The 121,896-nt window shown below is 46.5% G+C and overlaps 1 protein-coding gene and 1 pseudogene across 3 annotated transcripts; one reads left to right on the top strand and one right to left on the bottom strand.

The window, feature by feature from the left end:
• Positions 1-303: 303 nt before the first annotated feature.
• On the top strand, positions 304-108,639 carry SLC17A5 (solute carrier family 17 member 5). 3 transcript variants are annotated; one of them, XM_063916816.1, is made up of 11 exons: positions 304-740; positions 41,168-41,364; positions 69,137-69,370; positions 70,347-70,434; positions 73,202-73,288; positions 73,472-73,590; positions 76,695-76,853; positions 80,557-80,689; positions 86,357-86,504; positions 103,433-103,523; positions 106,259-108,639. In XM_063916816.1, the coding sequence occupies exons 1-11, from the start codon at positions 635-637 to the stop codon at positions 106,394-106,396; spliced, it is 1,500 nt and encodes a 499-aa protein (XP_063772886.1). In that variant the 5' UTR covers positions 304-634; the 3' UTR covers positions 106,397-108,639. The 3 variants fall into 3 exon arrangements, with proteins under 3 accessions (XP_063772886.1, XP_063772887.1, XP_063772888.1); XM_063916817.1 differs by lacking the exon at positions 304-740 and adding an exon at positions 2,387-2,407; XM_063916818.1 differs by lacking the exon at positions 304-740 and adding an exon at positions 67,965-68,032 and having other exon boundaries at positions 41,280-41,364.
• LOC134911947 (5S ribosomal RNA) lies at positions 50,267-50,385 on the bottom strand (annotated as a pseudogene).
• Positions 108,640-121,896: the final 13,257 nt, after the last annotated feature.

Below are 121,896 nucleotides of genomic sequence, written 5' to 3'. Positions count from 1 at the left end.
AGTATGACAGTAAAGACTCTGCCTCACCCCACCGCACGTCAGTGGTGCATATAATGTGTGCTGATACTGCTTCTCCCCCATAATGGCAGATAATCTACCCCTAAGTTACTAAAGGATAACGTGGACGGAGATAAAGTACCAGCCAAACAGCTCCTGTCATGTTACAAGCAGTGTTTTAAAAAATGGCAGGAGCTTATTAGTTTGTTGTTTATCTCTCTCAACATTATCACTCTCCAAGACTATTAGTAGATCTAATACATTAGTACAGTTTTCAGTCGGATATATTGCACAGCCTCTCCTCTAGGCGGCAGCGTTGCCACTGACACTGGCACAGTACACTCCTCCGTGTATGCGCTGTTTCTGAGATACCCGTGCCGCATGCTAGGCCCCACTGTATGACATAGAGTAGGGAGAGCAGGTAACTTATGGCTCGGGCTCTCTTATGCCTAGTGTATGGCGGGCGCTGTGCTGTGAGCGGCAGCGTGTCCGGGATGAGGAAGGGGGACGGCTCCCAGGCTCTAGGAGGAGTCTGCGGTGTTTGCTAGCAGCTGACTCAGGGATGCTGCTTCCTAGCACGGGACTCGGCTGACGGAGAGGGAGGATAAGGCTGAGCTGCTGCCGGTCCCCCAGCAATATGCCTGCATGGGGAAGCGACAGCGAAGCGGAGGACCGGAGCCCTCTGCTGGCAGAGGAGGATGTGGTGCGGCAGGGCAGCATACAGAGCCCCCCTCCTGCTAAAGGTAAGGAGGGTCCACATTATACTGTAGTACATATCATCAGGAAGTGGCCCAGCCAATCCCTGCCCCATTTAATAATAATGCAGTGACAGGCACAGAGGAGGCTGTATTATGCTTGCAATATCATCATCACTTTGGTTTAGGCAAAGAAAGTAGTGGTGACCACCGACTGCTCCATGCATCAGTGGTCGATGGGTAATCACCATCATTCAGTATCCATTCATGGTGATCAATTAGTAGTGGTTTGTGTTTTGCACGTGTGTGGTTGGCGCATGGACAGAATGCATTTGTGTTTTACCTTCAGGCTCAGCTGTTTACATTATGCCATCAGTGGCAAAACCACTTATAATTGGCATTTGGCCATTGATGTTGTTAAACCATCGATGGTTGATGGCCAATCCTAAATGAAGGTGCTCAGTAGAACGTATGAGCCAAGTTTTAAAAATGATTGAAGTTGCTTTCATTACAGTATCTCCCCATATGACTGAAAAATGCCATACAAAGGGGTCTATTCATTTAGCAAAGAAAAGACCTGTTTTGCGTAAAACGTGTTTTCTCTGCTTTGGGCTTTTCACAGAAAGGGCTAACATGGAGATGTTCCTGACTTCTCCAGCAGCACCCCCGCTCCATGCCTTAATGGCATCACCATACTTTAGTGTGAGTGCGATTCATGAAGGAAAGGAAAGCTCTGTTTTGCACTTCTCCATAGAGTTCAAGTTCGATGTATAGTGATAAGTAACCATTCACTTTTCACTTTTTGTACGTCAGTAGACCCCATAGTCTTGTGTTATGGCAGATCAGGTACCCACAGATCTGGCTATTATGTAAGACTTGTCGGTGCCTGGATCTTTTACTTGCACGCTATTCCGATGGTCATGCATTTGAGCAATTGTCTGTGGTGTGTACCATCTTTTGATGGCATTAGCCACTGTAACATATTTGTTTCAATATAGCAAACATTTTCAGTGAGGGTCCTTTGGATCCCACTCTGTTAGTGGCCTATTGCTGCTCTATGGTAGTGGGAAAATTGACATTTAATGAGATACATTTCCCCCTCAGTGTCTTAATTATCATCATGGCTCACCCACATTGAGCATTGACCACTCACATGAAGGGGCTTTGCATGTGTAAAGCTGCTAGGTACTGCTCTTCCATGTTAGTATTGGCAGTGTGGCATTTGGCTGGGATATCACTGTCAAGAATAGAGAATGCCACCCTGGTCTACACTAGGTAAGAAGTGGGGGGCTTGCAGGATGCACACACTGGCTTTATCCGGGGGTTAACTTTAACCTTTCAGTACACCTATATATTTTGCAGCACCTTAAAAAGAATATTCAACTACTCACATCAGTCCATGTCCCAATGGAGCTTACAATATATGTTTCTGCTGCGGGGTACACTGGGCTCCACAAGGATAGACGTTGGGGTGTAGAGTAGGATCTTGATCCGAGGCACCAACAGGCTCAAAGCTTTGACTGTTCCCAGAATGCACAGCGCCGCCTCCTCTATAACCCCGCCTCCCTGCACAGGAGCTCTGTTTTGTAGTTGGTGCTGCAGTAAGCAGGCACATAACAGAGGGGCTGCTCCAGGCAGCCCTAAGAAGAGCTTTTTTTTTTGAAGAAAAAAGTGAGGACTACAAGGGCAGCAGCGGTGGGCCGATTAACCTATCAGTATGTGCTTGTTTAGAGTGTAGGATAAAACTGAAATATCCAAGGAAAGCCCGTGTAAACACAAGGAGAATATAAAAACTGGTGGGTTGGAGCAGCACAATTAGGGTGGTAGTCTTCATTAAGTTACACTCCCCTCATTTCCATGTATCTAGGTTCTGTGATGGGCTTTATAGGGGGCTTTCAGTCATCTGAAGATGGCGGTAGTCAGTTGTTAAAACAAAAACAAATGCCTGGCGCTAATAAAGTGGTTAAAAAACAATATCCTTCGTGAAATACAAGTCTTCTATTCATATAGCAGCAGAGGAGTATTGGCTTGTGGTAGTAAGCCAAAACTCACCTGGACACACCAGGTGTATGGAACATAAAAACACAAATTTCTCCCTGCGCTGTTACACTATAAGAAGCAATATGGCAAAAATTCAAGTGACTCCAGCTACTAAATTTAAATAATTAGTTTTAATAAATACAGAAACCAATAATGACTAGTCATATATACATTTAGCCAATGTTATGCTTCCTAATTGATTCCTCAAGGAGGTGGATCATGTATAATTGTCTGTCCATAGCGGTTTTTTGGAAAGCTTTGCTTGTGACTGCAGCTGTATATATTTGGATTACTCCCAATTAATATGATGTTATTGGTGCAGTCTTTTAAGGATTTACCCCGTACAGTTAGTTTAGTTCACAAATAGCAAGTTGTAATCTCAATGAAAATTCTCCACTAAGGGAGCATTATGTGTAACCTCCGGGAGGTAGTTTGACTGGAGGAGGAGAAGAATCCTCAAACCGAGGGAGGTTGACTCCAGCTGCGGGACTCTGCACACGACAGGCACCTGTAGCTAGATGAGCTCACATCTTACAAGTACTGTACCTCAGTAGCGCTTGCGCCGATACATTTGATATTAGTCCTCGCGGCTTTAAAGAAGTTGTACCAACGGGTTTTGAGCCAAAGAGGGGTCCCAAGTGAATTACCTCAGATGCATTTCGCTCCTACTGCAGCTTTTTCGAAAGCTCCAGTAGGAGTGAAACGCGTCTGGGGTTATTCGCTTTGGACCCCTGTCCAAAGGGAATAACCTCAGGGATGTATGCGTCCGTATTGTGACCGGTCACATAACTACATCCCCTCCAGTATGTGCTGCAACAGTTTTAGCATTCCCTAATAGCAGAACTGTGGCAGGACATGCTGGAACTTGTAGTTTCACAACACCTGGAGAGCCACAGGTTGGCCAGGCTTTTTTTACAGATGTATCCTCATGCATGTATCCTTTTTATGCCATATTGTACAAGTTACCTCTCACTATTCCCGAGCTTGCTCAATTTTGCTTCGTTGCTGGCATATACTTGGTGATTAGGATTAGTTTTTTTTGTAGCAAAGGAATTTATATAAAGTTGCAGATAAAGTATAATGATGCATGGCACAGGTAATTTCTGTCGGACATGTCTTTTGCCTTTTTAAGCATACTGCGTATGTTTCCCTCAATTGTGCGTCTTGCTTTGCTCATGCCTCATAGTGTACTTGGGGACTTATTCAGAGTTGTTAGCAAACCAAAAAAGCACACAAATGGGTAAAACAATGTTGCACTGCAGGTGGGGCAGATGTAACGTGCAGAGAGAGTTAGATTTGGGTGTGTTGTGTTCATACTGAAATTTAAATTCAGTGTAAAAATAAAGCAGCTAGTATTTACCCTGCACAGAAACAATATAGCGCACCCAAATTTACATGACTGACCGCAGCATCCCGACAATGAGGATCCAGACACCTGACAGAGGTAAGTATTTTACTCCTTTCCTATCCCCTATCCTATCCCTAATGCTTGTGGGGTGGCAGCTAAGGCGAATCAGTGGGGGGTGGAGGCTTGGATAACCCTCGAGGGGGGGTTGGCTACTGCTAAGCAACCCCCAGTGCCTAACTCTAACCCCCCCCCCCCCCCCCTCCTCCCAGTTCGTAACCCCAATACTCACCTTCAGCATTCTGAATGCATCCCGGGTATGGGATCCCGGCAGTCAGAATGCAGGCGGTCAAAATACCGATACCACGCAGCCTGAAATTACAACAGGTGTGCTGGAGCAAAGTAACCCGAACCCTCCGCCACAGCCTAACCCTCACGGCATACCTACGTTAGTGATTCCAGCGTCAGGATTCAACCACCGGTATTCTGACTGCCGGAGAGTGTCAACTATATCCCTTTCATGTACTTCCCAGAAGTCCTCATGCTGAGCAGTACATTTTCAGGACATTATGCAGTTTTTAGACCAGCACCCACTCTTTTTTTTTTTTCTTGACTACTGACACTTAAATGCTTGTCACAACTAGCGGGTGGCATGAAGAAGAACAGCACATTGTATTGTTACACTAATGTCACCCCCGGTGCTGGTTGGACTTTCTCAAGTGCTGCTTTTCTTGTCTCATGGACAAGTTTTTTTTAGTTGCCGTGAAGTGAGTGAGATCGGTAAAAGCATTAAGCATTACAGACACACCTGACTGTACTATCCACATGGCTGCCTCGGATGGTTCCTCCTTGGGCAGGGTGTGCTTCATTTGGATCTTTCCATGCAGGGTATAGCATACTCCAACACATGTGTCAGTTTTCCCATACATGTATTTGTCCCTTGTATGGCTCATCTCCCACTGTGTAACCTTCGAAGTGCGCCTAACATAGCTGCCTTATCTGGTGCACTTGTGGATGGGATGAAAAATACATGTACCTGGTGGTTTTGTTGAAACCCTACTCTGAACTTTAGAACTCTGCAATCTCCCATTTTGTGTTATCTCTTCTAGGGGTGGACTATTCCACCCTGGGTAATCCTACGCAGTGCGCCCAAGATGGCTGCCACACCTGGTACCTGGTAAGGGTGGAATACACAACCCTTGGAGGTTATTACCCAAAATGCCTACACCAATCATGCATTATGCTTTCTGTGTGCTCAAGGATTTTTTTTATTTTTTTATGTCTGTGTGGTTTATCTTTTGATGTATTACTTAAATCTTCTGTATTATGTGCATTGTTTGAGTTCAATATGGCGCTGCGGATGGCTGCCTCTGTTCTGCTCTGCTCTGCCAAGCAGCCCTCGCTTTTAGTTTTACATGTATAATATGTTGTCTATTGTACAGTTGCAATGTGCAGTATGAACTCATACGTGTAATGTATGCTACATTTTTCCCCCTTCTTATGCTATGTGTTCCCCCTTCATGTTGCTACTTGGCAATGCATTGTACCACAAAAAATTCCTAGTGTACATGAGTACACCTGGCCAATAAAGCTCATTCTGATTAGCAGTGTATAGTGAGTTAATTAGGAATATAACCTAACGGCAAGTATTTCCGGAGCACTAGACAAATGTTCTCTTGCACAAGCAGATTTCAGTTAGTAAACAACCCAACGAAAATAAAATTAGTTCCAAAACGCAAGATGGACACCAGTATTAAGAAACACAGTGACTGTCTTTGACAGTGCCTCTAGCATAAGAGAAATAATAGGATTTTAGTACCTACCAGTAAATCCTTTTCTCCTAGTCCGCAGAGGATGCTGGGGACTCCAAAAGGACCATGGGGTATAGACGGATCCGCAGGAGCTTGGGCACACTATAAAGACTTAAACTAGGTGTGAACTGGCTCCTCCCTCTATGCCCTTTCCCCAGACCTCAGTTAGAAAACTGTGCCCAGGAGAGACTGACATTTTGAGGAAAGAATTTATAATTTAAACACAGTGAGTGTCATACCAGCTCACACCACGAACATACCGCAAGACATGGCCTTCAACAGAATACCAGCCCACGGTATGAAAAACATACAGCCATATGCTGAGAGAATATGCAACACAACCTGTGTGTCAACACAACCAATAATAAGAAACCACATGGCAAGGCATGAACAACGTCAGCAATAGCCTGACAGAGAAGAATCACCACAAAGCGCAACCAAAATCAATAACTGCAGACACAGTACACACTGGGACGGGCGCCCAGCATCCTCTACGGACTAGGAGAAAAGGATTTACCGGTAGGTACTAAAATCCTATTTTCTCTTACGTCCTAGAGGATGCTGGGGACTCCAAAAGGACCATGGGGTCTATACCAAAGCTCCAAAACGGGCGGGAGAGTGCGGACGACTCTGCAGCACCGAATGAGCAAACATGAGGTCCCCATCAACCAGGGTATCAAACCGGTAGAGCTTAGCAAAGGTGTTTGAAACCCGACCGAGTATCCGCTCGGTAAAGATAACCCGCCGAGACACCTCGGGCATCCTCCCAAGAAGAGCCCATCTCCTTAGTAGAACGGGTCTCTACCAACTTCGGTAATGGCAAACCAGCCGTAGAACTAACACGCCGAAACGTATCATAAATCCAACGTGTAACAGAGTGCAGAGACGCAGGCGCCCCAAGCACGCTGGGAGCATACTGACAACAGAGCCTCCGTTACCACAAATTGAGCCCAATTTTCGACATAAACCTTCAAAGCCCTGAATACATCTAGAGACTTTGAATCAGCCCATGCTGAAGTCACCACAGGCATCAAAATAGGCAGACTTTTGATAAACCCCGAAACCTGTTCGGCAGAACTACTATCCGAGTTCTCAAATCAAATCAAATCTCAAACAGGGACTGTTGTGAGACAAAGCCGCTACTTCCGACAACCGCCTCGCAGTTTCCCAAAGGGCAAACGCATGCCCACTCTCCAAGAAAGAAAATTTAACACAGCCTGTAATAAAGGTTCCAGTCAGTGAGACCCCAGAAACTTAACACCACGGCAAGACCCCACTGTGCCAATAGGGGCACAAATGGAGGTGGGGCGTGCAGTATTCCTTCCACGAAAGTCTGAACGTCTGGAAAGGTGGACCAAACTGCCCTGAAACCCAAATACGGTAGTAAGGGTTTGCCGTTACTTCTTTCTAGCCTGAAAAAATGTGGAAATTACCTCACTGGGAATACCCATTCAGACTAGGATATGGTGTTCAACCGCCATGCCGTCAAACACAGCCGCAGTAACTCCTGATACACGCCCAGAGCTTGTTGTAACAGTACCCCCCATAGAGGAAAATGCCAGTGATCTTATATGAACAAATCTTGAAGAACTGTATACCCAGCTCTCCCTGGCTAGACCAGAACAATGAGGAACGCCGGAACCTCCATTCTCCTTACGTTTATCACCTTCAGCAGAGTGAAAACGGAGGAAACACATATACCGACTGAAAACACCCAAGGTGTCACAAGGTCGTCCCCCGCTATAGCTTGAGTGAACCTTGACCTGGAATCCTATTCCTGAGGTCTCTCGTTGAGGCGAGACGGCAACATGCCCAATTGAGACACTCCTCAAAGACTTGTCACTTCTGTGAAACTTCTCGATGACGACTGTTTTTCCCCCCGAATGGAGAGCGCGTCTGTGGAGGAAATCTATTACTCCTTCGTTTACGTCCAGAACAAAGACTGCTAATATAATGTTTACCAGTCTTTCCACTCGGCGGCAAACAATTTCAGCTTCTGCCATAGCCGCTTTGTTCCATGTTCCGCCCTAGCGACTTACTTACTCCGCTGCTGTCAAGTCGTTCGACAGAATTAACACGGGCAGATCGCGAAGAATATGTTCGTTGAAAAACCGCACTTAATTCAAGAAAGCTTAATGTAGACAAGCCTCGCAGCTTGACCTTTTTCCTCTGTAAATACTACCCATGTAAGGACTGCCCACCAGCCTCGGAGATCTGCACACATGGACACCAGGATCTAAACCTGGATCCCGAACCTTCGTCCCTCTAGGAGATGAGAACTGAGCAGACACCACAGGAGTAATATCCTGGCTATTAGAACAATATTCCAGTGTCTGCGCCGGTGAGACCCAGACCACATTCCCAACAGGTCCCATGAAAACCACACTAGCAGTCAACCTGCTCACCGAAAAAAAAAGGCGTCTGAGGCCGCACCCAACTTCTATATCAACGTAACATATTGATGAAGTGGCACTACAAATCTGATTCGACTCAGGATCCTCAGACCTCTTTTCCACAGGAAACAAAGAACTTCAACCGTTCAGTATCTACCCTGATACTATCTCCGACATCTGCGCCGTTGGGAACAACAGCCCATCCCCGTGTTGAAAACAGGCAGAGAGAAACAATGTATTGCACTACTTGTTTCTTGACCTCGCCCCACTCAGGCGAACATCTCCATATAGAATAACAATGGCTCCTACTATCGAAAGAAAACCATCATACTACCATCACTCCCGTGAAATGGCCAAGACAATCCTGGCTATCCCTCCAGGAAATCTGAATGCGTAGAACGACGCATGTAAAACCCTTTTTTTTTTTTTAAATATATAACCGGGACCGGAGAACAAGGCCCTGAACCTGACACACCCTGGTACGGCGTTGCGTGCTACCTCCCCTTCCAGAGGGGAGACGGCCAAATCCCTTAGAAAACCAGTGAGGGGAAACATCTGTACTCCAGAATGTCCCCCTGTGGATTCTATAAGTAATTCACCAGGGGTATTCGTGGACTAACTGAAAGTAGTAACTGAGTCCTCACCGGAGCAGGGTCCCTCCACATAGACTCTGCGACCTGTGGTGTATGTGGTTAGAAACGACATCCACATCCGCGAACCTAACCAGGCTGCAGAACTCTTACCTTTTCACCTTTCACAGGCTGTACAGAAAGGGAAAAAACAAAAAACTGTATTTTAACCGAGTAAAAAAACTGCATCCCTCAAAGGAATGCGTCACTAACTGTTGCCAGGGAATCTAACTCCCGAAGTTAGACTTACCAGGAATATCCATCCCCCCAATCAGCGGTACACCATCCCAGAGAAAAACTCCAGTAACACACGGAGTCAGCCTCAGCAATCCCCCGGCCACACTACCTGTATACATACGACAGCCTGCCGCAAAATTATAGAGAGGATCCAACATAAGGAACCACCCTCTCTCTTTAGGGTAAATCTATTTAATGACCTACCAAACACAAACACTCCCTCATGTGTATGCAATGCAAAAATCCCACAGCATAGAAAAATAATCATATCACTTAGCTTTCCTGTATACGATGCATTGAGGCAGGGCCCCGTGTCGACCAGTCGTTGACTTTCACCATCTTCCATCCGTGGCGGAAAGAGAAGAACCCTATGGACTTCCGGAGAGGGTGTGAGTCACAGCCGACCTAGAGCTTTATCAACAGAGCGATCAGCACATGAGAAGGAATACTATTACCCCAGTATTCATCAGAAACATCATATGAATATATATATTGCAATACACATATAGCCACATATCCTAAATATATATAAACTATATATATAATCAGATTGTCCCGAGCCTTCTGGTCCCCAGTGACATTAATGTGGTCCGAACGTGTATGACTATGTACTGATCTACCAGGAAACATTATAGTCGACAGAAAACCCCAGTATTCATCGACAGCAGGGATTAGTAACCAGGGAAAAATACGGTCTTGCGACCCCAAGGGGTCCGAGGGAAGTAACGTTCAACTTTATATACACAGGTATAAGTCATATACAGCATGTCCAGTTACCCCCGGTGACAACAGTTGGTGCCGACAGGGTCACCCACATACCATCGTGTCCCCCATAAACATATACTTATTTGTAGCAAGTACCCATGTGCATCGGCGATTGTCGACAGTGGACCCATATGTATTTCTAACCGAACACTCACGCCTGTCGACACAAGTGTACTAAACTGGGTATTTTTGACAGGGAGCACACAAAAATTACACACAAGAATGATTGCATGCCCAATCCTAAATAAACTAGTGTTATATATGAGTATACAACACTAAAACATTGTTTGTGCAATACATACATCTTGGCGGGGGACAGGGGGGAAAAATGGCGCTGACCCTGTTTGTGTGAGAGCTAAGCCCCGCCCCCCTTGGCGCGCTATAGCTCCTTATATCCCAGATATACAGGTCTGGCCCATATATAGTGTAAACACACTATAACATATGAAATTAATGCTGCTCAGGGCGCCCCGTGCGCCCCACACCCAAGCAAACCCTTCAGCATGTGGGCGCGCAGGCTGTAAAAGGCGGGGTTAACGGCCGCAGCGTCCGGGGAACGGTTGCCCCTCTTCTCCCCGCTCAGTAACTGCCGCTCAGGGCGCTCCCCCCCCCCCCCCCCCCTCCCTGCACCCATGGAAGCCGGCGGCGCTGGAGCAAGTGGCGCGTAGTGCGCTATAAGCCGCCGGCGGAGTCCGGGACACAGAGCCCCGGCCCCTCACTACCATACAGCGCTTGTAGAAATAAACCTTGTACCTTGCTGCCCAGGGCGCTCCCCCCCCCCCCCGCCGCCTTGCACCCGTGGAAGCCGGCGGCGGGAGATCAAAGGCGCGTAGCGCGCTGTTGCCGGCGGGGGTATGAGACACTGTGCCAAGGCACCGAAAAAACACTTTCACTGCCAGCCCTTTCCAGAAAACAGTAACCTGCGCTCTTCAAAGCCCTCCCCCCCCCCCCCCAGCGCCCTGCACCCTGAGAGTGCTGTTGGTGTGTGGGAGCATAGAGCGCAGCGCGACCGCTGTACCTCCGTTACTGAAGTCTTCTGCCGTCTGAAGTCTTCTGTTCTTCACATACTCACCCGGCTTCTTTCTTCTGGCTTCTGTGAGGGGGGTGACGGCGTGGCTCCGGGAACAAGCAGCTAGGCGCACCAAGTGATCGAACCCTCTGGAGCTAATGGTGTCCAGTAGCCGAGAAGCAGAGCCCTTAAACTAAGAAGTAGGTCCTGCTTCTCTCCCCTCACTCCCACGCTGCAGGAAGCCTGTAGCCAGCAGGTCTCCCTGAAAATAAAAAACCTAACATAAAGTCTTTCAGAGAAACTCAGGAGAGCTCCCCTAGTGTGTGTCCCATCACTCCTGGGCACAAAGTCTAACTGAGGTCTGGGGGAGGGGCCTAGAGGGAGGAGCCAGTTCACACCTAGTTTAAGTCTTTATAGTGTGCCCAAGCTCCTGCGGATCCGTCTATACCCCATGGTCCTTTTGGAGTCCCCAGCATCCTCTAGGAGGTAAGAGAAATGTGTTTACACAAATGTGGTGCCAGCAGGTAGAACCTGAAAAATTACACACAAATTTTCTTTATGGCCTAAAACAATCACAAACGTCTAAAATAGTGAACAGGTTAAATATCGCTGTGTGCATTAGACATTGCAAACTATAATAAGGGACATGTTTAGTGGGTTCAATTTATTTTGTGAAAATAGCAAAGGAAAACAATTTCAGAGACAAAAAAGTTTCTCCTGTATAACATACATAAATTATGGAAGATATTTACACAGTAATGCAGATAATGGAGGCGCACACTGTTTCACACCTAGGCTTTTAGCAAGTAAATGTATTTTATTTTGTTTTATTAAATTAGTCATTGTCTGTTATAGGAACTGATGATTTCCAAGATACATTTGTGCAGGTTGAGTCTCCCACGTCCGAAAAGCTTGGGACCAAAAGTATTTTAGATTTTCGGATTTTTGCGTATTTTGGAATGTTTGCTTTCTATACTTAGAGATCTTGGGGATGGGTGCCAAGTCTAAACACAGAATACAGTTATGTTTCATGTACACCTTATACACATAGCCTGAAGGTCTATTTATACAGTATTTTTTTATAATTTTGTGCATGAAACAAACTTTTTATATATACATGAAATGAATTTGTTTAATAGACACATAGGGGTATATGCAATAGCGGGCGAATTGGCAAAAAAGGCGAATTCCGGGACGTTTTCGCCTCCAAAAATCAATTCGCCTATGCAGTGCAGTCATTTTTCGCAAAAAAACGGCCCGTCAAAATTCGCCTTTTCTCAATTCGCCTTTTTCCGAATTCGCCTTTTCTGCAATGGTACAGATGCTGCAATTCGCCTCCAGCATATTCAATTCAAGTTTGGAAATTCGCCTGCAGTGCTTTTAGACAGCAAATTCGCGATTTTCAATCCGCCACACTTTGGAGGGTGAAAACAAATAAAAAAATTTTAAACATGGTTTTTTTGGTGTTTTTTTTTTTGGGAATAGCAGATCTATTTATATTAGAAGGGATTAGGTTTTTTTTTTTTTTTTTTGGGGGAGGCACAAATATTATTTATATATTTTTTAAAATAATATTTTTTTTTTTTTATTGCTGGAACGGTAAAATCAGAAAAAAAAATGGCGTGGGGTCCCCCCTCCAAAGCATAACCAGCCTCGGGCTCATTGAGCTGGTCCTGGTTCTAAAAATGCGGGGGAAAAATTGACAGGGGATCCCCCGTATTTTTAAAACCAGCACCGGGCTCTGCGCCTGGTGCTGGTGCCAAAAATACGGGGGACAAAAAGAGTAGGGGTCCCCCGTATTTTTAACACCAGCATCGGGCTCCACTAGCTGGACAGATAATGCCACAGCCGGGGGTCACTTTTATGCCGTGCCCTGCGGCCGTGGCATCAAATATCCAACTAGTCACCCCTGGCCGGGGTACCCTGGGGGAGTGGGGACCCCTTCAATCAAGGGGTCCCCCCCCCCCCAGCCACCCAAGGGCCAGGGGTGAAGCCCGAGGCTGTCCCCCCCCATCCAATGGGCTGCGGATGGGGGGGCTGATAGCCTTTGTGTTCAAAAAAAAGATATTGTTTTTTCCATTAGTACTACAAGTCCCAGCAAGCCTCCCCCGCAAGCTGGTACTTGGAGAACCACAAGTACCAGCATGCGGGAGAAAAACGGGCCCGCTGGTACCTGTAGTTCTAATGGAAAAAAAAAACCCAAATAAAAACAGGACACAGACACCGTCGACAGTAAACACTGCCGACACACACATACTTACCTATGTTCACACGCCGACATCGGTCCTCTTCTCCATGTAGAATCCCGGGGTACCTGAAAATAAAAGATCAATATACTCACCTCAACAGGCTCCAGAGATAAATCCACGTACTTGGCAAAAAAAGAAAGCGCATTTACCCGCACCAAAAACGGACTGAAAGGGGTCCCATGCTGACACATGGGACACCTTTCCACGATTAAGATCTGTCAGTGACAGCTGTCACTGACAGGTCTCTAAGCCAATCAGGAAGCGCAACTTCGTTGCGCTCACCTGATTGGCTGATCGCTGTGACAGCGCATCGCACAGCTCCCTCCATTATATTCAATGGTGGGAACTTAGCGGCTAGCGGTGAGGTCACCCGCCGGTCAGCGGCTGACCGGCGGGTGACCCCACCGCTAGCCGCTAAGTTCCCACCATTGAAAGTAATGGAGCGGCTTTGCGAGGCGCTGTCAGAGTACAGACGGCGTCCAGCCAATCAGGTGAGCGCCACGGCAGTAGCGCTTCCTGATTGGCTGAAGGGACATCAGTGACAGGAGTCACGTGATGTCCCGGCATTCGGGGGAAGGGATCTGATGTGAAAACATTGGACCCCTTTCAGTCCGGTATGGCTCGGTGTTCGGTTTGTTTTTTTACAAAGTACGTGGATTTACCTCTGGACCTCTGGACGCTGGAAGGTGAGTATAATTTTTTGACAGGTACCCTCGGATCGTCGGAGATCGTTGCAGTCGGCGTGTCAACACAGGTAAGTATGTGTGTGTCGGCGTATGAAATAAAGTTTTACTATCAAGGTGTGTGTGTCCTGTTTTTATTTGGGTATTTTTTTCCCAGTAGTACTACAGGTACCAGCGGGCCCGTTTTTCTCCCGCATGCTGGTACTTGTGGTTCTCCAAGTACCAGCTTGCGGGGGAGGCTTGCTGGGACTTGTAGTACTAATGGAAAAAACAATATCTTTTTTTTTAACACAAAGGCTATCAGCCCTCCCATCCGCAGCCCATTGGATGGGGGGGGACAGCCTCGGGCTTCACCCCTGGCCCTTGGGTGGCTGGGGGGGGGGGACCCCTTGATTGAAGGGGTCCCCACTCCCCCAGGGTACCCCGGCCAGGGGTGACTAGTTGGATATTTGATGCCACGGCCGCAGGGCACTATATAAAAGTGACCCCCGGCTGTGGCATTATCTGTCCAGCTAGTGGAGCCTGATGCTGGTGTTAAAAATACGGGGGACCCCTACTCGTTTTGTCCCCCGTATTTTTGGCACCAGCATCAGGCGCAGAGCCCGGTGCTGGTTTTAAAAATACGGGGGATCCCTGCCCGATTTTTCCCCTGCATTTTTAGAACCAGGACCAGCTCGATGAGCCCGAGGCTGGTTATGCTTTGGAGGGGGGACCCCACGCCATTTTTTTTTCGGGTTTTTCCCCGTTTTTTCCCGTTTTTTAAAATCGCGGTAAAATCCGCAAAATCGGCCGATTTTCGCCCGCGACTCTGGCGAATCCGTTTTTCATTGCATATGGTGAATTCCGGAAGCCACCTTCCGGAATTCACCTGGCGAATTTGGTCGAATTGAAAAAACGGCGATAATTGCCGCGATTTCGCCCGCTATTGCATATACCCCATAGCCTGAAGGTAATTTTATACATTAGCAGTGGGCTTTACTGGTACAATAAATACAATATGTAAAAAACAAATAAGGAGTACAATGTAACACAATAGAAGGTAGTTGGTACAGGTTGAGTATCCCTTATCCAAAATGCTTGGGACCAGAGGTATTTTGGATATCGGATTTTTCCGTATTTTGGAATAATTGCATACCATAATGAGATATCATGGTGATGGGACCTAAATCTAAGCACAGAATGCATTTATGATTCATATACCCCTTATACACACAGCCTGAAGGTCATATTAGCCAATATTTTTTATAACTTTGTACATTAAACAAAGTGTGTGTACATTCACACAATTCATTTATGTTTCATATACACCTTATACACATAGCCTGAAGGCCATTTAATACAATATTTTTAATAACTTTGTGTTTTAAACAAAGTTTGTGTACATTGAGTCATCAAAAAACAAAGATTTCACTATCTCACTCTCACTCAGAAAAGTCCGTATTTCGGAATATTCCGTATTTCGGAATATTTGGATATGGGATACTCAACCTGTATACAAAAAATGAGAAAAACACAATTAGAATAAAACAGGTAAAATCTAAACCGGTTAACCTGAAAACATGTCCTATAATTGTACATGCAAAGGAAATGCAGTATGGCGTTGATGTACAGACTTGGTGCTTTAAAACAACAAATCAACAAATAGAAATAGGTGGAGCTTAAATCAGGAACAACCTGAAAACATGTCCTGAGGACTAAATGGAACATACAGTAGCTGCAGTCAGATACTGAAACTGGTATGCCTAGATGGTATGAATTTCAGAATATCCTCCAAACTTGGCATAAGTTGGTATAAATCAGTTTTTGAACAATACGGATACGTGAGTGTCCTCGCTCGGTCTTTGTGGATGGAGCCACTGGTGGTAACGAGCAGAGTGCTATACAGATTATGCACACTGCTGGGCTCCAAGGCTTAAAACCGGCTGATGGTCCTGTTGGTCCTTACAGTCACTGTGGTGGTTAAATAGCGATAGATAGCATATAGCAGCAAATAGTGGGAATGATCGCATCAATGCAATGATAAAGCAGCAACTTAACCACCTGTTTCTTCAATAAGCATCAAAGGTAGCAACAGCGAGTGAGTGGACCGATGACTGTTTCGGTGCTACAAGAGCACATTGCTCAAGGGTGCTCTTCTTACCTACCTACTTTGTGTTTGCGCCAATGATGCACTATTCTAATGCTACCAACCGAAGACTGACTGACTGTCTGTCTCGGGTACACAAGTTTGCTAACACTTGTATGTGATGATTTTTAAATAGAGCACCTTAACTAAAAGACCAGTGCTCTACCCAAGCATACCCACCACGTCATACAAGTAGCACCAGTCAAGTTGTTAAAGCCAGGAACCCTATGTACTCTGCAGTATTTCCATTTTCTGGCTAAAAACAGAAGGAGCAGCATCTGGAAATAGGATGGAGCCTGAGCCCGATGTTTTCATATGCTCCGTATCTGGAAATTTTAGATCATAATTAGTGTTTTCCTTCACTGCCCTTGCAGAACCTTTGACGAAAACGAAGGAAACAGATCTCAATGTAATAAGATCTGTGATGAAACGTTTTCTGCACAAAATGTATTTTGTTTCACTTGCAAATCTCGGGCTAAGGAAAGAAATCAGTCTCCAGAACAATTTCATGGATAAAATAAGCTTTCTGCTGCGGGGTACACTGGGCTCCACAAGGATAGACATAGGGGTGTAGAGTAAGATCTTGATCCGAGGCACCGACAGGCTCAAAAGCTTTGACTGTTCCCAAGATGCATAGCGCCGCCTCCTCTATAACCCCGCTTCCCTGCACAGGAGCTCAGTTTTGTAGCTGGTGCCGCAGATAGCAGGCACATATCAGAGGGGCTGCTCTGGGCAGCCCTAAGAAGAGCTTTTTTTGAGAAGAAAAGTGAAGACTTCAAGGGCTGCAGCTGTGTGTACATGTCTAGAGACATTCACTGCTGCAGCTTCATCTCTCCCCAGCGGCGCTGTACACTCCCGCGCCCTGGTTGCCGGGTAACTACAGCAGGAGGCTCCGGTTTTCTTCTGGTCAGGCACACACGACGGGGGCTCTCCGGAAGCGCGTGGCCGCGCTTCGGGGGGTGGTGAGTGGGTCCCGCTCGCGGGACTCGTACTTTATCGCGTCCGGTGGGAGGTGGGCCGCGCGCGTTGGCGGTGGACACTGTGGCAGTACAGGCGATCCCACTAGATCACCAGGGCATGGGTGCAGGTCAGGTTTTCTCTTAAAACCTTTTTGTGTGTAGCCCGCAGTACCAGGTGGTTTTGCCAGAAGAGGGGATAAGGCTTAGACCTGGAGCCCCTCCCCCAGCCCCAGGGCGCCATTTTCAGTAAATGTTCCAGCCCTGGAGCTGCATATCTGTCTCTCCCTCAATCCCAGTCAGTGTTTGGGCGCCATTTCTCTCAGCTACACTGTTCCTGGGACTGCTTGGGCAAATCCTCCTTTGTAAAGCCGCCTGGTTGTCAGCGCTGTGACTTTACATGACACTTAAGTATTCTATATATCAATTAGACAGTGTTAGTTAAGAAAGAGTGCATTTAGTCAGGGTTCTCTGGTACAAGTACCCTGTGATATACATCCAGTTCTTACTGTGCAGTGTTATATCTATTGATTACAGAGCTATATATATATAAGCTGGTCCAGTGCAGTATCATTGTTAGTAATAACCTCTGCATTGTATAACTGTGACTATATGTGTGTGCATTAGCTTGCTGAGTGATGTCCATTTCGTGTCTCTCACTCAACTTGCTATCCCTATATTCTATAACCTGAGGGGGCTTGGTGCGTCAGGTTTTATAATAATATAGGATTTTCACAAGATATACTTTAATACGTATTTCTCTTACGTCCTAGAGGATGCTGGGGACTCCGTAAGGACCATGGGGTATAGACGGGCTCCGCAGGAGACATGGGCACTATAAAGAAACTTTAGAATGGGTGTGCACTGGCTCCTCCCTCTATGCCCCTCCTCCAGACCTCAGTTAGATCCTGTGCCCAGAGGAGACTGGGTGCTTTCAGGGGAGCTCTCCTGAGTTTCTCTGTTAAAAATAATTTTGTTAGGTTTTTTATTTTCAGGGAGTTCCTGCTGGCAACAGGCTGCCTGCGCCGTGGGACTGAGGAGAGAGAAGCAGACCTACTTCAGTGATAGGCTCTGCTTCTTAGGCTACTGGATACCATTAGCTCCAGAGGGTTCGGAACGCAGGTCTTACCCTAGCCGTTCGTCCCAGAGCCGCGCCGCCGTCCTCCTTGCAGAGCCGGAAGATAGAAGCCGGGTGAGTAAAGACTTCGGATCTTCATTGAGGTAACGCGTAGCGGTAACGCTGCACGCCATTGCTCCCGCACACACACACAGGCACGGAAGGGTGCAGGGTGCAGGGGGGGGCGCCCTGGGCAGCAATAATCCTCTTGGCTGGCAAATACAGTATATTTTAGCTATGGCGATATGATATACAATCCCGCCCCAGGTTTTTTGATATTTTGAGCGGGACCGAAGCCCGCCGCTGAGGGGGCGGAGCTTGGTCCCACAGCACTAACCAGCGCCATTTTCTCCACAGCACGCTGCTGAGAAGCTGGCTCCCCGGACTCTCCCCTGCTGAACACGGTGACAGAGGGCTTTGAAAGAGGGGGAGGGGGCACATAATTTGAGCTCAGTCATTATATAATAAAAAAGCGCTATATATCTGGGAATTGTGTTTTCAGGGTTATTGGCGCTGGGTGTGTGCTGGCATACTCTCTCTCTGTCTCTCCAAAGGGCCTTGTTGGGAAACTGTCTCCAGTTTAGAGATTTTCCTGAGTGTGTGGGGTGTCGGTACGCGTGTGTCGGCATGTCTGAAGCGGAAGGCTCTTCTAGAGAGGAGGTGGAGCATATGAGTGTGGTGTCTTCGTCGGCAACGCCGACACCTGATTGAGTGGATATGTGGAATGTTTTAAATGCAATGTTTTCATATGCTCCGTATCTGGAAATTTCTCTATCGTCCTAGTGGATGCTGGGGTTCCTGAAAGGACCATGGGGAATAGCGGCTCCGCAGGAGACAGGGCACAAAAAGTAAAGCTTTTCCAGATCAGGTGGTGTGCACTGGCTCCTCCCCCTATGACCCTCCTCCAGACTCCAGTTAGATTTTTGTGCCCGGCCGAGAAGGGTACAATTCTAGGTGGCTCTCATAAAGAGCTGCTTAGAGAAGTTTAGCTTAGGTTTTTTATTTTACAGTGATTCCTGCTGGCAACAGGATCACTGCAACGAGGGACAGAGGGGAGAAGAAGTGAACTCACCTGCGTGCAGGATGGATTGGCTTCTTGGCTACTGGACATGAAGCTCCAGAGGGACGATCACAGGTACAGCCTGGATAGTCACCGGAGCCGCGCCGCCGGCCCCCTCGCAGATGCTGAAGCAAGAAGAGGTCCAGAATCGGCGGCTGAAGACTCCTGCAGTCTTCTAAAGGTAGCGCACAGCACTGCAGCTGTGCGCCATTTTCCTCTCAGCACACTTCACACGGCAGTCACTGAGGGTGCAGGGCGCTGGGAGGGGGGCGCCCTGGGAGGCAAATGTAAACCTATATAAGGCTAAAAATACCTCGCATATAGCCCCCAGAGGCTATATGGAGATATTTAACCCCTGCCTAAATGCAATAAATAGCGGGAGACGAGCCCGCCGGAAAAGGGGCGGGGCCTATCTCCTCAGCACACAGCGCCATTTTCTCTCACAGAAAGGCTGGAGAGAAGGCTCCCAGGCTCTCCCCTGCACTGCACTACAGAAACAGGGTTTAAACAGAGAGGGGGGGCACTAAATTGGCGATATAAATATATTAAAGATGCTATAAGGGAGAAACACTTATATAAGGTTGTCCCTATGTAATTATAGCGTTTTTTTGGTGTGTGCTGGCAAACTCTCCCTCTGTCTCTCCAAAGGGCTGGTGGGGTCCTGTCCTCTGTCAGAGCATTCCCGGTGTGTGTGTGCTGTGTGTCGGTACGTGTGTGTCGACATGTATGAGGACGATGTTGGAGGAGGCGGAGCAAATTGCCTATGATGGTGATGTCACTCTCTAGGGAGTCGACACCGGTATGGATGGCTTATTTAGGGAATTACGTGAGAATGTCAACACGCTGCAAGGTCGGTTGACGACATGAGACGGCCGACAAACAATTAGTACCGGTCCAGGCGTCTCAGAAACACCGTCAGGGGCTTTAAAAACGCCCATTTACCTCAGTCGGTCGACACAGACACAGACACCGACACTGAATCCAGTGTCGACGGTGAATAAACAAACGTATTCCTTATTAGGGCCACACGTTAAGGGCAATGAAGGAGGTGTTACATATTTCTGATACTACAAGTACCACAAAAAAGGGTATTATGTGGGAGTGAAAAAACTACCTGTAGTTTTTCCTGAATCAGATAAAATAAAATGAAGTGTGTGATGATGCGTGGGTTTACCCCGATAGCAAATATTGGCGTTATACCTTTTCCCGCCAGAAGTTAAGGCGCATTGGGAAACACCCCTTAGGGTGAATAAGGCGCTCACACGCTTATCAAGTGGCGTTACCGTTTCCAGATACGGCCGCCCTCAAGGAGCCAGCTGATAGGCAGCTGGAAAAATATCCTAAAAAGTATATACACACATAAGGTGGTTATACTGCGACCAGCGATCGCCATCAGCCTGGAGATGCAGTGCTGGGTTGGCTTGGTCGGTTTCCCTGACTGAAAATATCTGATTGATATAGAGCATTTAATGGGATGCATTATATATTTATGTATGCGAGATGCACAGAGGGTTATGTGCACTCTGGCATCAAAATAAGTGCGTGGTCCATATCTCCCAGAAGATGTCATGGACACGACAGTGGTCAGGTGATACATATCCCCTACGACACATGGAAGTATGGCCGTATAAAGGGAAAGAGTTATTTGGGGTCGGTCCAACGGACCTGGGGGTCTCGGCAACAGCTGGAAATCCAACCTTTTTACCCCAAGTTACATCTCAGCAGAAACAGACACCGTCTTTTCAGCCTCAATCTTTCCGTTCCCATGAGGGCAAGCGGGCAAAAGGCCAGTCATATCTGCCCAGACATAGAGGAAAGGGAAGTAGACTGCAGCAGACAGCCCCTTCCCAGGAAAGGAAGCCCTCCACCGCGTCTGCCAAGTCCCCAGCATGACGCTGGGGCCGTGTAAGCGGACTCAGGTTAGGTGGGGGTGTAGTCTCAAGAGTCTCGACGCGCAGTGGGATCACTCGCAAGTTGACCCCTGGATCGTAATAGTATTATCCCAGGGGTACAGATTGGAGAGTCGAGACATCTTTTCCTCGCAGGTTCCTGAAGTCTGCGTTACCAACGGCTCCCTCCAACAGGGAGGCAGTATTGGGAAAAATTCACAAGCTGTATTTCCAGCAGGTGATAATCAAAGTACCCCTCCTACAACAAGGAAAGGGGTATTAGTCTTCCACACTATATTGTGGTACTGAAGCCAGACGGCTTGGTGAGACATAGTCTAAATCTGAAATCTTTGAACACTTACATAAAGGTTCAAATCAAGATGGAGTCACTCAGAGCAGTGATAGCGAACCGGAAAGAAGGGGACTATATGGTGTCCCTGGACATCAAGGCTTACCTCCATGTCCAAATTTGCCCTTCTCAGCAAGGGTACATCGGGTTCGTGATACAGAACTGTCAATATCAGTTTCAAAAGTTGCCGTTGAATTATCCACGGCACCCCGGGCCTTTACCAAGGTAATGGCCGAAAAGATGATTCTCTTCAAAGAAAAGGGGCATCTTAATTATCCCTTACTTGGACGATATCCTGAAAGGGGCAAGTTCCAGAGAACAGTTGGAGGTCGGAAAAGAACTATCTAAAGTAGTTCTACGATAGCACGAGTGGATTCTAAATATTCCAAAAATCGCAGCTGTTTTTCCGATGATACGTCTGCTGTTCCTAGGAATGATTCTGGGCATAGTCCAGAAAAAGGTATTTCTCCTGGAGGGGAAAGCCAGGGAGTTATCCGACCTAGTCAGAAACCTCCTAAAACCAGGCCAAGTATCGGTGCATTAATGCACAGGAGGCCTGGGAAAAATGGTGGCTTCTTACGAAGCGATTCCATTCGGCAGATCTCACGCAAAACATTGTCAGGGAGATTTGCTGGACGAATGGTCCGGATCGCATCTTCAGATGCATCAGCGTATAACCCTGTCTCCAAGGACAAGGGTGTTTTTTCTGTGGGGGCTGCAGAGTGCTCGTCTTCTAGAGGGCAGCACATTCAGCTTTCAGGACTGTGTTCTGGTGACCACAGATGCCAGCCTGAGGGGCTGGGGAGCAGTCACACAGGGAAGAAATTTCCAAGGAGGTGTGGTCAAGTCTGGAGATTTCTCTCCACATGAATATACTGGAGCTAAGGGCAAGTTACACTGCTCTGAGCCTAGGAAGACCTCTGCTTCAAAGTCAACCGGTGCTGATCCAGTAGGACATCATCATGGCAGTCGCCCACGTAAGCAGACGGGGCGGCACAAGAAGCAGGAGGGCAATGACTGCAAGGATTCTTCGCTGGGCGAAAGATCATGTGATAACACTGTCAGCAGTGTTCATTCCGGGAGTGGACGACTGGGAAGATTTCCTCAGCATGAATGAATTCCACCCGGAAAAGTGGGAACTTCATCTGGAAGTTTCCACATGATTGTAAACCATTGGGAAAGACCAAAGGTGGTTATGCTGGCGTCCCACATGAAGCGCCAGGTCTAGAGACCCTCAGACAATAGCTGGGACGCTCTGGTAACACCGTGGGTGTACCAGTCGGTGTATGTGTTCCCTCCTCTGTTTTTCATACCCAGTGTATGGAAAATGATAGGAAGAAGAGGAGTAAGAACTATACTCGGGGCTCCGGTTTGGCCAAGAAGGACTTGGTACCCGGAACTTCAAGAGATACTAGGAAGGATCTTGATTCAGCAAGAATCATGTCTGTTCCAAGACTTACCGCAGCTGCGTTGACGCCAGGGCGGGGGAACGCCGGATCCTAAGGGAAGAAGGCATTCCGGAAGAGGTCATCCCTACCATGGTCAGAGCCAGGAAGGAGGTGACCGCACAACATTATCACCGCTTAGGTGAAAATATATGTTCCATAGTGTGAGGCCAGGAAGGCTCCACGGAAGAATTTCAACTAGGTTAATTCCTACATTTCCTGCAAACAGGAGTGTCTATGGGCCTAAAATTGGGGTCCATTAAGGTTCAAAATTTCGGCCTGTCGATTTTCTTCCAGAAAGAAAGTGGCTTCAGTTACTGAAGTCCAGAAGTTTGTTAAGGGAGTACTACAACCCCCTTCAATGTCTCCAGTGACACTGGGCGATCTCAATGTAGTTTTGGGATTCCTAAAATCACATTGGTTTAAGCAACTCAAATCTGTGGATTTGTTATATCTCACATGGTAAGTGACCATGTTGTTGGTCCTGGCCTCGGCCAGGTGAGTGTCAGGATTGGCGGCTGTGTCTCACAAAGCCATATCTGATTGTCCATTCGGACAGAGCAAAGCTGCGGACTCGTCCCCAGTTTCTCCTGAAGGTGGTGTCAGCGTTTCACCTGAACCAGCTTATTGTGGTACCTGCGGTTACTAGGGACTTGGAGGACTCCAAGTTGCTGGATGTTGTCAGGGCCCTGAAAATATAGTTTCCAGGTCGGCTGGAGTCAGGAAATCTGACTTGCTGTTTATCCTGTATGTACCCAACAAGCTGGGTGCTCCTGCTTCTAAGCAGTCGATTGCTCGTTGGATTTTTAGCACAGTTCAACTTGCACATTCTGTGGCAGGCATGCCACAGCCTAAATCGGTTAAGGCCCATTCCACAAGGAAGGTGGGCTCATCTTGGGCGGCTGCCCGAGGGGTCTCGGCATTACAACTCTGCCGAGCAACTACGTAGTCGGGGGAGAACACGTTTGTAAATTTCTACAAATATGATACCCTGGCAAAAGAGGACATGGAATTCTCTCATTCGGTGCTGCAGAGTCATCCGCACTCTCCCGCCCGTTTTGGGAGCTTTGGTATAATCCCCATGGTCCTTTCAGGAACCCCAGCATCCACTAGGACGATAGAGAAAATAAGAATTTACTTACCGATAATTCTATTTCTCGGAGTCCGTAGTGGATGCTGGGCGCCCATCCCAAGTGCGGATTATCTGCAATACTTGTACATAGTTATTGCTAACTAATTCGGGTTACTGTTGTAGTGAGCCATCTTTCAGAGGCTCCTCTGTTATCATACTGTTAACTGGGTTCAGATCACAGGTTGTACAGTGTGATTGGTGTGGCTGGTATGAGTCTTACCAGGGATTCAAAATCCTCCCTTATTGTGTACGCTCGTCCGGGCACAGTACCTAACTGGAGTCTGGAGGAGGGTCATAGGGGGAGGAGCCAGTGCACACCACCTGATCTGGAAAAGCTTTACTTTTTGTGCCCTGTCTCCTGCGGAGCCGCTATTCCCCATGGTCCTTTCAGGAACCCCAGCATCCACTACGGACTCCGAGAAATAGAATTATCGGTAAGTAAATTCTTATTTTTAGATCATAATTAGTGTTTTCCTTCACTGCCCTTGCAGAACCTTTGACGAAAACGAAGGAAACAGATCTCAATGTAATAAGATCTGTGATGAAACGTTTTCTGCACAAAATGTATTTTGTTTCACTTGCAAATCTCGGGCTAAGGAAAGAAATCAGTCTCCAGAACAATTTCATGGATAAAATAAGCTTTCTGCTGCGGGGTACACTGGGCTCCACAACGATAGACATAGGGGTGTAGAGTAAGATCTTGATCCGAGGCACCAACAGGCTCAAAAGCTTTGACTGTTCCCAAGATGCATAGCGCCGCCTCCTCTATAACCCCGCTTCCCTGCACAGGAGCTCAGTTTTGTAGCTGGTGCCGCAGATAGCAGGCACATATCAGAGGGGCTGCTCTGGGCAGCCCTAAGAAGAGCTTTTTTGAGAAGAAAAGTGAAGACTTCAAGGGCTGCAGCTGTGTACATGTCTAGAGACATTCACTGCTGCAGCTTCATCTCTCCCCAGCGGCGCTGTACACTCCCGCGCCCTGGTTGCCGGGTAACTACAGCAGGAGGCTCCGGTTTTCTTCTGGTCAGGCACACACGACGGGGGCTCTCCGGAAGCGTGTCGGCATGTCTGAAGCGGAAGGCTCTTCTAGAGAGGAGGTGGAGCATATGAGTGTGGTGTCTTCGTCGGCAACGCCGACACCTGATTGAGTGGATATGTGGAATGTTTTAAATGCAAATGTGAATTTATTACACAAAAGGTTGGACAAAGCGGAGTCCAGGGAAAATACAGGGAGTCAGTCCCTGCCTTTCACTCTGTCACAGGGCCCTTCTGGGTCTCAAAAGCGCCCTCTATCCCAGGTAGCAGACACTGATACCGACACGGATTCTGACTCCAGTGTCGACTACGATGATGCGAGGTTGCAGCCAAAATTGGCAAAAAGTATTCATTATATGATTATTGCAATAAAAGATGTGTTGCATATCACAGATGACCCCTCTGTACCTGACACGAGGGTCCACGTGTTTAAAGAAAAGAAACCTGAGGTTACTTTCCCCCCTTCACATGAGCTAAATGAGTTGTTTGAAAGGGCTTGGGAAACTCCAGACAAGAAACTGCAGATTCCCAAAAGGATTCTTATGGCGTATCCTTTCCCGGCTAAGGACAGGATACGGTGGGAATCCTCCCCCAGGGTGGACAAGGCGTTGACGCAATTATCCAAAAAAGTAGCGCTGCCGTCTCAAGATACCACAGCCCTCAAGGATCCTGCTGATCGCAGGCAGGAGACTACCTTGAAGTCGATTTATACACATACTGGTACATTGCTCAGACCGGCGATAGCGTCGGCTTGGGTTTGTAGCGCTGTAGCAGCGTGGACAGATACCTTGTCTGCTGAAATTGATACCCTGGATAAGGATACCATTTTATTGACCTTGGGTCATATAAAGGATGCTGTCCTATATATGAGAGATGCTCAGAGAGACGTTGGCCTACTGGGTTCCAGAGTCAACGCCATGGCGATTTCTGCTAGGCGAGCCCTGTGGACCCGCCAATGGACGGGTGATGCCGACTCAAAGAGGCATATGGAGGTTTTGCCTTACAAGGGTGAGGACTTATTTGGGGAAGGTCTCACGGACCTAGTTTCCACAGCTACTGCAGGTAAATCCACTTTTTTGAACAACAAAAAGAAATTGCTGCGCCTGTGTCTAACAATTATTCATTGGGCCGATCTTAATGACACGAACCTGGAATTAATGATGTAAAAAGCACGTTCGCCTCTATAAGGAGTTGTGTGGTACTCCTACCTACATAAACCAGAAAAAGAAATTAATAGAGGCGCTCATTGCATTTAAACACCATAATTTCCTAAGTTCTATTACAACCAAAGAGTCGAGTAGATTTCTAAAATAAATATTTAATGATCACAATGATTCAATAAAATACCACTTGATTAAAACAAATTCATAGGTGGTTAATATATAATCCCTATCTCACTGATTTGCCACATATATATACACATAGCTGAAATCTCTTCTGACCATGCTAGACAATGCTTGTCATATATTGTCACAGCTTCTCACTATATTAAAGAGGCGGCTTCTGATGCTGGTATTCTAGCAGCCAAGGCCCCTACTACATCAGTCCTGGCTCGCCGGATATTGTGGCTGAGATCCTGGTCTGTGGATCTGGACTCTAGAAAAACCCTGGAGGTACTCCCTTTCAAGGGAGATATTCTGTTTGGGGAGGACTTAAATAAGATAGTGGCTGACTTGGCTACTGCCAAAACTGCCTCTTTGCCAAGTACCGCTCCTTCTGTGTCAAAGGCTAAAGGTACTTCCTTTCGCCCCTTTCGTCCTTCAGGTAAAGCAAAAGGTCAGGCGTACAACAAGCAGGCCCGCACTTCCAAACCTGGTAAGCCGAAGCCCAAAAGAGCCTGGGCTGCCCGTCAGCCAGCTTCCAAGACCGATAAGCCTGCCATATGATGGGGCGGGCCTCCCCCTGGGGGATCCCAGGGTGGGGGGCCGGCTTCTAGGGTATACTCAGGAATGGTTGAAGACCACTTCAGATGCCTGGGTACGGGAAGTCGTCACTCGAGGTTACTCCATAGCCTCCAAAAACCGTCCCCCTCATCGATTTTGCCTGACAGACGTCCCGTTGGACCAGACAAAGGCAAACACTCTACATTCGGTTGTACAGACCCTCCTGGATACAGGAGTCGTAGTACAGGTGCCTCTTGCTCAGAGGGGCCGGGGGTACTATTCTCCGCTGTTTCTAGTCCCGAAACCGAATGGGTCCTCTCAGCCCATTCTCAATCTCAAGGCATTGAACATGTTTGTGAAAGTTTCCAAGTTCCGTATGGAAACCCTTCGCTCTATAGTTCTGGCCTTGGAACCTGGGGATTATATGGTCTCCCTGGACATACAGGATGCTTACCTGCATATTCCTATAGCAGTGTCACATCAGCAATACCTGAGGTTTGCGATTGGCAACCTCCATTACCAGTTTCGGGCATTACCTTTTGGTTTAGCTACGGCTCCGCGAGTCTTCACCAAAGTTATGGCGGTGATGACGGTAGTACTCCGCCGGCAAGGGGTCAGGATCCTGCCGTATCTGGACGACTTGTTAATCCTGGCAAATTCCCCAGAACTTCTCCTACGTCATCTGGATATGACTGTCCTGTTTCTACAAGACCACGGGTGGCTCATCAACTGGAAGAAATCCTCCCTGGTCCCTGCTCAGAGCATGGTGCACCTGGGAGCGCTATTGGACACTCGCAACCAGCGGTTGTTGTCTCAGGAGAAAGTCCTGAAGCTTCAGGACAGGATTCGTTGCTTCCTTTCTCGTCCGCAAGTGTCGATACATTCGGCGATGCAGGTGCTGGGCCTCATGGTGTCAGCATTCGACATGGTGGAGTATGCTGAATTCCATCCTCACCCCCTCCAGATGCTGATTATAGCCAAGTGGAACGGCCTGCCTCACCGGATCAGGTCTCACATGATCTCATTGACTCCGGAGGTCCGTCTGTCGCTGCACTGGTGGCTCCAGGACCAAAGATTGTGCAGGGGCCGTCCCTTCTGGATATCCGACTGGGTCCTGTTGACGACAGATGCCAGTCTAAGAGGTTGGGGCGCGGTGCTGGAGCAACACTCCCTTCAGGGTCGGTGGACCAAGGAGGAATCTCTCCTCTCGATCAACATTCTGGAATTGCGGCGGTCTTCAGTGCGTTGAACCTGGCCCAGCATTTAATTCAGAACCATCCTGTTCAAGTACAGTCGGACAACGCCACCACAGTGGCTAACATAAATCATCAAGGCGGCACTCGAAGCCGTTTGGCAATGAAGGAAGTCTCACGGATTCTACAATGGTCGGAACGCCACCTACGGGCCATATTGGCAATATTCATTCCGGGGGTCCTGAATTGGGAAGCGGACTTTCTCAGTTGTCAGGATGTACACGCCGGAGAGTGGGGCCTCCATCCAGAAGTGTTTCAACTCCTAGTGGAAAAGTGGGGCCTTCCAGACGTAGATCTGATGGCGTCTCGACACATTCACAAGGTTCTGGTCTTCGGAGCAAGGACAAGGGATCCTCAGGCAGCATTCGTGGATGCGCTGGCGGTGCCGTGGAGGTTTTCGGCTGCCGTACATGTTCCCTCCGGTGTCACTCTTGCCCAGGGTAATTCGGAAGTTCAAGCAAGAAAGAGGAATTCTGCTTCTCATAGCTCCAGCGTGGCCCAGACAGCACTGGTTCTCAGACCTGCAGGGCCTATCGTCAGAGCATCCAATTCTACTCCACAACGCCCAGACCTCCTTGTTCATGGCCCCTGTGTCTACCAGGACCTAGCCCGGCTGTCTTTGACGGCGTGCCGCTTGAAGCTTCCGTCTTGAGTGCTAAAGGGTTTTCTGAGGCGGTCATTCAAACTATGTTGCGGGCCCGGAAACCGGCTTCTGCTCGGATTTACTATAGGGTCTGGCATTCTTACTTTGTTTGGTGCGCATCTAACACTTATGACGCTTCCAAGTTTAATATAGCCAAGTTGTTGGCCTTTCTTCAGCAGGGCCTGGACTTAGGCCTGCGTCTGGCCTCCCTCAAGGTTCAAATATCTGCCTTGTCAGTGTGGTTTCAGAGAAAGATTGCGACCTTACCTGATGTGCATACCTTTACTCAGGGTGTGTTGCGTATCCAACTTCCCTATGTCCCGCCTGTTGCTCCTTGGGACTTGTCGGTGGTTTTGGAGGCGTTACAAGAGTCTCCGTTTGAACCTCTTGGTTCAGCTGATCTTAAGTGACTTTCCCTTAAGGTGGTGTTTCTGCTGGCTATTGCTTCAGCTAGAAGAGTGTCAGATTTGGGTGCCTTGTCTTGTAGTTCCCCATATCTGATATTTCACCGTGACCGGGCGGTTCTTAGGACTCGTCCCGGTTATTTACCTAAGGTGGTTTCTTCGTTCCACCTTAATCAGGAGATTGTGGTACAAGCCTTTGTCTCTCCTGATTTGTCTTCCAAAGAGCGGTCTTTGGATGTGGTACGGGCTCTCCGTATCTATGTGAAGAGAACTGCATCTGTTAGGAAATCTGATTCTCTCTTTATTTTGTTTGGGTTTCACAAACGGGGCTGGCCTGCTCACAAGCAGACTTTGGCCAGATGGATTAGAATGGTGATTGCACATGCTTATGTGAAGGCTGGTCTGTCAGCTCCTGCTCACATTACGGCCCATTCTACTCGGTCTGTTGGACCTTCTTGGGCGGACCGCCGTGGTGCGACCCTTGAACAATTGTGCAAGACGGCTACGTGGTCCTCAGTGAACACATTCATTAGGTTCTATGCCTTCGATACTGCCGCTTCCCAGTATGCTTCCTTTGGACGCCGGGTTCTTGTGCCCGCTACAGAGCATCCCCTCCCATAAGGAACTGCTTTAGGACATCCCCTATGTCTATCCTTGTGGAGCCCAGTGTACCCCGCAGCAGAAAACGAGTTTTATGGTAAGAACTTACCTTTGTTACAACTCTTTCTGCGAGGTACACTGGGCTCCACAAGGCGCCCACCCTGACGCACTTAGCTTCTTTGGGTTGGTATGGCATTAGCCGCTAACACTTCTCCTGTCGTGAGAGTGTGGTGTATGTGGCTACTAACCATTGTCGTCTCTTTTCCTGCTACCTGATTGGGCTGGTTAACTAAAAACTGAGCTCTTGTGCAGGGAGGCGGGGTTATAGAGGAGGCGGCGCTATGCATCTTGGGAACAGTCAAAACTTTTGAGCCTGTTGGTGCCTCGGATCAAGATCCTACTCTACACCCCTATGTCTATCCTTGTGGAGCCCAGTGTACCTCGCAGAAAGAGTTTTAACAAAGGTAAGTTCTTACCATAAAACTCGTTTTTGTTACCGAAGAAGATTTCTGTTAAACATGATGTGAAGACTCGGTAAGGGATTCCTCAAGGGTAACGGAAGACTTCCCCTAGTGCTGAATCTGGAGAAATTGAAGAAACCCCTAAAAAATGTAACTGATAATGTGGAATCTTTGCTAAGGAGCAAATACTTACATTGTATGTGGAAATACCTAAATGAATAACCGCTTCATCATTTCAAAGCTTTTTTTTTTTTTTTTTTTTTCGAGAATCAAAAAGGGAAAAACAGAGTTTTCCTGGCATATCAGATTATAAAGGATTCATTCTAAAATGGATGGGATTGAGTGGAAAAGCACTAATGCTGAGAGATTGGAACATATGTATCCCTTTTATAAGGAAGATATATTAAAACACAGCCAATAGTAGATGCAGCTATAGCTAGCATTCCCTCTAGAACTAATATTCCGAAACAGAGTGGGAATAGAACCTGTGGTGAGCGAAGTGAGCCACTGGGCCCGAAGCATGGTGAGCACAGCGAGCTCGTGATGGAAATCTCTGCCGGGATTTCGCTGTCGGTATTCTGACAGCCGGCATCCTGCCTGCTGGTATATCATACCAGATCCGTTGTACAGCCTTTATTAGCTAAAAGCCAATACTTTCTTGTATAACTATCCAATAATTGTCTGTAAAACTGTATTATAATAATAAAATATATTATGGTAGGATATATAGGATTTGATTTAGCTGCTTTAATTTTAGATGATGGAGCACTAATATCTCTTGTATCTCTTGAAAGAATTGAAAAATATAGTTTGTTTTATGATGTTTTTGATTTTTTTTTTTTTTTTTAAATAAAGAATACATTGACCAGTAGACGTCATATTTATACTTTATGAAGATTACGGTGAGTTGGGTGTACGCACATATACGTAAAATACACAAATCTTTACTGGACAAGCCCACAACAAAAGTATATGTGGGCCTAAATTTAATAGCATGTGAGAAGCAGGAAGTGTGGGATTTCATTCAAGTCTGGGCAAATATTTAAAGCTCCAACCATTTACATGGCATAACCAACCTGGTTATTCTGTGTAAATGATTATTGCTTTAAAAATCCATCCAGACTGCATCTCGCAGCCTGTTACTTTTAGCCTGTAGTTCTGACACATGCTTCATTATGCTTGGACATTGGAAAGGACATGCAAATTGGTGACTGACAGCTGGTGCAGGTACAAACTGACAATAATAACTGTTGCCAGCACAAGGAAGTCGCTGGTAATTGGCTGATTTGTGCTTTTTTGCTGCTTTCAATAATACATGAGACGGAATATTGCGCCTGCTGATTATATTATAGAGGTTTCTTAATTCAAATTAAACCTACTATTGAATATGGTTTTTCCTCTCATAACAAAACTTTTATGTGTTTATGACCTAGTTGGGTGTAAGTGTATCTAGGTATAAATACACCTGATGTAAATCTGATGCATGTGCCACTGGTGCAGAGCTGGGTTATGGATCATGAGATCTACACATGAAAGATTGACACATGAAATAGTCGACATGAGAAAAGGTCAACACAAAAAAAGTGGACAAAACATTTTTAAGGTCTTTCTTAGTGTCATTTTCGCAATCAAAGCATGTGGAAGCCCACTTATACCCCTTTTCTCTTACGTCCTAGAGGATGCTGGGGACTCCAAAACGACCATGGGGTATAGACGGATCCGCAGCTGCTTGGGCACACTATAAAGACTTAAACTGGGTGTGAACTGGCTCCTCCCTCTATGCCTCTCCTCCAGACCCCAGTTAGACTTTGTGCCCAGGAGTGAATGGTCACACACTGGGGAGCTCTACTGAGTTTCTCTAAAAGACTTTATGTTAAGTTTTTTATTTTCAGGGAGACCTGCTGGCTACAGGCTCCCTGCAGCGTGGGAGTGAGGGGAGAGAAGCAGGACCTACTTCTTAGTTTAAGGGCTCTGCTTCTCGGCTACTGGACACCATTAGCTCCAGAGGGTTCGATCACTTGGTTCGCCTAGCTGCTTGTTCCCGGTGCCGCGCCGTCACCCCCCTCACAGAAGCCAGAAGAAAGAAGCCGGGTGAGTATTAGAAGAACAGAAGACTTCAGTGACGGCAGAAGACTTCAGTAACGGAGGTAACATGCAGCGGTCGCGCTGCGCTCCATGCTCCCACACACCAACGGCACTCACAGGGTGCAGGGCGCTGGGGGGGGGAGCGCCCTGGGCAGCAAGTTACTGAGGCTCTTTTAGGCTGGCTTAAGTTGTTATTCGGTGCCCGCGCACCTTGTCCGCTACCCCCACCAGCATATCGCAGCGGTCCCGCTGCGCGGCATTGCTCCCACACACCAACGGCAGGTATCGGGTGCAGGGCGTAGGGGGGGCGGGGGCGGCGCCCTGGGCAGTATGTTTTACATTATTTTACACTCCCAGAACACATATACAGTGGGTAGCCACTGTATATGGTCCCCTGCCTACATATAACGATTATAATATAGCGGGCTACCGTGCTCCGATAAGGGGCGGGGCTTAGCCCTCACAGCAAGATACAGCGCCATTTTTCCTCAATGTCCCCGCCAAAACATGTGTACAGCACAAACAAGGGGGGGCACATATTGTTAGTGTTATGTAGGAATGTATAACACTATTTAATTTGGAAATGGGCATGTACTCATGGTTGTGTATACTCTGTGTGCCCCCTGTCAGATATACACAAACGCCTCTGGGGTTCATTGTCGGCATCGCCTACGCCTGTTTGGTGCTTGTTACAGTAGATACCGAGTCAACAGATCGTTTGTGTTATACTTGTTCATAGTAAACACGGTATGGGAGACACAGTAGTATGTGGGTGACCCTGTCGGCACCAACTGTTATTACCGGGTGTAAATTGACATGCTGTAACTAACGTATACCTGTATATATATATATTTATATGTATTTATATGGTTCGGTTCCATGAGCCTGTAGCTCGAGCACAGACATGGTTATATTTGTGGGGGAATGTTATTAAAATTCTATATGTATAATTCCCTCGGACCCCTCGGGGTCGCAAGAATGTTATTTTGCCTGGTTACTGCTCCCTGCTGTCGACTATTACTAGGTTTTCTGTCGAGTATAATGTTTCCTGGTAGATCCACAACTGCGGTATTCAGTACATGGTCATACACATTCAGAACACATTAATGTCACTTGGGTCCCGAAGGTTCCGGACAATCCGCTTATATATATGTAGATCTGTGTGTATATGTGTATTACAATATGTGTATTCGTCTTATGATTTATAATGAATGCTGAAGTAATAGTATTCTTTCTCATATGCTGGTCGCTCTGTTGATAAAGCCCTAGGTCGACCGTGACGAGTGGGTCTCCCGTCCTCTCAAGGAGTCCGAATGTTTATTCTTTTCCCACGGCGGAGAGAATACTGTGAAAGTCAACTCCTGGTCGACACGGGGTCCTGACACAAGGGATCGGATACAGGAAGTTAAGTGACATTTTATTTCTATTCTTTGGACTTATTTGCATTACATCCACATGAGGGAGTGTTTATATTCGGAAGGACATCCGATCAAATTATCCTGCAGAGATAGGGGATTTTCCTTATGTTGGGTTTTCTCTATATATCGCGGCAGGCTGCAGTGCGTATACAGGAGGTGGCCGGAGAAATGCTGAGGCTGACTCCGAGAGATACTGGAGTTTTTTCCCTGGGACGGCGTGCCGCTGTTTGGGGATGCCTTAGTTCAGTCAATCTCGGCGGATACTACATCAATAGCTTCAATCTCCATTTTTCACTCACTTATAGTCAGGAACAGATCAATTTTCTCGATTTGACCATTTACATAGAAAGAGAAATCATTCATACTAAGACCTTCAAAAAAGCCACTGATTGCAATACCTATATTCCCACCGACAGCCAACATCACCACCTTTGGCTGAAAGGAGTCCCTAAAAGCCAATTTCTGAGAATTAGACGCAATTGTAGTCAGAAAGAAATCTGCGATGAACAAATGGAACGTATGAAACAGGACTTCATGGATAAGGGGTATAAGGAAGAAAACCTGAACAACATCATGAAAGAAACCCAGGATAAAGATAGGGACATCTTATTAGCTAAAAAACCTTCGGCCACCAGCAACAAAGACGGTCTCCAGTGGTCTTTTATCACTCAATTTGATGCACAACACTCACAAGTAGAACGCATCATTCGAAGAAATTGGCATCTACTACAACGGGACCCAATACTCAAGGACATTATCCCCAAAAAACCCACCTTCATATATTGTAACTCCCAAAATTTAAAAAACCAATTGGTCAGAAGTGCCCTACCCATACCTACGAAGAATCTTGTTCGTAGCAAGGGATTCTATAGGTGTGGGATGTGTATCGGATGTAGAAACATCAGCGACACCACCAGCAAATACACAGAAATACAGATCAACAATAACAAAACCAAGATCAGAGATTTTATCACGTGTAACACGCCCAACGTGATTTACTTAGTGGAATGCTCCTGTGGTCTAGCCTATGTAGGAAGAACCTCAAGACCTTTAAAAATCCGAATATCAGAACATCTCAGGAACATAAAAAAAGGACTCACTACACATCATCTTTCCAATCATTTCAAAAATACCCACAACTGCTCCAGCAACCATATCAAAAGGTTTATTGGTCTGAAACATGTCAAGACCACATGGAAAGATAGAAATATAGAAAAGAAGTTGGCACAAACAGAAATGCGCACCATCTTTGAACTAAAAACATTAAGCCCACAAGGACTCAACCATGACTTTGAACTCAAATGGTTTCTTTAAAGTCCATTTCATCCACCTTCCACCATCCTTAGTATTTTTAACCTTTTTATTTTAATTTCATTTTCATTTTTATCTTCATTTCTTTTTATTTCATTTTTTTATTTTCATTTTATTTTATTTTTATTTCTATTTTTATTTTTTTTATTTATTTATTTTTTTTTTATTTCATTTTATTTCAATTTCCAACTATATTTATAATCACTTTCACCATAATTATTCCTTCACAGGATGTTTCTCTTTTTTTTCAGCAATAAAACCCATCCCTCATCATGAAGGTCCACCAACAGAAAAAGCGATTTTCTAAACACTCAGAATCATACTTCCCAGTATGCTCCGCAGCTCCTGATTATGGCCTTTTATATTTTATTTTTTGATTGGAAAATCGCCTAAAGGACACCAAGAAAACCCTAAGTTTACCATGAACTTTCAAATCAAAGACTCTGGGAACTACATTTCCCATCAGTCTCCAATGCTATTTCCGCCGATGGACCCTTCTAGCTTGTAGAACTACATTACTCATAACACCAGACGGCCACTTCCGGTCACGGGCGAAAACTCCAGGAATACAAACTACATTTCCCATGACACCTGGCGAACACTTCCGCCGCAAGACATTGGAAACAGGAACTACGTCATCTATCATGCACACTGGCCACTTCCGCCGACGGACCTTCCCAGCTCAAAACTACATTACCCATAACACCAGACGGCCATTTCCGGTCACGGCCGAAAACTCCGGGAACACTTAGTCCAAATGAACCCATTACAAGCTATTTGCATTATCTAAAGACTACTTATTATGGGAACTTGCCTTTTTTAGGTTTAAATCATAATGTCTCAACCAATTGATGTCCCCCGGTGGCGGACCCGCACTTCCGGTTAGCTCCGAAACCGGAAGTGACGCAATCGGGAGCCCAATTGTAAATTTATTCTAAATAAGCATCCTCAGGAACAGACCTCCAGCCTTGATAAAGAGAGACTTCTCGAAACGCGTTGGCTGAGAGGAGGGACTTGGTCCGCTTGGATTGGAAGCCTGCACGACCGGGGAAAGGTACGACTGTCCCAATTCCTTAAGTTCATTTGGTACCGGGCCATGCGAGCTATTGTGGATAGTCCTGCCGGTTTCCCTGTCTGACGGTTCCCCCCTCGTGGCCAATACTCCCCCCTGTATTTCATTGTTTTTCTTTTACCTGTTTTTATCCAATAAACCCCTTTTAAACATGGGCGGCTGAACCAGCATTTTGATTGGATAAAAGAAACCTTGATGTGCAGACTGAATACGCCCTCCACAGTGAGTACCGGTACGCAGCACAGCTTACAAAGATACCTTGATGTGTTTATACCCACATTCTTTATTGTAAGTTAGGTACGCTGAAAATTCCAGCATCCCTCTTTAAAGAAACCCTTATGTGTTTCAAACCGTACCCACTTAGTGTAAGTGAGGTACGATTCACCCACCAAAGATCTTTCCACTTGTAAGAAGAAAAAAGTGTACATTATCCCCATTTTAATTCCCCAAAACTCAAAATTTGCTATTTTGTTTTTTTCATAATACTACACCGTTTGACCGCACCATTCGTGGAGGAAACATCATCCTTTCCTCAGGAATTAGAAATACACCAAAAATATCCAGCTAAGTATCTTTCTTCATTTTTTCATCTTTTCATTTTTTCAAAAATACCCATAATTTCCCAGCTGAATCATCAGCTTCATTTCCCACCCCCACCAGCGCCCACTCCCTGCACCCACACCCTTTGTTCAGTGCTGATAAATCTAACTTGGCGAGTTAGATTCCCTCACAACGGTTAGTGACGCATTTTTTGTGGGATGCAGTCGCTTTAACTAGTTCGATACCGTTCTTTTTTTCCTTTTTCTGTGCAGTTGGAGGGTGAAAAGGTAAGTGTTCTGCAACCTTGTTAGGTTCGCAGAAGCGGATGTCGTTTTCTGTTTCTCACACATCCACCACATGGTGCTGAGTCCACCTGCCTGGACCCCACTCCGGTGGGGACTCGTCTATTACTTTTCAGTTAGTCCGGGAATAGACCAGGACCCCTGAGTTAATTGTAGAATCCAGAGGGGGACTGTCTGGAGTTACAGTTGTTTCCCCTCACTGATTTCCTAATAGATCTTACCGTTTCCCCTCTGGAAGGGGAGATAATACGCGACGCCATATCAGAGGTGCGTTTGGTTCAGGGCCTTGTCCTCCTGTCCCGGTTATAAAAATAAAAAAAAGTTTACATGCGTTGTTCTAAGCATTCAGATTACTTGGAGGGATAGCCAGGATGGTCTGTGCCATTTCACTGGAGTGATGGTAGTGTGATGGTTTTCTTTAAATAGTAAGATCCATTGTTATTCTGTAATGAGATATTCGCCTGAATGAGGCGAGGTCAAGTAACGAGTGGTGCAAATCGTGGTTTCTCTCTGACTGTTCTTCAACACAGGGAAGGGCTGTTGTTCCCAGCGACGCAGATGTTGGAGGTGGTATCAGAGTAGATACTGAACGGTTGAGGTTCTGTGCTTTCCTGTGGAAAGAGGTCTGAGGACCCTGAGTCGGATCAGATTTGCAGTGACAATCCATCTGTATGTTCCATTGATGAAGAAGTTGGGTGCGGCCTAAGAGGCCTTTTCAGAGAGCAGGTCAAATGCCAGAGTGGTTTTCACGGGACCTGTTGGGAATGTGTTCCGGGTCTCACCGGCACATGAATATAATTCTAATGGCCAGGATATCGCTCCTGTGAGGTCTCCTCAGTTCTCACTTCCTAGAGGGATGAAGGTTCGGGATTCACGATTGGGTCCTGGTGTACATGTGTGCAGATCTCCGAGGCTGGGGAGCAGTCCTTACATGGGAAGTATTTTCAGAGGAAAAGGTCCAGCTGCGAAGCTTGGCTACAAGTTTTCTTGAAGTAAGAGCTATTTTCAACTAACATATTCTTTGTGATCTGCCCATGTTAATTCTGTCGGACAACTTGGCAGCAGTGGCGTAAGTAAGCCGCTAGGGCGGAACAAGGAGCGAAGCGACAATGACGGAAGCTGAAATAGTTTTCCGCTGTGTGGTAAGACTGGTAACCGTTATATTAGCAGTCTTAGTTCTGGACGTAAACGACGGAGAAATAGATTTCCTCTGCAGACGCGCTCTGCATCCGGGAGAAATACTGTCGTCATAGAGACGTTTTACAGAAGTGACAAGTCTTTGAGGAGTGCCTCAATTGGGCATGTTGGTGTCTAGCCTCAACGAGAGACCTCAGGAATATGATTCCAGGTCAAGGGACACTCAAGCTATAGCGGTGGACGGCCTTGTGACACCTTGAGGGTTTTTAGTCGGTCTATGTGTCTCCTCCGTTTTCACTCTGCTGAAGGAGATAAACGTAAGAACAAAGGTTCCGGCGATACTCGTTGGTCCGGTCTAGCCAAGGAGGGCTTGGTATCCAGTTCTTCAAGATTTATTCATAGAAGGTCCCTGGCCTCTTCCTCTACGGGAGGAACTGTTACAGCAAGATCCGAGTGTGTATCAGGACTTATCGCGGCTGTGTTTGACGGCGTAGCGGTTGAACGCCATATCCTAGTCCGATCGGGTGTTCCCAGTGAGGTCATTTCCACACTTCTTCAGGCTAATAAATAAGTAACTGCGAAGCCTTAACACCATGTTTGGCGTGAATATGTGTCTTTGTGTAAATCTAAGAAGCTTCCTACGGCAGACTTTCAGCTGAGTCGTTCTTCTCCGTTCTTTGCAAGCAGGTGTGGATGCAGGCCTACAGTTAGGCTCCGTTTCACGGCAGTTTGGCCTTGTAAATTTTATTAAAAAAAAAAGAATTGGCCACCTTTCCGGAAGTTCAGACTTTCGTGTAAGGAGTACTGCGCATCCAACCTCCATTTGTGCCCCATTGGCACAGTGGGCTCTTGACGTGGTGTTGCGTTTCTTGTGTCTCACTGATTGGAACCTTTATTAAAGGTTGTGTTAAAATTATGCTTTTGCTTTTTAGGCCACCGCAAGACGGTTGTCAGAAGTAGCGGCTTTGTTTCACAAGAGCCCCTGTTTGATCTTCCAAGTGGATAGATTTGAGAACTCTGATAGTAGTTCTGCCGGAAAGGGTTTTCGGGGTTTATCAAAAACCTGCCTTTTTCGATGCCGGTGGTAACTTCAGCATTGGCTGATTCAATCTTTATCAATGTAGTGAGGGCTGTGAAGATTTATATCGCCAATTGGGCTCAGTTGGGGAAACAGAGGCTCTGTTTGTCCGGTAGGCTCCCAGCGTGCTTGGGGCGCCTGCGTCTCTACAGTCTGTTACATGCTGGATCTGTGATACGATTTGGTGTGCTAGTTCTACGGCTGGATTGCCGTTCCGAAGTCGGGGGAGACCCATTCTACTAGGAAGATGGGTTATTTTTGGGTGGATGCCCGAGTTGTCTAGGCAGGTTAACGTTGCAGAGCGGTTACTTGGTTGGGTTTCAAACACTTTTGCTAAGCTCTACAAGTTTGATACCCTGGATGATGGGGACCTCATGTTTGCTTAATCGGTGCTGCAGAGTCATCCGCACTATCCCGCCCGTTCTGGAGCTTTGGTATAGACCCCATGGTCCTTTTGGAGTCCCCAGCATCCTCTAGACGTAAGAGAAAATAGGATTTTAGTACCTACCGGTAAATCCTTTTCTCTTAGTCTGTAGAGGATGCTGGGCGCCCGTGCCAGTGCGTACTGTGTCTGCAGTTATTGATTTTGGATGCACTTTGTGGTGTTTCTTCTCTGTCAGGCTATCGCTGACGTTGTTCATGCCATGGCATGTGGTTTCTTATGATTGGTTGGGTTGACACACAGGTTGTGTTGCATATTCTCTCAGCATATGGCTGTATGTTTTTCATACCGTGGGCTGGTGTTCTGTTGAAGACCATGTCTTGCGGTATGTTCGTGGTGTGAGCTGGTATAACACTCACTGTGTTTAAATTATAAATTCTTTCCTCGAAATGTCAGTCTCTCCTGGGCACAGTTTTCTAACTGGGGTCTGGAGGAGGGACATAGAGGGAGGAGCCAGTTCACACCCAGTTTAAGTCTTTATAGTGTGCCCAAGCTCCTGCGGATCCGTCTATACCCCATGGTCCTTTTGGAGTCCCCAGCATCCTCTACGGACTAGGAGAAAAGGATTTACCGGTAGGTACTAAAATCCTACTTACCACTAGCTTTTAAAACACGGGTAAATGCGCGGGGGGGCGCATTTACCCGTGTTTATCCCTAGTGGAAACGCCCCCCCCCCTGCAGATGCCCGGATCAAGTGATCTGGGAATCCTACCCTGGTAGCTTGCCGCATTGAACACGTGTTCAACCCGGTAAGCTGTGTAGTGTGAACGGGAGTTGTGTCGAGGCGACACGGCTCCCGTTCACAGTGTATGGGAGGGCGGCGCTTGGAGATCATGTGATCTCCCAGCGCCGCCCCTGCCGCATCACTAGCAGCGTCACCAACCCGGCAATATGCCGGGTTGGTGAGCGCTGTGGGAAAGGGGGCTGTAGCACGGGTCGCAGCCGTGTCAGGCGACACGGCTGCGACCCGTGCTACAGTGGAAAAGGGGTATTCGTGCACCACGCCACCTCGCCATGCTTCAGGCAAGGTTACTATTCCTGATAGTATTCCACGTGGATGGTAAAGTATGACAAAAGTTGATTAATATGCTACAAAAAAAATAAAAAATCTGTGTTGAACATGTGTGTCAACCATTTGCACACGTCCACCGTAAGCACCGTCGACCTTTTACATATTGACCTTTTGACAGTGTCAACCATTAGTGGTCAACCTGATGGCTGTCGACTTTTTACCTGATCGACCTAGAGCCAGGATACCGCAGAGATGAATCCTGCATGTGGGTTGTATGTAAGTTATCTTTACGTGTCTTATTGAAGGTTTTACTTTTCTTTTTTATTTTATGCTTGTGCTTTCAACTTGCCATTACCCCTTATGTCTCTTATTGACACTGACTGTTTAGTGAAATATCTGTCTCTTTATGGCTGTGTAGACTGCACTATGCACACATTAAAAGTAATCAGCCTATAAGTAAACAGAACACAAAGGTCAGAATGATCCTCGTCTCTCCCTATGTATGCCTATTACTGCAAGTTTCTGCAATGTAAATATTCACACGCAAAGATGTCTCTCTGTGTTTCAGTGCCTGTGTGCTGCTCTGCTCGCTATAATCTGGCAGTGATGGCGTTACTTGGCTTCTTCATGTTATATGCACTACGTGTTAATCTGAGTGTAGCGCTGGTGGACATGGTAAATTCAACATCAAGTGAACAAGAAAACAGAAGCTCCAGTGTGTGTCCTGACCACTCTGTTCATCCCAAAACACCTCATAATTCCACGGTAAGAGGAAATGCTTTTTTTTTTTTTGCTTTTTTTTTTACTTTTTAAACAGCTTGTTAATTATAAGAAATATGCATTGCTTCAGATATTTTATATTGCTGCAGTCTTCAGTGGTTGCAAGGATACCATGTCGCCTCTTACAGCACTGTACAGTAAGAGGAGAGAGAAGTGTACCGGTGCAGCCATCAGTAAACATAACAGGGCATTCAAGGGCAGTAGGACTTCATTTTTTACTTACATGCTTCCTTCTAAAATTATTGATTTGTTTAGTTTTCCTGTTTAAATTTGAATTAACCCTGAAAAATAAATGCACACACTCCATATATCTATTCTGTAGTTCTGCTGGACACTGACAGCATTAAAAGCAACAATCTTTTGTCCTATTGTTGATGAAATGCAATGGGGCATTTCCATGTCACGTATGGGACATCTTCTATTTCATCATTCCGCTCAACTCTTTGTATTAAGTGCCTGTGTTATTTTTTTTATGAAAACCTATGAGAAAGAACTATAATTTAACTTGTCAACCTATGTTGAAAACTCAAAAGATTTAGGGGCCCATTAATCAATAAAGTGCGATGTCCTCCAGATAACATTGTTCCAATTTGCATTGCGGTATTGTCCAATACCGCTTGAATGTATGAAGGCAAGGGTGCCAGGACAGCGGGTGCAGAAAAAGGCTGTCCCATCAATCAGCAGCATGCTCAGATTGGGAAGTCTTTCTCAAATGAAAGACACGCCCTCTTTTTGTCTGGCCAATCAGTTTACATAAAGCCAGGAAGTGCATCTTCAGTGACCTGCAGACATGTATGTATGTATGTATGTATGTATGTATGTATGTGTGTATATATATTTATTTACACACATAAATATATATATATATATATATATATATATATATTTATTATGTGGTATATACATAGAGATAAGTATATTTTATACATACTGTACATATCCATGTACACACACACACACACACATATATATATATATATATATACACACATACATACAGAGAGAGAGAGAGGGGTGTGTGAGATAGATAGATAGATATATATATATATATATATCTATCTATCTATCACACCTCTCTGTATGTGTGTGTATGTGTGTGTGTGTGTATATATATATATATATATATATATATATATATATATATATATATATATATATATATATATATATATATAGGGTACCCTATAGCGCTCTGTGAAAACATTACAAGCAACACCTCAAGAAAAACCTCCTGTTAGACGAGGTTCAAGAATAGCCATAAACATACAGATCTGAGGGCACTAATCTCTAGTCCTGTTCGTCACATTAATTCATAAGTATCATTAAAACAACTTTATTAAAAATCAATTTGTATTTTTTATTATTGTGTACATATATTATACAAATGGCATCTGTACAATATCACACAGAAGAAATTCCAAGTTTTATCTGGTTTGTATTCAACTTCCGAAGTACATCTCTCGGCATAAAGCATAAGTGGAAATACAGTGCCTAGATAAAACCTAACTCGTTTCGTCTCTTTCGGCACTTCTTCAGGAGTTCACAGTCTAAATTAGAAAATACAACAACTAAATAATCGAACAGTACTAACAACCCATAATAAAAGAACTCTTCTATTATGACTATACATACCAGATGCCCAGTATATTAAGGGGATCTTGAAGGAACAAATACTTAGCTGATTAGAATAGGTATAAAACCTAATAAATAAATGATATATTAAAATCAAATTGAATTATTCAGATAAAATTATAGATGAACAACTGACTTAATTCTATGTTAAAACAAGGGGGGGAATCCAATAAATATATATCTCAGATTATGGTCTGGTCGGTGACCTGTATTGAGAATTTGACATTAAGGCTTAATTAATAGAGACCATAAATGTGGCTCTTAAAATCCGAATGACTGAAGGAAGAAAACAATACATACCGCTCTTGTATATAAAAAATATTTGACCCTGATACTATAGGTGGATCAAAACACCCGCTTCGTATATTAGCAGCAACACAGTTACTTAACCTGAAAGATCAATTAAGGACAGTCTCAACCTTTTAAAAAGACTAACTGAAAGAGCTTTACATCCAGGTGCAGATTATTTCTTTTTACAGCACTATCACATAGTTGATGAGATGATGGCCGCAAAATGTTATTTATTCTAAGGTAATAATCTTATGGCCGCACTTCTACTTTACATGAATATGCATATAGAAAAACAGAATATGCAACAATACAAAATATACATTTATGAATGTCTATACCAACATACCATTCAGAAAGAACCTCAGTGTCCATATATGTAAGCAAGATACATCAGTGATACTTACAATGGGGCCAATGTAATCCTCTCAGGGTAATACTGAGAGAGGTGCCCCTGAACTACTATTTATACCTCTAGATACATGACCTGACGTCCTTAAGGGTTTTAATGAGGTGTGAGGTAAAAATTAATGAAATGAGCTTTTACTTTAACTAAAACCATGCCCTATGTGACACACTAATAGTGTAACAATAATGCTACCACTTTATTTGTATATATATATATATTTCTCTGACGTCCTAGTGGATGCTGGGAACTCCGTAAGGACCATGGGGGAATAGCGGCTCCGCAGGAGACTGGGCACAAAAAGTAAAAGCTTTAGACTAGCTGGTGTGCACTGGCTCCTCCCCCTATGACCCTCCTCCAAGCCTCAGTTAGATTTTTGTGCCCGAACGAGAAGGGTGCAAGCTAGGTGGCTCTCCTGAGCTGCTTAGAAGTAAAAGTTTAAATAGGTTTTTTATTTTCAGTGAGTCCTGCTGGCAACAGGCTCACTGCATCGTGGGACTAAGGGGAGAAGAAGCGAACTCACCTGACTGCAGAGTGGATTGGGCTTCTTGGCTACTGGACATTAGCTCCAGAGGGACGATCACAGGTTCAGCCTGGATGGGTCCCGGAGCCGCGCCGCCGGCCCCCTTACAGAGCCAGAAGAGCGAAGAGGTCCGGAGAAAGCGGCGGCAGAAGACGTTCCTGTCTTCAAATAAGGTAGCGCACAGCACTGCAGCTGTGCGCCATTGCTCTCAGCACACTTCACACTCCGGTCACTGAGGGTGCAGGGCGCTGGGGGGGGGAGCGCCCTGAGACGCAATAAAATCGATATAAAAACCTTATATGGCTAAAAAAAATGCATCACATATAGCTCCTGGGCTATATGGATGCATTTATCCCCTGCCAGTTTCCTGAAAAAAGCGGGAGAAAAGGCCGCCGTGAAGGGGGCGGAGCCTTCTCAGCACACAAGCGCCATTTTCTTTCACAGCTCCGCTGGAAGGACGGCTCCCTGACTCTCCCCTGCAGTCCTGCACTACAGAAACAGGGTAAAACAGAGAGGGGGGCACTATTGGCAGCTAATATATAAATACAGCAGCTATAACAGGGAGTAACACTTATATAAGGTTATCCCTGTATATATATAGCGCTCTGGTGTGTGCTGGCAAACTCTCCTTCTGTCTCTCCAAAGGGCTAGTGGGGTCCTGTCCTCTATCAAAGCATTCCCTGTGTGTGTGCTGGGTGTCGGTACGATTGTGTCGACATGTATGAGGAGGAAAATGATGTGGAAGCAGAGCAATTGCCTGTGTTAGTGATGTCACCCCCTAGGGAGTCGACACCTGACTGGATGGTAGTAATTAAAGAATTACGTGACAATGTCAGCACTTTGCAAAAAACTGTTGACGACATGAGACAGCCGACAAATCAATTAGTGCCTGTTCAGGCGTCTCAGACACCGTCAGGGGCGCTAAAACGCCCGTTACCTCAGATGGTCGACACAGACCCTGACACGGATACTGAATCCAGTGTCGACGGTGACGAGACAAACGTAATGTCCAGTAGGGCCACACGTTACATGATCACGGCAATGAAAGAGGCATTGAACATTTCTGACACTACAAGTACCACAAAAAAGGGTATTATGTGGGGTGTGAAAAAACTACCAGTGGTTTTTCCTGAGTCAGATGAATTAAATGAGGTGTGTGATAAAGCGTGGGTTTCCCCCGATAAAAAACTGCTGATTTCTAATAAATTATTGGCACTATACCCTTTCCCGCCAGAGGTTAGGGCACGTTGGGAAACACCCCCTAGTGTAGATAAGGCGCTCACACGCTTATCAAAACAAGTGGCGTTACCGTCTCCTGATACGGCCGCTCTCAAGGAACCAGCTGATAGAAGGCTGGAAAATATCTTAAAAGGTATATACACACATACCGGTGTTATACTGCGACCAGCGATCGCCTCAGCCTGGATGTGCAGCGCTGGAGTGGCTTGGTCGGATTCCCTGACTGAAAATATTGATACCCTGGATAGGGACAGTATATTATTAACTATAGAGCATTTAAAGGATGCATTACTATATATGCGAGATGCACAGAGGGATATTTGCACCCTGGCATCTAGAGTAAGTGCGATGTCCATTTCTGCCAGAAGAACGTTATGGACGCGACAGTGGTCAGGTGATGCGGATTCCAAACGGCATATGGAAGTATTGCCGTATAAAGGGGAGGAGTTATTTGGGGTCGGTCTATCGGACCTGGTGGCCACGGCAACGGCTGGAAAATCCACCTTTTTACCCCAGGTCACCTCTCAGCAGAAAAAGACACCGTCTTTTCAAACCCAGTCCTTTCGTCCCTATAAGGGCAAGAGGGAAAAAGGCCGCTCATTCCTGCCTCGGGGCAGAGGAAGGGGAAAAAGACTGCACCATGCAGCCTCTTCCCAAGAGCAGAAGCCCTCCCCCGCTTCTGCCAAGTCCTCAGCATGACGCTGGGGCTCTGCAAGCAGACTCGGGCACGGTGGGGGGCCGTCTCAAGAATTTCAGCGCGCAGTGGGCTCACTCGCAAGTGGACCCCTGGATCCTGCAGGTAGTATCACAGGGGTACAAATTGGAATTCGAGACGTCTCCCCCTCGCCGGTTCCTGAAGTCTGCTCTACCAACGTCTCCCTCCGACAGGGAGGCAGTATTGGAAGCTATTCACAAGCTGTATTCCCAGCAGGTGATAATCAAGGTACCCCTCCTACAACAGGGACAGGGGTATTATTCCACGCTGTTTGTGGTACCGAAGCCGGACGGCTCGGTGAGACCAATTTTAAATTTAAAATCTTTGAACACTTACATAAAAAGGTTCAAATTCAAGATGGAGTCACTCAGAGCAGTGATAGCGAACCTGGAAGAAGGGGACTATATGGTATCTCTAGACATCAAGGATGCTTATCTCCATGTCCCAATTTACCCTTCTCACCAAGGGTACCTCAGGTTTGTGATACAAAACTGTCATTATCAGTTTCAGACACTGCCGTTTGGATTGTCCACGGCACCACGGGTCTTTACCAAGGTAATGGCCGAAATGATGATTCTTCTTCGAAGAAAAGGCGTATTAATTATCCCTTACTTGGACGATCTCCTGATAAGGGCAAGGTCCAGGGAACAGTTAGAGGTCGGAGTAGCACTATCTCAGGTAGTGCTACGTCAGCACGGGTGGATTCTAAATATCCCAAAATCACAGCTGATTCCAACAACACGTATACTGTTCCTAGGGATGATTCTGGACACAGTCCAGAAAAAGGTGTTTCTCCCGGAGGAGAAGGCCAGGGAGTTATCCGAGTTAGTCAGGAACCTCCTAAAACCAGGACAAGTGTCAGTGCATCAGTGCATGAGAGTCCTGGGAAAAATGGTGTCTTCTTACGAAGCGATTCCATTCGGAAGATTCCATGCAAGAACTTTTCAGTGGGATCTGCTGGACAAATGGTCCGGATCGCATCTTCAGATGCATCAGCGGATAACCCTATCTCCAAGGACAAGGGTATCTCTCCTGTGGTGGTTACAGAAGGCTCATCTTCTCGAGGGCCGCAGATTCGGCATTCAGGATTGGATGCTGGTAACCACGGATGCCAGCCTGAGAGGCTGGGGAGCAGTCACACAGGGAAGAAATTTCCAGGGCTTGTGGTCAAGCATGGAAACGTCTCTTCACATAAATATCCTAGAGCTAAGGGCCATTTACAATGCCCTAAGTCAAGCAAGGCCTCTGCTTCAGGGTCGACCGGTATTGATCCAGTCGGACAACATCACGGCTGTCGCCCACGTAAACAGATGGACAGATATTGCGCCAGGTCAAGGGACCATCAGGCAATAGCGGTGGACGCTCTGGTAACTCCGTGGGTGTTCCAGTCGGTATATGTGTTCCCTCCTCTTCCTCTCATACCAAAAGTACTGAGAATCATAAGAAGGAGAGGAGTAAGAACGATACTCGTGGCTCCGGATTGGCCAAGAAGAACTTGGTACCCGGAACTGCAAGAGATGCTCACGGAGGACCCGTGGCCTCTACCTCTCAGGAAGGACCTGCTCCAGCAGGGACCTTGTCTGTTCCAAGACTTACGGCGGCTGCGTTTGACGGCATGGCGGTTGAACGCCGGATCCTGAAGGAAAAAGGCATTCCAGATGAAGTCATCCCTACCCTGATCAAGGCCAGGAAGGATGTAACTGCAAAACATTATCATCGCATTTGGCGAAAATATGTTGCGTGGTGTGAGGCCAAGAAGGCCCCTACGGAGGAATTTCAACTGGGTCGTTTCCTACATTTTCTGCAAGCAGGATTGTCTATGGGCCTAAAATTAGGATCCATTAAGGTTCAAATTTCGGCCCTGTCGATCTTCTTCCAGAAAGAACTGGCTTCACTGCCTGAAGTTCAGACGTTTGTCAAAGGGGTACTGCATATACAGCCTCCTTTTGTGCCCCCAGTGGCACCTTGGGATCTCAATGTAGTTTTAGGGTTCCTAAAATCACATTGGTTTGAACCACTTGCCACAGTGGATTTGAAATATCTCACATGGAAAGTGGTAATGCTGTTGGCTCTGGCTTCAGCCAGGCGCGTATCAGAATTGGCGGCTTTATCCTATAAAAGCCCTTACCTGATATTTCATTCGGATAGGGCGGAATTGAGGACTCGTCCTCAATTTCTCCCTAAGGTGGTTTCAGCGTTTCACATGAATCAACCTATTGTGGTACCTGTGGCTACTAGGGACTTGGAGGACTCCAAGTTGCTGGACGTAGTCAGGGCCCTGAAAATATATGTTTCCAGGACGGCTGGAGTCAGAAAATCTGACTCGCTATTTATACTGTATGCACCCAACAAGCTGGGTGCTCCTGCTTCTAAGCAGACGATTGCTCGTTGGATTTGTAGTACAATTCAACTTGCACATTCTGTGGCAGGCCTGCCACAGCCAAAATCTGTAAAAGCCCATTCCACAAGGAAGGTGGGCTCATCTTGGGCGGCTGCCCGAGGGGTCTCGGCTTTACAACTTTGCCGAGCAGCTACTTGGTCAGGGGCAAACACGTTTGCTAAGTTCTACAAATTTGATACCCTGGCTGAGGAGGACCTGGAGTTCTCTCATTCGGTGCTGCAGAGTCATCCGCACTCTCCCGCCCGTTTGGGAGCTTTGGTATAATCCCCATGGTCCTTACGGAGTTCCCAGCATCCACTAGGACGTCAGAGAAAATAAGAATTTACTTACCGATAATTCTATTTCTCATAGTCCGTAGTGGATGCTGGGCGCCCATCCCAAGTGCGGATTGTCTGCAATACTTGTATATAGTTACAAACAAATCGGGTTGTTTATTGTTGGAAGCCATCTTTTCAGAGGCTCCTACGGTTATCATACTGTTAACTGGGTTCAGATCACGAGTTGTACGGTGTGATTGGTGTGGCTGGTATGAGTCTTACCCGGGATTCAAGATCCTTCCTTATTATGTACGCTCGTCCGGGCACAGTATCTTAACTGAGGCTTGGAGGAGGGTCATAGGGGGAGGAGCCAGTGCACACCAGCTAGTCTAAAGCTTTTACTTTTTGTGCCCAGTCTCCTGCGGAGCCGCTATTCCCCCATGGTCCTTACGGAGTTCCCAGCATCCACTACGGACTATGAGAAATAGAATTATCGGGAAGTAAATTCTTATTATTATTACTAACTAATACAGAAATTGAAAGCTTAGCTTAGGTGGAACGCACTACCGCGTGCTTTCCACCAATCGGAAATCACGGGCATATACTTAGCATCGGTGGAACGCACTGACGTGTGTGCTCCACTATTAATAGATCATGTGACCGGGGCTGATTATACTACGTAGCTCCCATGTTAGAAGAAATTGGAAGAGGCATCTCTCGCGCCGGTGGGGCGCTCCAGCGGCGCGTTTCAATACCCGGAAGTGTGACATTGGTTCGTATGGGATGAACGAGAAAGATGAAGCTAGCGTCAGTGGAGTGCACATGTGATGTGCGCTCCAGCAGTGCGTTCCACTACCTGGAACTGCGTCGTCCGTACAATGCCAATCTCCAATGTTTAACAGTAACATGCTAAGTGCTTTTAGGGACTTAATTCATTAACTCAAAGGAGGTGAACACTCTAATTTATTATTTTACAGATAAACACGATGTTAGAGCCAATCTGCTGACCTTGGAAGTTTTATAATGCATAATTGCTTAAGACTGGTGATTTCATTTTAATAAAAACAGATCATATCATTAGATATTACAAATTATATTAATCATTTATTATTGAAAAATGACAGTGAACAAATGAAATCTATTTATTCTATTTGATATCGGTGTTATTTTAATATTAGTAATTTATTTAGTGTTTAAGAATACTATTCTACTTAATCTAATAAACTCTCTGATTTATAATATCAATTGTTTAGTGACTGGTTAGATATTTAGTAAATAGTGAGTTATTATATATTAGGATTACAAATTCCTTTCAAAGATAAGCGAGCACTATACTTTATTCGAAAAAATAGACCATATCAACATTGAACCTAATGTCTTTAAGAATTCTTATGGGTACTTATCTTACCTAACTACATATAATATATTAATACAGCACCTGGTATTCACAGGTGGTCTCCCATCCAAGTACTAATTAGCCCCAACACTGCTTAGCTTCCAAGATCAGGTGAGATTGGGCACATCCAGTGTGGTGTGACTGTAGATTGGACCAGTATCTAGTGAGGAAGTAAAATATATATATATATATATATATATATATATTTATGTACAAATCGGCGGCACTCAGGAGACTTTGTTCAATTTCTTTTAATGAAGGTAAATCATCCTACAATTGTTTCGGGTATTAACCCGTCGTCAGGAATGCACATACCAAAACATACAACACTTAAATACCCCACACAAGACCCTTCTCCCTTATATCAGCCGATCTCGGTATATTTGGATGCATTGCTGAATCCCTGTGTTTAACAAACCCCAGCATACCTCAAGGATACCAATGATTTAATACAACGATTACAATCAATAGGTCCATTACCTTCTAATACTACATTTTGTAGTGCTGATGTAACCAGCTTATACACCTGCATTCCCCATCATTTGGGGATTGCGGCTGTAAGGGAACTTATTGTTGTTAATGTTATGTATGTTGGTCCGCCGGTAGATTTTTTTTGTGGAATTATTGACTCTGGTATTAACCAGAAATTATTTTCTGTTTAATGGTGTATACTATCTACAAAAGCTTGGCGTTGCGACGGGGTCGAATGTGGCCCCATCGTACGCCAATGCGTTCATGTGTTGGATAGAGAGACCACTGTTGCTGCAATGTCCGCAGGCTGAGTGGGTCATCTTGTACGTTCGGTACATAGATGACGACCTGATACTGTGGGGTGGCAACAAGGAGGATTTATAAACCCATTTGGATGATCATAATCGTTCTCCAAGTGTGGTGAAATTAAAATATGAGATCAGTTCAACAGCTGTGAATTTTCTGGATGTGAATATTCAGATGAAGGATGGGCAGTTAGTCACATCATTGTTTTCCAAAAGACGGATAGAAATACTATTCTGAAATCTGATGGCTTTCATCCCCTACCTTTGAAACATGGCCTTCCTTATTCACAAATGTTAAGAACAAGGCGCATTACAAGTGATCCTTTACAAGTGAATCAGGCTTTGGATGATATGGTGGCCAAATTCATTGAAAAGGGGTATGATAGAAAGTCTTTGATTGCATTGAAAAGGGGTATGATAGAAAGTCTTTGATTGCAATCAAGAATAAGGTGATCCAGATTCCTAGGGAATCTTTGTTGGAGAACAAGGCCACGGTTGGTGATTCTAGTAATAGAATTCCATGGGTTAATAAATACACTGATGCCAGTGTTAGTGTAATAGAGACATTAAAAGAATCTGGCCCATCATAAATTCTGATAAGGATCTTCCAGGTTTATTTGGTACTCGTATTTTGCCAGCGTATTCTAGAGGTAAGAACTTAAAGGATATGCTGGTGAAGTTGGATGTTACTGAGTTAACTAAACCAAGGCCGGTCCAACACTTCTTGTCTAGAAAACCTGGATGTTTTTGTTGTATAGGATGTGTACCCTGTAGATCTCTATTGGTAAGGGATACCATTAATCACCCTAGGTCTGGAAGGAAATTAACCATTAATTACCCACTTACCTGTACGTCGCGGTTTGTCATCTATGTTCTGTCTTGCCCATGTGTTTTGTACTACGCGGGCAAGACGGAATGTCAGTTCAGACAGAGGATGGCCAATCATAGGTCAGCTATAAGAGCGGCCCTGGAAACATGCACTAGTGACCAGCCAATGGCACGTCACTGCGTGCAAAAATCTCATAGTATTGCTAGCATTAGGAGCAAATTAATTGATCACATTCCAGCATCCATCAGGGGGGGGGAGATAGGGGAAGGAGACTCCTCCAGTTGGAAAGTCGCTGGATCTTTAAGCTTGATACATTGGCCCCACGAGGCCTAAATGAACAAAAGGGTCTATATAGTTTCTTATAGATGGTCCTTATATGCTTTTAGCATCAGGTTTTTTTTTAGTGGAATCACATTATATCAGGAATAGGGCATATTTAGGGGCATTAAAATATATGTATCAGTGATCGCGCTGATCCAGAAAAAAAGTGGGTCCCAGGGACCCCTCCCTCTCAAAAATTGGGGTCCTACCGTTCTTTTTCTGGGTCCCATCGGAATGAAGGTTCTCATTAATCTTAATCTTGTTTGGACACTACAAAAGTGTTGCAAGGTGGTGGGATGGGGTGACAATGCTGCTGGGCTGTGTAGCATGCAGGACACATTGCACCAGAGCTGTAACTAGACATTTTGGTGCCCTAGGCATAAAGTGAATTGGTGTTTCACCTGCTAGACCGCAAAGCATAGGCAGTGCGCGCCAAAGGGGCGCTGCAAAATTTAAGGGTCGTGGCTTCATGGGGAAGGGGCGTGACCACATAATAGTGCCAATTCACATTACACCACACAGTAGTGCCGCTTATACACATTGCACCAGGTAGAACCGCCTATGCACACTGCGCCAGGTAGAGCACGTTATACATATTGCACCAGTAGAGCACATTATACATATTGCACCAGGTACAGCACATACACTTTGCTCCAGGTAGAGCACATTATACACATTGCGCCAGGTAGAACACGTTACACACATTGCACCAAGTAGAGCACTTTATACACATCACACCAGGTAGAGCACATTGCGCCAGTTAAAGCGCATTATTATACACAATGCACCCGGTAGAGCACGTTGTACACAATGTGCCTGGTAGTGCACGTTATATACATTGCACCAGGTAGAGCACATATAAACATTGCACCAGGTAGAACACTGAGACACATTGCACCAGGTAAAGCAAATATAAACATTGCACAAGGTAGAGCACGTTATACACAATGCGCCAGGTAGAGCGCGTTATACACAGTACACCCGGTGGAGCATGTTAAACACAATGTGCCAGGTAGAGCACGTTATACACAATGCGCCCGGTAGAGCACGTTATACACAATGCGCCCGGTAGAGCACGTTATATACATTGCACCAGGTTGAGCACATATAAACATTGCGCCAGGTAGAACACTGAGACACATTGCACCAGGTAAAGCAAATATAAACATTGCACAAGGTAGAGCACGTTATACACAATGCGCCAGGTAGAGCGCGTTATACACAGTGCACCCGGTGGAGCATGTTAAACACAATGCGCCAGGTAGAGCACGTTATACACAATGCGCCCGGTAGAGCACGTTATACACAATGCGCCCGGTAGAGCACGTTATATACATTGCACCAGGTAGAGCACATATAAACATTGCGCCAGGTAGAACACTGAGACACATTGCACCAGGTAAAGCAAATATAAACATTGCACGAGGTAGAGCACGTTATACACAATGCGCCAGATAGAGCGCGTTATACACAGTGCACCCGGTGGAGCATGTTATACACAATGCGCCCGGTAGAGCACGTTATACACAATGCGCCCGGTAGAGCACGTTATATACATTGCACCAGGTAGAGCACATATAAACATTGCACCAGGTAGAACACTGAGACACATTGCACCAGGTAAAGCACATATAAACATTGCACCAGGTAGAGCACGTTCTACACAATGCGCCAGTCAGAGCACGTTCTACACATTGCGCCAGGCAGAGCACGTTCTACACATTGCGCCAGGCAGAGCACGTTCTACACATTGCGCCAGGCAGAGCACGTTCTACACATTGCGCCAGGCAGAGCACGTTCTACACATTGCGCCAGGCAGAGCACGTTATACACATTGCGCCGGGTAGAGCACGTTATACACATTGCGCCAGGCAGAGCACGTTAAACACATTGCGCCAGGCAGAGCACATTACACACAATGTGTCAGGTAGAGCACGTTACACACATTTCGCCAGGCAGAGCACGTTCTACACAATGCGCCAGCTAGAGTGATCACGGGTGTCAGTGGAGGGGGGTGTCAGATGGGTGTGTGTATAATGGGCACTGTGAACACGTTGTGGGGAGTGCGTATGATTGGCACTGTGTGAGCGTGTATAATGGGCAATGTGTGGGTATTGGGGGTGTGTATGATGGGCACTGTGTGGTTGGTGGGGTGCATGTGATGGCACTGTGTGGGTATATGGGGGTGGGGTAACTATGCTGGCCAATGTGTGCATTTGTGTTGGTGTATGCTGGGCACTGCCCTTACCCCCAGTGTTTGAATAGTTAGCTGTTGCCATCCCAATTGCCCATATATTTATTACTAAACTGAATCCTCCATGCCAGGGGCTGCTTGAAATTCTTCTCTTTAGCTCCTAAAGGGAATTAAGTGAACAAACATATTTCCAAGTGCATTTTAATCTTCTATATGTGGTCTTTTATATTTGTTGTTGTGTATTATTTTGATATCACTTTGATTCGATGTGTTTTGTAAAAAATACTGTTATACCTTTGTGAGTACTATCTTCGGTGTATGGGTTACCAAGGTTACTAGTCATGTGACACGCCTCCCTCTATGGACGCAACCTGATGACGTCACCCGCTGTACCCGGCGGCGGCTTGTAATGCACGGCCGCGGTCAGCGTGGATGATTGCTACAGGAGTGCATACATACAGGTGAGATTAGAGGTACATGCTGATTAGGGGGAAGGGTCTTTTGTGGGGTATTTAAGTGTTGTATGTTTTGGTATGTGCATCCCTGACGACGAGTTAATACCCAAAACAATTGTAGGATGATTTACCTTCATTAAAAGAAATTGAACAAAGTCTCCTGAGTGCCGCCGATTTGTACTTCTATCTGTGGGTGAACATACCCCAGGGGGGCACCGGAGCAAGTACTGCTTTTATCACGTGAGTGCCGGGTATCTGCAAAAAGGACTAATATGTATATAATATATATACAGTCACACACCACGTAACACATCATATCTGCATTTTACACTAGGTGAAGTGCACGGAGCAGAGCGTGTACAGGCTACGGCAGAGCAGTGAATGCAGTCCGGCCATTCTTGATGGCGTTTTGAACAGGGCTGCTTTGGAGGAGAACACAGGGCTGGTGAGGCGGAAGTAGTGTGCGGGGAATCAAGTGGGTTAGCAGTTGAGGGAGGGAGGTGGAGACATTGGGAAGGGATTATCATTGTAAAACATATGCTAACGCCACCTCTCCATTGCGTTAGCTTATGTGAACGAGATCCGGAAGTAAAATACTTTGTGTCTTGATACATTTGAAAAGATCGCAAAACCCATTATAAAGATGGGAGCTGTGGAAACGGAAGGCAATCGAAAGCTGCACCGTAGACTTCCACAAAATCAGTGCGGTAGCAACTTGGTACATTTAGGGGAAACTTACATTTCCCGTTAATGTCTGATTTTCGCGTTTTGTTTGTAATTTTTCCCATGATAAATGTGCCCCCTAGCTATAAAAAATGTGTGCTATAGCATCAGCTACTGGTAACCTGGCCATTTATTCATTGATCCAAATAAGTGGGTAGGGATATAGGATGGACTGAACAACTACTGAATTATTTTCTGAGTAAACATAGCACTTTAAAGTAGACAGCAAAAAATATGTTCATTCTGCTAGTCGCATGTTTCTCATACGTCCTAGAGGATGCTGGGGACTCCGTAAGGACCATGGGGTATAGACGGGATCTGCAGGAGACATGGGCACACTATAAGCCTTTGAATGGGTGTGAACTGGCTCCTCCCTCTATGCCCCTCTTCCAGACCTCAGTTAGACTTTGTGCCCAGGAGTGACTGAACACACACTAGGGGAGCTCTACTGAGTTTCTCTGAAAGACTTTGTTAGGTTTTTTATTTTCCTGCTGGCTACAGGCTCCCTGCATCGTGGGAGTGAGGGGAGAGAAGCAGACCTACTTCTTCTGAGTTCAAGGGCTCTGCTTCTTAGGCTACTGGACACCATTAGCTCCAGAGGGTTCCATCACTTGGTTCACCTAGCTGCTTGTTCCTGGAGCCGCGCCGTCACCCCCCTCACAGAAGAAAGAAGCCGGGTGAGTATGTGAAGAACAGAAGACTTCAGTGACGGCAGAAGACTTTGGTAACGGAGGTATGCGCAGCGGTAGCGCTGCGCTCTATGCTCCCACACACAACGGCACTCACAGGGTACAGGGCGCTGGGGATGGGGGGGGGGGGGGCACGCCCTGGGCAGCAGGTTACTGATTTTCTAAAAAAGGACTGGCATTAAGAGCATATTCGGTGCCTGGGCACCGTGTCCCATACCCCCGCCAGTATAAAGCTGCGCGCCGACGGCTTACAGAGGTGCAGGGGGGGGTGCGTTCTGGGCAGCAGTACATCTTTTATTAAGGTGGCTACCCTATATACAGTGTGTGGACACTGTATAGGGACCCCCGCAGGCATTAAAAAACGCTATTACTGGGCAGCAGGTTACTGATCTTCTAAAAAAGGACTGGCATTAAGAGCATATTCGGTGCCTGGGCACCGTGTCCCATACCCCCGCCAGTATAAAGCTGCGCGCCGACGGCTTGCAGGGCGCAGGGGGGCGTTCTGGGCAGCAGTATATCTTTTATTAAGGTGGCTACCATATATACAGTGTGTGGACACTGTATAGGGACCCCCGCAGGCATTAAAAAACGCTATTACTAGCAGGCTGAAGAGCGCTCAGAGGGGGCGGGGCTTAGCCCTCACAACACTTTCAGCGCCATTTTTTCTCCATGTCCCCGCCGTAACACAAACGTGGGGGGGCACAGTGTTTAGTGCTAGATAGACCATATAACACTATGTTGGATAAATGGGCTTCAAATACTGTGTGTTGTGCATATATACACCTGTGTGTTCCCTGGTCAGTTTTACCCACTATAGCTTTTTAGTCGACATATGTCGACAGGCATGAGTGCTCTGTCACAAACATTTAGGGGGATCACTGTCGGCATCGCCGACGCCTGTTGATTCTTGATGCAGTAGATGCTGTGTCAACAGGTCGGTAGTTGTTTGCTTGTCAAGAGTAAACACTGTATGGGAGACACAGTGGTATGGGGGTGACCCTGTCGGCACCAACTGTTATTACTGAGTGTAACTTAACATGCTGTAACTGCCTTATGCCTGTATATATATTTATATGTATATGTGTGGTACGGTTCCTCGGGCCTGTAGCTCGAGCACAGATATGGTAGTAGGTGTGGGGGAGGGTTATAAAGTTTATATACTTCCCTCGGACCTCTCGGGGGCGCCAGATGGTTATTTTACCTGGTTACTACTCCCTGTTTGTCGACGACTACTAGGTTTTCTGACGACCTTAAGGTTCCTGTTTGATCGACAACTGGGGCTGTCAGTACATGGACATACACATTCAGAACACATTATTGTGACTAGGGACCCTATGGTTCAGGACAATCCGCTTATATGTATGTTTTATTTATATATTTATATATATATATATATATATATATATATATATATATATATGGGATTTGTGTGTTTTGGTGTATCGCATTATGCTTTATAATGAGTGCTGAAGTAAGAGTATTTTTTCTCATGTCCTGGTCACTCTGTTGATAAAGCTCTAGGTCGGCCATGACGAGCAGATCCTCACGAGGAGTCCGAATGATTATTCTTTTCCCGCTGCTGATAGAATACGGTGAAAGTCAACTCCTGGTCGACACGGGGCCCTGTCACAATGGATCGTACACAGGAAGCTAAGTGATATTTTTTTTCTATGCTTTAGAGTTATTTGCAGTACATGCAAATGGGGGATTGGTTTATATTCGGAAAAGCATCCGATAGAATTACTCTATAGAGAGTGGGGAGGTTTCTTATGTTGAATCTTCCCTATAACTTGGCAAAAAATGCTGCGGCTGACTCCGAGGGGTACTCGAGTGTTTCCCTGGGACGGTGTACCGCTGTTTGGGGATGCCTCAGTTCAGTCTATCTCGGCGATACTGCTGGTAGATCTAAGTGTGTTAGTCTCTTTCACAACGGTTGGTGACGCATTCTTTTGTGGGATGCAGTCGTATTAACCGGTTTGATACCGTTCTTTTTTCCTTTTCTGTGCAGACAGTGGAAGGTGAACAGGTAAGAGTTTGCAGCCTTGTTAGGTTCGCAGAAGCGGATGTCGTTTTCTGTTTCTACCACATCGACCACATGTCGCTGAGTCTATCTGGCTGGAGCCCACTCCGGTGGGAACTCGTCTACTACTTTCTCTATCGTCCTAGTGGATGCTGGGGTTCCTGAAAGGACCATGGGGAATAGCGGCTCCGCAGGAGACAGGGCACAAAAAGTAAAGCTTTAGGATCAGGTGGTGTGCACTGGCTCCTCCCCCTATGACCCTCCTCCAAGCCTCAGTTAGATTTTTGTGCCCGGCCGAGAAGGGTGCAATCTAGGTGGCTCTCCTAAAGAGCTGCTTAGAAAAGTTTAGCTTAGGTTTTTTATTTTACAGTGAGTCCTGCTGGCAACAGGATCACTGCAACGAGGGACTTAGGGGAGAAGAAGTGAACTCACCTGCGTGCAGGATGGATTGGCTTCTTTGGCTACTGGACATTAGCTCCAGAGGGACGATCACAGGTACAGCCTGGATGGTCACCGGAGCCTCGCCGCCGGCCCCCTTGCAGATGCTGAAACAAGAAGAAGGTCCAGAATCGGCGGCATGAAGACTCCTCAGTCTTCTTAAGGTAGCGCACAGCACTGCAGCTGTGCGCCATTTCCTCTCAGCACACTTCACACGGCAGTCACTGAGGGTGCAGGGCGCTGGAAGGGGGGCGCCCTGGGAGGCAATGAAAACCTATTTTTGGCTAAAAATACCTCGCATATAGCCTCCGGGGGCTATATGGAGATATTTAACCCCTGCCAGAATCCGTTAAGAGCGGGAGACGAGGCCGCCGAAAAAGGGGCGGGGCCTATCTCCTCAGCACACAGCGCCATTTTCCCTCACAGAAAGGCTGGAGGGAAGGCTCCCAGGCTCTCCCCTGCACTGCACTACAGAAACAGGGTTAAAACAGAGAGGGGGGGCACTAATTTGGCGTTAGAAATATATAAAAAAGATGCTATAAGGGAAAACACTTATATAAGGTTGTCCCTATATAATTATAGCGTTTTTGGTGTGTGCTGGCAAACTCTCCCTCTGTCTCTCCAAAGGGCTAGTAGGTCCTGTCCTCTATCAGAGCATTCCCTGTGTGTGTGCTGTGTGTCGGTACGTGTGTGTCGACATGTATGAGGACGATGTTGGTGAGGAGGCGGAGCAATTGCCTGTAATGGTGATGTCACTCTCTAGGGAGTCGACACCGGAATGGATGGCTTATTTAGGGAATTACGTGATAATGTCAACACGCGGCAAGGTCGGTTGACGACATGAGACGGCCGACAAACAATTAGTACCGGTCCAGACGTCTCAAAAACACCGTCAGGGGTTTTAAAACGCCCGTTTACTTTAGTCGGTCGACACAGACACAGGCAGGGACACTGAATCCAGTGTCGACGGTGAATAAACAAACGTATTCCTTATTAGGGCCACACGTTAAGGGCAATGAAGGAGGTGTTACATATTTCTGATACTACAAGTACCACAAAAGAGGGTATTATGTGGGATGTGAAAAAACTACCGTAGTTTTTCCTGAATCAGATAAATTAAATGAAGTGTGTGATGATGCGTGGGTTCCCCCCGATAGAAAATATGGGCGGTATACCCTTTCCCGCCAGAAGTTAGGGCGCGTTGGGAAACACCCCTTAGGGTGGATAAGGCGCTCACACGCTTATCAGAACAAGTGGCGGTACCGTCGATAGATAGGGCCGTCCTCAAGGAGCCAGCTGACAGGAGGCTGGAAAATATCATAAAAAGTATATACACACATACTGGTGTTATACTGCGACCAGCGATCGCCTCAGCCTGGATGTGCAGAGCTGGGGTGGCTTGGTCGGATTCCCTGACTAAAAATATTGATACCCTTGACAGGGACAGTATTTTATTGACTATAGAGCATTTAAAGGGGTTCACTACGGCTGGCCGGCGGTCGGGCTCCCGGCGACCAGCATCCCGGCGCCGGGAGCCCGACCGCCGGCTTACCGACAGCTTGGCGAGCGCAAATGAGCCCCTTGCGGGCTCGCTGCGCTCGCCACGCTACGGGCACGGTGGCGCGCTACGCGCGCCACACTATTTTATTCTCCCTCTATGGGGGTCGTGGACCCCCACGAGGGAAAATAATTGTCGGTATTCCGGCTGTCGGGCTCCCGGCGCCGGTATACTGAGCGCCGGGAGCCCGACCGCCGGCAAACAGAAGACCACCCATTTAAAGGATGCATTTCTATATATGCGAGATGCACAGAGGGATATTTGCACTCTGGCATCAAGAGTAAGTGCGATGTCCATATCTGCCAGAAGATGTTTATGGACACGACAGTGGTCAGGTGATGCAGATTCCAAACGGCACAAAGGTGTATTGCCGTATAAAGGAAGAGGAGTTATTTGGGGTCGGTCCATCGGACCTGGTGGCCACGGCAACTGCTGGAAAATCCACATTTTTTTACCCTAAGTCACATCTCTGCAGAAAAAGACACCGTCTTTTCAGCCTCAGTCCTTTCGTCCCTATAAGAGTCATATCTGCCCAGGGATAGAGGAAAGGGAAGAAGACTGCAGCAGGCAGCCCATTCCCAGGAACAGAAGCGTTCCACCGCTTCTGACAAGCTCTCAGCATGACGCTGAGACCGTACAGGACCCCTGGATCCTACAAGTAGTATCCCAGGGGTACAGATTGGAATGTCGAGACGTTTCCCCTGCGCAGGCTCCTGAAGTCTGCTTTACCAAGGTCTCCCTCCGACAAGGAGGCAGTATGGGAAACAATTCACGAGCTGTATTCCCAGCAGGTGATAATTAAATTACCCCTCCTACAACAAGAAAAGGGGTATTATTCCACACTATATTGTGGTACTGAAGCCAGAAGGCTAGGTGAGACCTATTCTAAATCTAAAAAAATTTGAACACTTACAAAGGTTCAAATCAAGATGGAGTCACTCAGAGCAGTGATAACGAACCGGGAAGAAGGGGACTATATGGTGTCCCGAGACATCAGGGATGCTTACCTCCATGTCCCAAATTTGCCCTTATCACTAAGGGTACCTCAGGTTCGTGGTACAGAACTGTCACTATCAGTTTCAGACGCTGCCGTTTGGATTGTCCACGGCACCCCGGGTCTTTACCAAGGTAATGGCCGAAATGATGGTTCTTCTTCGAAGAAAAGGCGTCTTAATTATCCCTTACTTGGACGATCTCTTGATAAGGGCAAAGTCCAAGGAACAGTTGTAGGTCGGAGTAGCACTATCTCGGATACTGTTACAACAGCAGGGGTGGATTCTAAATATTCCAAAATCGCAGCTGATCCCGACAACAAGTCTCCTGTGCTTAGGGATGAATCTGGACACAGTCCAGAAAAAGGTGTTTCTCCCGGAAGAGAAAGCCAGGGAGTTATCCGAGCTAGTCAGGAACCTCCTAAAATCAGTGCATCATTGCACAAGGGCCATGGTAAAAAAAAATGGTGACTTCCTTCGAAGCAATTCCAGTCGGCAGATTTCATGCAAGAACTTTTCAGTGGGATCTGCTGGACAAATGGTCCGGATCGCATCTTCAGATGCATCAGCGGATAACCCTATATCCAAGGACAAGGGTGTCTCTCCTGTGGTGGTTACAGAGTGCTCATCTTCTAGAGGGCCGCAGATTCGGCATTCAGTTTTGGATGTTGGTGACCACGGAGGCCAGCCCGAGAGGCTGGGGAGCAGTCACACAAGGAAAAAATTTCCAGGGAGTGTGATCAAGTCTGGAGACTTTTCTCCACATAAATATAGCTAAGGGTAAATTTATAATGCTCTAAGCTTAGCAAGACCTCTGCTTCAAGGTCAGCCGGTATTGATCCAGTGGGATAAAACATCACGGCAGTCGCCCACGTAAATAGACAGGGCGGCACAAGAAGCAGGAGGGCAGTGGCAAAAACTGCAAGGACTTTTCGCTGGGCGGAAAATCATGTGATAGCACTGTCAGCAGTGTTTCATTCCGGGAATGGAAACTGGGAAGCAGACTTCCTCAGTAGGCACGACCTCCACCCGGCAGAGTGGGAACTTCATGGGGAAGTTTTCCACATGATTGTAAACCGTTGGGAATTACCAAAGGTGGACATGATGGCGTCCCGTCTGAACAAAAAACGGGACAGGTATTGCGCCAGGTTAAGAGACCCTCAGGCAATAGCTGTGGACGTTCTGGTAACACCGTGGGTGTACCAGTCGGTGTATGTGTTCCATCCTCTGCTTTTCATACCTAAGGTACTGAGAATTATAAGACGTAGAGGAGTAAGAACTATACTCATGGCTCCGGATTGGCCAAGAAGGACTTGGTACCCGGAACTTCAAGAGATGCTCACAGAGGACTTATGGCCTCTGCCGCTAAGAAGGGACTTGTTTCAGCAAGTACCATGTCTGTTCCAAGACTTACCGCAGCTGCGTTTGACGGCATGGCGGTGGAACGCCGGATCTTAAGGGAAAAGGCATTCAGGAAGAGGTCATTCCTACCCTGGTCAAAGCCAGAAAGGAGGTGACCGCACAACATTATCACCACATGTGGCGAAAATATGTTGCGTGGTGTGAGGCCAGGAAGGCCCCACGAAGAAATTTCAACTCGGTCGATTCCTGCATTTCCTGCAAACAGGAGTGTCTATGGGCCTCAAATTGGGGTCCATTAAGGTTCAAATTTCGGCCCTGTCGATTTTTCTTCCAGAAAGAATTGGCTTCAGTTCCTGAAGTCCAGAAGTTTGTCAAGGGAGTATTGCATATACAACCCCCTTTTGTGCCTCCAGTGGCACTGTGGGATCTCAACGTAGTTCTGGGATTCCTCAAAACACATTGGTTTAAAACCAGTCAAATCTGTGGATTTGAAGCATCTCACATGAAAAGTGAACATGCTCTTGGACCTGGCCTGGACCAGGCGAGTGTCAAATTGGTGGGTTTTTTTTTCTCAAAAAAGCCCATATCTGTTTGTCCATTCGGACAGGGCAGAGCTGCGGACTCGTCCCCAGTTCTCTCCCTAAGGTGGTGTCAGTGTTTCACCTGAACCAGCTTATTGTGGTGTCTTGCGCCTACTAGGGACTTGGAGGACTCCAAGTTGCTAGATGTGGTCAGGGCCCTGAAAATATAGGTTCCAGGACGGCTGGAGTCAGGAAAACTGACTTGCTGTTATCCTGTATGCACCCAACAAACTGGGTGCTCTTGCTTCTAAGCAGACTTTTGCTAGTTGGATGTGTAATACAATTCAGCTTGCACATTCTGTGGCAGGCCTGCCACAGCCAAAATATGTAAATGCCCATTCCACAAGGAAGGTGGGCTCATCTTGGGCGGCTGCCCGAGGGGTCTCGGCTTTACAACTTTGCCGAGCGGCTATTTAGTCAGGGGCAAACACGTTTGTAAAATCCTACAAATTTGATAACCTGGCTAAGGAGGACCTGGAGTTCTCTCATTCGGTGCTGCAGAGTCATCCGCACTCTCCCGCCCGTTTGGGAGCTTTGGTATAATCCCCATGGTCCTTTCAGGAACCCCAGCATCCACTAGGACGATAGAGAAAATAAGAATTTACTTACCGATAATTCTATTTCTCGGAGTCCGTAGTGGATGCTGGGCGCCCATCCCAAGTGCGGATTATCTGCAATACTTGTACATAGTTACAAAAATCGGGTTATTATTGTTGTGAGCCATCTTTCAGAGGCTCCGCTGTTATCATACTGTTAACTGGGTTCAGATCACAGGTTGTACAGTGTGATTGGTGTGGCTGGTATGAGTCTTACCCGGGATTCATAAATCCTTCCTTATTGTGTACGCTCGTCCGGGCACAGTATCCTAACTGAGGCTTGGAGGAGGGTCATAGGGGGAGGAGCCAGTGCACACCACCTGATCCTAAAGCTTTACTTTTTGTGCCCTGTCTCCTGCGGAGCCGCTATTCCCCATGGTCCTTTCAGGAACCCCAGCATCCACTACGGACTCCGAGAAATAGAATTATCGGTAAGTAAATTCTTATTTTTCAGTCAGTCCGGGTATAGACTAGGACCTGTGAGTTAATTATAGAATCCAAAGGGGGACATTCTGGCGTTACAGATGTTTCCCCTCACTGATTTTTCTAATAGATCTTGTCGTTTCCCCTCGGGATGGGGAGGTAGTACGAGACGCCATACCAGAGGGGTGTCAGGTTCAGGGCATTGTCCTGCTGTCCCTGTTTATTAAAAAAAAAAAACAACTAAGAGGTTTAAATGCATTGTTCCCCGCATTCAGATTATCTGCGTGGATATTCAGGATGGTATTCTTTCAATAGTAAGAGCCATTGTTGTTCTGTACTGGGACACTCTCCTGCTTACGGCAAGGGCAAGACGCAAGTGTTGCAAATCGTTGTTTTCTCTCGGACTGTTCTTCAGCACAGGGGAAGGCTGTTATTCCCAATGACGAAGGCGTCGGAGGTGGGTATCAGAATTGATATGGAACGGTTGAAGTTCTGTGTGTTCCTGTGGAAAGAGGTCTGAGGATTCGGAGTCGGATCAGATTTGCAGTGACAATCCATCAATAGTTTCCGTTGATGAAGAAGATGGGTGAGGCCTAAGAGGCTTTTTCGGTGAACAGGTCAAATGCCAGAGTGGTTTTCACGGGGCCGGTTGGAAATGTGGTCCGGGTCTCACCTGCACATGTGCCGGAATATAATCCTAGGGGCCAGGTTATCGCTCCTGTGGTGTCTTCTCAGTTCTCACCTCCTATAGGGACTAAGGTTCGGAATCCAGGATAAGATCCTGGTGTCCATGCATGCAGATCTCCGAGACTGGGGAGCAGTCCTTGCAAGGGAAGTATTTCCAGAGGAAAAGGTCAAGCGGGGAAGCCTGCCTGCAATAAGCTTTCTTGAATTAAGAGCTATTTTCAATGAACATATGCTTCGTGATCTGCCCGTGTTAATTCTGTCGGACGACTTGGCAGCAGTGGTGTCAGTAAGCCGCTAGGGCGGAACAAGGAGCAAAGCAGCAATGGCAGATGCTAACAAAAAAAAAAGTTTCCGCGGGCTGGAAAGACTGGTAAACGCTACATTAGCAGTCTTCGTTCCGGATGTGAACGACGGAGAAATAGATTCCTCTGCAGACGCAATCTCCATCTGGGAGAAATACAGTCGTCATCGAGAAGTTTTTACTGAAACGACAAGTCTTTGAGGAGTGCCTCAGAGATATTGTTCCAGGTCAGGGGACACTCAAGCTATGGCAGGGGAAGTCCTAGGGACACCTTGGGTGTTTTCAGTCGGTCTGTGTGTCCCCTCCGTTTTCACTCTTCTGAAGGTGATAAACGTTAGAAGAACAAAGGTTCAGGCGATTCTCATTATTCCGGTCTAAACAAGGAGGGCTTGGTATCCAGTTCTTCAAGATTTACTCATAGAAGATCCAGGGCCTCTTCCTCTATGTGAGGAACTGTTACAGCAAGATCCGGGCGTGTATCAAGTCTTACCGCGGCTGCGTTTGACGGCGTGGCGGTTGAACGCCATATTCTAGCCAGAGGTATTCCCAGGGAAGTCGTTTCTACACTTCTTCAGACTAGAAAAGAAGTAACGGCAAGGCCTTACCACCATGTTTGGAGAAATATGTGTCTTGGTGTGAATCCAAGAAGGCTACTACGGAAGACTTCAACTGGGTCGTTCTTATCCATTCTTTGCAAGCAGGTGTGGGTGCAGGCCTACAGTTAGGCTCCATTTAAGTGCGGTTTTGGCCTTATAAAATTTCTTTCAAGAAAGAATTGGCAATCTTTCCGGAAGTTAGGACCTTCGTGGAAGGAGTACTGCACATCCAACCTCCATTTGTGTTCTCATTGGCACCGTGGGACCTTGACGTGGTATTGCGTTTTCTTGTGTCACAATGATTGGAACCTTTATGAAAGGTTGTGTTAAAATATCTCTCTTGGAGGGTGGTCATGCTTTTGGCTTTGGCGTCCGCAAGGCGGAGGTCAGAAGTAGCGGCTGGGTCTCACAAGAACCCCTGTTTGATCTTCCAGGTGGATAGAGCGGAGTTGAGAACTCGGATAATAGTTCTGAAAAAAGTGGTTTTGGTGTTTCGCAGAAACCAGCCTATTTGTTGCCCGTAGTTACTTAAGCATTGGCTGATTTCAAGGTCTCTCGAAGTAGTCAGGGTTTTGAATATTTATGTCGCCAATTTGGCTCAGATTGGGGAAACAGAGGCTCTGTTTGTCCGGTATGTTCCCAGCGTGATTGGGGCGCCTGCGTCTCTGCAGTCTGTTACACGCTAGATCCGTGATACGATTTGGCATGCTCGTTCTACGGCTGGATTGCCGTTACCAAAGTCGGTGGTGACTCAGTCTACTAGGAAGATGGGCTCTTCTTGGGCGGATGCCCGAGGAGTCTCGGCGGTTCAACTTTGCAGAGCGGATACTTGGTAGGGTTCAAATACTTTTGCTAAGCTCTACAAGTTTGATACCCTGGATGATGGGGACCTCATGTTTGCTCAATCGGTGCTGCAGAGTCATCCGCACTATCCCGTCCGTTCTGGAGCTTTGGTATAGACCCCATGGTCCTTTTGGAGTCCCCAGCATCCTCTAGGACAGGGGTGTCAAACTCGCGGCCCTCCAGCTGTTGTGAAACTACACATCCCAGCATGCCTTGCCATCTATTTTGTATTAGGGACGGCTGCAACTGTGGCAGGGCATGCTGGAATGTGTAGTTTCACAACAGCTGGAGGGCCACGAGTTTGACACCCCTGCTCTAGGACGTAAGAGAAACTAGGATTTTAGTACCTACCGGTAAATCCTTTTCTCTTAGTCTGTAGAGGATGCTGGGCGCCCGTCCCAGTGCGTACTGTGTCTGCAGTTGTTGGTAATGGTTACACTCTTGTGGTGTTTCTTTTATGTCAGGCTGTTGCTGACGTTGTTCATGCCATGGCGTGCTGTGTTTTATTATTGGTTGTGTTGACACACTGGTTGTGTTACGTATTCTTTCAGCATGTGGCTGTGTATTGTTTATGCCGTTGGCTGGTATTCTATTGAATGCCACGTTCTGCGGTATGTTCGTGGTGTGAGCTGGTATGACACTCACCGTGTTTAAACAAATTATTTCCTCAAAATGTCCGTCTCCCTGGGCACAGTTGTCTAACTGAGGTCTGGAGGAGGGGCATAGAGGGAGGAGCCAGTTCACACCCATTCAAAGTCTTATAGTGTGCCCATGTCTCCTGCGGATCCCGTCTATACCCCACGGTCCTTACGGAGTCCCCAGCATCCTCTACGGACTAAGAGAAAAGGATTTTCCGGTAGGTATTAAAATCCTATTTTTTCCTTTACTTAAAATTCCATTATCATCACTAGGACCGCTGATTTAAAGCACCATGGACTGTATATATTACGCATCGCATCCACAATGCAATACATCCTGCCACTTACGGGGTACATACTGGTGTTAATCACTCTGGTATGTACCTAGTAATACAATTAGTATCGCAAAGGGCAGCTCTGAACTTGCGGATTTAGGACCCGGGAGTCCTTCTGTTCATTCGCAGGGTAATGCGTGCACTGTGGAAGAGGGGTGCAGGGAGGGATCCGATTAGATCCTTCTCAGAGGGAAATGCAAAAATAGGCCCATAAGCTTCTGCTGGGTAACACTGTCTAAAGATGGCATTGCCCACTATGTCTAAGTTCCGGAAAGGGTTTCATTGGTACATATAGGGCTAACTGAGTTTTGGACTAATTTTCACCTTTAGTACATCCATGTATGATTTTTCTTTGCTTGCATTGATTTGAGGTGCCATCAATTCTCTTCACCTGTGTGCACTGGAAAAGATCATCCAAAAGAGTGGTTGCACCATGAGGGTAAGAATCAAGATTAATATAGTAAGTAATCAGTTTTATGGCACAGCTAGATGAGATTTTTTTAGTGTGGAGGGCTTGCACACTATGGGTCAGAGTTGCACACTAGTCCGTTTTGCAGACTGATCTTGAGGTATTTAGCACTGTGCATGCTTCGTAGCCAAGCACACGCATCTATGGGTGATTGTACGCAACTCAGTCACATCTCCACTTGTAACTGGGTGACAACAAAGTATCCACATGCAGGCTAAGTTCAGTGAGGGCAGGTGGATAGAATTGCAGGCTGTGCACAGTTGTGTATATGCAGATATCTTTTGCACCAGGAATAGGCAGGCTCAGTTATACACTGATAAAGGCCCTCATTCCGAGTTGATCGGTCGCAAGGCGAATTTAGCAGAGTTACACACGCTAAGCCGCCGCCTACTGGGAGTGAATCTTAGCTTCTTAAAATTGCGACCGATGTATTCGCAATATTGCGATTACTAACTACTTAGCAGTTTCAGAGTAGCTCCAGACTTACTCTGCCTGTGCGATCATTTCAGTGCTTGTCGTTCCTGGTTGACGTCACAAACACACCCAGCGTTCGCCCAGGCACTCCCACCGTTTCCCCGGCCACTCCTGCGTTTTTTCCGGAAACGGTAGCGTTTTCAGCCACACGCCCCTGAAACGCCGTGTTTCCGCCCAGTAACACCCATTTCCTGTCAATCACATTACGATCGCCGGAGCGAAGAAAAAGCCGTGAGTAAAAATACTTTCTTCATAGTAAAGTTACTTGGCGCAGTCGCAGTGCGAACATTGCGCATGCGTACTAAGCGGATTTTCACTGCGATGCGATGAAAAATACCGAGCGAACAACTCGGAATGAGGGCCAAAGTCGGATGATGCAATGTAACCGAGTATATGTGTAGGAACGTGTGTACAAATCAACATACAAACGATTATGCGCATATTAGTTTTGTGCTTACAATGTGTGTGTAATTACAGTCGACTTATGTGCAACAGTTTATGGGCCCCTATATGAGAGAGGAGAATCAAGTTAAATAAGAGAGGGAAAGTAGTTGTTGGTTTTGCAGACACATTACATACTATATATCTCTCTTTTCCAAGGGCAAGAAGTACAATTGGGACGCAGATACCCAAGGATGGATACTTGGATCCTTTTTCTATGGATATATCCTCACTCAGATTCCTGGTGGATACTTTGCTGGTAAAATTGGTGGCAAGTTATTGCTGGGATGTGGAATCCTGGGCACTGCAGTATTTACTCTACTAACTCCATTAGCTGCGGATTTAGGAGCAGGGTACCTTATAGCAGTTCGAGCACTTGAAGGACTTGGAGAGGTAATTTGTTTTCTTCAATGCCTATCTTCAAAAGTAGCATGCATAGTGTGTGGCTTGTGTAAACGTGAGTAGGGTGGTCTTCAGTATGCCGAATGTCGGGATCCCGGCGAACAGTATACCGGCGCCGGGATCCCGACACCCGGCATACCGACAGCTATTCTCCCTCGTGGGGGTCCACGACCCCCCTGGAGGGAGAATAAATAGCGTGGCGCGCATAGCGCGCCACCGTGCCCGCAGCATGCCGAGCGCAGCGAGCCCGCAAGTGGCTCCTTTACGCTCGCCACACTGTCGGTATGCCGGCGGTCGGGCTCCCAGCGCCGGTATGCTGGTCGCCGGGAGCCCGGCCGCCGGCATACCATACTACACCCAGAAGCCAGAGTTCGTTTAGCTTATCTTATTAAGTCCCCCTTTTAGCCATGTCTGAGGAGCAAGAAATACGAACAGCGTGTAGTCTGAGTAGAATGTATCTTAATGGATGAAAAGGTCCATACACACGGTGAGATTCGGGCTATGCCCGATTCTCACGAAGCGACATGGTTGGGGTCGGTATCGAAAGCAAAGATGACTGTGCTTGCGATACTGATTTTGGCTAGGTGACAATTCTGTTACATGAGATAGTCAAAACTGACTTGCCTGCACAGTCTATTTTTGCTTGCGATGCCGACCGCAAGGGACCGCGCTTCAGCATCGCAAGCTGCGTACACACAGTGCAATATGCACTAACTTTCCTTACGATTTTGACTATATAGTCAAAATCGTAAGAAAAGTTAAGTGCATATTGCACCGTGTGTACACACCATAAGTTGGATGCTACTCAGAATGACATGATATTGGAATGTAACAAATCAGACTCAGGGCTGTACTGAATGGAGAATGCAGTGGACACTCAGTAGTGAACATGATATTACGGGGAATTTTATGCATTGTAATAATTTTTTTGGTAAAGCTGAAGTAACCTGAGCTAATATCTGTTCAGGGCGTGACGTTCCCAGCTATGCATGCAATGTGGTCATCTTGGGCACCCCCTCTCGAGCGTAGCAGACTTCTAAGCCTTTCCTATGCAGGTTAGTAAATTGGTGATTGGCAGACCTGTATCTTACTTATTCCTTGCACGGTATTAGTAAGATATATTTTTTTACTGTTACCTCTGTGAAGAAAATAAATAAATAGTGGTTATAAATTTCTTGTTTTGTGACCCCTTTACCTCTAGTGTATTCATGAACCACTCTGGCAGATCTAGTAGCTACAGTATATAAGCAGATAACAATTGAAATGTAACACCCCATTCCCTTAATGTCTGACTTCAATTCAGAAGTATTATTTTAGGTGCCATAGCTACTTGACTTATCAACATTTACTTACTGTGTATATAGCGCAGCATATTTCACTGCACTTTACAATTGGGAATAAAGTGATCAGACTTGGTTTTCTTGTATATTATATGCTATACAAGTTTTATTTTTATTTTTTTGCATTTTTATATTCCTACAGTAACATTGGTTTCATTATTACTAGTTTTACTGTGTTTTATGTTGGCATGTCAGGTGTGCACCTGGGACTTGCAGTCATTTCATCAGACACTGAAGTGGAAGCTCTTGTGCTTAGAAATGTTCTTGGCTCTTAAGATTCAAAGGGAGATGCATCAAACTCTTCTACAGAGGACAAGTGGAGAAGTTGCCCATAGTAACCTGTCAGCTTATAGCTATCATTTATCAGGCACATTCTATAAAATGATAGCTAGACTCTGATTGGTAGCTGTAGGCACTTTCTTCAGCTGCTCTCTTTACAAAGTCTGTTCCCCCCGCTAAAAAAAAGATGTGTGTATGTGTGTGTATATATGTATGTGTGTGTGTATATATGTATGTATGTGTGTGTATATCTATCTATATCTATCTATATATATATATATCTATCTATATATATATATATCTATATATATATATATATATATATATACATACATAGCAGACAGCGGCGGCACTCAGAGACTTGGAATAAAGTGCATAAATCTTTTATTGTAAACTTTCTACGTTTCGGGGTACGCAGCCCCTTCGTCAGGATAACCAGCATATAACAAATACAGTGTTTAAATACCTTAACCCACGAGGACGCTCCGCTCAGCCTCCATTCGCGTCGCCCGGGTTCCGGATCTGTCTCACCGGAAGTGACGACATCCCGGCCCGACCAGCCAGCGCGTTGGAGCTGTAAACAGAGTAACCATAGTTACCATGTACATAACAGTGCACCACATATCATAACTGCTCATAACACAACATATCTACAAACAAACAATCACATAGACCTAACCCAATCGAATTTGCATAATCCGCCCTGCCATTAGCTATCCCTTGGATGTTGTGACTATACACCTTTAATTACTGAGAGTTCTTCTTTACTCATATTAATTGATACTGGACCCCCCTCATGTGGATCCACCAAATCTAAGTTTGTTGTGTATACACTGACCTGCCCATGTGGATTGGTATATGTGGGCAAAACAGATTGTGAGTTCAGAATACGCATGGCCCAACATAGGTATGCGATAAGGGAGGCCATTAAATCTGTACAGAGCGAGCAGCCTGTCGCAAGGCATTTTGCACAGGCAAGGCACAATGTATCCACATTAAGGTACAAATTGATAGACCATGTCCCACGATCTATAAGAGGTGGGGACAGATCAAAAAGATTGTTACAGGTGGAAGCTATGTGGATTAACAAACTAAACACCATTGTTCCCAAGGGTCTTAATGAAACGATCAATTTTAAATGTTTTTTGTAACAGATAGAAGCTTGGGATCAGCGGGATGAGAACATGGACAACTGTGAGAGGTGGATCCACATGAGGGGGGTCCAGTATCAATTAATATGAGTAAAAAAGAACTCTGTTATTAAAGGTGTATAGTCACAACATCCAAGGGATAGCTAATGGCAGGGCAGATTATGCAAATTCGATTGGGTTAGGTCTATGTGATTGTTTGTTTGTAGATATGTTGTGTTATGAGCAGTTATGATATGTGGTGCACTGTTATGTACATGGTAACTATGGTTACTCTGTTTACAGCTCCAACGCGCTGGCTGGTCGGGCCGGGATGTCCTCACTTCCGGTGAGACAGATCCGGAACCCGGGCGACGCGAATGGAGGCTGAGCGGAGCGTCCTCGTGGGTTAAGGTATTTAAACACTGTATTTGTTATATGCTGGTTATCCTGACGAAGGGGCTGCGTACCCCGAAACGTAGAAAGTTTACAATAAAAGATTTATGCACTTTATTCCAAGTCTCCGAGTGCCGCCGCTGTCTGCTATGTATTGGTGAGGGACTGGCTGTCACTCAAAGAGGAGGGCACAGGAGCAAACATTTTGGATTCCGTGGGGACGGAGGGAGTGCCGGATTTCTCTGGACATTATATATATATATATATATATATATATAAAAATAATGTTACGCGTCAACTATAATGGATGACGTGGACCAATTTCTTCAATACTTACCTCTTGAGTCCTGCAGTAGGAAAATGCTGGGAAAATGGCCACACGTCGCTTCCCTGAAGTCCTGCGCAGTAAACTGGCACGGCGCTGCCGGCTAGACAGGACAGAGACTGCATATGGGCCACATCCTCCTTTCTTAATATGCCCCTGATATATACATACATTTTATATAATATTTCAGGAAAATGGATCTGACTATTACAAACAAAACTGTCTAGGAGTCTATGGGAAACAAAGTCATTCAAAATAATAATAACAATAATAATAAAATAGGATATACCTAAGTTATAATTAGCATGTTTGCACTTGATCATTTTTATAATGTTTAAACCTTTTTTCTTTTTAGGGGCACAGCTTGGAACGGTTGTATCCCTTCCTGTGTCCGGATTAATTTGTTACTACGTGAACTGGATTTATGTCTTTTACATTTTTGGTAGGTGACACATTTTACTATTCTATAGGTTTAACGTACAGTAGGTTTATTTATTATATTGCTACTGTTTGAAAATGTTACCATCCTCATGCACATACGTTCACAGACATCAGGATGGTTTTACATTTGCTTTGTTGTTAGCATTTGGATGTTTTCATTTCATTATGTTCTTTTCCTACACAGGAGCGCTTGGTGTCTTGTGGTTTATTATGTGGTTGATATTTGTCAGTGACACCCCACAAACTCACCGCACGATCTCAGATTCTGAGAAAGAATATATCCTGTCTACCCTCAAAAGTGAGGTAAGTAGGGATAATACAGATGGAGCCACGCTCATCTTGGCTTCTCTGCTGCACCTAGGCGCACCATGTTTTTTTAGCATAACCCTTCATCTATTGTTCTCAGCTGCAATACAATTTTCCTGTGAACATTCAGGATGCAAACGCGTCCAATTCTACAAGAGTCCTCTATTGAGTTTTTGACATGTGAAACAATTGTCCCTATGTTACATGAGCAAGATATCCATAGTTGTATTTTAACAGCATTAAAGTTATTGGGCCTATAGTTTGTTTTTCAGTCAATTGACCCATCTTTACCAGGCATCTCTGCATTAATACAATGCTTATAATAGTGATTTATTGTTAGGTGGAGTCCACTGGCGCTAGGGGCCAGATATACAAAGCCTTGAAAAGTGATAAACTAGCAACTGACCCCCTCCTATCTGTCGTATTTCAAACCCAGCCTGAAACATAGCTGCTGAAGTTTGGTAGCTTATTTCTCTCCACTTTATCACTTTCCAAGGCTTAGTACATCTGCTCCAAGATCATTTAAAGTAATCTATTGCTGCAGATGCAGGGCGACATGGATTTACCACCCCCACTCCACCTGCATCCCCAAGAAGAAAAGAAAGATGGATTCTGGGACAGGAGTGGATTTTTGCAATTGCACAGTGAGCGAAATCACATCTGCGAATGCATTAGCTTACAATTCTGAATCAGACCCAATGTCTATCTACATGCCAGTGTCAGGAATCATGATATTTGCAAAGCCTGACATTTTGTTAAAAAGATTTTGCTGTAACCCCTGTCTTGGTTAGCTCCCATTCACTGAGGAGAGTGTAAAATGTTTCAGAGACAATGCTAGTGTACCTTTCCACCAGTGTCCCCTAGTTTTTTATTAGCCAGGGATCTTGCTATTTTGATAGACATGCTATGAAGGAGAAAATGTCTTAAAACTAGTGTCATGCATTTTGTACCTAAAAGGAAAAAAAAGCCCCTGCCTCAACTGAAGAATACTTTCCATTATTTTCTTGAACTATTCACCGACAGACATGGAAGTAGAATAGAAGCCCTGGACATGTCTCCTGTTGTTGGTACAAAAGGAGAGCATGCTCAGGATGTGTTAAAAAATAAAAGTGATGCATTAAAGTCTTATCCACTGCAAGTCCCTTACAAAACAATCAAAAGCAATGATTGAAACAACAATCATATGGCTAAAAGTGAATACTAAAAATGCAAATCCTAATAATGGAAGCTTTAAGGGAAATTGGTAACTGTGTCAAAATTAAACAAGATCACCATTTTATCCCCAAGATTAGCCTCCTTATTCCTGTTGAGATTATGTCTCTAACTGTAGAGGGAATAATAAGGCCACTTTATCCTCGTCCCACCATATGGCTTGTCTGCTGACTGCACCCCTAAGGGGTATATTCAATTAGGGTTGAAAACTGCAGTCTGTCGAAAAGACGGCAGTTTTCGACTTTTTAAGGTCGAATCGTGATTCGACCTATTCAGTCCCAGCAGTTTTTATTCGACAAGTCGTGGAATTCGACATGTCGAATAGTACGTGAATCGTCGATATAGCTACCGATTCACGTACTTTTGAGTGAAACGGGGCCAAATTCGACAGGATTTGGCCCCGTTTCCGACCATCTCAGTCCGACATAAAAAAAAGGTCGGACTGAGATGTGGGACCCAGAGGAGGAAAGGGGGGAGCCGCAGGGAGACGGGGGGGACAGCCGCAGGGCATACAGGGGAGAGCAGCGCTGCAGCAGGATGTCTCACAGCCGCGCCGCTCACAGCAGCATCCACCCGGCTCCAGCAAGTGAAGTCACGCTTCTGTAGCCGGGTGGACACTGCCGTGAGGTCTGGCGGCTGTGTGACATCCTCCTGCAGCGCTCTCCCCCGTCTGCCCGCGGCTGTCCCTGCTGGTCTTACCGCGGCTTCCCCCCCCCTCCCCTCCTCCTCCTCTGGGTCCCTCATCTCAATTCGACTTTTTAAAAGACGAATTGAGATGAGATTGAATAGGGGTTGTTGGATCCATTCCGACAAATGCATGTCGGAATGGATCCGACCCTTACTGAATATACCCCTAAGTGTTGCTGTTGGTCCCAGTAGACAATATCTAGTTAAATAATGGCTAAATGATGGACTCTGGACTCCTGCAAGGAAGAGGCTGTGCAATTCCGTGTAATTTAGAATTCAAATGCAGCAGAAAGTGTGAGATCCATGTGCTGAGGATGCAACCACGGATCACCAGCACGACTATCATTATGATTCGCAATGATTCTAGGCACGTGTCAGCGTGCGTAAGCTGAAGCTTACTCAGACTGGCCATCGGATCCGGACACTGGGTCCAGTAAGTCTGCATCCAATAAGGCAGATCCTGGACCCGTCACACCTTCAAAATTGGAGCAAAATGCCTTTTTGAAGAACGGTGCCATCCCCACTTAACCCCCAAATGCCACAGTATGTCAGTTATGCTGTGGCTGTGACCAATATCGCAAGAAGTGTTCTGCACATGCGCAGATCCCACAGCATTGGGTTTGTACATAAACAATCACATACCTCCCAACTTTTGTCTTGATGAAGTCGGGACTCTCGTGCGGTGTAGCCGCGCGCCGATCCAAAAAGGGGGCGTGGCCTCGCCCGAGAGGGCGTGGTCTCACCATAAGGGGGCATTTTCCTGCCTTTTGAGGGCGTGCCCAGCACTCCCCGAGCAGCTGGGCAGCCCCCGCTCCCCTCCTAGCACTGAATGCATGCAGTGCTCGTGCGCACAGTTTTCAGTGATGACCGGCTGCTCTGCAGAGCAGAGCAGCGGGTGATCAAAGGCTCACCCAACTGCCCCCCCCCCCCACCCCACCCACGGGACACTGCTGAAAGCGGGACAGTTGGGAGGTATGCAATCAGGTTTACATACAAATCTGCATTCGGCCCTATAAGTAGAACATTACATTCCCCCCCTTTGGTTACCAGCTCCTCATGCATCATCTGTTAAGACATGCATTATGCAACAATTGCACTCTCATTCAGGGGTTGATTTTATGGGTTGGGTTTTTTTTTTTTTTATACGATAGCTGCAGTAAAAAAACAAACATAAAAGTTATGTCTTATTTTTTGTCTTCTAGCTATGTAAGGAGAAGGTCATACCTGTTTGTGCTATGATGAAGTCATTGCCACTGTGGGCTATTGTTGTAGCTCATTTTTCTTATAACTGGACCTTTTACACTCTGCTGACTTTATTACCTACATATATGAAGGAGATCTTACGATTTAATGCACAACAGGTAAGTCCAGGACAATATATTTGATTAGAACTCAATGCAAAATGCAATTTGCAGAATGGCTATGTTTTCTGAGAAAAGAATGATTATTCATTCACAGCTGTTCCCTAACGTTCTGAATGTCAGATGTTGTTCTGTGTTATTCATGTGCTGGGAGCTCTATGTAGAGGAGTTAAGTTGTGTTTAGGACAAATATGCTTATGAGGTTCCCATCACGAGGTGTTTAGCTATCAGATGTCATCTGCATACAGCACGGTCATGCTTAATATCAGCTCTGCACCTCCTTATGTTTTCTTCATCTGTCACTCCGATGTTCCTGGTCATATATACTGTATGATTAGTACCATGACAACCACAAATGCTTTGCACTGCGTACCAGGAAATGTGGATAAGTCACTCTCCGTGTACATTTATTGTTCTTCCCTTCAGAGTTTCTTAGGCCTGGTAACTTTATGGTGGAACTATTAAGAAAGGAAAAAACTTCCTCCTAGTACATTATGTTAACAAACACTATTTTAATAAAAGAAACAAAACATGCAATTATAAATAAAATCGGCTTATCTGAGTGTATGGCAGGTATCTCCGTATTGTCTGTAGCTGTATACAGCGCGTGGAGCCACCAATACAGGACTGGTGATGCAAAGAAAACGTCCAAGATAAAAATCCAAAGCAAATCCACGGGCCTCAGAAGAAATCTATCCTTAGTCAGTGGACTATTTACCATATTGGATTATCTTGGACTTTTTCTTTGCATCACCACAAACATACATTGGGGGCTCCAAGTGCTGTATACAGCTACAAATAATATTGAAAGGTTGCTGTACACAGAGTTAAGTCTGTCTGATGTCTAATTGTGTGTTTTGTTAAAGTAGTGTTTGTTAACATAACACACTGGGCCTGACTCGGAGGTGGACACAGAAGCTGCTGCGTGTATTGGCAGATGCCCATCTGCGACTTTATGCAAATGCCACTACAAAGTCCATCCCTGATGTACATTCATGCATCCCAATGAGCAAGGACTGAGACACCCACTTTGGCTGTCTCTGCACGCTGTAACACTGATTTGTGCATCTTACAAGCTATGGCAGGTGCCGTTTCTCCATCCGTGTATGGCCTCCTGTGTGAGCAGTTGAGCGTCTGTGTACGCAGCCACTTTCACCAACACACCCATGACGTTACCATAACACGCCTATGAGATGTACATCTCTGTGTGTGCGCTAAGCCACCTCTTAGTCACTGCCCGGGAAACCCAAATATATTTAAAATATGCTTCTCCGTGCATGCGTCTAACATTGCAACTTCCACTGTGTGGACTAAATAGGGACGCATGCATAGTAGCAGGAAATCACTTCACCATGTACAACATTGGCAATGCATCCACCTCTGATGCAGCCCCAATATGAGGATGTTTGTCCTTTCTGAGCACTAGAGCTATTCCCCACTACCCCTGGGCTCTGGAACTCTAGCTGTGGGGTTAGTAAAGTGTTAATAATAGTTATAATATGGTCTCTTGCTGGCAAACTACAGGTTCCAAAGTTTTGAAAAGAAGAGAAAGGTACTCTTTTGTTTTGGGCACACTACTACCTTAAGGTAGTAGTGTGTAACTTTAGGGTAGTAGTGAGCCCCAAACGTAAGTGTACCTTTCTCTCTTTTTCAAAACTTTGTACTATATAGATACACCTCCATGTACAAAACATTTCTCCTTCAAAATTTTTGGAATGTAGTTGTTTTCCACTGCATTAACCTACACGTTTTTATTTTCTATATAAATTTGCAATATGTTATTTACAATTATTGGTTCCTATCCTATGCACGAGTATACTCCATGTACACCCCTTCCCCACTCCCAGTTGTGAATCTACAGCAGGCCTGGCCAACATGTGGCTCTCCAGCTATTGTGAAACCACAAGCCCCAGCATGCCCTGCCACAGTTTTACATTCCCTAATAACAAAACTGTGACAGGGCATGCTGGGATTTGTAGCTGGTGAGCCACAGGTTGGCCAGGCCTGATCTACAAGTTCCAGCAAGTCAATTTAAATGGCTGCCAGAGCATGCAGGCACTTGGAGATATACAAGTACCAGCATATCCTGGCAAACAGGGTCTGCTGGCACCTGTATTGCATTTGTAAAAGCAATTAAAAAACAAAACCGAACTCCCTTACCAAATTTAAAAAACTCCTAGTCCCCTCGTTTATCTATGGGCTTGGTCCTCTTCAGTCCATATAAGCATCCAGCTGAACTTGACAAAACAAATAAATGCAGCAACATCTCCCTATGGCAGCCTGACACGAATGCAAGGTCACACGTAGACACGAATGAGTAGGTTGATGATTTGCAGCGGGATAGGGATTTTGAAACTGACTGGAATCAATAACTGGTTCTTTATAGAAGATCAAACAGACCTAAATGTCCGTAAATGCTGTATTTGGGCTTAGAACCAGCCGTCAAACCACAATGGGTCCCATTGGATTCTAAACCCCAACAAACCCACTAATTCGTAAATCTTGCCCCATTTATGAAGATAAAGAGTGCATTATAGAAGAGTCTAGCCCAGAGCTTGCCAAACCAGTCCTCGAGATCTACCAACAGTTCACATTTTCCAGACCACCTAGCTGGTGCACAGGTGTAGTCATTACTAATTGAGATGTGCTGCATTCATTCCTAAATGACAATTCTACAGATCTCCAGGAGGCCTGGAAAACATGAACTGTTGGTGGATCTCGAGGACCGGTTTGGCCAGCCTTGGTCTAGCCTTTATTTAAGATAGTACTTGGTCAGTCACCAGATGTCTGTGTATTTTCCCATTTGGTTTTGATCGTTTATTGCACTTTTGCAGCTTTCTCCCAATATATTTTTTCTATTACCTTCTTTAACAAATGCCTACATTTATACAAACAGTCCTGGTGCCCAATTAAATTCTACTTCATTGCATCGCTAGTAATAGTGATGGTGTTTGTAATATAACCAGTACATATCCTCTGTGATCTTCAGGCAGCTCAATCAATTGTTAGCCCTACATTTCTTCTCCAAAGTCCTAGCCTCTGTAGCGGCACTTCTATGCATTTAGGGGTCATGTTTCTGGGGATCAGTATGTGTCATTATACCGGTGCTGGGGGGGAGGAGCAACGTAGCCCCTTTCGGGCTCGGTGGCGAGCTTTGCTCGCCACAGGTTCTATTCTTCCTCAGAGGGGGATTCACCTACCTTGCCGGTATTCTGGCTGCGGTTGGTGCCCCTGGTGGGATCCCGGCGGCGTTATTGTGACAGCCCGGATCCCATCCATCGGTATGCTAACGGCATACCATTTTTCTGTATGTAGACGATATTCTGAGAAAGGTGCAATCCAGGGAACTATTACCATATCGGGCTACCTGTCCAGCTCAGGAATTGTTCCTAAAAAGCTATGGATGGGTATCTCTTACCTAACAAACCTTTTGTATGGGCAGTAGGAGAAAATGAAAACTCTAGTGGGGGCACTCAGTTATTTAATATCATCTTGATTTCTCAGTAGACACAAAAACAAAACACACAGACATGTATAAACTGGAATTGGATTGTACAAAACACAATGGTGCAAGAGCAGTCATGGGACTTTAAATAATACATGTGAAAAATTTAGCACTCCACCGCTCTTACATTGTACATTTTAATGAGCTCATTAACTTCACTGGTTGTTTGGATAATTGTGTTTGTCTGTTTTGTTACAGAATGGCTTTCTCTCTGCACTCCCTTACTTTGGGTGTTGGCTGTGTATGAACATTACTGGTCTCATTGCAGACTTCATGAGAGAGAGGCTGAATTTCTCAACTGTAGCCGTCCGCAAAATATTTAACACATTGGGTAAGTTAAATATAAGTCTGTAAGTTGTGAAATAATTTGCTGCACATACAATCATCATTCATCATGACTTTTAGCTGTCAAGCAATCAGACCCCACCCATATTATCTCCATAATGAGCATCAGCTGTGTGCTTGTTGCCTGGAAAGCGTTCTTGCAGGTTTTTGCAGCCTGACATGCGAAATATTCCTAGCCTTTGGTCGAATTTTCAGTTTTTCCTGTTACTTCTGAACAAATTACCACCACCTCATCCCCATAAGAGTAAATTTAGATTGTTTATTTATATACCTTTGTATCTTGGCAAACTAACCACAGATCTTCTGTGGATGTAGGCTTGCTCAAATCCTTCTGTCTTCATTTAATCCCAGACAGACCTGATGATTATGAGATCAGGGCGCTGTGATGGCCATATAATCCCTAATCTTTACGCTGAAGATACAGTGCATCCGGAAAGTATTCACATCGCTTCACTTTTTCAACAGTTTGTTATGTTACAGCCGTATTTCAAAATGAAATAAAAAAAAATTCCCTCAAAATTCTACACACAATACCCCATAATGACATCGTGAAAACATTTTTTTTTTTTTAGATTTTTTTCAAATTTTTATTAACAATAAAAAAACTAATAAATCACATGTACATAAGTATTCACAGCCTTTGTTGTTTCACCTTTGGCAGCAATCACAGCCTCAAGTCTTTTTGAATATGATGCTACAAGCTTGGCACACCTATCTTAGGATAGTTTCACCCATTCCTCTTTGCAGCACCTCTCAAGCTCTTTCAGGTTGGATCGAAAGTGTTGGTGCACAGCCATTTTCAGATCTCTCCAGAGATGTTCAATCGGATTCAAGTCTTGGCTCTGTCTGGGCCACTCAGGGACATTAACAGAGTTTTCCTGAAGCAACTCCTTTGATGTCTTGGCTGTGTGCTTAGGGTCATTCTCCTGCTGGAAGATGAACAGTCGCCCCAGTCTGTGGTCAAGAGCACTCTGGAGCAGGTTTTCATCCAGGATGTCTCTGTACATTGCTGCATTCATCTTTCACTCTAGCCTGACTAGTCTCCCAGTTCCTGCCACTGAAAAACATCCCCACAGCATATGGCTGCCACCACCATGCTTCACTGTAGGAATGGTATTGGCCTGGTAATGAGCGGGGCCTGGTTTCTTCCAAACATGACGCCTGGCATTCATGCCAAATAGTTCAATCTTTGTCTCATCAGACCAGAGAATTTTGTTTCTCAAGGTCTGAGAGTCCTTCATGTGCATTATTGCAAACTCCAGATGGGCTGCCATGTGCTTTTTACTAAGGAGTGGCTTCCATCTGGCCACTCTACCATACAGGCCTGATTGGTGGATTGCTGCAGAGATGGTTGTCCTTCTGGAAGGTTCTCCTCTTTCCACAGAGGAAGGCTGTAGCTCTGACAGAGTGACCATCGGGTTCTTAGTCACCTCCCTGACTAGGGCCCTTCTCTCCTAATCGCTAAGTTTAAACAGCCGGCCAGCTCTAGGAAGAGTCCTGGTGGTTCCGAACTTCTTCCATGTACGGATGATGAAGACCACTGTGTTCATTGGGACCTTTAAAGCAGCAGATATTTTACTGTAACCTTCTCCAGATATGTGCCTCGAGAGTCGATACAATCCTGTCTCGGAGGTCTACAGATAATTCCTTTGACGTCATGCTTGGTTTGTGCCCAGACATGCACTGTCAAGTGTGGGACCTTATATAAACAGGTGTGTGCCTTTCCAAATCATGTCCATCAACTGAATTTACCACAGGTGGACTCCAATTAAGCTGTAGGAACATCTCACGGATGATCAGTGGAAACAGAATGCACCTGAGATCAATTATTAGCTTCATGGCAAAGGCTGTGAATACTTATAATCATGTGATTTCTCCATTTTTTATTTTTAATACATTTTCAAAAATCACAATAAAAACTTTTTTCACGTTGTCATTATGGGGTATTGTGTGTAGAATTTCTAGGGAAAATTTAATTTATTTTGGAATAAGGCTGTAACATAAAATGCAGAAAAAGTGAAGCGCTGTGAATACTTTCCGGATGCACTGTAGTTCTTAATGACATTGGCTGTGTGTTTGGGGTCGATGACCTGTTGCAGAATAAATTTGGAGCCAATCAGATGCCTTTCTGATGCTATTGCATAATGGATAAGTACCTGTCTGTATTTCTCAGCATTGAGGACACCCTTAATCCTGACCAAATCCCTAACTCCATTTGCTGAAATGCAGCTCCAAACTTGTAAGGAACCGCCACCATGCTTCACTTTTGCCTGCAGACACTCATTATTGTACCGCTCTCCAGTCCTTCGTCGAGCAAACTACCTTCTGTTAATATTTTAAATTTTGACTCATCAGTCCAGAGCACCTGCTGCCATTTTTCTACACCCCAATTCCTATGTTTTCATGCATAATTGAGTTGCGTGGCCTTCTTTCCACCTCGAAGGTATGGCTTTATGGCCGCATTTCTTCCATGATGACCTCTTCTAGCCAGACTCCTTGGAACAGTAGATGGGTGTACTTGGGTCCCACTGGTTTCTGCCATTTCTGAGCTGAAGGCACTGATGGACAGCTTTTGATTTTGAAGGGAAGTAAGCATGATGTGTCTTTCACCTGATGCACTTAGTTTCCTCGGCTGATCATTGCATCTACGGTTCTCAATGTTGCCCGATTCTTTGTGCTTTAATTCTGAGAAATACAGGCAGGTACTTATCCATCATGCAATACCATCAATGAGTCGTCTGATTGGCTCCAAATGTATTCTGCAGTAGGACAACGACCCCAAACATATAGCTAATGTCATTAAGAACTATCTTCAGCGCAAAGAAGAACAAGGAGTCGTAGAAGTGATGACATGGCTCCCAGAGAGCCCTAATCTCAACATCATCGAGTCTGTCTGGTATTACATGTAGAGACAGAAGGATTTGAGCAATCCTACATCCACAGAACATCTGTGGTTAAGTTCTTCAAGATGTTTGGAACAACCTCCCTGCCAAGTTTCTTCAAAAACAGTGTCCAAGTGTACCTAGAAGAATTTATTCCGTTTTGAAGACAAGGGTATATTCAATTAAGGTCGAAACTGCCGTCTTGTCGAAAAGACCGCAGTTTTCAACTTTTTCAAGTCGGAAGGGGTTCCGACCTATTCAGTGCCGAGCATTTTTATTCGACAAGTCGGGGAATTCGACTTGTTGAATAGTACGTGAATCGGCGGTATAGCTACCGATTCGCGTACTTCTGCGGGAAACGGGGCCAAATTTGACAGGTTTTGGCCCCGTTTCCGACCATCTCAGTTCGACTCAGTCGAGCTGAGATGAGGGACCTGAGAGGGGGGAGAGCCGCGGGCAGACGGGGGAGAGCAGCGGGGAGACAGGGGACAGCAGCGCTGCAGGAGGATGTGTAATTGCCACCGCTCACGGTAGCGTCCATCCGGCTCCAGCAAGTGAGGTCCCGCTTGCTGGAGCCGGATGGACGCTGCCGCGAGGTCTGGCGGCTGTGCCACATCCTCCTGCAGCGCTGCTGTCCCCCGTCTGCCCGCGGCTCGCCCCCTTCATCTCAATTCAACTTATTTAAAGTCGAATTGAGATGGGCTTTGAATAGCCCTTGTCGGATCCATTCCGACAAATGTATGTCGGAATGGAACTGACCCTAATTGAATATACCCCAAAGGGTGGTCACCACAAATATTGATTTGTTTAAATTTCTCTTCTGTTCATTCACTTAGCATTTTGTTAATTGATAAAAATAAACTATTAACACTTTTATTTTTAAAGCATTCTTAATTTGAATAATTTTTTCCACACATGCCTAAAATTAATGCCGCTTTTTTCAATGGGTCTTCTGTTAGCATGGGCAAAACAATATACCCTTAAAACATTGGGAAGGTGCTCAATTTAATAAATAATGTAATGCAGGTGTAAACACACTACAGCGATGTCGGCAAAACAAATAGTCTATATCACTATGTGTGTATCCATAATTTGCGCACTCCTGTGGTCAGTAACAACATCTTCATATGAAGGACGGAGCAACATACCATTTCATTCTTCATTTTCACTGAATCAAGTTGCCAGCAATATCTTTTGTCAGCCCTGCAGCAGCTAACGACTGCGGGAGTGCACAAATTAGGGGTACACACACATTGATATAGATGATTTGCTGTGTAACCGTTGGCCAGAATGTTCAAAAATTCTGTTGTTCAAGAACTCTGTTATGCAACAACCAAAAGGATGCCTAAAATTGAGTATAAATGTTTGTATTTATTTTTTTATTAAAGCCTTTAATCTCACACAGTAGACTAGAGCAATGCTTACACAGTACAATTTTTCTAAATTGCTGTTAGGTATTCCACTCTTGGGGTTGATCTTTCCAATTTCTTGTCACCCTAATTCCAGGGCTATAGATTCTTAATCGCATGCCCTTAAAAGTGGATCCTGTGACGTCTCTATTTTACGCGTTTAGTCTCCATATGACACTTCATCAGGGGTATCTCTTAAATAGTTGTACAAATGTGACAATTTAATGATGTGCCAAAAATGGTTGTCCACCAAGGAAAATAGAGTTTAATAGTATATCAAGGCAACATCCAGCCTTAAACACTGTGCAATTGCAGCAAATAAAGGTTTATAGATATATTAGAATGATGGCCCACCAGGCAAATAAAGGATTAACAATCTCCAACTAGATCCAATAAAGCTTCCTGTGTGTCTCAGTCTATTGGAGAAGCTTTTACGAATGAAATGGCCAGTATCAGAAATGTTGTGAAAAAGTTTGGAGCTTTTTTTGGCGGTGGCTAGTGATCCATGCAAACATGGTCTGTTTAATGGAAATGCTATGGGAGTGCCACAGGCATGTCAATGCAAGCAGCTGCGTACACAGGCACACAGCGGCAGACATAGGTGGCCATAGTCATATGGAGAAACTGCTCCTGCTATAGTGCTGGTGCATGTGTTGATAGTGAAGTCTAAGAACGTACCAATCAGTATTACTGCGTATGCAGACACTGAAAGTGGGCATCTCAGTCCTTGGACATTTGGATGAACACAAGGGAAGGACTTTGTAGCAGCATTTGCATAAAGTCGCAGACCGTCAGTAGACGCTGCTGATTATGCTTCTGCATCCAGCTCTGCATCAAGCCCTCTATCCTCTTGGGGGAGACAAAAAAGAAAAACACAGAAAAAAGTTTTCCAGCTGCCACTTTAACACTGTTTCAGATGTTTTCCACAGGAACTAAAGTGGAACCTGATGTATAGAAAGTCTGCTCTGCCCACACATTTTCCTGACGCCAGTGAGAACAGCACAGCAATTACTATATGTGAGCTCTAGCAACCCCTTTCTGGTGTCCTCGGAAATCTCTGTTTAGCAGGAAATGATTCACATCCACAAACCTGTGTCAGAATGTTTGAGATTTTATTTGTTTTTAACATAAGATTGTGACTTAAACTTCCCTCTTTACATCACTGATTACCTTCAGATGATGGCTTTAGGAAATTTGTGATCAGCGTATAATTACAAATGCTTGTTCTTGTTAGTGTCTTCATCTATTAAAGAAGGATCCATTTTTATATTAGATTTGGATTGCAGATAACTCCAATGCATGTACATGTATACACTTATACTATATATATATATATATATACTTATTATGGATATTTTTTAGGAATGATTGGACCTGCAGTATTTCTGTTGGCGGCTGGTTACACTGGATGTAGTTATACCCTGGCAGTTGTATTCCTCACACTGTCAACCACATTTGGAGGATTCAGTATGTCTGGATACAACATAAATCACTTAGACATTGCACCATCGTAAGTGTTTTTCTTTTCCATTTAAATTGCTAAAGTCGCTTGCACCAAAAAGACATCAAGAAGCTGTTCATTACATTGTTATCCACCTGCTTTGATAAACATTTGATTTTGAGTTCATAGTTCTCTTATTGCGTTCCATATATTTATATTAATCTGATATATTTTGCTCCAAAATTGTGTAATGTTTGCCAAACTTTCATTAGCATGATGGCCTCATAAAAAACTGTCATTAAGATCAGTTGAGAGAACATTAATGGAATATTACCTAATTTAAAGAGATGGATGTATAGAAACACAATGACAATCACAGAATTAATCAAAGAGATCAGTAGCTACCAAAAAAAGTGTTCATCATGGAAATGTTGTTCAGGGTCAGGGAATAATTGTTCGTATGACTTATTGGGCGGAAATCAAATCTTTTAGACGCCAGCAGTCACTAGACGGCGCCCAACGGAGATATTGAAATATAGCTCAGTTCGGGTGCGATCAGCTGCCGGTGACTACATTTCAGCTCGCTCCCACCAGGGGGTGGTGAGCTGAAATGTGTGAAAATTGAATCATTTGGGCGCTAAAACTGTACTTTTTCCAATCACGCCTATTAGTTTAGTCGGGTTTAGCCACTTTACGCGGCTAAACCCAACACTAATGCGCAATAGGGGGCATCAAATGAATATCACCCCCTGTGATCTCCTGTCACTTTAGATGGGAGATTGGGAGGCAATAACATTTGAATTCCCGCTAAGGGGGGGATTCAATTAGTGCAATTTTTAGACCAGTCGAAAAAACTGCACTTTTCGCCCGTTTTTAGGGCGAATTTACATTTTACCTATTCAATGCCCGTGCCATTTTTTCGACTGGTCAAAAAATCCTGCCTTGGCGAAAACCACGTGTATAGGCAAATTTGCCGCTGATACACGTGTTTTGTTGAATTTGCGGGCGTTTTCCCCCGTTTGTAGGTCCATTTTTGCCCATGCCGATTCGAAAAAAAATAAAGAAAAGCCATGGGCGAGAATGGATCCAAAAATGGGTAAAAATCTCCGCTATTGAATACACATAGATTGAATTAGTGCCAATTTTCCGATTGTCTGAAAATCTGGCACTAATTGAATATCCCCCATGATAACTGTCTAAGAGGTTCTCACAGCTAGTATTCTTGTCCAACATTTACACATTGTCAGCTGCTACCCCATTTGCACTGACATGAAAATCCCGGGTTATTGCACGTGAATGCACATCAACCCCGGGAATTTTGTCAGTGGAAACGGCTCAACTCTGGTCCAGTGACCTGGGAATCCAACCCTGCTACGAGCAGGGTGTTTCCTGGGAAGAACCCGGGTAAAGCTCAGTGTAAACAGGTAAACCGTTGTGGATCAGACTCAGGACCCTTTTACAGCATAGGAAGAGCCGGTGCTAGTAGATTATAAGTGCCAGCGCTGCCCCTGTGTGCAGTGGTGTCATCGTCCTGGGAATAAGACAGGTCCAGTTCCTGTGTGAAAGGGGTCTCAGCCAAGTCGCATCGGGGTTGGAGCCGTGTACACAATCCTGGGTGTGACACAGCTTTGTAATCTGAAAGGGGTATTAATTACTGTTTCTGCTGACTATGGGGCGTACGTATCATAATTAGCCTTTTAAATGCAATTGTGGTGCGATAATCTTAATTTCTCTGACGTCCTAAGTGGATGCTGGGGACTCCGTCAGGACCATGGGGAATAGCGGCTCCGCAGGAGACAGGGCACAAAAGTAAAGCTTTAGGATCAGGTGGTGTGCACTGGCTCCTCCCCCCATGACCCTCCTCCAAGCCTCAGTTAGGTTTTTGTGCCCGTCCGAGCAGGGTGCAATCTAGGTGGCTCTCTTAAGGAGCTGCTTAGAAAAAGTTTTTAGGTTTTTTATGTTCAGTGAGTCCTGCTGGCAACAGGCTCACTGCATCGAGGGACTTAGGGGAGAGAAGTTCAACTCACTTGCGTGCAGGATGGATTGGCTTCTTAGGCTACTGGACACCATTAGCTCCAGAGGGAGTCGGAACACAGGTCTCACCCTGGGGTTCGTCCCGGAGCCGCGCCGCCGACCCCCCTTGCAGATGCTGAAGATTGAAGGTCCAGAAACCGGCGGCAGAAGGCTTTTCAGTCTTCATGAAGGTAGCGCACAGCACTGCAGCTGTGCGCCATTGTTGTCACACACTTCACACCATAGGTCACGGAGGGTGCAGGGCGCTGCTGGGGGCGCCCTGGGCAGCAATGTATAATACCTTTTATGGCTAAAAAATACATCACATATAGCCCTTGAGGCTATATGGATGTATTAAACCCATGCCAGATATCTCAAACTCCGGGAGAAAAGCCCGCCGGAATAGGGGGCGGGGCTTATTCTCCTCAGCACACAGCGCCATTTTCCTGCTCAGCTCCGCTGTGAGGAAGGCTCCCAGGACTCTCCCCTGCACTGCACTACAGAAACAGGGTAAAACAGAGAGGGGGGGGCACCTTTTTTGGCAATATTTTATATATTTAAGCTGCTATAAGGATACAACACTTATATAAGGTTGTTCCCATATATATTATAGCGCTTGGGTGTGTGCTGGCAAACTCTCCCTCTGTCTCCCCAAAGGGCTAGTGGGGTCCTGTCTTCGATAAGAGCATTCCCTGTGTGTCTGCTGTGTGTCGGTACGTGTGTGTCGACATGTATGTGTCACGATCCGGGTATCTGGACGCCATTTCTTACCCATCAGATGCCTCCTAAGGCTGGCTCAGCGCTCCAGGACCGGATTCCATCTGTTATCCTGATGTGTACATTCCTGTATCCTCTCCTGTCACTCTGGGACGCTGTCACAGTAAACGCCATATTACACCTGGCATGGCGTCTCCCGCGGCCTCCGCCGCCGTCCCTGAACTTCTGCATGCAGAGTGTCTGAGTGGCGATTACGTCAGCCGCGGCCTCCGCTGTGTCCGCGTGGTTGGATGTGCATCTGTCAGCCTGGCGCCTCCTGTCTCCGGTGGCCGGCGCCGCCATTACTGTTTTCATTACCACATGGATTACAAACCAAACTTCCCTCCAAGTGTCTGCATGGGCGCAGCCATCTTGGATTCTGTCAGCTGATCATTTCCACCAATCTGTTCTCAGTATTGATAATCTGCATAATTGCCTAGCCAATCCCTTCCTTGCTGCAGGTATAAATACACTGTGCCTGAGCAAGGAAGGCGTCAGTGCTTTGGTTGTCAAACCTAGTTCCTGTTTGTCTCTCTCCTGTGATTGTCTTCCAGGTTCCAGCTCCTGTCTCAAGACTTCCACCATAGAGACCCGCACCAGCATTCCACCTGCGGTGTAGCCTGACTCTCCAACCCATTGTGGATTCATCTGTTTCCAGCTACAGCCTTACCTGCTTCCAGCTCAGCTTCCAGCAGAGTACAGCTTCTCTTAAAGGGCCGGTGTCCTTTCTACACTTTACCACTCTCCACCGGTATTATTATTTCTCCGCTCTCAAGTTCTACATTTCAGTTCATATTTCATCGCTCCCAAGTTCATTTATTATTTAACTGGTTCCAGCCAGTATCCACTCCGTACTAACAACAGTCTGGTTCCAGCCAGTATCCACAGCAGCTGTTTTATCTTCAGCAACCCAGCTTTTCCTGGAACACCAGCTGGCACAATCCTGGGTTATCTCCATTGCTACAGTCGGGCCTGGTAAGGACTTTCCATCTAGAAGATCATAAGAACTATCTCACACTACCAGTGCCCTGTGGCTCCTGCCATCCTGTAGTACCCAGGAACTGTATTTATTCTTTGCTGACTTTTTACGTTTTCTTTTATTGCTGCTGTGTTGCGGAGTTGTCATAATAAACATCATTGACTTTTATCCAAGTTGTCGTGGTCACGCCTTCGGGCAGTTATTATTCATGTTACTTACATGTCCAGGGGTCTGATACAACCTCCCAGGTTCCGGTACATCTCAGCCCCTACAACTGAGGCTGCCTCCCGTCAGCTCAGGCCCTCAGTTGTGACAGTAAGCACTGACCTAATGAATCCAGCCGGAGACCAGGATCAAGCGGCCAGGCCGATGCAAGAACTGGCAGCCCGACTAGAACATCAGGAGGCTGCACAGGGCCACATCATCCGCTGTCTCCAGGATCTCTCTACTCGGCTGGATGGGATTCAGACAACTCTCCGTGGATCAGGCGCGTCTGGTGCGTCAACCACAGTGACTTCAGCTATAACCCCACCCACCTTACCCATTTCTGCTCCACGTCTTCATCTTCCAACGCCAGCAAAATTTGATGGATCTCCAAGATTCTGCAGGGGATTTCTCAACCAGTGTGAGATTCAGTTTGAGCTACAACCTGGCAATTTTCCCAGTGACCGTACAAAAATTGCCTACATTATTTCTCTTCTCAGTGGCTCAGCCCTTGATTGGGCATCACCGTTATGGGAGAGGTTCGACACCCTGCTATCTTCCTACACTGCCTTCGTGTCAACATTCAGGCGCATCTTCGACGAGCCAGGCCGGGTAACCTCAGCTTCATCCGAGATTCTCCGTTTACGCCAGGGGTCACGTACTGTAGGACAATATCTGATACAGTTCCAGATCCTGGCATCTGAACTGGCGTGGAACGACGAGGCCCTGTATGCTGCATTCTGGCATGGCTTATCTGAGCGTATTAAAGATGAGTTAGCTACCAGAGACTTACCTTCTAAGTTAGATGAGCTAATCTCACTCTGCACGAAAGTTGATTTACGTTTCAGAGAGAGAGCAACTGAGCGTGGAAGATCATCTGCTCCAAAATCTTCTGCTCCTCCTCCTCGTCAACTGTCACCATCTAAAGATGAGCCCATGCAACTTGGCCGTTCCCGTTTAACTCCTGCTGAGCGCCGAAGACGTCTCTCCGAGTTTCTCTGTCTCTATTGTGCAGCTCCGTCTCACACCATTAATGCCTGTCCCAAACGTCCGGGAAACTCCAAATCCTAGCTCGCCAAGGAGAGGGCCGGCTAGGAGTAATGATCTCCTCTCCATCTCCTCAAGATTGTGATCTCCCAGTCTCGCTTCAAGTTGCTCAACGTTATCGGAACGTCATTGCCCTCCTTGATTCCGGAGCAGCTGGGAACTTTATTACCGAAGCCTATGTTAAACGGTGGTCCCTACCCACCGAGAGACTTCCTTCGTCCATTTCTTTAACTGCCGTGGATGGCAGCAAGATTTTTGATGCAGTTATTTCTTTAAGGACTCTACCAGTTCGTCTGAGAGTGGGAGTTCTTCATTCCGAACTTATTTCTTTTTTAGTGATTCCAAGAGCCACACATCCTGTGGTCCTGGGCCTTCCATGGCTCCGTCTTCACAATCCTACAATTGATTGGACGACTACGCAAATCCTGGCATGGGGTTCCTCCTGTGCTGAGACATGTTTGTTTAAAGTATTGCCTGTCTGTTCTTCCTCCCCCAGGTCGTCTGATGTTCCACCTCCTCCATATCAAGATTTCACGGATGTGTTCAGTAAAGCTTCTGCTGATATCCTTCCTCCTCATAGAGAATGGGACTGTCCGATTGATCTCGTTCCAGGGAAGGTTCCACCTCGAGGCCGAACTTATCCGTTGTCTCTGCCTGAGACGCATTCTATGGAGGAATATATTAAAGAGAACCTAGCAAAGGGGTTCATTCGACCTTCTTCTTCTCCAGCCGGCGCAGGCTTCTTTTTTGTAAAAAAGAAAGATGGTGGTCTGCGGCCGTGCATCGACTACAGAGGTTTGAACGACATTACCATCAAGAACCGTTATCCTTTACCCCTGATTACTGAGCTCTTTGACAGAGTTAGCGGAGCTACCATCTTTACAAAGCTGGACTTGCGAGGTGCATACAATCTCATCCGGATCCGTGAGGGTGACGAGTGGAAGACCGCCTTTAACACCCGTGACGGACATTATGAGTACCTCGTCATGCCCTTCGGATTGAGCAATGCTCCAGCTGTCTTCCAGCATTTTGTCAATGAGATCTTCAGAGACATTCTATACCGTCATGTCGTGGTCTATCTAGACGATATCCTCATTTTTGCCAACGATTTAGAGGAACATCGTTTTTGGGTTAAAGAGGTTCTGTCCCGTCTCCGTGTCAATCATCTCTATTGCAAATTAGAAAAATGCGTCTTTGAAGTCAAGTCCATTCCGTTTCTAGGGTACATTGTGTCCGGTTCCGGACTAGAGATGGATCCTGAGAAACTACAAGCAATCCAAAATTGGCCGGTACCCTTAACCCTCAAAGGGGTTCAGAGGTTCTTAGGGTTCGCCAACTATTACCGAAAGTTTATACGAGACTTTTCCACCATTGTGGCGCCTATTACTGCTTTCACTAAGAAGGGTGCTAACCCGTCCAAGTGGTCTGAAGAAGCCATGCAAGCATTTCATCTTTTAAAACAAAGGTTCATCTCTGCGCCTGTTCTGAAACAGCCTGACATCGACTCTCCTTTCATCTTAGAGGTGGATGCCTCCTCCGTTGGAGTAGGAGCGGTGTTATCTCAGAGGGCTAAAGATGGCCATTTACACCCTTGCAGTTTCTTCTCCCGGAAGTTCTCCCCAGCTGAGCGCAACTATGCCATTGGCGACCAGGAGTTGCTAGCCATCAAGCTCGCTCTAGAAGAGTGGAGGTATCTGTTGGAGGGAGCTTCTCATTCAATCACCATACTTACAGACCACAAGAACCTTTTATACCTGAAGGGCGCACAATGTGTCAACCCTCGTCAGGCCAGATGGGCACTTTTCTTTTCCAGGTTCGACTTTAAACTCCAGTTCTGTCCGGGCTCTCAGAATCGCAAGGCCGATGCCCTTTCCCGCTCATGGGAGCAAGAAAATGAGTCAGAGTCTTCAGACAAGCATCCTATTATAAATCCGTTGGCATTCTCCACGGTAGGGATGGACTCTACGCCCCCATCAGGGAAAAGTTTTGTGAAGCCGATGCTAAGGAAGAAGCTCATGCATTGGGCCCATGCTTCCCGTTTTGCCGGACATACAGGTATCCAAAAAACCCTGGAGTTTATCTCTAGGTCCTATTGGTGGCCAACTCTGAAAAAGGACGTCTTGGAGTTTATTGCATCTTGCCCAAAGTGTGCCCAACATAAAGTATCCCGCCAGTCGCCTGCGGGGCAACTGGTTCCACTTTCCGTTCCCCGTCGACCATGGACCCACTTGTCGATGGATTTCATTACAGACTTACCCATGTGCAACAAGTTCAATACCATCTGGGTGGTAGTTGACCGGTTCACCAAGATGGCACACTTCATTCCTCTCACCGGTCTTCCGTCAGCTTCCAAGTTGGCTCAAGTATTCATACAAGAGATCTTCCGACTCCACGGTCTTCCTGAAGAAATTATCTCAGATCGAGGAGTTCAATTCACAGCCAAATTCTGGCGAAGTTTATGTCAAGTCCTCCAAGTCAAGCTAAAGTTTTCCACGGCTTACCATCCTCAGACCAGTGGTCAAACCGAGAGGGTGAATCAGGACTTGGAGGCCTTCCTCCGCATCTATGTGTCCTCCTCTCAAGATGACTGGGTTCAATTACTTCCCTGGGCCGAGTTCTGTCATAACAACCAGTATCATTCTTCATCTGCTTCAACACCATTCTTCACTAACTTTGGATTCCACCATAAAGTCCCTGAGTTCCAACCGCTTCCAGCAACTTCTGTCCCCGCAGTGGATATCACCTTGCATCAGTTTGCCAATATCTGGAAGAGCGTACGATCAGCTCTGCTCAAGGCATCGTTCAGGTACAAGAAGTTTGCGGATAAGAAGCGTCGAGCAGTTCCTGCTCTCAAGGTGGGTGATCGGGTATGGTTATCCACGAAGAATTTGAGGTTAAGAGTTCCCAGTATGAAGTTTGCACCTCGCTATATCGGTCCTTTCAAGATTGAACAAGTCATCAATCCTGTTGCTTACAGACTCCAGTTGCCTCCCTTCTTAAAAATACCCAGGACATTCCATGTTTCCCTGTTGAAACCGCTGATCTTGAATCGGTTTCATTCCTCACTTCCTCCAACTCCGAAAGTCCAAACTCAACGAGGCGTTGAGTATGAAGTGGCCAAGATCCTGGACTCACGTCACCGTTACGGTCAACTACAATATCTTATTGACTGGAAAGGTTATGGTCCTGAGGAACGTTCATGGACCAATGCTTCTGATGTCCATGCTCCTGCCTTGGTCCGGAGATTCCATTCCAAGTTTTCTCAAAAGCCAAAGAAGTGTCCTGGGGCCACTCCTAAAGGGGGGGGTGCTGTCACGATCCGGGTATCTGGACGCCATTTCTTACCCATCAGATGCCTCCTAAGGCTGGCTCAGCGCTCCAGGACCGGATTCCATCTGTTATCCTGATGTGTACATTCCTGTATCCTCTCCTGTCACTCTGGGACGCTGTCACAGTAAACGCCATATTACACCTGGCATGGCGTCTCCCGCGGCCTCCGCCGCCGTCCCTGAACTTCTGCATGCAGAGTGTCTGAGTGGCGATTACGTCAGCCGCGGCCTCCGCTGTGTCCGCGTGGTTGGATGTGCATCTGTCAGCCTGGCGCCTCCTGTCTCCGGTGGCCGGCGCCGCCATTACTGTTTTCATTACCACATGGATTACAAACCAAACTTCCCTCCAAGTGTCTGCATGGGCGCAGCCATCTTGGATTCTGTCAGCTGATCATTTCCACCAATCTGTTCTCAGTATTGATAATCTGCATAATTGCCTAGCCAATCCCTTCCTTGCTGCAGGTATAAATACACTGTGCCTGAGCAAGGAAGGCGTCAGTGCTTTGGTTGTCAAACCTAGTTCCTGTTTGTCTCTCTCCTGTGATTGTCTTCCAGGTTCCAGCTCCTGTCTCAAGACTTCCACCATAGAGACCCGCACCAGCATTCCACCTGCGGTGTAGCCTGACTCTCCAACCCATTGTGGATTCATCTGTTTCCAGCTACAGCCTTACCTGCTTCCAGCTCAGCTTCCAGCAGAGTACAGCTTCTCTTAAAGGGCCGGTGTCCTTTCTACACTTTACCACTCTCCACCGGTATTATTATTTCTCCGCTCTCAAGTTCTACATTTCAGTTCATATTTCATCGCTCCCAAGTTCATTTATTATTTAACTGGTTCCAGCCAGTATCCACTCCGTACTAACAACAGTCTGGTTCCAGCCAGTATCCACAGCAGCTGTTTTATCTTCAGCAACCCAGCTTTTCCTGGAACACCAGCTGGCACAATCCTGGGTTATCTCCATTGCTACAGTCGGGCCTGGCAAGGACTTTCCATCTAGAAGATCATAAGAACTATCTCACACTACCAGTGCCCTGTGGCTCCTGCCATCCTGTAGTACCCAGGAACTGTATTTATTCTTTGCTGACTTTTTACGTTTTCTTTTATTGCTGCTGTGTTGCGGAGTTGTCATAATAAACATCATTGACTTTTATCCAAGTTGTCGTGGTCACGCCTTCGGGCAGTTATTATTCATGTTACTTACATGTCCAGGGGTCTGATACAACCTCCCAGGTTCCGGTACATCTCAGCCCCTACAACTGAGGCTGCCTCCCGTCAGCTCAGGCCCTCAGTTGTGACAGTATGAGGACGATGTTGGTGTGGAGGCAGAGCAATTGCCGATAATGGTGATGTCACCCCCCAGGGAGTCGACACCGGAATGGATGGCTTTGTTTATGGAATTACGTGATAATGTCAGCACATTACAAAAATCAGTTGACGACATGAGACGGCCGGAAAACCAGTTGGTACCTGCCCAGGCGTCTCAGACACCGTCAGGGGCTGTAAAACGCCCTTTACCTCAGTCGGTCGACACAGACCCAGACACGGACACTGAATCTAGTGTCGACGGTGAAGAAACAAACGTATTTTCAAGTAGGGCCACACGTTATATGATCACGGCAATGAAGGAGGCTTTGCATATCTCTGATACTGCAAGTACCACAAAAAGGGGTATTATGTGGGGGGTGAAAAAACTACCTGTAGTTTTTCCTGAATCAGAGGAATTGAATGATGTATGTGATGAAGCGTGGGATAGAAAAGTGCTAATTTCAAAAAAGTTATTGGCATTATACCCTTTCCCGCCAGAGGTTAGGGCGCGCTGGGAAACACCCCCTAGGGTGGATAAGGCGCTCACACGCTTATCAAAACAAGTGGCGTTACCGTCTCCTGATACGGCCGCCCTCAAGGATCCAGCTGATAGGAGGCTGGAAACTACCCTAAAAAGTATATACACACATACTGGTGTTATACTGCGACCAGCCATCGCCTCAGCCTGGATGTGCAGTGCTGGGGTGGTCTGGTCGGATTCCCTGACTGAAAATATTGATACCCTGGATAGGGACAGTATTTTATTGACTATAGAGCAATTAAAGGATGCTTTTCTTTATATGCGAGATGCTCAGAGGGATATTTGCACTCTGGCATCGAGAGTAAATGCGATGTCCATATCTGCCAGAAGAAGTTTATGGACGCGACAGTGGTCAGGTGATGCGGATTCTAAACGACATATGGAAGTATTGCCGTATAAAGGGGAGGAATTATTTGGCGTCGGTCTATCGGATCTGGTGGCCACGGCAACTGCCGGAAAATCCACCTTTTTACCTCAGACCCCCTCCCAACAGAAAAAGACACAGTCTTTTCAGCCGCAGTCCTTTCGGTCCTATAAGAACAAGCGGGCAAAAGGACAGTCATATCTGCCCCGGGGCAGAGGAAGGGGTAAGAGAGGACAGCAAGCAGCCCCTGCCCAGGAACAGAAGCCCTCCCAGGGTTCTGCAAAGCCCTCAGCATGACGCTGGGGCTTTACAAGCGGACTCAGGAGCGGTGGGGGGTCGACTCAAGAATTTCAGCGCACAGTGGGCTTGCTCACAGGTGGACCCCTGGATCCTGCAGGTAGTATCTCAGGGTTACAGGTTGGAATTCGAGAAGTCTCCCCCTCGCCGGTTCCTAAAGTCTGCTTTGCCAACGTCTCCCTCAGACAGGGCGACGGTATTGGAAGCCATTCACAAGCTGTTTTCTCAGCAGGTGATAGTCAAGGTACCCCTCCTACAACAAGGAAAAGGGTATTACTCCACGCTATTTGTGGTACCGAAGCCGGACGGCTCGGTAAGACCTATTCTAAATCTGAAATCTTTGAACCTGTACATACAGAAATTCAAATTCAAGATGGAGTCACTCAGAGCAGTGATAGCGAATCTGGAAGAAGGGGACTTTATGGTGTCCCTGGACATAAAGGATGCTTACCTGCATGTCCCAATTTGCCCTTCACATCAAGGGTACCTCAGGTTCGTGGTGCAAAACTGTCATTATCAGTTTCAGACGCTGCCGTTTGGATTGTCCACGGCACCTCGGGTCTTTACCAAGGTAATGGCCGAAATGATGATTCTTCTTCGAAGAAGAGGCGTATTAATTATCCCTTACTTGGACGATCTCCTGATAAGGGCAAGGTCCAGAGAACAGCTGGAGGACGGAGTAGCACTAACCCAATTAGTGCTGCAACAACACGGGTGGATTCTGAATTTTCCAAAATCTCAGTTGACACCGACAACACGTCTGCTGTTCCTGGGAATGATTCTGGACACGGTTCAGAAAAAGGTGTTTCTTCCGGAGGAGAAAGCCAAGGAGTTATCCAAACTTGTCAGGAACCTCCTAAAACCAGGAAAAGTGTCTGTGCATCAATGCACAAGAGTCCTGGGAAAGATGGTGGCTTCTTACGAAGCGATTCCATTCGGCAGATTCCACGCACGAACTTTTCAGTGGGATCTGTTGGACAAATGGTCCGGATCGCATCTGCAGATGCACCAGCGGATAACCTTATCACCACGGACAAGGGTGTCTCTTCTGTGGTGGTTGCAGAGTGCTCATCTGTTAGAGGGCCGCAGATTCGGCATACAGGACTGGGTCCTGGTGACCACGGATGCCAGTCTGAGAGGCTGGGGAGCGGTCACACAGGGAAGAAACTTCCAGGGAGTATGGTCAAGCCTGGAGATGTCTTTTCACATAAATATACTGGAGCTAAGAGCGATTTACAATGCTCTAAGTCTGGCAAAACCCCTGCTTCAGGGTCAGCCGGTGTTGATCCAGTCGGACAACATCACGGCAGTCGCCCACGTAAACAGACAGGGCGGCACAAGAAGCAGGACAGCAATGGCAGAAGCTGCAAGGATTCTTCGCTGGGCGGAAGATCATGTGATAGCACTGTCAGCAGTGTTCATTCCGGAAGTGGACAACTGGGAAGCAGACTTCCTCAGCAGACACGATCTACACCCGGGAGAGTGGGGACTTCATCCAGAAGTCTTCCACATGATTGTGAACCGTTGGGAAAAACCAAAGGTGGATATGATGGCGTCCCGCCTCAACAAAAAACTGGACAGGTATTGCGCCAGGTCAAGAGACCCTCAGGCAATAGCTGTGGACGCTCTGGTAACACCGTGGGTGTTCCAGTCAGTGTATGTGTTCCCTCCTCTGCCTCTCATACCAAAAGTACTGAGAATTATACGGCAAAGGGGAGTAAGAACGATACTCGTGGCTCCGGATTGGCCAAGAAGAACTTGGTACCCGGAACTTCAAGAGATGCTCACGGAGGATCCGTGGCCTCTACCTCTAAGACGGGACCTGCTTCAGCAGGGACCGTGTCTATTCCAAGACTTACCGCGGCTGCGTTTGACGGCATGGCGGTTGAACGCCGAATTCTAAGGGAAAAAGGCATTCCGGAAGAGGTCATTCCTACACTGGTAAAAGCCAGGAAGGAGGTGACTGCACAACATTATCACCGCATTTGGAGAAAATATGTTGCGTGGTGTGAGGCCAGGAAGGCCCCCACGGAGGAATTTCAACTGGGTCGATTCCTACATTTCCTGCAAACAGGATTGTCTATGGGCCTCAAATTGGGGTCCATTAAGGTTCAAATTTCGGCCCTGTCGATTTTCTTCCAGAAAGAATTGGCTTCAGTTCCTGAAGTCCAGACTTTTGTAAAAGGAGTACTACATATACAGCCCCCGTTTGTGCCCCCAGTGGCACCGTGGGATCTTAATGTAGTTTTGGATTTTCTCAAATCCCATTGGTTTGAGCCACTCAAATCGGTGGAGTTGAAATATCTTACATGGAAAGTAACCATGCTACTGGCCCTGGCTTCAGCCAGGAGAGTATCAGAATTAGCGGCTTTATCATATAAGAGCCCATATCTGATTTTCCATTCGGACAGGGCAGAACTGCGGACGCGTCCTCATTTTCTGCCTAAGGTGGTGTCAGCGTTTCACCTGAACCAGCCTATTGTGGTGCCTGCGGCTACTAACGATTTGGAGGATTCCAAGTTGTTGGACGTGGTCCGGGCATTGAAAATATATATTTCAAGAACGGCTGGAGTCAGAAAGTCTGACTCGCTGTTTATATTGTATGCACCCAACAAGCTGGGTGCTCCTGCTTCTAAGCAGACGATTGCTCGTTGGATTTGTAACACAATTCAACTTGCACATTCTGTGGCAGGCTTGCCACAACCAAAATCTGTCAAGGCCCATTCCACAAGGAAAGTGGGCTCATCCTGGGCGGCTGCCCGGGGGGTCTCGGCGTTACAACTCTGCCGAGCTGCTACGTGGTCGGGGGAGAACACGTTTGTAAAATTCTACAAATTTGATACCCTGGCTAAAGAGGACCTGGAGTTCTCTCATTCGGTGCTGCAGAGTCATCCGCACTCTCCCGCCCGTTTGGGAGCTTTGGTATAATCCCCATGGTCCTGACGGAGTCCCCAGCATCCACTTAGGACGTCAGAGAAAATAAGATTTTACTTACCGGTAAATCTATTTCTCGTAGTCCGTAGTGGATGCTGGGCGCCCATCCCAAGTGCGGATTGTCTGCAATACTTGTACATAGTTATTGTTACAAAAAAATCGGGTTGTTATTGTTGTGAGCCGTCTGTTCAGAGGCTCCTACGTTTGTCATACTGTTAACTGGGTTCAGATCACAAGTTGTACGGTGTGATTGGTGTGGCTGGTATGAGTCTTACCCGGGATTCAATATCCTTCCTTATTGTGTACGCTCGTCCGGGCACGGTATCCTAACTGAGGCTTGGAGGAGGGTCATGGGGGGAGGAGCCAGTGCACACCACCTGATCCTAAAGCTTTACTTTTGTGCCCTGTCTCCTGCGGAGCCGCTATTCCCCATGGTCCTGACGGAGTCCCCAGCATCCACTACGGACTACGAGAAATAGATTTATCGGTAAGTAAAATCTTATTTAATATTGCATCACGAGGATGAATCCACAATGAGGTTTTGGGACATACATTACGAAAAAGCTTTATCCCAGCGATGTGACCGCATCAGGGTTTCGCAAAGGTGAAAATCTTCATTTTCTGTCCTGTCCAGTAAGGCAATGCATAGTGTGGAGATGGAGCATACAGCATGTGTGTGTGTGATAGGACACAGGCTGCTGGCATAAAGAAAATAGTTGTTTAGAATAAAAAATTATAGAAATAAACATACCTTCACCCGGGGATCTCTGATCAGTGGTCTGCTTCAGTAACCCAATCAACTGAGCTGTGTGGTCAGCTGAGATGCCGACCAGGACTTTCATTGCACCTCAGCTGACAACATAACTTCAGCTGATCAGGATACAACAACGGCCCACCGATCAGAGATCCCTGGGTGCAGGTAAGCTATATAACAATACATGTGTGTATGGTGTATGTGTGTGTGTGAATATGTGTGTATGTATGTGTGTGTGTGTGTATATATATATATATATATATATATATATATATATATCATACACACACACACACACACACACACACACACAGAACCCTGCACTCTCCTTTGCAGCTTCATTCACCTTAATGCTTTAGTATACACCTGAATAAACAATGGGGTTTTGGTTTATGAATTGTACAATGCATGTAAGCTTGTGGTCCACTCCACGGGACCCCATTTCACCGCAAGTCCTACTCTTGCATAAACTTTCACATAGATTTTTTTTTTTTAGGTACCTGGCTACTGCTGTCTCATAGGGCAAAATGTGCTTACCTAGTTTAAAGCTTACCTGCCACACTTATGGCTTTTAAAAGGCAAGACAGTCACCAACACAACTAACACAACTACACAAGTGTGCTTACCTGGTTTACATCTCACCTGTCAACAGACTGGTGTTGGCAGGTGAGCAGTTCATAAAGCAAAACCCCATTGTTTATTCAGGTGTATACTAAAGCATTAAGGTGAATGAAGCTGCTAAGGAGAGAGCAGGGTTCTCTGTATAGGTACATCTGAGTTAGGTAGTCACAGCCCACCGCACCCCAACCTAGGGGTGGGGAGTACATGAGCGCACCCCTCTCCTGGGAATGGTGAGTGCAGTGGATCCCCGTGTGCGTATATGTGTGTATAATTTTATTATTATTATTATCTATTTTCTGTATGCATGCAGCCTGTTGTCTATGAGGGATGTAGTTACAATGCTGACGGACGGGATCCTGGCGGCCAAAATACCGACGCCGGAATCCCGACCGGTGGCACAATGCCGGCATCAAAATCCCGACAGGGATCAGGAACTTCCAGGAGGTTAAGTTTAGACATTAGAAGGGGCGTTAGGGAGCAGGGACGGGAAGGGGGTTGTAAGGTACCAGGGAGGTGGGGTTAGGGTTAGGCACTTACAAGGGGAGGTTAGGTTTAGGCAGCGGGGAAGGGAGGGTTAGGGTTAGGCACCACCAGGGAGGGTTAGGGTAGGGTCATGGGAGGGTTAGGGTACTTTTTGGGTGGCAGTCTGTATTCTAATGGTCGGGATGCCACTGTCTGCATTCTGACCGCCGGCATCCCTTTCATTGGTATATCATACCGGATCCGTCTGTGATACACACAGGCTGATCACAGATGCCACCTTCGGTATCTGCTCTGCTTGTCAGATGTCAGGAAGGGCAGAGCTATGGGAAACTGACGGAAGCATCTAAAAACATAAGGGCGTATTCATTTAGTGCCATTTTCTTCTGCTAGCCGAAAAAACTGCACTAATTCGACATTAGTGTATTCAATTGCGGGCGTTTTCGGACATTTTGGAATCATTTTTCTCCCATGCCTTTTCAGGTTTTTTTGTAGACAATTCGGCATGGGAGAAAATGGACCCAAAAACGGGCGAACACACCTGCAAATTCGCCAAAACACGTGAATCGGCGGCGAATTCGCCAATCCACGTGGTTTTCGTCCGTGACGGTATTTTCCTCCAGTCGAAAAAACAGCACAGGCATTGAATAGGTTGAATGTAAATTTGACCTATAAACAGCCGAAAAGTGCTGTTTTCCGCCTGGACGAAAGAACCGGCACTAAATGAATACGCCCCATAATCTGAAGATGGCGTTATTTTAGAAGCGCTTGGTCTGAAAACATGTAATGATAGAAGTTTGTTAAATCTGTGCTGATCACATTTCCCATCAGAGTTGATGCAAATTTTAGGATATAGAGGATATTTTTTTTTTTAAATCTCCTCCAAAAGCCCTGTGATAATATTTGTGAAACTAAAATAATGTGAAAAGGGTGAAAAAAAAACCTTCACGTTATTTTAGTTTAAAAAAGATCATCCTAACATGGTTTTGAATTGTGTAAGTCCTGTGATGTCTCTTTCATAATATTAAACATAGAATTTGAAACTGATTTATATTGTTTAATATATTCCATTGCTAACTGCCATTGAAATAAATCTGAACACTTCCCCAATTAGTCTAGGATTAAACATTAGATTAAGTGAGCAGCTAAGCAATATCATTATCGCAACAAAAGAATTACATTTTTGTTGCACCATCTACCATCTAAAAGTTATTGGTGAGAGTTGTAAAGGACCGTGCTTTGTGAGCTTTGATATTGGGGTCTGAAGGAAAGTACGCAGGCACTTGTTAACCATGGACCTTGGCAGTTTTTAATATCGAATTGTAAAAATGAGCAATTTGATTTGAAATAATTTGACCTGATTAATGTTTTGCAGATTTGCTGGGCTGTTACTTGGAATCACAAACACATTTGCCACAATTCCTGGAATGGTCGGTCCAGTTATTGCCAAAAGTTTAACTCATGAAGTAAGTATTGTAATAATAGTAATGTTTCTGTTTCAGTCATGGGATAGTATGTTTACCATAAGTGCAAGTTGAGCTGTAAATAGTCACGCAACATTTTATTGTAAACAGCAAACTTTGAGTGCTCTCCTATTATATGACTATTCCAGTGTCAGAACTTCCAAGTGGTTGACACAGGTACAAAAATATGCTCTTGCCACCCCCCACCCACCTTATTCCACCCCACAGGGAGAGGCAGTGGGTGACAGCGAGCGAGGCTCTGGGTGACGCAGAGGCAGGTGGTGACTGGGTAGTCAGTGGGTAGTAGGGAAGAGACAGGGGGATGCAGGGGAGAGGAAGTGGGTGACAGAGAGAGTGGAAGATGGGGAGAGGAAGCAGGTGGCATTATGTGTTAACACGGTCACAACACCTGAAAACAGGCTATTTATCAAGGATTTATTTTCGAGCCTGCTCAGACTCAAAATATCCCCATTAATGGCAGACTGCGGGCAGCCTTCAGGGCTAATTGAATAGCCCCACTGCATCTATTAGCAGGCTGTAAATTACTATGCCTAATTGAATTCCCTCCTAAATTACATCTCAAACTAGTATTTTAAACAGAAAAATACCCTACATTAGCATGTGATTGTTTAAAAGCTGGTGTGTGTGTGTGTGTGTGTGTGTGTGTGTGTGTGTGTGTGTGTGTGTGTGTGTGTGTGTGTGTGTGTGTGTGTGTGTGTGTGTGTAGGCTTGCACTGATGTATATGTGTGTGGCACCAGTACTGTGTGCATTATGTGTGTAGGCGACGCTGCTGCTGTGTGCATTGTGTGTAGGCGACGCTGCTGCTGTGTGCATTGTGCGTAGGCGACGCTGCTGCTGTGTGCATTGTGCGTAGGCGACGCTGCTGCTGTGTGCATTGTGCGTAGGCGACGCTGCTGCTGTGTGCACTGTGCGTAGGCGACGCTGCTGCTGTGTGCTCTGTGCGTAGGCGACGCTGCTGCTGTGTGCATTGTGCATAGGCAACGCTGCTGCTGTGTGCATTGTGTGTAGGCGACGCTGCTGCTGTGTTCGTAGGCGACGCTGCTGCTGTGTGCTCTGTGCGTAGGCGACGCTGCTGCTGTGTGCATTGTGCGTAGGCGACGCTGCTGCTGTGTGCATTGTGCGTAGGCGACGCTGCTGCATTGTGCGTAGGCGACGCTGCTGCTGTGTGCATTGTGCGTAGGCGACGCTGCTGCTGTGTGCATTGTGCGTAGGCGACGCTGCTGCTGTGTGCATTGTGCGTAGGCGACGCTGCTGCTGTGTGCATTGTGCGTAGGCGACGCTGCTGCTGTGTGCGTAGGCGACGCTGCTGCTGTGTGCATTGTGCGTAGGCGACGCTGCTGCTGTGTGCATTGTGCGTAGGCGACGCTGCTGCTGTGTGCATTGTGCGTAGGCGACGCTGCTGCTGTGTGCATTGTGCGTAGGCGACGCTGCTGCTGTGTGCATTGTGCGTAGGCGACGCTGCTGCTGTGTGCATTGTGCGTAGGCGACGCTGCTGCTGTGTGCTCTGTGCGTAGGCGACGCTGCTGCTGTGTGCATTATGCGTAGGCGACGCTGCTGCTGTGTGCATTGTGCGTAGGCGACGCTGCTGCTGTGTGCATTGTGCGTAGGCGACGCTGCTGCTGTGTACATTGTGCGTAGGTGACGCTGCTGCTGTGTGCATTGTGCGTAGGTGACGCTGCTGCTGTGTGCATTGTGCGTAGGCGACGCTGCTGCTGTGTGCACTGTGCGTAGGCGACGCTGCTGCTGTGTGCTCTGTGCGTAGGCGACGCTGCTGTGTGCTCTGTGCGTAGGCGACGCTGCTGCTGTGTGCATTATGCGTAGGCGGCGCTGCTGCTGTGTGCATTGTGCGTAGGTGACGCTGCTGCTGTGTGCATTGTGTGTAGGTGACGCTGCTGCTGTGTGCACTGTGCGTAGGCGACGCTGCTGCTGTGTGCACTGTGCGTAGGCGACGCTGCTGCTGTGTGCATTTTGTGTAGGCGATGCTGCTGTGTGCATTTTGCGTAGGCGACGCTGCTGTGTGCATTGTGCGTAGGCGACGCTGCTGTGTGAATTGTGCGTAGGCGACGCTGCTGTGTGCATTGTGCGTAGGCGACGCTGCTGTGTGAATTGTGCGTAGGCGACGCTGCTGTGTGCATTGTGCGTAGGCGACGCTGCTGTGTGCATTGTGCGTAGGCGACGCTGCTGCTGTGTGCATAATGTGCGTAGGTGACGATGCTGTTGTGTGCATTGCACCTTAGCCGTGAGCTGACCTTTAGTAAAGTATGGGAGGGCGCAAATTTATAGTTTGCAGGAGGGGGCAAAACACCCTAGCACCGGCCTCACAGTCACACATATGTTCTCAGTTGATATCCCCAAAGTGTTTTCTACGTCCAGATGCCACAGCTCACTGCATATACATGGCACACAGTGTTTTTTTCATTTATCAGCATCAGCAAATTGATTGTAAATCATACTAAAACTAATTGTAATATATTAGTCCCAGCGTTCATGTCAACCGTGCTGCAGTTTGGGGAACTATGCGTGACAATGCTGGATCTGTTCTGCACATGCGCAGACCCACAACAGTCGGAGTAGTATGCAAACAATTAGGTTTGCGTACTACTCTGAATCAGGCCCATTATAAATATGTCAGTAGATTGAAGCCATGATTCCTCCCACTATAGAGTTGTAGAATTATCATACCAATGAGTGATGCTAATTTGTTGTTTTTGTACAGAACACCGTTGCACAGTGGCAAATAGTTTTCTACATTGCTGCTGCCATTAATGTTTTTGGAGCCATCATCTTTGCCATATTTGCCAGTGGTACAGTTCAAGACTGGGCAGTGAGGACTAATAGGGCACAGAGAAGCTAAGGAAGAGATGCACGATCACAGGATGCCTGGGAATACTTCACTTACTGAAAACTGTCCTCAACACTAAGATTGCACTTCAAATTCAAGATGGAGTCCTAGGTTATGAATAAGGCTTTATAAACGTGAGCTGTCCGTAAACAAGACGGTCTTCGCCTGTTTTCACATTTTAGGCAACTCAATATGAATGTCTATTCCAAAGAGGATTCTGAAAAGGGAATTTCTTACTTCAACCACTTACTAAAGACTCAGACAATTTGTACAGATATAACTGTTCTTCTGTTCTCTGTGACACAGAAAGATGTACTGTATATTGCTTCATGTTACAAAGCACAGCATACCCAAGTGTGATACTTATTATGTATTAAGTGCCTTCTGAATTAACAATTGCTACCGTAATCCATTCAATTTGTAAAATTGGTGATCTATCAATCCTACAGTATATGACCCTCTGGGGAAACATCAGCTGTACAGAAATACAAGTTGTTTACATGTGAAGCAAAGGGAATATATAATTATGCATTTAAGTCATAACTAAAGCAAAACGTTATCATTTGTAATGAAGATGACCAACAAACAGAAAAATGTATGTTTTATAGTAAATCAACAGAATAACACTTGTGTGAAAGTGTGCATGTACAAGTCTATTCATGTATGTTATGTTTTGGTTTATCAGAGTCAAAAGCTTGTTTTATGAACTTCACGAACGCACCTTAATGACTTAGAATGAATACCCATGTGTATGAGATGTTGTAGCTTGTAAGATCCCCTGGATGAATGTTATATTGAAGCACAGCATTGTGGTACACACCATATACATTATCATGTAATGTTCACAGGACCTGCTCTACCAGTCAGTGAACCTAGGCAGGGCACCAGGGATGAGGGCGCATGTGTGATACTGTCACTCATTCAGTGTTCCCTGTGGTGTCTCAACATTGGGACCGGCTGCTGAAATGGAGCAGCTGCTTCTTTTCTGTCATGTTAAATGTTGCTATTCCTCCAGGTTGGTAATGATGTCACAGTTCCACAGAAGGTGGAAAGGCATATAGGGTGCCTGCACATGGAATGTTGGTGAAGGGGGTGGTCTTTAGTATGCCGCCAGCCGGGATCCTGGGGACCAGCATACTGGCGCCGGGATCCAGACCGCCAGCATGCCCACACATATTCTACCTCTTAGGGGTCCATGACCCCCCTGGAGGGAGAATAAATAGCGTGGCGTGCATAGCCAACCCGCAAGGGGCCCATTAACGCTCTGTATGCTGGCCCTGGGATCCTGGCCACTGGCAACTCATACTGCACCCCCTTGTAGTATGTTAGTAAAAAAGAAACTTCTATTGTGAAAGCACATAATGTTATATCATGCTGCTCATGTGAATACCTTTTGGCCAAAATATTGTTTTTTTTATTTTATTTTTGGCGGATGAGTAGGATTCCTTTGAAATGCATCATTTTAGAAGGCAATGGAGGAAACGACTGTCTCAGAAACCAATAATCCAGTTGCGTTGTCCAGGCATTCGTGTACAAGCCAAAAGATTCTCATTAGTGGTGTACTGTCTCTGCATGTGTCTGGTATGAAGATTCATTCCTTACCATACATTCAGAAGCAAAAGCTCATACCCCTCCACCGGGTGTAGTATGCATAAAATAGATTATATGCTTTTTTTTTTTTTTTAACAGTGCTTTGTGTAAAGTATGAAAGATCAACTTAAACCTTTTTTCTATTTTATATGAGAGTCAAATATTAATACATTTAATTTCCAAGTTTGTAGACATAATTTTACTCTGTGGCTTATGTGTAAAATGTTATCCATAAGAATAGAACTCAGGCTTATGTGGTTGTTCGTAATGCACTAACAGCGTCTATTGCATGACCTATTCATTAGAATTCATTCCTTTAAGTACAGTGCATACAAGTCTATATTTTTTTGCCATGAAGTATGTTTTCCCAAGTGTAAGTGTTGCATTCCTGGCTAGACGGTATGCTAAATTCCATAGCAATGTTACTTTTTCCTGCATTCATAATGCAAAAAAATGCGTTGTGTGGCAAGTGCAAGAGTACAATGTCATTATAAATGATTCCACATTGTGCCACAAGGTGGCGGTGGTGGTATAAACAGAACATAGTGCCTTCCATGTAAAACTGGTGCAATTTGTGAATCTGTAGTTTCTTTGTCACATTATTTTTATTTTGATAAATCAGTGTAGCAAATTACACTGCAATGCAATAAAAGAAAAAATCCAAACCTTTGTTTCTAAGCTTCTGTACAGAAATGTAATCATGTCTGTATTATTTTTAATGTTATCCTTTCTAGATACTTTCAGAAAACTGTTCAGTCCTACCATTTGAATTTTCATCTCAAAGTACTCACCCAGACCTGTTGATTACCACTTCTCTTGTTACTTCCTCCATTATCCACACTTTAGCTGAACCACGCTCAGTCCACATATCTCGCGTGTTCCCTTTTATACCTTTTTAGATTGTAAGCTTTCACAAACAGGAAGATAATGAGCACTTCTTACATATTAAATGGGTTGGGTATGCGTGACCATCAGCATACCTCCGCCGGCAGCGGAATGCTGACAGGGGGGCGACCGCAACAAGCCCCTTGCGGGCTCGGTTCTATTCTCACTCTGTGTGTGTCGTGGACACCGAGTGGTAATAGTCACTGCTAGACGGCATACCGTCTGTTGGGATTCTCTGGGGGAGGGGTGTAGGGTAGGAGGTGTGACCGGCAGTCTCCTGACACACAACTACATACATCCCTATTAAACAGTGCTACACAAAATGTCCCATTCTAAAAACTGGTTAAAAAAAATAACATAAGAAAGGTACCTTCAAAAAACACAAGAAATAACACTGAATTTAGGAATATAGTTGTGTATGTACATATATATCTGTGAACTGTACCACTCTGAAAGCTAAAGGGGTATTCTACAAAGACATTAACAAGCTCATAAAAATCCTGTGTAAAATGCTAAAATACTTAGTAAACTATTAGCAACATTATTTTACATAGAACATAATCTAGATGTAATAAAGGGATGTTGTTAAATCATTCTGGAACTGTACAGAAGCATCTGCTCTGGTTTACTACAGTGAATGTAGTGTTTTGTAATAGAGGTGTGTGTCCGTATCCCCTCCCATGGCTGCTCTATTTATGTTTCTACATGCAGTTTTACAGGATCCCCATACAAAGAGCTGAGTAGGTGATCTTTGAGGCCTCAGTGCCTCGTTAGTACCCAACAAAGAGACTATTTAGAGTGTCATTTAGATTGCAATGAATAAGGTTTAAAAGCAGTATTGCACAGTAAATCACAGCCTTATTCCCTATATAGCCTGGAGGGCTCAGTGATCGCGCTGAGTCCAAAAAAAAGTGGGTCCCAGAGACCCCTCACTTTTGAAAATTGGGGTCCTACCGGTCTTTTTCTTGGTCTCATCGGAATGAAGGTTCTTTTAAACGTAATCTTGTTTGGACACTACAAAAGTGTTGCAAGGTGGGGGGGATAGGGCGACAATGCTGCTGGGCTGTGTAGCATGCAGGACACCCTGCACCAGAGGTGTAACTAGACATTTTGGTGCCCTTAGGCAGAAAGTGAATTGGTGTCCCACCTCTGAGACCGAAAAGTACAGGCAATGCGCGCCACAAAATTTTAGGGGCGTGGCTTCAAGGGAAGGGGCGTGACCACATAATAGTGCCAATTCACATTACACCACACAGTAGTGCCGCTTATACACACTGCGCCAGGTAGAGCACGTTATACACTTTGCACCAGGTAGAGCACGTTATACACTTTGCACCAGGTACAGCACGTTATACACTTTGCACCAGGTACAGCACGTTATACACTTTGCACCAGTACAGCACGTTATACACTTTGCACCAGGTACAGCACGTTATACACTTTGCACCAGGTACAGCACGTTATACACTTTGCGCCAGGTAGAACGCGTTATACACATTGCGCCAGGCAGAGCACGTTATACACACTGCGCCAGGCAGAGCGCGTTATACACACTGCGCCCGGTACGAGCACTGAGGCACACTGCGCCCGGTACGAGCACTGAGGCGCACTGCGCCAGGTACGAGCACTGAGGTGCACTGCGCCCGGCACGAGCACTGAGGCGCACTGCGCCCGGTACGAGCACTGAGGCGCACTGCGCCCAGTACGAGCACTGAGGCGCACTGCACCCGGTACGAGCACTGAGGCACACTGCACAGTGCCAGCAAAATCAGTCACCAGCCCCCCCCTCCTATCTCACTGCGGGACCCACAGCGTTCTGTCAGCCAGTAGTTCTCTTCTCCCCCCTTCCTTCCCTCCGTCTCGTCTCCTCTCTCTCTCTCTCCTCCCTCCCGGACTATCAGGCAATCCATCACCACATCACCTGTGGTGATGAGGAAAAACACAGCCGACCACAGCTCCAGCCCCCCTCCCTCCGAAGATGCCAGCCAGGGAACCCTTACAGCTGCAATAAAGCTAGTAGTCACCGACCACTTACTCCCGGCACCAGCTGCACAGTCACCGCGGGAACCCCGGACCCCTCAGCAAACCCAGGCAGACACTCACACGGCCGTGACTAACACGCGTCACTGCCGCAGCTATACATAATACCGCCACCAATACTTCACCGGGTGGCCATAGCGGACTGACTTACGGGAACGCACCACATGTCAGCAGTTATCGGCGTCCTCCGTGATCTAGTGGATAAAACTGGGCAAAGTGACTGGGGATTCCCGCGGTGCCGTCTGAGGCAGTGGCCGCGCTGCCGCTCTTGCTTTGAGAGAACACCTCAAAGGCAAGAGCGGCAGCGCGGCCACTGCCTCAGACGGCACCGCGGGAAGCCCCAGTCACTTTGCCCAGCTTTATCCACTAGATCACGGAGGACGCCGATCCCTGCACCTCACTACCTCACCCTCCCCACCCCCCACTATTCACTCACAGAGTCACCCGGCCTCTGCAAGCAGTCAGGCGCCAAAGAGGAGTGGAAACTGGCTCCACCTCCTCTTTATATCATTCAGCCCGAGGCCAGCGTGTCAGTTAAAGAAATCCCCCTTACAGATTGGCTAATGAGGAGCGCGTACCCGGGGACCCTCCCACTTTGTAAACTGGAGTCCCATGTCTTCAAAAATAGCGCGTTTTTGCGATCACTGGGGCTAAAGCAACTTTCACTGCAGCAAACTTGTTCAGATTGACTGTCTCAACACTTATTTTATGTAGCACTAATTTATTGTTCTCTCAATTTATGTAGCACTCATTTCTGCAGTGGGGTACACTGGTATTCCACAGGGAATAACATCGGGGTGTAGAGTTGCATCTTGATCTGAGGCACCAACAGGCTAAAGCTTTGACTGTTCCCAGGATGCACTGCACCGCCTCCTCTATACCCCCGCCTCCAGGGAGGCCTGAAAAGAGCTTTTCTGACCAGAAAGAAGAGTTCAAGGGCCGCAGCATAGACACTCATAATGACATATCGTGCTGCGGCTCCCTCACCTCCCCCAGCGGCGCTGTATACTCCTGCGCCCTGGTTGCTGGGTACTTACCGCACAATAGGGAGGAGGTAAGAGGGTCCCCCAGGCAGGACCCGTCGAAATCGCAATATGGTTGCGGTCTCCGGAGAGGGACCGCGCTGCTGGCGTGGGCACTGTGGCCGTGCAGGGACTCCACTATATACACCAGGGCAAGGATCACAGGTCGGATTTACTAAAATCCGTTTATTACAGGCTCCATAGTACCCGGTGGTGAAGTCCAGCAGAGGGGATAAGGCTCTGACCTGTAGCCCCTCCCCCAGCCCCAAGCGCCATCTACAGCAGATGTTCCCACCCTGGAGCTGAATCTCTCGCTCTCCCTCACTCCCTGTCAGTGTTTGGGCTCCATTACACAAAGCTGCGCTGATTCTGGGACTGCTGGGCACTGTGTCCTCTGTAAAGCCGCCTGCCTCATCAGCGCTGTGCATTTACAGGACACTTAAGTACTCTACATGTCTTTTAGTTAAAGAACAAGTGCATAACTATAGTAATATTTACTACAAGTATCCTGTGATATACATCCAGTATTTACTGTGCATTTATATCTGTATACATACATAGCTTTACTTAGTATTACTAGTACAGTGTAGTTTTATTGTTTGTAATAATTTCTGTATTGTACATGTGACTGTGTGTGCCAATAGCTGCTGTGTGGTTCCTATTCCATGTATCTCACACACATTGCTATCCCTATTTTCTGTACCCTGACGGTGGCTAAGTGCATCAGGGTCCTATATATAAATAGTGTTTCACGGGATATACGGTTTGGTATTTTTCTCTGTGTAATTCAGTCACCTTATACCACTTAAATTCTCTGTTTGTGATCTGCATTGCAATCACACTCCACAGGGGGTTTTTGTCAGGTACTGTGTCTGGCTATATTGTATTGGTACGCCCTAGAGTTACATGCTCAAATAATATCTGCGTCACAGGGCGGGAGATCTGTGGCTGATCCTGCGTCATGCAGTGCTGACGCCGCGGATTTATCTGAGGAAAATATTCCAGCTGAGGGTGCAGGTACTGGGGGTTCTGTACCCCTTGGTCAGCCTGCAGCACCGGTGGCACACCAAGATCACCTTGGGCTGCTTTTTCTAATTTACTGGCTATGCTAGTAACGAGACTTGCGCTCCCTGTGGGACCTCCTGTGCCTGTACAATCACATATTGTCCCTGTTGCAAATCCACCATGGGTGGATTCTCTGTCGATTTTACAGCAGTTAAATCAGTCCTTGGTTAAACAAAAGCCTGACTCTCGCCCTCCTAGGACCAAAGGGTAATCTACACGGGCCATTTCTTCCTCACAAATCTAGCATGTTTCGGATATTACATCCGTTGAAGATGGCATATATACTGACCCATCAGACACTGATGCAGATGCTTCTGATGGGGAATCTACAACACAGGTGGATGTTCCTGACCTCTTGCAGGCTATCAAACTGATTCTTCAGATCGATGATGAAACTAAATCTCCAGATACGTCTAAGAAACCTGATAAGTTCAACCATCAGAAGGTTACTTAATTAGTTTTGCCACATTCTGACCATTTAGTTGACATATGTCAGGAATCCTGGGAGTCTCCAGGAAAGAAATTCTCCCTGTCTAAAAATATACTAGCTCTTTATCCCCTCTCTGCAGAGTTGAGTAGGAATTGGGAAACACCACCACCGGTGGACTCGCATGTAGAGCGTCTTGTGGTGTCTTCTACTCTGCCTGTCACTACCGTCACCTCTCTAAAGGAACCGACAGATAAGCGTGTGGAGGCCTGCTTGAAGTCTATTTACACTCTTGCGGGTGCTGTACCTAGACATACTATATCGGCTTCTTGGGCTGCAAAAGCTATTGAAGCCTGGGTTCAAGAAGTTGAAGCGGAGCTACCTCCTAATTTTCTTTTACATCCTAGAAGATGCTGGGGTACATATTAGTACCATGGGGTATAGACGGGTCCACCAGGAGCCATGGGCACTTTAAGACTTTGATAGTGTGGGCTATCTCCTCCCTCTATGCCCCTCCTACCAGACTCAGTTTAGAAAATGTGCCCGGAGGAGCCAGTCACAGCTAGGGGAGCTCCTAAGGCTTTTTTGGTTTTATTTTATTTTTTAAAGACAAGTTAGGCACAGGGAGGCTGCTGGCAACAGCCTCCCTGCTTCATGGGATTTAGGGGGGGGAGTAGTGTCCAACACTCTTAAGATTAATGGCCACTATCTCCGCTGACAGGACACTGAGCTCCTGAGGGTGATGATCGTTAGCCCCCGAGGAGACCGCTCACTCCCACAGCATGCCATCACCCCCTAATAGAGCCAGAAGATCGCATTGGTGAGTGTGGCACCGGTGACCCGACAAGCGGGGAGCCGCTGTACATGGCGGCATCAGGGTTTGGAGCGTAGTACTAACACTGTGCTCCAGAAGGCTCAGCGGTACAGGTGCAGCGCTGTGAGGGGCGCCCTGGGCCAGCGACGATACCCTTAACACTGGTCACTCAGGCTAGCAGGGACTTTGGTTGCGCTGCTAGCGCCATTACCTCAGGCCAGGATAAAGATTTAAATTGTGCAGGAAGACACGCTATGTTCAAGGGGCGGAGCTTCTCCTCAGAGCGGACCCAGCAGCTATCCGGCACCATTTTCTCCCTGTAGATCCACACGCTGAGATGCTGGCAGGAAGCGCTGACCCTCCACAACTCCAGTTATCCTGTGAGGTACCAGGGGGTGGTAGAAGGGGGGGGGGGGGTTGTCTTTTACTGTGTAGTTCTATTAAGGGTACACATGCAGCGCCAGGCAGTTATTTTATACCTGCCTACTGGGGCGCTGTGTGTGCTGGCTCCAAGCTCTGTGTTACTCTGAAGGTACTTGGGAGGAAACTGTGTCTTACATTTTCCTCTGTGTGTGTGTTGTGTGTGTGTGTGTGTGTGTGTGTGTGTGTGTGTGTGTGTGTACCAAATTCTTACATAACTATGTCCAGGGACTCTATGTCTTGTGCGGCAGAATATGTATCTTCTCCAGAGGAATCCATTCCTTGTACTCAGGAATGTAATATTTTGTCTCAGCCTTCCGAATCTGAGCCCCAGTGGGTAGCTTCTATTAAGGTAATGATATCCCAGATTTCTACTAGGATTGTGCATTATGAGACTGAATCACAGATTCTAAAACAATCTGTGGAGGTTTTGTCTGGTTCTGTACCCACTACCTCAAAATCCCCTGGTGTATCCAAAAAACGTGCGCTTGCTCAGATTATGCAGGTCGACATGGACACCGATTCTGACTCGGCAGACGGTGATGCGAATGTGCGCGCGGGGGGGGGGGGATGAGGCTTCCCTGGCAAGAGGGGTGCATCTCATGATTGAAGCTATTAGGGATGTGTTACAGATTACTGACAAAACCACCTGAACAGGTAGAGAAGGCTTACTTTACAGACAATAAGGCCTCCCTGACCTTCCCTGCGTCTAAGGAATTAAACGCATTATTTGAAAAATCCTTTGAAAATCCAGAGAAAAAATTTCTGATCCCAAAGAGGATTCTTGTGGCTTTTCCTTTCCCTAAGGATGATAGGAAAAAATGGGAAGACCCGCCTACAGTAGACGCTTCTGTATCTAGACTGTCTAAAAAGGTGGTTTTACCTGTCTCTGGGTCTACCGCGTTGAAAGAACCGGCAGACTGCAAGATTGAGACTATGCTCAAATCCATACACACTGCTTCATGAGCGGCGTTAAGGCACACTATTGCCTGTACATGGATTTCTAAAGCCATAGTAAAGTGGTCAGGCACATTACTAGAGGACTTAGATTCTATGGATAGAAGTGACATTGAATTGTTTTTATGTAGCATACAGGATTCTGCGGGTTTCATGGTGGACGCCATGAAGGACGTGGGTAATCTGACTGCAAGGACATCGTCCATGGTTGTCTCAGCTACGCCAATGGTCTGCAGACGCGGAATTCAGGAGAAGTGTGGAGAACCTACCCTTCACAGGTCGGGCTCTATTTGGGGAAGCATTGGATGCGTGGATCTCCACGGCAACCAGTGGTAAGTCAACCTTTCTCCCCTTAGTCTCTCAGACGGCGAAGAAACCTTTTTCTATGTTCTCTGTGCAGTCCTTTTCGGTCTGCAAAAGCTAAAAAGTCCAAGACTCCTCCCACTTTCTTCAGAGGTGGGTGAACAAAATCTAAAAAAGCAGCACCTGCAGGTTCCCAAGACCAGAAACCTGCCTCTGTGTCCTCAAAATGCTCAGCATGATGGTGGACCTCCCTGCCTGGAGAACGGCAGGTGGGAGCGCGACTCAGACATTTCAGTCACGTCTGGGTGTCATCCGGTCTGGATCCCTGGGTACAGGATATTGTGTCCGAGGAGCACAAGCTGTATTTTCAGGAGCTCCCACCCCACAGGTTCTTCAAATCAGGCCTGCCAGCTTTGCTGACAGGGCTATACTTCGGGACGCCATTCACAAATTGTAATTGTTCCAGTTCCACCTCATCTGGTAAACCAGGGTTACTATTCAAACGTGTTTGTGGTACCGAAACCGGATGGTTTGGTCAGGCCCATTCTGAACCTGAAGTCGCTAAACCCCTATCTGAGGGAATTCAAGGTCAAAATGGAGTCTCTGAGAGCGGTGATCTCAGGGCTGTAGGAGGGAGAGTTTCTGGTGTCCTTGGACATCAAGGAAGCATGCCTCCACATTCTGATTTGGCCGCCACACCAGTCTTATCTCAGATTTGCGCTGTTGGACTGTCACTATCAGTTCCAGGCACTGCCGTTCGGCCTCTCCACAGCACTGAGGGTGTTCACCAAGGTGATGGCAGACATGATGATTCTCCTCCGCAGGCAGGGGGTGAATATAATTCCTTATCTGGATGATCTGCTGATGAAGGTATCTTCCAGGCAAAGGTTGTTGCAGTCAATTGCTCTCACGACTCGACTGCACAGGAAACCTGGATGGATCCTGAATCTTCCAAAATCACATTTGGAGCCGACAAGGAGATTGTCTTTCCTGGGGATTGTCCTCGACACGGAAGTGCAGAGGGTGTTTCTACCGGTGGAGAAGGCATTGATGATCCAAACTATGGTCCGGGATGTCTTGAAGCCTGCACGGGTATCTGTTCATCAGTGCATTTGCCTTCTGAGAAGATGGTTGCCTCCTACGAGGCTCTTCAGTACGGAAGATTTCATGTATGGTCCTTCCAACTGGATCTCCTGGACAAGTGGTCAGGATCTCACCTACACATGCATCAGAGGATTCGTCTGTCGCCGACAGCCATGATCTCACTCCAATGGTGGCTGCAAATGATCACCTTCTAGAGGGCCGCAAGTTCGGGAATCCATTCTTCCAATCAACATTGTGGAACTAAGGACCGTGTACAATGGTCTTCTACTAGCGGCACATCTTCTACAAGATCATTCAGGTGCAGTCGGACAATGTAAAGACGGTGGCCTACATAAACTGACAGGGCAGAACGAAGAGCAGAGCTGCAATGTCAGGAGGTAAAAAGAATCCTCCTCTGGGCAGAAAGACATATGTTGGTGCTGTTAGTAATCTTCATTCCGGCAGTGGACAACTGGGAAGCGGACTTCCTCAGCAGACACGATCTCCATCCAGGAGAGTGGGGCCTCCATCCGGAGGTGTTCACGGAGGTGACAAATCTTTGGGGTGTACCTCAAATATACATGATGGCTTCCCGTCTCAGCAAGAGGCTTCGGAAGTACTGTTCCAGGTCAAGAGACCCACAAGCGGTGTCGGTGGATGCCCTGGTGACTCCGTGGGTGTTCAAGTCAGTGTACGTGTTTTCTCCGCTTCCACTTATTTCAATGATTCTAAAACTCATAAAGAGAACAAGAGTTCAGGCAATTTTCATTGCTCCGGACCGGCCAAGAAGGGCTTGGTACGTGGATCTTCTGGATCTACTGCTGGAAGATCCGAGGCCTCTTCCTCTTCGGGAGGACCTTCTGCAACAGGGGCCGTTCGCTTATCAAGACTTACCGCGGCTAAGTTTGACGGCATGGAGGTTGAACGCCAGATACTAGCTCGGAAGGGCATTCTGAACAAGGTTATTCCTACCCTGATACAGGCTAGGAAAGGAGTTACGTCTAAACAGTACCATCGCATTTGAAAAAAGTATGTATCTTGGTGTGAATCCACGAAATTTCCTACGGTGAAGTTTCAACTGGGATGGTTTCTGCTCTTCCTGCAAGCAGGCGTGGATATAGGCCTTCGTTTGAGATCCATAAAGGTCCAGATTTTGGCCTTATCCATTTTCTTCCAAAAACAACTGGCTTTCCTCCCTAAGGTTCAGACTTTCTTGAAAGGAGTTCTGCACATCCAACCTACCTTTGTGCCACCTGCGGCACCCTGGGATCTTAACGTGGTGTTACAGTTCCTCCAATCGGATTGGTTCGAGCCTCTACAGGAGGTTGAGGTCAAGTTTCTCACATGGGAGGCTGTCACTTTGTTGGCCTTAGCTTCTGCTAGACATGTGTCATAGTTGGGGGCTTTGTCTTGTAAAGGCCCCTACTTGATCTTCCACGAGGATAGAGCTGAGCTCCGGATACGTCAGCAGTTCCTTCCAAAGGTTGTATCGGCTTTTCATATCAACCAACCTATTGTGGTGCCAGTGGCTACTAACTCCTCAATTCCATCAAAGTCCTTGGATGTGGTAAGGACTCTGAAAATCTATGTGAAGAGGACTGCTCATCACAGAAAATCGGACTCTGTTTGTCCTGTAGAAAATTGGGTGTCCTGCTTCTAAGCGACGATCTCTCACTGGATCAGGTTCACTATCCAGCAGGCTTGCCCTGTCCAAAATCGTTTAAGGCCCACTCTACTCGTAAGGTGGGATCTTCCTGGGCGGCTGGCCGGGGTGTCTCTGCTTTACAGCTTTACCGAACGACTACTTGGTCTGGGTCGAACACGTTTGCTAAGTTCTACAGGTTCGATACTTTGGCCTCTGAGGACCTAAAGTTTGATCAATCAGTTCTGCAGGAGCCTCCGCGCTCTCCCTCCCATTCTGGGAGCTTTGGTACATCCCTATGGTACTAATATGGACCCCAGCATCCTCTAGGACGTAAGAGAAAATAGGATTCTAATTATCTACCGGTAAATCCTTTTCTCGTAGTCCGTAGAGGATGCTAAGCGCCCGCCCGCCCAGCGCTTCGTGATCCTGCAGTGGTTACTTAGTTCAGTACTGCTTTGTTCTTAATTAAGTATTGTTTTTGTTACTTGGTTAAGTAATGTTGTTCAGCCGTTGCTGAGTTTTCAAGCTGGTTGGCTTGGTTTGCCTTGTATGTGTGAGCTGGTGTGAATCTCGCCACTATCTGTGTAAAATCCTTCTCTCGAAGTTGTCCGTCTCCTCGGGCACAGTTTCTAGACTAAGTCTGGTAGGAGGGGCATAGAGGGAGGAGCCAGCCCACACTATCAAAGTCTTAAAGTGCCCATGGCTCCTGGTGGACCCGTCTATACCCCATGGTACTAATATGGACCCCAGCATCCTCTACGGACTACAAGAAAAGGATTTACCAGTAGGTAATTAAAATCCTATTTTTCTGATAATGCCAGACAGTGTCTTTCATATATTACCACAACCTCTCATTACATTCAGGAGGCGGCCTCTGATGTCGGTATGTTGGCAGCCAAATCGTCTACTACGTCCATTCTGGCTTGCCGGATTCTGTGGTTGCAGTCCTGGTCTGTGGATATGGACTCTAAATCACCTTGAAGGTGATTCCTTTTAGGAGAAACATCCTATTCGGGGAAGATCTGAACAAGATTGTTGCTGACTTAGCATCTGATAAAACTGCATGTCTGCCGAGTACTAATCCTTCGGCTCTGAAGGCTAAAAGTACCACCTTTCGTTCCTTTCAACCTCCAAGTAAAGCAAAGGGTCGCACTTCCAAAACCTCTTAGCCCAAACCTAAACGTTCCTGGGCTGCCCGTCAGCCTGCTTCCAAACCAGACAAACCTGCTGCATGACGGGGCGGGCCTCCCCCCGGGGGACCCCAGGGTGGGAGGCCTACTTCTACGGTTTGCCCAGGTGTGATTACAGACTACTTCAGATGCATGGGTGAGGGAAGTCGTCACTCACGGTTACGCCATCTCTTGGACACAGGAGTGATAGTGCCAGTGCTTCTGGCTCAAAGAGGCAGGGGGTACTATTCAACGCTGTTCCTAGTTCCGAAACCGAATGGCTCCTCAAGGCCCATTCTCAACCTCAAGTCTTTGAACAAGTTTGTGAAGGTATCCAAATTCCGTATGGAAACTCTTCACTCTATTTTCTGGCCTTGGAGCCCAAGGATTATATGGTATCCCTGGACATACATGATGCTTACTTAAATATACCTATTGCCATGCCGCATCAGCAATATCTGCGGTTTGCTATTGGCAACCTACATGATCAATTCTGGGCTTTGCCTTTTGGGCTGACCACGGCTCCGCGAATCTTCACCAAGGTCATGACGGCCCTTCCCCACCGTCAGGGTATCAGGATCCTGCCGTATCTGGACGACTTGTTGATCCTGGCGAACTCCTCAGAGGTTCTCCTCCGTCATCTGGAACTGACGGTCCAATTCCTGCAAGCCCACGGGTGGCTCATCAACTGGAAGAAATCCTCGCTGGTTTCTGCTCAGAGCATGGTACACCTGGGGGTGTTACTGAACACACACAACCAACGGTTGTTTTTGTCTCAGGAGAAGGTCCTGAAACTTCAGGACAGGATACGATGCTTCCTCTCTCGCCCTCATGTGTTGATACACTCTGCGAAGCAAGTACTAGGCCTCATGGTGTCGTCTTTCGACATGGTGGAGTACGCTCAATTTCTTTCTCGCCCTCTGCAGCAGTTAATCCTTTCCAAATGGGACAGCCTGCCTTACTGGATCAGGTCTCACATGATTCCCTTGACTCCGGAAGTTTGTCTGTCTCTGAGCTGGTGGCTCCAGAACCAACAATTGAGCAGGGGTTGTCCCTTCTGGATCCCCAACTGGGTCCTCCTAACGACAGATGGCAGTCTGCGGGGTTGGTACGCGTTGTTGGAGCAACACTCTCTTTAGGGTCGGTGGACCAGAGAGGAATCTCTCCTTCCGATAAACATTCTGGAGTTGCGGGCAGTGTTCAATGCCTTGAAACTGGCCCTGCCTCTGGTACAGAACAGGCCTGCTCAAGTACAGTCGGACAGCGCCACCACGGTGGCATACATAAGTCATCAAGCCACATGGCAATGATGGAAGTGTCAAAGATTCTTCTATGGGCTGAACGCCATCTGCCAGCCATATCGGCAGTGTTCATTCCGGGGGTCCTCAACTGGGAAGTGGACTTCCTCAGTCATCAGGACGTACACGCCGGAGAGTGGAGCCTTCATCCGAAAGTCTTTCAACTCCTAGTGGACAAGTGGGGCCTACCAGATGTAGACCTGATGGCGTCTCAACACAATCACAAGGTTCCGGTCTTCGTAGCAAGGACAAGGGATCCTCAAGCAGCGTTCATGGATGCCCTGGCTGTTCCATGGAACTTTTGGCTGCCATACATGTTCCCTCCAGTGTCACTCCTACCCAGGGTAATAAGGAAGTTCAAGCAAGAAGGAGGAGTACTACTTTTAATCGCTCCAGCGTGACCCAGACGGCATTTGTTCTCAGACTTGCAGGGTCCCTCGATAGAGCGTCCTCTTCTACTTCCGCAACGACCAGACCTCCTTGTTCAGGGCCCTTGTGTCTACCAAGATCTGGCTCGACTGGCTTTGACGGCGTGGCTCTTGAAGCTTCAGTTCTGAGGGCCAAGGGATTTTCTGAGCCGGTCATTCAAACTATTTTAAAAGCCCGTAAACCGGCTTCGGCTTGGATTTATTATAGGGTCTAGAATTCTTACTTCACCTGGTGTGTGGCTAAGAATTACAGTATGATGCGTACAGGTTCAGTATTGACAAACTTTTGGCTTTTCTCCAACAGGGCCTGGACTTAGGCCTTCGTCTGGCCTCCCTCAAGGTTCATATTTCAGCCTTGTCGGTATG

This window comes from Pseudophryne corroboree, chromosome 4, assembly GCF_028390025.1.
Source record: "Pseudophryne corroboree isolate aPseCor3 chromosome 4, aPseCor3.hap2, whole genome shotgun sequence".
NCBI classification, from domain to species: domain Eukaryota; kingdom Metazoa; phylum Chordata; class Amphibia; order Anura; family Myobatrachidae; genus Pseudophryne; species Pseudophryne corroboree.
The sequence above is the reverse complement of the archived record's forward strand: the minus strand, read 5'-3'. Positions and strand labels throughout refer to the sequence as shown.

Bases quoted from the DNA above. Each gene is read 5' to 3' on its own strand.
- SLC17A5 (XM_063916816.1), top strand. From the start codon at position 635: ATGCCTGCATGGGGAAGCGACAGCGAAGCGGAGGACCGGAGCCCTCTG. The intron at 69,371-70,346 runs GTAATTTGTTTT...ATATCTGTTCAG, and splicing joins CACTTGAAGGACTTGGAGAG to GGCGTGACGTTCCCAGCTAT. The intron at 76,854-80,556 runs GTAAGTCCAGGA...GTTTTGTTACAG, and splicing joins TACGATTTAATGCACAACAG to AATGGCTTTCTCTCTGCACT.